This window comes from Salvelinus alpinus, chromosome 2 (assembly GCF_045679555.1).
Source record: "Salvelinus alpinus chromosome 2, SLU_Salpinus.1, whole genome shotgun sequence".
NCBI lineage: Eukaryota > Metazoa > Chordata > Actinopteri > Salmoniformes > Salmonidae > Salvelinus > Salvelinus alpinus.
Window position 1 is genome coordinate 64,160,036 of NC_092087.1, and position 109,383 is coordinate 64,269,418.

The 109,383-nt window shown below is 43.5% G+C and overlaps 2 protein-coding genes across 2 annotated transcripts; both read left to right on the plus strand.

The window, feature by feature from the left end:
• The first annotated feature begins 52,966 nt into the window (after positions 1-52,966).
• LOC139566515 (EGF-containing fibulin-like extracellular matrix protein 1) lies at positions 52,967-83,461 on the plus strand. The gene is made up of 10 exons (XM_071387815.1): positions 52,967-53,118; positions 55,447-55,537; positions 65,924-65,969; positions 66,382-66,657; positions 74,335-74,454; positions 74,665-74,784; positions 75,143-75,266; positions 77,927-78,119; positions 80,188-80,953; positions 82,423-83,461. The coding sequence occupies exons 2-9, from the start codon at positions 55,457-55,459 to the stop codon at positions 80,347-80,349; spliced, it is 1,122 nt and encodes a 373-aa protein (XP_071243916.1). The 5' UTR covers positions 52,967-53,118; positions 55,447-55,456; the 3' UTR covers positions 80,350-80,953; positions 82,423-83,461.
• Positions 83,462-87,519: 4,058 nt separating this feature from the next.
• On the plus strand, positions 87,520-90,074 carry LOC139566521 (general transcription factor II-I repeat domain-containing protein 2B-like). Its single transcript, XM_071387827.1, has 2 exons — positions 87,520-89,461; positions 89,588-90,074. Exons 1-2 carry the CDS (start codon positions 87,645-87,647, stop codon positions 89,592-89,594), a joined length of 1,824 nt encoding a protein of 607 aa, XP_071243928.1. The 5' UTR covers positions 87,520-87,644; the 3' UTR covers positions 89,595-90,074.
• The last annotated feature ends 19,309 nt before the right edge of the window (positions 90,075-109,383 follow it).

A 109,383-nucleotide genomic window follows, 5' to 3' on the forward strand; every position in this document is an offset into this window, starting at 1 on the left:
CGAGAGGAGGCGATATGAGGAGGCAGCACGGAAGCAAGGCTGGAGGCCCGTGAGTAATACCCAAAAATTTCTTGGGGGGGGGCCTTAAAGGGAGTATGGCGAAGTCAGGTAGGAGACCTGCGCCTACTCCCTGTACTTACCGTGGAGAGCGAGAGTACGGGCAGACACCGTGTTACGCAGTAGAGCGCATGGTGTCTCCTGTACGCATGCATAGCCCGGTTCGGTACATTCCAGCTCCACGTATAGGCCGGGCTAGATTGAGCGTTGAGCCGGATGTCATGAAGCCGGCCCAACGCATCTGGCCACCAGTGCGTCTCCTCGGGCCGGCTTACATGGCACCAGCCTTACGCATGGTGTCCCCGGTTTGCCTACATAGCCCGGTGCGGGTTATTCCACCTCCCCGCACTGGTCGGGCGACGGGGAGCATACAACCAGGTAAGGTTGGGCAGGCTCAGTGCTCAAGGGAGCCAGTACGCCTGCACGGTCCGGTATTTCCGGCGCCACCTCCCCGCTCCAGCCCAGTACCACCAGTGCCTACACCACGTACCAGGCTTCCTGTGCGTCTTCAGAGCCCTGTGCCTCCTCCACGCACTAGCTCTATGGTGCGTGTCTCCAGCCCTTTACCACCAGTGCCTACACCACGCACCAAGCCTCCTGTGTGTCCCCAGAGTCCTGTGCGTCCTGTTGCTGCTCCCCGCACTAGCCCTGAGATGCGTGTCCTCAGCCCGGTACCACCAGTTCCGGCACCACGCACTAGGCCTAATGTGCGTCCCCAGGGTCCAGCATGCCCTGTTCCTTCTCCCCGCACTAGCCCTGAGATGCGTGTCCTCAGCCCGGTACCTCCAGTTCCGGCACCACGCACCAGGCCTACAGTGCGTCTCAGCCGGCCAGAGTCTGCCGTCTGCCCAACGGCGCCTGAACTGCCCGTCTGCCCAACGGCGCCTGAACTGCCCGTCTGCCCAACGGCGCCTGAACTGCCCGTCTGCCCAACGGCGCCTGAACTGCCCGTCTGCCCAACGGCGCCTGAACTGCCCGTCTGCCCAACGGCGCCTGAACTGCCCGTCTGCCCAACGGCGCCTGAACTGCCCGTCTGCCCAACGCCGCCTGAACTGTCCGTCTGCCAAGCGCCGCATGAACTGCCCGTCTGTACTGAGTACTCAAAGCCGCCCGTCTGTACTGAGCCTGCAAAGCCGCCCGTCTGCCATGAGCCTTCAGAGCCGTCCGCCAGACAGGAGCCGCCAGAGCTTTCCGCCAGACAGGAGCCGCCAGAGCCTTCCGCCAGACAGGAGCCGCCAGAGCCTTCCGCCAGACAGGAGCCGCCAGAGCCTTCCGCCAGACAGGAGCAGCCAAAGCCTTCCGCCAGACAGGATCAGCCGGAGCCTTCCGCCAGACAGGATCAGCCGGAGCCTTCCGCCAGACAGGATCAGCCGGAGCCTTCCGCCAGACAGGAGCAGCCAGATCCGTCAGCCAGCCATGAGCAGCCAGATCCGTCAGCCAGCCATGAGCAGCCAGATCCGTCAGCCAGCCATGAGCAGCCAGATCCGTCAGCCAGCCATGAGCAGCCAGATCCGTCAGCCAGCCATGAGCAGCCAGATCCGTCAGCCAGCCATGAGCAGCCAGATCCGTCAGCCAGCCATGAGCCGTCCAGCCAGGATCCGCCAGAGCCGTCCAGCCAGGATCCGCCAGAGCCGTCCAGCCAGGATCCGCCAGAGCCGTCCAGCCAGGATCCGCCAGAGCCGTCCAGCCAGGATCCGCCAGAGCCAGCCAGCCAGGATCCGCCATTCAGTCCGGTGCTGCCCCTCAGTCCGGTGCTGCCCCTCAGTCCGGTGCTGCCCCTCAGTCCGGTGCTGCCCCTTAATCCAGTGGGGTTAATGTGGAGGGTGGTCATTTGGAGGAGGCTACGAAAGCGGGTAGTGACTATGGTGGGGTGGGGACCACGACCAGTGCCAGAGCCGCCACCGCGGACAGACGCCCACCCAGACCCTCCCCTAGACTTTATGCTGGTGCGCCCGGAGTTCGCACCTTAAGGGGGGGGTTATGTCACGTTCCTGACCTATTGTTCCTTTTTCTTTTATTTATTTAGTTGGTCAGGGCGTGAGTTGGGGTGGGTTGTCTTTGTGTGTTTTTGTATTGTCTAGGGTGTTGTATGGTTTAGGGGGTTAAGTAGAGTAGATGGGTTAGTGTTTAGTATAGATGTCTAGGAAAGTCTATGGTTGCCTGAATTGGTTCTCAATCAGAGACAGCTGGTTATTGTTGTCTCTGATTGGGAGCCATATTTAAGGCAGCCATGGGCTTTAGCTGTTTTGTGGGTAATTGTCTATGTGTAGTGTTTGTGTCAGCACTATCTGTATTATTAGCTTCACGGTCGTCAGTTTTGTTATTTTGTTAGTTCGTGATTAGTTGTTCGTTTCTTGTTTGTTTTTTCTCTCTTCTTAAAATAAAGAAGATGTATTTTGCACACGCTGCGCCTTGGTCCTCTCTCTCACAGCAAGACGATCGTGACAATATCCACCCACTCAAAAAGATAGTTCCATTTCCAATGTGTTATCATAATGCTTTCAACCATCTAAAAGCATAACCAAATTCCAAAAATGATTTTTGGTTTAGTTGTCACCCAAATGTCCATCACTTCAACCATTTAAAAGCACAGTGAAGTTAAAATGGGAATACAATGTCAGATATTTTAATTATTTATACAACAGATTAGTGTGTTATCATTGTGCTTCATCTAATAGTAGAACCAACCCACTGGGCACAGACGTCAGTTCAACGTCTAGCTTTCATTAACGTTTGGTTGTGTAACGTCAGGTGAATGATGGGTGCAGAGTCAGGCGCAGAGAGAGCAAAAGTATTCCAGGGAAAAAACGCTTTAATTCCACAGCATGAAAACAGGAACAGGTACAAACGGGTGGTGCCAAAACACAGGCGTAAAACAACCCACAGTCCACTGTTTAAAATAAAGCTGAATAGCGAAAATCCCACAATCAAAGAATCACTCACGACGTCCAACATGGATACACAAAATAAGCCCGCACAAACACTAGCGGGCGAAACTAACCTAAATAGTACACCTCCCAAAACCCCAACAAGAAACAGGTGAAAACAATTAGACAGACATAAACGAAAAGGAAAAAGGGATCGGTGGCAGCTAGTAGACCGGCGACGACGACCGCCGAGTGCCACCCGAACGGGAAGGGGAGTCACCTTCGGTAATATTCGTGACAGTACCCCCCTCCTGACGCGCGGCCCCCGCAGCGCGCCGACGCCGGCCTCGGGGACGACCCCGGGGGCGAGGCGCAGGGCGATCCGGATGGAGGCGATGGAATTCCCTTAGTAGATTTGGATCCAATATATCCCCCACCGGGACCCAGCACCTCTCCTCCGGCCCGTACCCCTCCCAGTCCACGAGGTACTGCAGGCCCCTCACCCGGCGTCTGGAATCCAGTATGGACTTTATCGTGTACGCCGGGGTCCCCTCTATATCCAGAGGGGGCGGAGGGACCTCCGGAACCTCACCTTCCTGCATGGGACCAGCTACCACCGGCCTGAGGAGAGACACATGAAACGAGGGGTTAATACGATAATACGAAGGAAGTAACAATCGATAACACACCTCGTTTATTCTCCTCAGGACTTTAAATGGCCCTACACACTGCGGACCCAGCTTCCGGCAGGGCAGGCGGAGGGGCAGGTTTCGGGTCGAGAGCCAGACCCTGTCCCCCGGTGCAAACACGGGGGCCTCACTGCGGTGACGGTCAGCGCTCTTCTTCTGCCGTCCACTCGCCTGACGCAAAGACTCCTGGACGGCTCTCCAGGTCTCCTTAGAGCGCTGCACCCACTCCTCCACCGCAGGAGCTTCGGTCTGGCTCTGATGCCATGGTGCCAGAACCGGCTGGTACCCCAACACACACTCAAATGGTGACATGTTGGTAGAGGAGTGGCTTAGTGAGTTCTGGGCGATCTCTGCCCAGGGGATGTATCTTGACCACTCCCCTGGCCGGTCCTGGCAATACGACCGCAGAAACCTACCCACCTCCTGGTTCACTCTCTCCACCTGCCCATTACTCTCCGGGTGATACCCCGAGGTCAGGCTGACCGAGACCCCCAGATGTTCCATAAACGCCTTCCATACTCTGGACGTGAACTGGGGACCCCGATCAGAAACGATATCCTCGGGCACCCCGTAGTGCCGGAAGACATGGGTAAATAGTGCCTCCGCAGTCTGCAGGGCCGTAGGGAGACCGGGCAACGGGATAAGCCGGCAGGACTTAGAGAACCGATCCACAACGACCAGGATAGTGGTGTTCCCCTGAGACAAGGGAAGATCAGTAAGAAAATCCACCGATAGATGGGACCACGGCCGTTGTGGAACGGGGAGGGGTTGTAATTTCCCTCGTGGCAAATGTCTAGGAGCCTTACTCTGGGCGCACACCGAACAGGAGGAGACATAGAATCGCACGTCTCTCACCAAGGTAGGCCACCAGTACTTCCCTCTAAGACTTCGCACCGTCCTTGAAATACCCGGGTGACCTGACGAGGGTAGACTATGAGCCCATCGAATCAATTGATCACGAACAGCGAGCGGCACATACCTACGACCCTCCGGGCACTGTGGAGGCGCAGGTTCCGCCCTTAGTGCCCGCTCGATGTCCGTGTCCACCTCCCATACTACCGGTGCTACCAGCTTAGCCGCCGGAATGATGGGAGTAGGATCGATGGACCGGTCATCAGTGTCGTATAGTCGGGACAGCGCGTCAGCCTTAGTATTGAGGGAACCTGGTCGATACGAAATCGTAAAACGAAATCGGGTAAAGTACATGGCCCACCTTGCCTGACGAGGATTCAGTCTCCTAGCTGATCGGATATACTCCAGATTCCGGTGGTCGGTCCAGATGAGAAAAGGGTGCTTGGCCCCCTCAAGCCAGTGTCTCCACACCTTCAGAGCCTTGACCATGGCCAACAACTCCCTATCCCCCACATCATAATTCCGCTCCGCTGGCCCGAGCTTCTTCGAAAAAAAAGCACAGGGGCGGGGCTTCGGTGGCGTACCCGAGCGCTGGGAGAGCACAGCCCCGACCCCAGCCTCGGATGCGTCCACCTCAACTATGAACGCCAAAGAGGGGTCAGGATGCGCCAACACTGGCGCGTCGGTGAACAGCGCCTTCAAACGACAGAAAGCTCTCTCAGCCTCTGCGGACCACTGCAAGCGCACCGGGCCCCCCTTCAGCAGTGAGGTAATAGGGGCCGCCACCTGACCAAAACCCCGGATAAACCTCCGGTAGTAATTGGCAAACCCTAAGAACCGCTGCACCTCCTTTACCGTGGTCGGAGTCGGCCAATTACGCACGGCTTTTACGCGGTCATCCTCCATTACCATCCCCGAGGTGGAAATGCGATAACCCAGGAAGGAAACGGCTCGTTTGGAAAACTCACATTTCTCTGCCTTCACGTACAGGTCATGCTCCAGCAGTCGCCCAAGAACCTTGCGCACCAGAGACACATGCTCGGCGCGTGTAGCGGAGTAGATCAAGATGTCGTCAATATACACCACTACACCCTGTCCGTGCAGGTCTCTGAGAATCTCATCAACGAAGGATTGAAAGATGGCTGGAGCATTCTTCAACCCATACGGCATGACAAGGTACTCATAATGGCCAGATGTAGTACTAAACGCGGTTTTCCACTCATCTCCCTCCCGAATACGCACCAGATTATATGCGCTCCTGAGGTCCAATTTTGTGAAGAATCGCGCCCCGTGAAATGATTCCACCGCCGTAGCGATGAGAGGTAGTGGGTAACTAAAACCCACAGTGATGGAATTTAGACCTCGATAATCAATACACGGACGTAAACCACCCTCCTTTTTCTTCACAAAAAAGAAACTCGAGGAGGCGGGTGACATGGAGGGCCGAATGTACCCCTGTCCCAGAGCCTCCGTGATGTATGTCTCCATAGCCAACGTCTCCTCCTGGGACAACGGATACACGTGACTCCTGGGAAGTGCAGCGTTTACCTGGAGGTTTATCACGCAATCCCCCTGTCGATGGGGTGGTAATTGGGTCGCCTTCTTTTTACTGAAGGCGATAGCCAAATCGGCATACTCAGCAGGAATGCGCACGGTGGAAACCTGGTCTGGACTCTCCACCGTTGTCGCACCGATGGAAACTCCTAAACACCTGCCTGAACACTCATCAGACCACCCCTGGAGAGCTCCCTGTCTCCACGAAATCGTAGGATTGTGAATAGCCAGCCAGGGAATCCCTAACACCACCGGGAAAGCAGGGGAATCAATAAGGAACAGACTAATCCGCTCCTTATGATTACCCTGCGTCATCATATCCAGAGGTATCGTGGCCTCCCTGACCAGCCCTGACCCTAATGGTCGACTATCTAAGGAGTGCACGGGGAAAGGGGGGTCTACCTTAACGAGCGGAATCCTCAACCTCTTAGCGAGTCCGCGATCAATAAAATTCCCCGCTGCGCCTGAATCGACTAGCGCCTTATGCTGGAGAGATGGGAAAAACCTTAGAAAATAGATTAACAAAAACATGTGACCAACAGGAAGCTCTGGGAGAGTGTGGTGCTGACTCACCTGAGGTGACCGAGGAGTGTTCTGCCTGCCCTCTCGAATCCCAGATGGACTCCTCCAGCACCGACCGGAAGTGTGCCCTCTCCGGCCACAATGGGTGCAGGAGGAGCCTCCTCCTCCGGTCTCCCTAGACGCAGCCCCTCCTAGCTCCATAGGAATGGGAGCGGGGGGGGCAGGAGGTGGAACTGACAGGACCCTCTCAGAACGTCCGCGAGCAGCCAGCAGATGGTCTAGCCGGATTGACATGTCGATCAGCTCATCCAAACTGAGCGTAGTGTCCCGACAAGCCAGCTCTCTGCGGACGTCCTCCCTTAGGCTACACCTGTAGTGGTCTATCAGGGCCCTGTCGTTCCACCCTGCTCCAGCAGCCAACGTACGGAAATCCAGTGCAAAATCCTGCGCGCTCCTCGTCCCCTGCCGGAGATGGAACAACCTCTCACCCGCCGCTCTGCCATCCGGGGGATGATCAAACACAGCCCGGAAACGGCGGGTGAACTCCAGGTAGTGACCCCTCGCTGAGTCGGGTCCATTCCATACGGCGTTGGCCCACTCCAGGGCCCTACCCGACAGGCAGGAAACGAGGACACTCACACTCTCCTCGTCCGAGGGAGCAGGCCGAATGGTGGCCAGGTAGAGATCAAGTTGGAGCAGAAATCCCTGGCAACCGGCCGCTGCTCCATCGTACTCCCTCGGAGGCGTGATGCGCAGGACGCTGGCACCGGCTCCCGCTGGAGGAGATGGTAATGTTGCTGGTGGGAGGGTAGGTGGGGTAGTAGGGAGACCACTCCTCTCCCAACGATCCATCCTCTCCATCATCTGATCCATTGCCGAACCAATGCGATGTAGGATGGACGTATGATGCAGGACTCTCTCCTCCATCGTGGGGAGAGGGGTGGTCGCTGCTCCTGCTGACTCCATCAGAAGGTGCGGGCTTCTGTAACGTCAGGTGAATGATGGGTGCAGAGTCAGGCGCAGAGAGAGCAAAAGTATTCCAGGGAAAAAACGCTTTAATTCCACAGCATGAAAACAGGAACAGGTACAAACGGGTGGTGCCAAAACACAGGCGTAAAACAACCCACAGTCCACTGTTTAAAATAAAGCTGAATAGCGAAAATCCCACAATCAAAGAATCACTCACGACGTCCAACATGGATACACAAAATAAGCCCGCACAAACACTAGCGGGCGAAACTAACCTAAATAGTACACCTCCCAAAACCCCAACAAGAAACAGGTGAAAACAATTAGACAGACATAAACGAAAAGGAAAAAGGGATCGGTGGCAGCTAGTAGACCGGCGACGACGACCGCCGAGTGCCACCCGAACGGGAAGGGGAGTCACCTTCGGTAATATTCGTGACAGGTTGAGTTTTCAACTAACGTGAATTCAAAGTGAAATCAACAAAAAATGTCACCCTGTTATTGAATGTAGGTTAAAAGTTTGTTTAAAAAAATACAAAATCCCCTTACGTTGATGACTTTTAGCAAATCTAATCAGTTTTCCACGTTGATTCAGCATCATCACATCGTTTTTGGGGGTTGAAATGCCCAGTGGGAAATTACCTGGATTGCAGATGAGATTACATTAAAAGTACACGGTGCAAGTGATTAATGCCGGTCGAGATTCTGTACAGACTATTACAGCATTTGTGAAGATCATCACAGACCTGCGATGACCTATGCAAGCTATATTGAACATGCACACTTTATATGATTACATGAGACATTTATAGTTACAGTAACCTCAAAATGTGGCCATGGATGTGTTGCTCATTTCAAGGTTGAATGTTACATTAAGATAGCCTTAACTTTAGGCTACTTTGCTTTATTACAAAAGTAATATTGAATTGAGTTTGGTTGACAATTGGGTTTGGGTGACAACATTTAAAGGATATGTATCTACTGCTTTAACTTCTATTTTTGGTGAAGTTGGAGATGTGAATCCAACATATAATTTGTTAACAAGTTAATAGGCTGTTTATTGTATTTCAAAAGTGATATTGAATTGTGTTTGGTTGTCAACGCAACCAAATATCAACATTTGAAGGATATCTTTATTTTGCTTGGATAAGTTCTATCTGTGCCACTGACTTAGTCTGACTTTAATTCCAGTTTGTTTACAAATGAATAATTCACGTCTCCATGTAACGGTTGTCGTCGGTGGAAGGAGAGGACCAAAGCGCAGCGTGGTTAGTGTTCATCTTATTTAATAAATCCAAAAACTGAACACTTCAAATACAAAACAACAAAGTGAAAACCGAAACAGTTCTGTCTGGTGCAGACACACAAAGACTGAAAACAACCACCCACGACACCCAACAGAAAACAGGCTACCTAAATATGGTTCCCAATCAGGGACAACGATTGACAGCTGCCTCTGATTGAGAACCATATCAGGCCAAACACAGAAATAGAAAATCATAGAAGAACTAACATAGACAACCCACCCAACTCACGCCCTGACCATACTAAAACAAAAGACAAAACAAAGGAACTAAGGTCAGAACGTGACACTCCATCTCAACCAAAATTCAAAGTTAAAGAATAGGACTAAATCAAATCAAACTTTAAATCCACTTTAAAGGTCCAATGTGTCACGCCCTGACCATAGAGAGCTTTTTATTCTCTATGTTGGTTAGGTCGAGGTGTGACTAGGGTGGGTTATCTAGGTTATTATATATCTATGTTGGCCTGGTATGGTTCCCAATCGGAGGCAGCTGTTTATCGTTGTCTCTGATTGTGGATCATATTTAGGCAGCCATTTCCCCATTGTGCTTTGTGGGATCTTGTCTATGTCTAGTTGCCTGCGAGCACTACATTTGCGTCACATTTCGTGCTTTATTGTTTTCTGTGTGTTTCACTTCCAAATAAAGAGGATGGAACCATACCACGCTGCATTTTGATGCTATTCATATTACAACGATCAGGACAGAAGATCCCACAATCACGGACCAAGTAGCGTGCACAGGAGGAGAGGGTATCCTGGGCCTGGGAGGATATCCAGGTAAAGACATCCTGGACTTGGGAGGAGATAATGGCAGGAGACGAAAGCCTTCCATGGAAGCAGACGCAAGCGGTGAAGGAAGGACAGCGACAACGCCGGGGTTCGCGGCCATGACGCAAGCCCAAGAAGCTGCCTCCCCAAAAAAAATTTGGGGAGCACACGGGGTGGTCGGCGAAGTTGAGGTGTGAGTCAGAGACCGTCGAGGAGTTATTGGACAAATTGGAGGAGAGTGAACGGAGGGGAGAGTGAGAGACCTTCGAGGAGTTGTTGGACAAATTGGAGGAGAGTGAAGCGAGAGAGCTATTGGTTTGGCGTAGTATGCATGGCATTCGCCCTGAGTAGCGTGTTAGCCGTCCGATGCCACCTGTGCCAGCTCCCAATACTCGTCCTGAGGAGCGTATCATTTGTCCGGTACCATGTGAGACGGTTCTACGCACCAGGTCTCCAGTGCGCCTCCACAGCCCAGTACGTCCTGTGCTAGCTCCCCGCACTCACCGTGCGGAGTGTGTCATCGTTCCGGCACCATCTGTGCCAGTTCTACGCACCAGTTCTCCAGTATGCCTCCACAGCCCAGTACGTCCTGTGCTAGCTCCCCGCACTCACCGTGCGGAGTGTGTCATCGTTCCGGCACCATCTGTGCCAGTTCTATGCACCAGGTCTCCAGTACGCCTCCACAGCCCAGTACGTCCTGTGCTAACTCCCCGCACTCACCGTGCGGAGTGTGTCATCGTTCCGGCACCATCTGTGCCAGCTCTACGCACCAGGTCTCCAGTGTGCCTCCACAGCCCAGTACGTCCTGTGCCTGCTCCTCGCACTCTCCCTGAAGTGCGTGTCACCAGTCAGGTACGTCCTGTGCCTGCTTCTCGCACTCTCCCTCAAGTGCGATACTCCAGTCAGGTACGTCCTGTGCCTGCTCCTCACACTCTCCCTGAAGTGCGTGTCACCAGTCAGGTACGTCCTGTGCCTGCTCCTCGCACCCTCCCTCAAGTGCGCCTTCCCAGTCAGGTACGTCCTGTGCCTGCTCCTCGCACTCTCCCACAAGTGCGCCTTCCCAGTCAGGTACGTCCTGTGCCTGCTCCTCACACTCTCCCTGAAGTGCGTGTCACCAGTCAGGTACGTCCTGTGCCTGCCCCTTGCACTCTCCCTCAAGTGCGCCTTCCCAGTCAGGTACGTCCTGTGCCTGCTCCTCGCACTCTCCCACAAGTGCGCCTTCCCAGTCAGGTACGTCCTGTGTCTGCTCCCCGCACTCCCCAGTCCGGTGCCACCTATGCCGGCCCCACGCATCAGGCTTCCAGTGCGCCTCCCCAGTCCAGAGCTTCAGGCGACGGGTCCCCAGTCCAGAGCTTCAGGCAACGAGTCCCAGTCCAGAGCTTCCGGCGACAAGTCCCAGTCCAGAGCTTCCGGCGATGGTCCACAGTCCGGAACCTCCTGAGACGGTCCACAGTCCGGAACCTCCTGAGACGGTCCACAGTCCGGAACCTCCTGAGACTGTCCACGGTCCGGAACCTCCTGCGAAGGTCCATGGTCCAGAACCTCCAGCTCCATGGCAGGAGCCTTCCTCTGCACCGATGTCCAGTCAAGGCACGGCGTCCAGCCCCGTGCCAAGGCAGGAGCCTCCAGCGAGGGTTCCCGGTCCGGAGCCTCCAGCGAGGGTTCCCAGTCCGGAGCCTCCAGCGAGGGTTCCCGGTCCGGAGCCTCCAGCGATGGTTCCCGGTCCGGAGCCTCCAGCGAGGGTTCCCGGTCCGGAGCCTCCTGCGAGGGTTCCCGGTCCGGAGCCTCCAATGATGTTCCACGGTCCGGAGCCTCCAATGATGATCCACGGTCCGGTTCCTCCGGCGACGATCCACGGTCCGGTTCCTCCGGCGACGATCCACGGTCCGGTTCCTCCGGTGACGATCCACGGTCCGGGGCCTCCGGCGACGAGCCACGGTCCAGTTCCTCCGGCGACGATCCACGGTCCGGAGCTTCCGGTGACAATCCCCGCACCAGAGCCACCACTGAAGCTGACGTATCCGCAAGCGGAGTGAGTACTTCGCCCCGCACCGGAGCCGCCCCCGACAGTAGATGACCACCCTGACACTCCCCTATTGAGCCAGGTTTTACGGCCGGAGTCCGCACCTCTGGGGGGGGGGGGGGGGGGGTACTGTCACGCCCTGACCATAGAGAGCTTTTTATTCTCTATGTTGGTTAGGTCGGGGTGTGACTAGGGTGGGTTATCTAGGTTATTATGTATCTATGTTGGCCTGGTATGGTTCCCAATCAGAGGCAGCTGTTTATCGTTGTCTCTGATTGTGGATCATATTTAGGCAGCCATTTCCCCATTGTGCTTTGTGGGATCTTGTCTATGTCTAGTTGCCTGCGAGCACTACATTTGCTTCACGTATCGTTTTGCGCTTTATTGTTTTCTGTGTGTTTCACTTCCAAATAAAGAGGATGGAACCATACCAAGCTGCATTTTGGTCCGATTCATCTTACAACGATCGTGACACAATGTAGCTGTTTTGATCTCAATACCAAATAATGTCAGGGGTAAAACTTAAGTACCTTACTGTGATTGTTTTCAATTAAAATGGTCTAAAAGAAACAAAAATAGCTTTTTAGCAAAGAGCAATTTCTCAAACAAAAATGTAGCTAGTACAGTCTGGGAGTGGTCTGATTGAGGAGTAGAACTGAAAACTAGCTAATATTGGCAAAGAGGTTTGGAACTCTCTTTCTTATTGGTCTATTAACTAATTTAGCGGCTGGTGATGTCACCAGGCAGTCCAACACTCCATCCCACCAAAACAGGCTGAAATTTCAGACAGTCTTTTCAAACAGCACTTACACGAAAAGGGCATTATCATAATATTCACAATTTCACAGTATTATTCCAAACTCATAGTGCTGAAATACAGTGGGGAGAACAAGTATTTGATACACTGCCGATTTTGCAGGTTTTCCTACTTACAAAGCATGTAGAGGTCTGTCATTTTTATCATAGGTACACTTCAACTGTGAAAGACAAAAAAAACAAAAATCCAGAAAATCACATTGTATGATTTTTAAATAATTAATTTGCATTTTATTGCATGACATAAGTATTTGATCACCTACCAACCAGTAAGAATTCCGTCTCTCACAGACCTGTTAGTTTTACTTTAAGAAGCCCTCCTGTTCTCCACTCATTACCTGTATTAACTGCACCTGTTTGAACTCATTACCTGTATAAAAGACACCTGTCCACACACTCAATCAAACAGACTCCAACCTCTCCACAATGGCCAAGACCAGAAAGCTGTGTAAGGACATCAGGGATAAAATTGTAGACCTGCACAAGGCTGGGATGGGCTACAGGACAATAGGCAAGCAGCTTGGTGAGAAGGCAACAACTGTTGGCGCAATTATTAGAAAATGGAAGAAGTTCAAGATGACGGTCAATCACCCTCGGTCTGGGGCTCCATGCAAGATCTCACCTCGTGGGGCATCAATGATCATGAGGAAGGTGAGGGATCAGCCCAGAACTACACGGCAGGACCTGGTCAATGACCTGAAGAGAGCTGGGACCACAGTCTCAAAGAAAACCATTAGTAACACATTACGCAGTCATGGATTAAAATACTGCAGCGCACGCAAGGTCCCCCTGCTCAAGCCAGCGCATGTCCAGGCCCGTCTGAAGTTTGCCAATGACCATCTGGATGATCCAGAGGAGGAATGGGTGAAGGTCATGTGGTCTGATGAGACAAAAATAGAGCTTTTTGGTCTAAACTCCACTCGCCGTGTTTGGAGGAAGAAGAAGGATGAGTACAGCCCCAAGAACACCATCCCAATCGTGAAGCATGGAGGTGGAAACATCATTCTTTGGGGATGCTTTTCTGCAAAGGGGACAGGACGACTGCACCGTATTGAGGGGAGGATGGATGGGGCCATGTATCGCGAGATCTTGGCCAACAACCTCCTTCCCTCAGTAAGAGCATTGAAGATGGGTCGTGGCTGGGTCTTCCAGCATGACAACGACCCGCAACACACAGCCAGGGCAACTAAGGAGTGGCTCCGTAAGAAGCATCTCAAGGTCCCGGAGTGGCCTAGCCAGTCTCCAGACCTGAACCCAATAGAAAATCTTTGGAGGGAGCTGAAAGTCCGTATTGCCCAGCGACAGCCCCGAAACCTGAAGGATCTGGAGAAGGTCTGTATGGAGGAGTGGGCCAAAATCCCTGCTGCAGTGTGTGCAAACCTGGTCAAGAACTACAGGAAACGTATGATCTCTGTAATTGCAAACAAAGGTTTCTGTACTAAATATTAAGTTCTGCTTTTCTGATGTATCAAATACTTATGTCATGCAATAAAATGCTAATTAATTACTTAAAAATCATACAATGTGATTTTCTGGATTTTTGTTTTAGATTCCGTCTCTCATAGTTGAAGTGTACCTATGATAAAAATTACAGACCTCTACATGCTTTGTAAGTAGGAAAACCTGCAATATCGGCAGTGTATCAAATACTTGTTCTCCCCACTGTATATACAAAGCACAGAAAATCACGGTTTTGACTGCACTGGGCCTTTAAATAAAGTTTGATGATTGATAAAGCAAATTTAATTTGCTCTGTTAAACCTACCCTTTGGAATGACTTCAATAGCAACCTTGAATCTATTCAGTGTTTAAGTGGAGCTCTCTCATCGAGCATTCTCACGATAGCACATCGGCAATAGTCAGTAACAAATATCACAGATGAGCAGGGCTTGTTTAAAACCTTGGATGGGAGACCAAAGGGTAGCTGTAGATTAGATTAGCCTTTAGTTTTTTTCTGCTAGTGGATATAAAGATGAAAATCTGATGTTGTTTTAAAGGTACAAATTCTACATAGGTTTGTTTATGTTGACATTTGGTTACCATGATGACATAATCCTGTGGTTGAAAATGTCACCCTCAAAACAACAGTTTACAATAATTACTTTTTCCAATCGAATGTGTTTTCTACGTAGATTCCGAGTCACAATATTTTGACAAATGACATTGAAACAACATTGATTCAACCAGTTTGTGCCCTGCAGGTGGGCCCTGTTTGAATACTTTAAAGGGGGGCTGAACTGACCGATTTTGCCTGGGCTTCTCTGCTACTCATTATGAAAAACAAGATATTAATTATTGGGGGTGCGGTTTGACGTGGGTGTGTTATGTCAGTTAAGATTTATTTCTGGGGACACGTCTACAACCATTCCTTGAGGAAATCACTGATTTTATACAATAATATTAGTGAAAGATTTTTTTAGGGAGACCATGTTTTTTACCTATCGACTCACGTACAGGTCAGTTTCAAATGACTACATTCTGCAACAATTCCAAATATTGTTTGTCTTCTTTGGTTAAGTTCAATTACAGTATCTCTTTAGGTTAGGACTGCTGTCTATTCTGGTATCTTTTATAATGATGCCAGTGGAGTGCTTTTTAAGGTGCCCCATGGTTACTGTACTCATCTACAGTACTTTGAAGAAAAATGAATGTTTTCTCTCTTGCGTCCCATCCATTCTGTAATTTTGTAATCATGTATTTTTTTTCTAGTGTCCCTCTCACACTATGGACTCTTCAGAGAGAAGAGGAGAAATGTTAAAAAGGGGGGGGGGGGGGGGAATCAATACCCATCCTGCAGCATGTATCCAATAAAGCAGGAGAAAGATTCATGTAAGGATAGATCAGTTGGGCCTGGGTGCAAGGAGGGAGAGAGAAAGAGAGAGGGAGAAAATAGAGGGAGTGGAGACCTTGCATGAAGTGACATTTCAAATGATACAAATGATCTCTTCCTCTTTTCTAACTGGCTTTCACAGTCACATGCACACGTGCGTGCACACGCACACCGAAATTCCTCCATACATACATAGTACTGTACTGACTAGATACACTATGTCTATTCAGAGTGTGGCCAAGGAACAGATATTAATGAGAGCGCACCAATAAGAGAGAAAGGGACAGGGCTGATATTAGCAGGCTTACTGCCCAGACAGTAGTCACTAGTCACTACCTCCCAGCCCTCCTGCCATTTCACCCTCTCAGGAGTTGGAGGGAGATGAGAGGAGGAGGCTGCTCTCAGTCGCTGGTGCACTATAACACACAGACAGGCAAGGGGTTTCAGCCAATGGAGGATATCGGAGGAGGAGGGGGGAGCTTACAGTACTGGCCACCACTCCCTCTCAGCTAAAGCTGCCAGTCGAGAAGAAGCATCAAGGACCGCGGCTGGAAGACTTCTTGTTTTCTCCCTTCTTTTCTCTGTATATCTTGTCCTCTCTCGTCCTCCCTTCCTCTCGCTCCCTCTCCCCTCCCCCCCCCCCTCTCTCTCTCTATCCCTCCCGATCTCTTTCTCGTTGTCTGAGTCAGTGTTGCCATGGAGTACTGGAGCAATACACCTGTCCGGGCTGTTGCCACACCACTCCACTGCAATGCATGCAAGAGGTACCCCCTTTCTTTCTCTATCTATTTTTTCCCTCCTCCATCTCTCCCTCTTTCCATCTCTATTCTCCCCACTTTCTTTCATCTCGTAAATGTTTGCTAATTTCATGGAAACTTTTTAATGACATACTGTATGAATGGCTGGCATGTGGTTTTGCTTACCTCATGCCAAAAGGTTAACTGATGTAGTTGTGATTCTCTTTTAAATTGATAATCCCCCAACAATATAGTTCATCAGTGTGTCAATTTGATTTGTGTATTTTTTTTAGGTTTGCATGGGTTCTTTTTCAAATCAATATGAATACTTCTAATTGCAGCTAGTTACAATTGTAAAATGACACGTATTTGAATCTTGATAGTCTTACAGTCATGCCTTGATATTACAATTATTTGACCTGTGAAGATAATTCCAGTTTTCTATTGGATGTAATATATACTGTAATACTAGGTCAAATGAAAATGTACTGAATCTTGCTGATGTAATACTATACGTAAATCAAAGTAACGAACAACTTACAAAATATTAACCCGTTGATATAACATAAAGTGGTCCGTCTCAAATGTGACACTGTAAAATGTTTAGGACATTTCTAGATAGCATTTTATTTGACAGCAGACTTTGTCATACAATACGTTATTTACTGATAAATGTGGTATCTACCTCATTCCTGCTAAATTGGCACAAGTATGCCAGATGGTACTGTAGCGACCTTAGCACAACAATTTACAACGTGGTCAAGATGTTCAGGCTACCCCCTGAATTCGCTACTTCACATAAATCAATGGGTTGGTTTAATATGCTTTGAAATTATTGGATGATTATATGCACAATGCACGAGAGAGGTGTTATGGATGTAGTCCTTCAAAAAGATGGAACAAGTCAATTATTATCTTTTCCAACCAGCATAAACATACATTTACCAAATTAGCATTGATGAAAAAAGTATTAATTGTGGCAGTGGGGTAAACATTTTTTGGGCTAAACTAGAGCTATCACAAAAGTCAGGCGTCACACCCCAATTTTAAAGCTATAGTGTTCCTATTTCGGCGATAGAGAGTACAAAGGTTCAGATAGAATGGGATACTTGAAATTCTTTTCACCAACCTACCATTCCAGTTTGAACTGAGGTAAGAGAAATGGATGCTGTTCCAGTTATAGAGTGCTAAAGGATGGAAATGCCTATTGTCTGCCATTCATCAATGGCAGACAATGTATTATAACATATATGCAGATGCTTTTATCAAAAACGACTTACAGTAGTGCATACGTTTAAGTATGGGAGGCCTTGGTGGAAATCAAACCAACAGTCCTGTTTTTGAAAGTGCCATGCTCTACCAACTGAGCCACACAGGACCACATAGTAAATGCAGTATCTTGGGCACAAGAAACCTTGCCTGCTTGAGCAGAGCAGACAAGTTGACTATTGAGGGGATACAAGCTCATTGAGATTGAGGGGACCAGAGTAAAACTTAAAATTCGAAATGCCGACTGAAAAAATGTAATTGATAGTTTCAATTGGAAGTGATAGTGAATCTATTATGGTTAATGCCTGGTGCCTCAAATAGGGATATAGGCAGGCCTCTTTCTCTTTCTAATTACCATGACTGGCACCACAGAAGCCATTTCGGAGGAAATACAGCAACAGAATGGACCAGCTTTTCAAGATCTGGCCCAGGGTTTGTAGTTCGGCTGTGTTGTTTAAGGGGCCATTTGCTCCACTAGGAGCTATGGCAGTTACAGGCTGATTTACAGTGAGTTACAGTGAGTTACAGTGAGTTACAGGCTGATTTACAGTGAGTTACAGTGCGTTACAGACTGATTTAAAGTGAGTTACAGTGCAGTGAAGCATACAGAGGCACAAACAGTACCGGAGGATAGGATTGCAGTCAATCTCTTGGCACACAATGTTTTATTTTAACCTGACGGGAATGTGTTGATCAGTATGGCTTAAGCCTTTGTTTTGTGGGAAGAGACAGTGCCTGCAATGACCTAGAGTGGAAAGGAAAAACCCAGGCCCTACTCAGCAGGCTGAAGGTGATGGTCGAATTCAGTGCTTAAAGTGAAATGAAAAAGGTGCTAGTACTCATTTTAGGTTAATGTTTTAGAGCAATATTCTATAAGAGATCTTGACAGTCTCGATCTCAACATACATTAAAAAAACTACACGGCACACTTCTTCACCAACCAATTAAAGGGAGAGCAAACAGCTCAAACATCGTGCCCTAACACCTGGGTGTCGTCCGCCTATTTCCAGTTCCTTGTATTGACCAGTTAATAGCTGTGGAGTGTGTGTGTGTGTGTTTGTGTGTGCTCGCGTGTGTGTGTGTGTGTGTGTGTGTTTGGTCAACAGAAGGCCACTGATACCAGGCCTGTGGTCATCTTTCAATTCTACTGCCTTTCAAGCCAAAGGTCACCAGGGGTCACGGAGAGGCAGAGGCTAATTAGTTTAACCCCCAAGAGGGCAAGGTCACCCAAAATAGGATTGGAGCGGGGGTCCCTCAATCAATCATTCTATCCAGCCCTCCATTTCTCCATCAATCCTTATCACACAACCCAACCCGCGTGTGCTGCTGCCACCGATTCCTAATTGGTGATGCGATTGTGTTTCTGTAGCGTTATGATAACATTTCTTACTCAATGAAATGATACTTTCATACTGAATGTTTGTGAAAGTGCGATGCGGTTCTCATTGTGCTTTCTGTCATATGACCACTTTTGCCATAGGATGACCTCAGGTATCTTGTATCCTTAAAAGTGAAAGCGGCTACATCAATTGTTTTAACTTAAATGAATGATATGTACCCATGGATTCTTGAAGAATATAACATATAAATGCCTCATGAGCTAAGTTCAACTGTCGTAACCCATCAGGACCCAAAATATAAGCTTCATTTACTCCAATGTTTGTAAACAAAGTAAATGTAAACAAACACTATATAGCCTCAAAACATGGTTAAACTATAATTTTTATATCATGGATGGTCATCCATAGCTCTGTCTATGAATCTATGAATTTGAGTGGTTATATTTCTCTAGCCCCATCCCTCAGCTTTTTACCGGGGCGGGGAGTACACTTTATTGTTTCTACTGCCGATTGCCGGCTTTAATTCAAATGGTCCTGAGACTAAATGGAAGCTTATTAATACAAATATTGAACATCCACACAATCGTTTACCTCATAGGTTAAAAACTGTTTGTTTCTTTATTCTGAGCACCAATAATAGGCCATGGAGGCGTGGTGTTAGTCAACATAATCATAAGAATGGCGGCTTGTCTTCCTTCCTTACTGCAGTTTGCTGTGATGTGGCCTGTTTTTCATACTAGAAAGTAAACAAGATCAGCAATAGTCGGTGGCCTCTCAGATAATACTAGACACCTATAATAATGCACTCCTGGTAGGTAGACTAGGTGGCACATCGGATGATGTAAGTGCAAACTTGCTTGTGCAGCACAGTTAACCAGTACCAATACAGAGAGTTGTTTTTACTTGTATCTGATACCTGGATGTACCGGTTTAGTACATCCCTTCACATTAGTACCAAGCCATTGCATAAAGCAGGAGGGCCATGTGACAGCAATTTTCATTGGGAGATGGATATCTAAAGTTTCTCATTTTCAATGGAAGATTTCTTTTCACATCATTGATTGACAATATTGCCCCAAAAATTGCCTATGTATCGTATTTGCCAATATGCATGTGATAGATGGCGAATAGAAAGGGTTGTAAGTTGTATCTCAGCAGAGTTGTGCTACGTAGGGCCTCGTGAATAATGTCAGGTGTTTGAGGAGGGGACAGAACTTGGGGACAGAACTCAGTATCTGATAGGCACGAGACAAACCGTTTGAGTTGAAAGGCCGAGGTGTGGGAAGGTCGCCGGCTGTATGGCCATCGCTGATAAGGGTTTGTACTTAGAAAGCAAGACACTCTGTCGCCCTTTGATCAAACCAACGTTAATCAGTGACGAAGGAAATAAATGGTGTTTGACAAAAATCATATCCATGTATGATTTTCTTTTTTTCATTATAGTAGGTGAGTACTTACATTTGTCCTGTTTCACACATGTACAAGTGTGTATTATACGCATGTGAATTAGAAATGTTTTTTTTTGCATATCCCACTCTCCCCCTGAGAGTGTGGTCACGGCCAGGGATAAGCCATTATTGACAGCGACCCTGGAGCAATTAGGATTAAGTGCCTTGCTCAAGGACACATCGACAGATTTTTAAACCAGACACCTTTCGGTTATTGGCCCAAAGCGCTTAACCTTAACCAGTTATTTTGCAGGCGTACATCTTATCTGGTATTTTTGGTATTTTATTAGGATCCCCATTAGCTGTTGTAAAAGCAGCAGCTACTCTTCCTGGGGTCCACACAAAACATGAAACATAATACAGAATGACATAATACAGAACATCAATAGACAAGAATAGCTCAAGTACAGAACTACATAGATTAAATGGGTTTATATGCCATTATATGCATAACAATTGAGATAGATAGATTTACATCTATAAATGAGTACTGGTCTACAGGAATGAGGCAAAAATGACATCACAGTCCACCATCCATGGTCTATATGAAGCGGATGGCGAAGTATATTGCCCTGCCTTACTGAGACCTTGAGGTACTGTAGCCCTGGTTCCAGAAATGCCTTTGCTTTCTTTGAATCAGTGGTATTGATGGTGCTTCTTGAGTATGTTTTGTTACGGTGCATAGGGCTGTGAGTTAACGACCTGGATGGGGCGGTATTTCCACTCCATCACATATACAGAAGCAAATTAGTTATTTTGATTGACAACATATCCTTACAGTGATAATGCTGTGTGTGGACCAGCCTTTTGATACTATTTTTGAACACTACTTCGATTGTTACAATGCAGCACCGTAGTGCCATTCAGTCAGTTGTATGGGACAAACTATACATTTTATATATACTCTACATGGCCAAAAGTAGGTGGACACCCCTTCAAGTTAGTGGAATCGGCTATTTCAGCAACACCCGTTGCTGACAGAGGTATAAAATCGAGCACACAGCCATGCAATCGCCATAGACAAACATTGGCAATAGATTGGCCCGTTCTGAAGAGCTCAGTGACTTTCAATGTGGCATCGTCATAGGATGCCAACTTCCAACAAGTCAGTTCGTCAAATTTCTGCTCTGCTAGAGCTGCCCAGTCAACAGTAAGGGCTGTTATTGTGAAGTGGAAACATCTAGGAGCAACATCAGCTCGGCCGTGAAGTGGTAAGCCACACAAGCTCACAGAACGGGGCCGCTGAGTGCTGAAGCGCTTAAAAATCGTCTGACCTCGGTTGCAACTCTCTCACTAAGTTCCAAACTGCATCTGGAAGCAACGTCCGCACAAGAACTGTTCGTTAGGAGCTTCATGAAATGGGTTTTTATGTCCGAGCAGCCGCACACAAGCCTAAGTTCACTATGCGCAATGCCAAGCATTGGCTGGAGTGGTGTAAAGCTCGGCGCCATTGGACTCTGAAGCAGTGGAAATGCGTTCTCTGGAGTGATGAATCACGCTTCACCATCTGGCAGTCTGACTTACTAATCTGGATTTGGCGAATGCCAGGAGAATGCTACCTGCCCAGATGCGTAGTGTCAACTGTAAAGTTTGGTGGAGGAGGAATAATGGTTCAGGCTCCTTAGTTCCAATGAAGGGAAATATTAATGCTACAGCATACAATGACATTCTAGATGATTCTGTGCTTCCAACTTTGTGGCAACAGTTCCAGGAAGGCCTTTTCCTGTTCCAGCAAGACAATGCCCCTGTGCACAAAGCGAGGTCCATACATAAATGGTTTGTTGAGATTGGTGTGGAAGAACTTGACTGGCCTGCACAGAGCTCTGACCTCAACCCCATCAAACACCTTTGGAACGTCGACTGCAAGCCAGACCTAATCGCCCAACATCAGTGCCCGACCTCACTAATGCTCATGTGGCTGAATGAAAGCAAGTCTCCGCAGCAATGTTCCAACATCTAGTGGAAAGCCTTCCCAGATGAGTGGAGGATGTTATAACAGCAAAGGGGGGGACCGACTCCATATTAATGCCCAAGATTTTGGAATGAGATGTTCGACGAGCAGGTGTCCACATACTTTTGGTCATGTAGTGTATCTCCGTGGAGGCTCCTCAGAGGAGGAAAGAGAGGACCATTCTCCTCAGTGAATTTCATAATAATAAAAATAGGTGAAACATTTAAAAAGTTGTACTTTTTTAGATAAAACTATACTAAATATATTTACGTCACGACATAATTGATTAAAACACACTGTTTTGCAATGAAGGTCTCCAGTAGCTTTAACAGCACTCTGTAGGGTAGCACCATGATGTAGCCGGAGGACAGCTAGCTTCCGTCCTCCTCTGGGTACATTAACTTCATGGTTTTCAGCCCGTTCCATAGACTTACAGAATAATTATGACAACTTCCGGAGGACATCCCTCAACCTATCAGAGCTCTTGCAGCATGAACTGACATGTTGTCCACCCAATAATCAAAGGATCAGAGAATGAATCTAGTACTGAAAGCATAAGCTGTAGCTAGCTAGCACTGCAGTGCATCAAATGTGGTCAGTAGCTGACTCAAAGAGAGAGAAAGCCAATAGTTGAACAGTTTTGAACAAATGTATTTCTTAAAAAATGGAGGCGCAAGAGAGAGAGCAAATTATATTTTGTCTTTTTTTTAAACTTTCACTTTCACTCACTTAGCTGGCAAATCCAGTTAGCTAGTTTAGCCTACTCAAACACCCGGCTAAAACATAGGGAGGCTGGTGTAACTGCTAAACTGCTTACTGACTGTACTGCATGATAGTAGCAGGTTTACTAACGCGTTAGTTCTATTAGCTATGTTGACTATGACGTTACTTTAGCTCATATGGTAATAACAATGTAGGCTGTGTGTAGCGGTTATGATATGAAGGTTCGGCTTGGAAAGGTTTTTTCACCTGGTCACAGACAGCTGATGTGTTGTGCATTGAAGTTCAAAAGCAGAGGAAAGAGGTGAGAGTAAGAGAAAGCGTAGATGCGGGAAGGAATACAACAACTTGTTTGTATGTTGCTGTGAAAGTGAACTGTTTGCATGTGATCATTCATTCTGCCTATTCTGTTGAAAAACATTTCTTAAACAGAAGCAAACGGAGCAAAAGGGGGATAAACATACCTGAATTTGTCTAATAGAAGCTCTCGTTTGCAACTATTGGACTAATGATTACACCCAAGATCAGCTAGATTCAGGCAAGAGTGTGCAAGGTGGTATTGAATGTGTCACTGTCTGTCGCCTCAAATCGTTATCTTGACCTGTGTGCACCTACGTTGTAAACTTTCATTCATAGGCTGGGTTGTAGCAACCTCATGATGGGTATAAGGAAAATGCAAGTATCATGTAGTAGCCTAAACCTATCGATGTTACATTTAACTGGGTGAATGGAATATGAATGACAGTCATCCAATATGGTGTAATAGAAATAAGGCCATGCTTATAAAAAAAAAAGAATCGTCCTCCCTCATCTTAATTGGCACCAACCGCCTTCAGAAAGTTTTCAGGCCCGTTCACTTCTTCCACATTTTGTTACATTACAGCCTTATTCTAAAAGGGATTAAATAAAAATAAATCCTCAGCAATCTACACACAATACCCCATAATGACAAAGCGAAAACAGATTTTTTGAAATGTTTGCAAATGTATTAAGAAATAAAAAACAGAAATACCTTATTTACATAAGTATTCAAACCCTTTGGTATGAGACTCTAAATTGAGCTCAGGTGCATCCTGTTTCCGTTCATCATCCTTGAGATCATCCTACAGCTTGGAGTCCACCTGTGGTAAATTCAATTGATTGGACATGAAGGCACACCTCTTTATATAAGGTCCCACAGTTGACAGTGCATGTCAGAGCAAAAACCAAGCCATGAGGTCGAAAGAATTGTACATAGAGCTCCGAGACAGGACTGTGTCGAGGCACAGATCTGGGGAAGGGTACAAAAAAATGTCTGCAGCATTGAAGGTCCCCAAGAACACAGTGGCCTCCATCAAATGGAAGAAGTTTGGCACCCCCAAGACTCTTCCTCCACCAATCAGGCCTTTATGGCAGAGTGGCCAGACGGAAGCCACTCCTCAGTAAAAGGCACATGACAGTAGGGCTGGGCGATATGGCTAAAATATAATATCACGGTATTTTATGTTTTTGATTAATAAAAGTTCTAAAATTTGCTTTATGAGTAGTGCGTGACCCTAGGATGGCAACACATATATTCTAAATTATTTCAATGGGTCTATCTCCATTCGGATTGTTTTATACCAGTGGTCACCAACTAGTCGATCCCGATCCAAGGCATTTCTAGTCGATCGCCAAACATTTCTGTAAAAAAAAACAACGACACATACATATACAACGACATGTGTTCCGATTTTTTTTATTAGTCTCGGGCTGTTGGTGGTAGGTGCAGCCAATTCAGCTGTCCTGCGCGCCGGGTAGGCAAACTGTTGCCATTTCATGTGTCTGAAGGTACAAACTCTGCCTTCCTGGTGGGCCTGGAAAGGAAATCAAGTGCACTATGCTACCGCTGGCCAATCAGATTGCTCAGATGACCGAGTCTGCAGTAACGTAGCAGGCATAAAAGAAAGCTACGCCAAATTTGATACTGTGAGATTTCAAAACGTTTAAAACCTTGACTAGAGAGAGACTGTCAACGAATACAGCAAAGAGCTGCTGTTTTTATGAGTTCCTGTTTTCTTACTCAGCAATGTCAACACTTTGTATTCAACACTTTTATAACCCATAAAATGCGCGTTCTTCCTATTTCCACTGAGCGCTACAACAAGCAGTGCAGCAGCAATGAATGAGTAGGAAAATGTATCTATAGGTTTGCGTTGTTGCTATTATTAGCGGCTTGAGTCTTTTAATATCAAGGAATATTTCACTTTCTCTGTTCATAGGAGTAACAACATGAATTTGTGCAGGAGGCAGAAATAATGCGGTGCGACTCGAGTTTTGCCATCAGCTGGAAGACGGTGTCCCTTTTTGGTCAGTGTCAGTGGAGGAAAGGGCGAGCGGCCGGATGTTGAGAGACGGACACTCAGTCTGCTGCTGTAACCCTCCGCTGAGACTCACAATCAGATGAAGGCACCATCAGCCCAGTAAAAAAGAAAATAAAATAATGTAAATGTATGCTCACTCAGCTGTGCCTCACAAGTAATACAACAAATGGATCGATTATCGGTGTGATCATATAGCCTACCTCAAATTTTGAAATATAATTTAAAAAAAAAATCCGATTAACAATGCATTGGCAGGTAAATTCAAGCAAAGCCAGTATGCGGTGATAATGTATTGGGCCTATAGCTTACTGCATAAACCTCATTGCTATAGCACTGTTTTTAATTGGTTATTGTTGCATAGGCTTACATTTTTTAAGTCATGTTAATAAAAAATCAGCGGTAGATCTCGGCATGCATTTTGACTCAGAAAGTGATCTTGACTCAGAAAAGGTTGGTGACCACTGTTTTATATTGTTCAATTCAACTTCAACCTAAAATAATTTCCTGCATTTCCATCAATTTCTGCATTTCCTACCCTCATTTGAGATCCTTTCCCCTCTGCCACGATATGGGCAAAAATAGTAGGCCTTATTTTTAACCAAATGTTGCAATTGCGATTTAGATCAAAACAGTTAGGTGAACTTTTGGAATAATGGAAATATAATGTTTATTATAATTCTATAGTTAGAATATAAATAATAGTGGGTACTTTGAATACAGTGTTATTTGACATGACAACAGATGAAAATTCCATGGACGAGATGTGACAGGGTAGGAACCAAAGTGATGTTCAGTGTTTCCTAGGGGACCCTATAATCTTTGGCTACATTAAATCTTTATTCATATAGCCAACATATTCATGCTTCGCCTATTCTTCTTTGATTTAGAAGATACTGTGGCACAAACAACATGCTGATTTAAGCCTCCACCAGTACTGGTATCAGTCTGTATTAGCTAGCTACGTTTGCTCTGACTCAGTACTTTTATTAGCTAACTAGCAATTAGCATTAGTGGCTAACACGATTTAGCTTAACTTGCTAAGAAAATACAAACTAGCTGTTTGCAGAATTAAGAAACACAAACTAATATTGTAATTATAGAACACTTGTGGATTTACGGTAAAGCATGATTTATGGTGAAGCATGGTGGTGGCAGCATCATGAAGTGGGGATGTTTTTCAGAGGCAGGGACTGGGAGACTAATCAGGTTTGAGGGAAAGATGAACAGAGCAAAGTACAGAGAGATCCTTGATGAAAACCTGCTCCAGAGCACTCAGGATCTCAGACTGTGCCGAAGGTTCACCTTCCAACAGGACAATGACCCTAAGCACACAGCCAAGACGATGCAGGAGTGGTTTCGGGACATGTCTCTGAATGTCCTTGAGTGGCCCAGCCAGAGCCTGGATTTGAACCCGATCGAACATCTCTGGAAAGACCTGAAAATAGCTGTGCAACGCTCCCCATCCAACCTGACAGAGCTTGAGAGGAATGGGAGAAACTCCCCAAATACAGGTGTACCAAGTTTGTAGCGTCATGCCCAAGAAGACTCAATGCTGTAATCGCTGCCAAAGGTGCTTCAACAAAGTACTGAGTAAAGGGTCTGAATACTTATGTAAATGTGATATTTCAGTTTAAATTTTTTATATATATAAATATATATATTGTCTCTAGACACAAAATGCATGTTTTCAGTAGCCAGCATGATCTAAATATCACATTGAGAGATTTTTGGGGGAGGAAATGTAATATATCGCAGCACTGTGGCATAATAATGGGGGCAATTCTGACTTGGAATAGTGTTGAACAGAGATCACAGGTACAGAAGTTGCACTGATCAAGCACAGATCACACATGGGCCCTTCCCGAAATATTACATAAATGTTTGGTATGAGCTGTGTGCACCTGAACTGGCCATAGGCCTTTAGACTTTTCCCCCCTTAACACAAAGACACGATATTCCTCCAAACCCACTCAAAAGGCAAAAAAGCAAACAGCTCTTACTATTAATCTTTCTCCTCTGTAGAGCAATGTGCGTATGCATATCAGCGTGTATGCACTACTGTACGTCACTTTGGACAAAAGAGTCTGCTTAATGGCCCATAAAGACGTGTTATTACATTGGTACGAGACAACCAGTAAACTTCAGTTTTTAAATAAGAGAAAATGGCTCAGATCAGGCACCGAGTGTGTGTGTGTTGGATCAATACAGCGGGGCCATTGGAAGAGGAGTGCTTGGCTTGACGGGAGGGTTCAGCCTTGGAGTGGATGGAACGGGGAGGGAACTCGTGGCCTCATGGTCTAGTAAGAGCAGCGTGGGGTAAAAGCACTCCCAGACTGAGCATAGTAGGTGTGAGGGAAACAGGGCCAGAGCAAGCCCGCTCCTGTGAAGGTATCACAGACCTGTGTTTTCGTAGCAAGGGCTAAGGTAAGACAATCGTTTTTTTCCCGGCAAACATTATATTGAATTCCAATTTGAGGGCTATTCTGTATATTTGGTATGAATGAAGACTTGGTTGGATTTCATGATCATAGAGATTACACTCAAATTGTAATGGGAGCAATGTTAAATTGGTATCCGCAGTGTACTCTATCTACAGTATTAAGCATTATTCATTTATAACTATTTGATGCTTATACATACGTCTCTGTCTTGCTCAATATGGCATTTGGTGTTTGTTCTTGCGATCCAGTATTGAAAGAAATAATGAATTGGGACCTCAAGCTGATTTATCCTTTACCCTACAATTTTTACTATAATCTTTCTAATTTGTGTGTATAGTTGAAAAGGCTGAAAGAAATTACATATTTCTGTTCACATTCCATTTGGACAATTGCCAATGAACTCCCTGTAAAGGGCTTCACGTGAATTGATGACTTCCATTCGAATATAGGGAATAAACATTTAAAACAATTGTGCAATAAGTATTTTGAATGTATTTGACACGTATGTATTTGACCCACGTCCGATGTTAACAGAAATCCCGTCAAATATTAGGGTCTGTGCGGACACAAAATGATCATGAATGCAAACTGAAGACACATTTTGTCTTGCATAGTAGCCTATTTGTAGCCTTAATAGTAGCCTGCTTTGTTTTGAAAGTCAATTGTAGCTTTTACGTGTAAGTGCGCAAACTCACTGGGAAGACCATATGTGTTCCTAAGAAATATGACTGGTCTTTAACAGTATGTGTTCCAAATGCGCCATGAGAAGTAATACAACGACAGAACAGTGCATACTGTTGAACACAATAGCTCTCAAAAGATTAGAGCACCGCCTTACTCTTGGGGGACCTCATTGTCACGTCTCAGGGCCTTTCGAGTGCACGGTAGCAGAATCAAATCATATTGTCTTTATTTTCAGTTCTTGTGACAAGACAATGCAGAACCATAGGGGGGCCAAGTTCGGTATCCATTGCTAATCCAGCCGCTCCAATTTAGCTTTGTCTTCCCACCGTCTTCCCTTGTTAACGACAAGAAAGGACTCAGAACCTCAGGCCTGGAACAAATCACGAATGTCATCTCTGCTCATGCAGATTGCAATTGTTTGTGGGCAACCCGCATCCCCGAGGTCTTGGGACCTGAAGAGCGTAAGGAGGGCACGGGGTGTGCTCCAGGGGTGTGTATCCGTCCCCTTCCAACACCTCTCCGGTCCAGTTCAGTTCCTTACCCCACCGACGGCCCCAACCGAACGATACAATAGGCTCTCCAGGAGGCAAGTCCATCGCCGAATCTCCTCATAATTCACATGGAAGGGTCAATTGTACAGTAGCCCTTTGAGATGACCACCAACCGACACAACTTATTCTTACGGGGGGAAAAGTGGGGGTGACTGAAAAAATTTATGGAAAAATACAGAGGCACAAAACAGTGCATGGGTAGAGTTCCTTTTCTTCTTGTAACAATCGCACTACCCCGTTCGATTATGGAAAGTGCCAGTAAGGTTGGCCTTCAAAGTCTTCATAGTCCACTGAATGCAAATGTAATGGATTATTTGAGGTGTTTATTAATGATGACAATACGTTGTCTAAGGGTTTCTTGCTGCTGCATTATGCATTATGCAGATGTTTGTTAAAGATACACTATGAAAGTTTATTTATTATGGAAGTTTAGTTAATTACGACACGTTTTGGCTTGAATGTGGCTGTATGGTTCATACACATAAAATATTTCTGACCGCAATTTACCTGTCTTATATCAGTTCCTTGCACTCAGATAGGCGGGGTGGAAGTATTTGATGTGTGTCCTTAAAAACGTGATCCAAAGTGCTAATTTTAGGCAGAGCTGATAGGAATATTTCAGATAAACCAAAATCTGGTTTTAGCGTTAGGCTACGTGTCCATGCCCATCATGAAATGAGAGATGAGAACATGGGTACCAGTGAACCTTGTATTTAAAAGTTATTTTCCTGTGACAATTGCTTGTTTTCCGTTTCATATGTTTAAAACCCAAGCCTTCCCTTACCCTAGGCCTACTATAACGAAAGGCTGGTTCAACAGCAATGTATGTATTTTTTATCCCGGCGATTCTATGATATCATTACATTTTACATTTATTTATTTTTGTTTATTGTTTAATTTTATTACAACCAAACTTATTAGAATGATTCAACTTCCTGGTTTTATGGTGACAACACTGTGGCAAGTATTCAATGGAGATGTGTGAATATGATCTGATCTGTAAGATGGTTCTGAATATGTTCATAAAACATATTTGGGAGCAGTATAACAGTAAGTGGACATTCTCCCTTTCTCTTTATATTGGATCCGGCTACTGTGAAAAGTTTGGATGTGAGTAAAACCCTCCTTAGTCTGCGTTGTTTTAATAGTATGCCCACGGGGAGAAATGATGGTGCCTGTAAGTGTGACATAGCCTATTTTAAAACAAGTTGTTGTTTTCGTTTTGTTCAGAATTTGATTAGAATTATTTGTTCTCTTTTTAGGCATTATCAATAATGAATTTAATCTTGCTTATTGACAATGTTTGGCATGCCCATGCTCAGCCATAATGCAATTTACAGTAGGCCTAGCCCCTATATCAGTGGAAATGCTATTGAAGCCATGCAATTACTTAGAACAATGTGGACTACAAATTAAAGTTAATGTATTTAGCAAAGATAGGTCTACATTTTGTCATTTTATTTCTGTAAGCCATTTAACAAACTATAACGGACGAACATTGGTATTGGAGTTGATTCCAAGGCAATACATAAAATACCGTAAATACACAACTTGTAGCAACCACATATTTCGCCATGGAGCACCTTCTGATTGGCCAGTGAGGGGCCAAGCCTCGACACACCCACAACTTGTTTATTCATCAAAACCCATCCCGGCAACACCAGCAAGTGTGCAGATAATTGTAATAGTGAAAATAGCACAAATATTTCTGACACACCCCTGAACCTAGATTTACCATTGTGTTACGTTTGCTAAAACAGAGCCCCTAGAGCAAAAGTTTTGTATAGCCTCTTTAATGTCATAATAAAGTTTATTGTTATCAGTAAATGTCAATGGTGTCACGGATTTACCCTGGTACTGCTGCTCATTTCGTGCACCAATTCCGGAGGTCTACGTCACCGGCCTCTAGACGTCACTGAACTGTATCATTACACACACCTGATTCCAGTTCCCCTGATTAGTAATTATATATATGTGCCCTCTGTTCACCATTGTCTTGTTGGTCATTGTTCCCCTGTCTGTTGGTCTTGTGAGTACCTGTGCTTTGTTGTTTCGGCTTTCATGCTGCGTGTATTGTGTACTCATTATTACAGGTCTCGTCCCGTGTATTGTGGTGCACTTGTTATTACGGGTCTCGTCCCGTGTATTGTTATTACTGGTCTCGTTCCGTGTTTTAATTAGAGGTTTAACCTCCCTCTTTTGTTTGGGTTTACATCCCTGTGTTTTTGCATACTTGTTTGTTTTGGGCTTCGTCCCCGTGCCTTTCATGGCATGTTGTATTTTCGAGTGGAGTATTAAAATCCCCCTATTATGTATTCCTGCGCCTGTCTCCAATCATTTATACAACGTGACAGAATAATCGACAACCTAAAGGGAGACAGCGGGAATGGCCCGTTTGACGCCGCCGCAACTTCGGCAGCAGCAACTGGCCCGCCCAACGCCACTGCAACCGGTCCGTCCGACGCTTCCGCAACTTCGGCAGCTGCAACTGGCCCGTCCGATGCTGCTGCAACTGGCCCGTCCAAAGCCGCCGCAACTTCGGCAGCTGCAACTGGCCCGTTCGACGCTGCTGCAACTTCGGCAACTGTAACTGGCCCGTCCGACGCTGACGCAACTTCGGCTGCTGCAACTGGCCCTGACCGACCCGCACCGCGTGAGGGGGGGGTACTGTCACAGATTCCCCCAGTACTGCTGCTCATTCCATGCACCAGTTCCAGAGGTCTACGTCACCGGCCTCTAGGCATCACTGAACTGTCTCATTATGCACACCTGATTCCAATTCCCCTGATTAGTAATTGTATACAGTTCAGGTCGGAAGTTTACATACACTTAGGTTGGAGTCATTAAAACTCGCTTTTCAACCACTCCACAAATTTCTTGTTAACAAACTATAGTTTTGGTAAGTCGGTTAGAACATCTACTTTGTGCATGACACAAGTAATTTTTCCAACAATTGTTTACAGACATATTATTTCACTTATAATTCTCTGTATCACAATTCCAGTGGTTCAGAAGTTTACATACACTCGGTTGACTGTGCCTTTAAATAGCTTGGAAAATTCCAGAAAATTATGTCATGGCTTTAGAAGCTTCTGATAGGCTAATTGACATAATTTGAGTCAATTAGAGGTGTATCTGTGGATGTATTTCAAGGCCTACCTTCAAACTCAGTGCCTCTTTGCTTGACATCATGGGAAAATAAAAATAAATCAGCCAATTGTAGACCTTCACAAGTCTAGTTCATCCTTGGGAGCAATTTCCAAACGGCGGAAGGTACCACGTTCATCTGTACAAACAATAGTACGCAAGTATAAACACCATGGGACCATGCAGCCGTCATACCGCTCAGGAAGGAGACGCGTTCTGTCTCCTAGAGATGAACGTACTTTGGTGCGAAAAGTGCAAATCAATCTCAGAACAACCGCAAAGGACCTTGTGAAGATGCTGGAGGAAACAGGTACAAAAGTATTTATATCCACAGTAAAACAAGTCCTATATTGACATAACCTGAAAGGCCGCTCAGCAAGGAAGAAGCCACCACTCCAAAACCGCCATAAAAAAAAGTCAGACTAGGGTTTGCAACTGCACATGGGGACAAAGATTGTACTTTTTGGAGAAATGTCCTCTGGTCTGATGAAACAAAATAGAACTCTTTGGCTGTAATGACCATGGTTATGTTTGGAGGAAAAAGGGGGAGGCTTGCAAGCTGAAGAACACCATCCCAACCATGAAGCACGGGGGTGGCAGCATCATGTTTTGGGGGTGCTTTGCTGCAGGAGGGACTGGTGCACTTCACAAAATCGATGGCATCATGAGGGAGGAAAATTATGTGGATATATTGAAGCAACATCTCAAGACATCAGTCAGGAAGTTAAAGCTTGGTCGCAGATGGGTCTTTCAAATGGACAATGACCCCAAGCATACTTCCAAAGTTGTGGCAAAATGGCTTAAGGACAACAAAGTCAAGTTATTGGAGTGGCCATCACAAAGCCCTGACCTCAATCCCATAGAAAAAGTGTGGGCAGAACTGAAAAAGTGTGTACGAGCAAGGAGGCCTACAAACCTGACTCAGTAACACCAGCTCTGTCAGGAGGAATAGGCCAAAATTCAACCTACTTTTGTGGAAAGCTTGTGGAAGGCTACCCGAAACGTTTGACCCAAGTTAACCAATTTAAAGGCAATGCTACCAAATTCTAATTGAGTGTATGTAAACTTCTGACCCACTGGGAATGTGATGAAAGAAATAAAAGCTGAAATAAATCATTCTCTCTACTATTATTCTGACATTTCACATTCTTAAAATGAGGTGGTGATCCTAACTGACCTAAAACAGGGAATTTTTACTTGGATTAAATGTCAGGAATTGTGAAACTGAGTTTAAATGTATTTGGCTAAGGTGTATGTAAACTTCAACTGTATATATTATTGGTTATTGTTCCCCTGTCCGTTGGTCTTGTGAGTACCCGTGCTTTGTTTCGGCTTTCGTGCTGCGTGTATTGAGTACTCGTTATTACGGGTCTCGTCCCATATATTGTGGTGCACTTGTTATTACAGGTCTCGTCCCGTGTATTGTTATAACGGGTCTCGTCCCTTGTATTGTCATTACGGTTCTCGTCCAGTGTATTGTTATTACGGGTCTCGTCCAGTGTATTGTTATTACGGGTCTCGTCCCATGTATTATTATTACGGGTCTCTTCCAGTGTATTGTTATTACGGGTCCTGTGTCTTGTTATAACGGGTCTCGTCCTGTGTATTTATTAGAGGTTTAACCTCGCTCTGTTGTTTGGGTTACATCCCTGTATTTTTGTATATGTCTTTGTTTTAGGCTTCGTCCCCGTGCCTTTCATGGCATGTTGTATTTTTGGGTGGAGTATTAAAACGACCTATTATGTATCGCTGCGCCTGTCTCCAATCAGTTATACAACGTGACAAATGGTAACATTACCCACTACTGTATACTGTGATAACTACCACATCTGGGGAAACTTCACTTTGATAAACAAAATGTTCCTCAAACAGTAGCTCAACGTTTGCATGTACATCCGCCTCATACCCTGTACACACCAAAACACGTGCCCTTCAAGTAAGGCATCTATCTCGCTTGAAAGCTTATTTTCCCCCTTTTTTTACAAAATGTAATATGTATGCATATCCATTCAATACATTTATATCTTGTCTCCAATGACCAAAAAACATAGGGATCAAAACATTTGCCATCGATTTTGAAGCCTGTCATAGTCAATGTTTTGAAAAGTCAATCCTGTTCAAGCGAGGCCATTAAACAGTGCATATGCTTTTTGTTGTAATGTTTACTGTTTGAACTAAAGCGTGTGCGGGGGGAGGGGGGTACTGTTATGGCAAACTCTATGGTTCTGACAGATGGTGGCGAGCGTGTGAGTCCTACTGTGCTCTGCGGGGCTTGTAGCTTACGAGGGTAGGACTGTCAAAAAGACTCAGTCGATTGAGTGAATAACAATGCTTTTATTACTTGAGAAGGCCCAATTCTCTGTCATCACTCCCAAAATGAATAGCCTTGTATTGTGTGTAAGTTATATTTTAAAGAATAGACCATGTTTGATTACACTTTATACAGTATGCAGATAGCATGTTGTGAATAGACAGTAATTATTCGATAAACTTTTTAGACAATTTGGCCTGATTCCTATTTTTAGTCATGTCTGCATATACAGATATTGTACTCATTAAAGTATGTGTGCCTATAGAAAGTTCAACAAGTATCCCTTCCCCTTAACTTCCTGGAATTATGTACTTATACTGTATCTTTTTAGTTGTATCTGACATCCACAAACTTAGTGGACAAAGTGTTGAATTAACAATGAACCAGAAAGGAGAAAAGTGTAATGCTATTGAATTGACGTTAAACTGGAATCATTTTAGTTAATTTCAGTAGAGGCACATTTTAGGTGTTGGAAATGAATCAATTCACCAGTTAAAACCAAACTGAAATATCTTTCAGTATCTCCAAACAAATGTACTGCTCTAGGTTATTTTGTTCTAAATCACCAAACATCTGATCCAGGACAAATAGTCTGATCTGGTTTAGGAACACTGCCATGTGCTACTGTTGAATGTATTCTCTGAAAGTGTGTCTCTCTCTCTTCCCAACTCCTCTATTCCCTCTCTTTCCTTTGCCCTATCCCTCTCAATTTGTTGCAGTGGTCCGGAGGTGTCAAAAGGCCAGGGACCGTGACTTTTAAGGTGACCCGGAGCTCTCTGACAATGAGGGACCCCCATTTGCTATGGTAACGAGTGGTGGTGGATGAACCTTCTGGATGGATTGGGGTGAGGGCTGGAGGTGAGGGCTGTTTTTTTGGGGGGGGGTTAGTGGTCTCCTGGAGGGGTCTTTCTAAGTACAGGGGGCACGCGCCAGCTGGCACCGGTGGGGAGACGCCTTTTTGCACACCAGCTGGAAGCAGGATTTAACGCCCCCCCCCCCTCCATCCGACCCCTCCTTCATGGTTTGAGGGGTGAGCGGATTAGGTTCACTGCTGTTTGTTTACGGCACACTTCTATTGTTATGGCCGTTTACATATGTATATGTTTGATACCCGCCCGAGGGACAGACCTGCCCATAGTAGTCCTCCTCCAACTCAGCTGCCAGCCCATCATTGGCTTTTAAGTCCTGCTTGGCTTCAAAAGAGAGAGTATCACCGCTGCCAATAGAATCTCCATGCTCGGTGTTACTGTGTATTGTGGTTTGGGTAACCCTTTAATAAGATTCTGGGTTGTGTTCATTGGGGCACACTGCTTTTAGACGTTTCACGACAGTAAATTAAAATTAGTGTTTTTATTGGACATGTACAGATAATACCTTTACGTTTCACTACACTTTGGAGTGTGTTCCTACTGAACACGACCCAGGTATTCTTAAATGCGTCATGTGATCCGATCAGTGGCCACATCTGGTGAGATGGCCAGGTTCGTGTTCATTAGGCACCAAGCGGAAAGAACTAAAACAGGGAGGGACTACCTGGACTAAACACATTTTGTTTCAAAATTGTGTGTTCTAATGAACATGACCCATGTGTGGGCACTTTTGGGACAGATTGGGATTCATTGGATCGAAGGGAACGATCTCCTGAGAAAGACAAGGGCATTGTAGCTGATTGTGTGTATAACACGGGGCTCCATGGATAGACTGGGTAATCTCTGCAGGCAACTGTGATGTCTTATGGTTTCTCACATTGACCTGGAGAGGTTCTGCAGTCCGTCTGCTCATACATCCTCTCGTTCGGAGTGAAAAACACAAAATAATGCAGATCATTCTATAACATGGATCCCAATGCAGCCATCTATATGTCTTATCATAACTAAGAGTTATATACACTATACCTCTGCAATAATTTTTGTGAAAAATAGACATGTCAATCATGGGGTGGATGAAGACCACTTACACATCATGTGTACCTCACGCAAATATCATTGTGACTCGAGCCGGGGCAGTATCAGGAGCCCCTTTTGGAGACTATGGGAGATTCTCTATTGGTTTGCTCAACTCCTCCATCCTCTCCTCGCCTCCTTTTGAAAAAAGTAAAAAGTAACTGAGGAGAGGAGGGGAGGAGAGGAAATGTAGAAACAAATGCACTTGTATGAAATGAGACCATCCTTCTTCATTCGCACGTCATCATGCAAATTATGTTTACAGGGGTGGAATCCCAAATGAAATGTGTAAAGTAGTAAAAAGTACATGTAGCTAGTTGTCCTAGACATTTTATAGATAAAGGGATAAGTTGCATATCGTTTTTAAATATGTGCCTCCTTTTCTCCTCCCAAGTAAACAGTTGATTCAAAGGGGGTGTGGCAGATCCCATAACTCTTCCGCGAAGGACTCCGGTAGGATACTCTTGTGCTTCTTCGGCGGGAGGAGGCTATCGAGGAGGTGAGGACACTCTGTTTGTCTACTAACTAACTGATACTCTCCTCAACCACTTATCGGTTTCCCGGTCAGAGGAGAGAGGACGGAGGAGTCCAGGAGAGGACGGTCTTTTGCACCAAATGAGAATCTCCCTGTGAGTATAAACAGTCAAATGTCTCTTACACCTCCACGTAATGGATCAAATTCCAACTTGATCAGACGTCCGATGAGTTGCTGTGATCTGGCCTAATCTCAGCTGGCAACTGTGAGCAGTTCAGTGTTTCCTCTCACAGTGGCTACTGGGGTTCTGCTAAACGCAGCTGTTTGCCTCTCCTGCACCACAGTACAGTCCGGTACAGTAGGTCCCTGGCTGGAACAAGCTTTTGGAGAGGCGCCCAGTCTCCAAGGCGTCAATAGAGATGACCTGCCGCCGCAGTGTCCTTCCTTCAAAATTGTCACTGGTGTTAGCACTTAACATGGGATAGTCCCCTACTGATGGTTTACAGATGTTGAACAAACTATCAACAAAGTGTTTAACTATCCACTAACCATAACTCCAATTTTTTGTTTATTTTTTATTACAGAGTTCAGATTTGCAATTGCAGCATTGATACATATATATTTTTTTAAACAAAGAACAGCTCAATCCCTCGCCTCCACCTACCCCAGTCCAACCCTCCCTTTCCATCCCAGATTAATATATATATATGGCCTCATAACTCCAATTCTATACCTAACCATAACGCAAAATCTAACCCTAACACTGGCAGGTCATGGCATATCAACAAAGCTGCAGTTAGTTAGTTTGAGCCTCTATAGAGCTACTGTGGGGGCTATCCAATAAAGTGATGTGTCTCTTTTTCTCTATAACTCGTCCATTTCCTCTCCTAATCTTGTTTTAACCATTTACTAACTCCCTCATTTGCCCACTTGCAGTTGGTTCTTTTTGAGCCAGAATGGATCCCCGGTTTCCATGACTGAACGCAGAGCTTTCTGATGTTGATGATACTGCATCAGGAACTGATTGGATGATGTCGATGGGCCATCAGTTCTTGATGCATTGCCTTCAGCATTGAAAGAAACACCACACAGTGTGTTGCTCTTTAAAAATATGATTTTCTAGTTTTTTCCATGTATGTTGTACTGTAATTCATGTAAAAAGCCTTTATAAATGCTTAGTAATGCTTATAAATGTTTACAAATAAATGATAATTATTATAAAGTGTTACCCATGTTTTGTTAAGGCAAAGATTAGGACATCAGGTACTTTGAGATAATTAAGGAATAGAATAAAGCTGTCATTGTACCTTTTGGTTAGAATTTGTTTTAAAGAGAATGCTTGTTATGAATGGTTTGACATATACAAAAAAATGCAATCACATATGTCCATCATTGATTTGGGGTAAATGTGTGGTGTGCAATGCAGAATGATGATGCTATTAAAGGATGTTGTAGAACTTTAGTATGGAGTAGTGTACCTCAAGTAAATTTTCTCATGGCTATTCAGACCACAGGAGGCTGCCGAGGGGAGGACAGCTCATAATAATGGCCGGAACAGAGCAAATAGAAAATAGAATGGCATTGGAAATGGAAATCATGTGTTTAATGTATTTGATACCATTCCACTAATTCTTCTCCAGCCATTACCACAAGCCTGTCCTCCCCAATTAAGGTGCCACCAACCTCCTGTGATTCAAATGCTTTAGTTCAGATGAAAATTGCTGCAAACATGACAATCGACTTCAAGACAGAATTAAGAACTGTAATACCATAACCAATGACAAGGGCGCCACCTGCCAGTCACAATATGAAAGTATCTATATTTTCATATTGTGCATTTTAAAAAAAACAAAGACAGTTGTCCAACTGAAATGTGTCTTCTGCATTTAACCCAACCCTTCTGAATCCGGACACACTCAATCAATACCATCTATGGAGTAAGTGCATTACATTTTCACATGCAAATACTGTCTGATTTCTGTATATCGAAACATTCCATGAGAGCAACTACTTTTTAAAACATGATGTGAAGCTATCCATACATTCTTTACAATAATAGGTCCTTAATTTTGGATTATGGTGTGTGTGGGTGGCATGTGCACACATGTAGCCTAACTAAGGTAAAACAGTTGATCTCCTATAGTCACAAGGCCTCTAAGTAAAGCTCACAATGAATTGATACCAGATACTAGCTTTATCACTGAATAGGTGTTACTATCCTCACAAACGATGCTGAATCAAACCATAACCCAGGATGTAGGGGCTGAGTGAATGTGGTCTGGCATTTGTGGAGGAGGGTCATTGTGTCAGAGATGTTGTAGAAGGACAGAGTTCCTGCACTGTGGTTCAGGTACACTCCTACTCTAGAGGAGCAAGGAACATTGATATGAGCAAGGAAGGAGCAAGGAACCATTCTCCATTATTGTGGAAGAAACAAGTGTAGGGCGGAGGGGAGCAGTATACCCTCCAGGACTGATCATTGATCCCAAAACAATGCTGATAAACAACTTTCCTGATCTCTTCATTTGACACTGCTATATCAGCGGATTGCCCACTCCACTCTACCTCTTAGTAGACACAGGCTCCAGACAGACACTCTCTACACAACACATGAGGGTGGTTGATAAATCTGACTCGATGGTATGAATAGGAAAATTCGTGGTCACTTTTCTATACCACGCAGACAGACACAAATTAATTTACTGTATTGGGATCCAATGTCAGCTGGCAAGAGTAATTTTTGCACTTTGCACAATTATTTTGTCCTATGAAAATGTTGCCCTAAGTATCCTAAGTTGAAAGCCTGTGAGAAGTTCTGTGAGAGGGTTGTGTACATGCAGGAACGTTCATGTACGCTTTTAACATAATACTGCAGGAAGGATAAACCGATACATTTACATTTTACATTTAAGTCATTTAGCAGACGCTCTTATCCAGAGCGACTTACAAATTGGTGCATTCACCTTATGATATCCAGTGGAACAACCACTTTACAATAGTGCATCTAACTCTTTTAAGGGGGGGGGGGGTTAGAAGGATTACTTTATCCTATCCTAGGTATTCCTTAAAGAGGTGGGGTTTCAGGTGTCTCCGGAAGGTGGTGATTGACTCCGCTGACCTGGCGTCGTGAGGGAGTTTGTTCCACCATTGGGGTGCCAGAGCAGCGAACAGTTTTGACTGGGCTGAGCGGGAACTGTACTTCCTCAGAGGTAGGGAGGCGAGCAGGCCAGAGGTGGATGAACGCAGTGCCCTTGTTTGGGTGTAGGGCCTGATCAGAGCCTGAAGGTACGGAGGTGCCGTTCCCCTCACAGCTCCGTAGGCAAGCACCATGGTCTTGTAGCGGATGCGAGCTTCAACTGGAAGCCAGTGGAGAGAGCGGAGGAGCGGGGTGACGTGAGAGAACTTGGGAAAGTTGAACACCAGACGGGCTGCGGCGTTCTGGATGAGTTGTAGGGGTTTAATGGCACAGGCAGGGAGCCCAGCCAACAGCGAGTTGCAGTAATCCAGACGGGAGATGACAAGTGCCTGGATTAGGACCTGCGCCGCTTCCTGCGTGAGGCAGGGTCGTACTCTGCGAATGTTGTAGAGCATGAACCTACAGGAACGGGTCACCGCCTTGATGTTAGTTGAGAACGACAGGGTGTTGTCCAGGATCACGCCAAGGTTCTTAGCACTCTGGGAGGAGGACACAATGGAGTTGTCAACCGTGATGGCGAGATCATGGAACGGGCAGTCCTTCCCCGGGAGGAAGAGCAGCTCCGTCTTGCCGAGGTTCAGCTTGAGGTGGTGATCCGTCATCCACACTGATATGTCTGCCAGACATGCAGAGATGCGATTCACCACCTGGTTATCAGAGGGGGGAAAGGAGAAGATTAATTGTGTGTCGTCTGCATAGCAATGATAGGAGAGACCATGTGAGGATATGACAGAGCCAAGTGACTTGGTGTATAGCGAGAATAGGAGAGGGCCTAGAACAGAGCCCTGGGGGACACCAGTGGTGAGAGCACGTGGTGCGGAGACAGATTCTCGCCACGCCACCTGGTAGGAGCGACCTGTCAGGTAGGACGCAATCCAAGCGTGGGCCGCGCCGGAGATGCCCAGCTCGGAGAGGGTGGAGAGGAGGATCTGATGGTTCACAGTATCAAAGGCAGCCGATAGGTCTAGAAGGATGAGAGCAGAGGAGAGAGAGTTAGCTTTAGCAGTGCGGAGCGCCTCCGTGACACAGAGAAGAGCAGTCTCAGTTGAATGACTAGTCTTGAAACCTGACTGATTTGGATCAAGAAGGTCATTCTGAGAGAGATAGCAGGAGAGCTGGCCAAGGACGGCACGTTCAAGAGTTTTGGAGAGAAAAGAAAGAAGGGATACTGGTCTGTAGTTGTTGACATCGGAGGGATCGAGTGTAGGTTTTTTCAGAAGGGGTGCAACTCTCGCTCTCTTGAAGACGGAAGGGACGTAGCCAGCGGTCAAGGATGAGTTGATGAGCGAGGTGAGGTAAGGGAGAAGGTCTCCGGAAATGGTCTGGAGAAGAGAGGAGGGGATAGGGTCAAGCGGGCAGGTTGTTGGGCGGCCGGCCGTCACAAGACTCGAGATTTCATCTGGAGAGAGAGGGGAGAAAGAGGTCAAAGCACAGGGTAGGGCAGTGTGAGCAGAACCAGCGGTGTCGTTTGACTTAGCAAACGAGGATCGGATGTCGTCGACCTTCTTTTCAAAATGGTTGACGAAGTCATCAGCAGAGAGGGAGGAGGGGGGAGGAGGGGGAGGAGGATTCAGGAGGGAGGAGAAGGTGGCAAAGAGCTTCCTAGGGTTAGAGGCAGATGCTTGGAATTTAGAGTGGTAGAAATTGGCTTTAGCAGCAGAGACAGAAGAGGAGAATGTAGAGAGGAGGGAGTGAAAGGATGCCAGGTCCGCAGGGAGGCGAGTTTTCCTCCATTTCCGCTCGGCTGCCCGGAGCCCTGTTCTGTGAGCTCGCAATGAGTCGTCGAGCCACGGAGCAGGAGGGGAGGACCGAGCCGGCCTGGAGGATAGGGGACATAGAGAGTCAAAGGATGCAGAAAGGGAGGAGAGGAGGGTTGAGGAGGCAGAATCAGGAGATAGGTTGGAGAAGGTTTGAGCAGAGGGAAGAGATGATAGGATGGAAGAGGAGAGAGTAGCGGGGGAGAGAGAGCGAAGGTTGGGACGGCGCGATACCATCCGAGTAGGGGCAGTGTGGGAAGTGTTGGATGAGAGCGAGAGGGAAAAGGATACAAGGTAGTGGTCGGAGACTTGGAGGGGAGTTGCAATGAGATTAGTGGAAGAACAGCATCTAGTAAAGATGAGGTCAAGCGTATTGCCTGCCTTGTGAGTAGGGGGGGAAGGTGAGAGGGTGAGGTCAAAAGAGGAGAGGAGTGGAAAGAAGGAGGCAGAGAGGAATGAGTCAAAGGTAGACGTGGGGAGGTTAAAGTCACCCAGAACTGTGAGAGGTGAGCCATCCTCAGGAAAGGAACTTATCAGGGCGTCAAGCTCATTGATGAACTCTCCAAGGGAACCTGGAGGGCGATAAATGATAAGGATGTTAAGCTTGAAAGGGCTGGTAACTGTGACAGCATGGAATTCAAAGGAGGCGATAGACAGATGGGTCAGGGGAGAAAGAGAGAATGTCCACTTGGGAGAGATGAGGATCCCAGTGCCACCACCCCGCTGACCAGAAGCTCTCGGGGTGTGCGAGAACACGTGGGCAAAGATACACCTTGCTAATCGGTTTCATATACAGTGCATTCTGAAAGTATTCATTCCCCTTCACTTTTTCCACATTTTGTTACGCTACAGACTTATTGAAAAATGTATTAAATAAAAATAAATCCTCATCAATCTACACACAAAACCTCATAAATGATCAAGCGAAAACAGTGTTTTTAGAAATGTTTGCAAATGTATAAAAAATGTCAAACAGAAATACCTAATTTACATAAGTATTCAGACCCTTTACTATGAGACTCGAAATTGAGCTCAGGTGCAGCCTGTTTCCAGTGATCATCCTTGAGATGTTTCTACAACTTGATTGGAGTCCCCCTGTCGTAAATTCAATTGATTGGACATGATTTGGAAAGGCACACCTGTTTATATAAGGTACCACAGTTGATCGTGCATGTCAGAACAAAAACCAAGCCATGACGTCGAAGGAATCGTCCGTAGAGCTCCGAGACAGGATTGTGTCGAGGCACAGATCTGGAGAAGGGTATCAAAAAATGTCTGCAGCATTGAAGGTCCCCAAGAACACAGTGGCCTCCACTGTGGGTAGTGCGTACGGCCCAGTACATCACCGGGGCCAAGCTTCCTGCCATCCAGGACCTCTATACCAGGTGGTGTCAGAGGAAGGCCCTAAAAATCGTCAAAGACTCCAGCCACCCTAGTCATATCATATCAAATCAAATGTATTTATATAGCCCTTCTTACATATATTCTTACTTATATTATGTCTGTGTCACGATCGTTATAATGAGTGGACCAAGATGCAGCGTGGTATGGTTCCATCCTCTTTATTTTGAAGAGAAACTCAAAGAAAACAAAAAATGCAAAACGAAACGTGACGCTGCTATAGTGCTCACAGGCAACTATACATAGTCAAGATCCCACAAAGCACAAAAGGGAAATGGCTGCCTAAATATGATCCCCAATCAGAGACAACGATAAACAGCTGCCTCTGATTGGGAACCATACAAGGCCAACAGAGAAATATAAATCACCTAGATGACCCACCCTAGTCACACCCCGACCTAACCAACATAGAGAATAAAAAGCTCTCTATGGTCAGGGCGTGATAGTCTGATCTCGCAAACAAGGTAAAGTATGTATAGATAGGTGTAATCTAGAGCCAAGCATGTTAATTTTTTATCTGAGGATATACTGCTATTCACATGTTGAATTATGCAGCAGAACGTGACAACAGCAGTAATTAATGGGGCAGTCTAGACAGCACAGGTGAGTACAGGTAGGCCTGGACAGAGCAAGTTTTTGGTGGTTGCAGCCCAGTTCAACCCCTTTATGTTAATGTTTTCATATATGCAAATACTCCCAGTGTATTTATACAAAGCCGGCATATATAATTGCTTTTATTTTAACACAAAATATAAAAAAGGTACCTGATACCATTAGAAAATGTATATATGAGTGCATTCTAAGAAAACATTGGTAACATTTTACAATAAATTACCTGAATTCCCACCAACATCCCTGACATTATTTGTTTGTGCAAGAAAACATTTTATGTCTTTATCTGATGGATTTTAAAAATGCTAAAAGTTTTGATTATTTTCATCCATTGTCCAACTGTTGCATTTATTAGAATTATTTTGAAAACCATTTAACAATTTTGATGACAAGTCGCTCTGGATAAGAGCGTCTGCTAAATGACTTAAATGTTAAATGTTAATGACCGTTGCACCTGGGATAGATATTTGTTTTTCAGTGGGACAATTACACACATTTTATATGCAAAAGACACACCAGAAGGGCTTTCCAAGAGTGTTCCTGAGTGGTCCAGTATCAATCCTGACTTAAATTTGGGTTTGAATATTGCTGTTAATGATTCCCAGTGGTGGAAAAAGTACCTAATTGTCATACTTGAGTAAAAGTAAAGATACCTTAATAGAAAATGACTCAAGTAAAAGTGAAAGTCACCCAGTAAAATACTACTTGAGTAAAAGTCTAAAAGTATTTGGTTTTAAATATACTTAAGTATCAAAAGTAAATATAATTGATAAAATATAATTAAATATCAGAAGTAAAAGTATACATAATTTAAAAGTCAGGGAAAATGTATGGAGTATAAAGTACATCATTTTCTTTAGGAATGTAGTGAAGTAAAAGTAAAAGATCTCTAAAATATAAATGGTAAAGTAAAGTGCAGATACCCCCAAAAATGACTTAAGTAGTACTTTCAAGTATTTTTACTTAAGTACTTTACACCACTTATGATTCCCAACCAAATTGGTGCACGTACTCGTGTTTGTGCACGTACTCGTGCGTCTGCGTATGTTGATTTTGTCCCCCCACACCAGGTTGAAATATCAAAACAAACTCTGAAACAATTATAATAATTTGGGGACAGGTCGAAAAGCATTAAACATTTCTGGCAATTTAGCCAGCTAGCTTTCTGTTGCTAGCTAATTTGTCCTGGGATATAAACATTGTGTCGTTATTTTATCTGAAATGCACAAGGTCCTCTACTCCGACAATTAATCCACAGCTAAAACAGTCAACCGAGTTTGTTTCTAGTAATCTCTCCTCCTTCAGGCTTCTTCTTCTTTGGACTTTATATGGCGGTTGGCAATCAACTTTAAGGTGCATTATCACAACTGACTGGACTGGAGTGTAAACCTCAGTTCATCTTTCAATCATCCACGTGGGTGGGTATATGCTCCTAAAAACCGATGAGGAGATGGCACGTGGGCATATGCTCCTAAAAACCAATGAGATGGGAGAGGGAGGACTTTCAGCGCGTCGAGCGTCACAAATAGAACCAAGTTCTATTTTAGCGCCTGGCTACGCAGACGCTCATTGACGAGGACGAGCAATGCGGGTGCAATGATTGAGTAACATGTATGTGTACATTTATTTAGCAATGCTCGCACACGCGACGCGAGCGGTGTGTTCAGCATGTAAGAGTTGTGCAAAGTTGGTAGAATCATATTCAAAAAGATTCACAGCTGTAATGGCTGCCAAAGATGCTTGGCAGCCACATACCTTGAAGACTGCAAGGTATGTGTACTTTTTCACTGGGTGTGTAGACTTTCACTCAACACTGTAGGGTGGCAGGTAGCCTAGTGGTTAAGAGACTTGGGCCAGTAACTGGTTCGAATCCCCGAGCCAACTAGGTGAAAAATCAGTTGATATGCTTTGTTTTGGATAAGAGTGTCTGCTAAATGTAAAAATGTTTGTCCTGTAGCTGATCTTTCAGTTTCTTAAAAATGTGGGGGAATGTATGGATAGACATGCCTCAGATCCAGTAAAGACACAGAGACTGGACACTCTACAGAGGCAAATGGGTAGAATATATTGTGAAAGACAAATTTTACTTTAGATCAAGCTCATTTCACAGAAAAATAAGTCTAGTCAAAGATAGCCATTACAGAGTATTTTGGGGGACAACTAATTTATAGATGTCACCTGGAGGAAATGGATTTGATCTTCTGAGTTTGAGAGCTGCTCCAGGTCAGCATCTCTCCTCCTCAGGTCAGCAAACTCCTGCTCCAGTTGCTCTTTCAACTTAACTCACTTCAGACTTTTCCTGGGCTCTGATCAGCTCCTTCACATCAGAGCACCTTCTCTCAATGGAGTGCATGAGCTCAATAAATATCCTCTCACTGTCTTCCATTGCTGCCAGTGCAGAGTGCTGTACGGACACACACACAGAGAGGTGGGGGGGTCCATTTCAACCAACCCATTCACTCAGCTCTTACCTGGATCCCAGACAGAATGTAAATGTAAATATGTAAATAATTTGCATAGATGACGCCAACACTTATCTTCAGAGAGTCCACAGCCTGTCTCATGTCCTGCATCTCCTTCTGTCTCTCCTGGATTGTCTGCGGGATTTCGGATGTTTTTCCCCCAACTGTTTGCTTATAAATAAATCCTATAAATGTGAAATGCCTATAGCCATTTATATTTGGAAACTATTCATATTCTGGTGTTTGTCATGTTTGAAATATGTTATGCCCTATATGAACTCAATGTGAGGATTGGCAACAACAACTCTTCCACGCTAACTCTTAACTCACGGGCCCCTCAGGGGTGTGTCCTCAGTCCACTGCTGTACTTTCTGTTCACCCACGACTGCGTGGTGGTGTCATGACAACAACCTCTCCCTCACCGTCAGCAAAACAAAAGAGTTGATTGTTGACTTCAGGAAAAAAGAGGAGGGAACATGGCCCGGTCAACATCAATGGAACTGCAGTAGAAAGAGTCACAAGTTTTAAGTTCCTCGACATCCACATCACCAAGGACTTGTCATGGACCAACAACATCACCACTCTTGTCAAGAGAGTGCAACAGTGTCTCTACATCCTTAGGCAACTGAAGAAATTTGGCGTGCCGCCCCGGGTCCTCTCCAAATACTACCGCTGCACCATTGAGAGCGTCCTGACAGGTTGTATCACGGCCTGGTACGGGAATTGCTGCTTCCACGACTGCAATGCCCCCCAGCCACGAGGTGTCCTCTCCTTTACCGTCGGGCAGACGGTATCAGAGCATGAGGTCTGATACCAACAGGTTCAGAGACAGTTTCTATCTACAAGCTGCTGAACACTTGAACTGGACTGACTACCTGCTTTTGATTCTCCGCACCTAAGCACACTCACTCATACACACACATACATTCATGATACACACACATCACAACTGCTGCTACCAGACTCTTATTATATTTTAGCCATAGCATGGTATTATTTCACTGTAATAGCTACTATAAACTGGACAGTGCAGTTAGATTAACAAGAATTTAAGCTTTCTGCCAATATCAGATATGTCTATGTCCTGGGAAATTTTCTTGTCACTTACAACCTCATGCTAATCGCATTAGCCTACGTTAGCTCAACCGTCCCGTGGGAGGGACACCGATCCCAAAGAAGAATTTTTACTTAAGTACTTTACACCACTGGTTTTTGAGACAGGGTGTCACCCAAAGCTGTAATCATTAGGTATTTTGTAGCAACAAAAAAATATATATATATATGTAGTTTTTATACATTATAATCAATTTGCATGACAATTAATTGTTATGCAAAATTCCATAATTGTCACATCCTGTTACAGTATCTCTAACCCTGGGGTTATGTTAAGCCCCCCAACGTTCTGTATTGTTCAGTTGAAGTTATAATTAAAAGAGTACAGTTAGCTATGACACCTGTGGTCATGTCTATCATTCAAACCTAACACCTATAAATCAAGGGGTAGTTCATTAATTTAAATCAATGTAAATCTTACCTTCTTCTCCAATGATTTTTGAGAAGGAAGTGAGAAGAGCGGACATGAGGAGTATGCAATTGAGATTTTCCCTATGTTGTCAATGTAAGGATGAAAATTGGATGTTCATCATTGACAATTGTGTAAATCACTTAAGTAAAAATACTTTGAAGTACTACTTAAGTCATATCGCAAGCGCGATATCAACCCAGAGCATATAGGACTGCTTTTTCTCTACCACATCACCGGATTCCTGACGCAAGCTCTGGACAATTACACCGTATCATCACAGCTAGCTAGCTGCAACCGAGTGGCTACTACTGGCTAACACCTCTGTCCCGAAGCAAGCACCAGTTAGCCTCGAGCTAGGCCCATCTGCCGGCTAGCTGAAGAGCTAGTGCCACTGCCACTGCCACGAAGCTAGCACCAGTTAGCAAACACTATTCTACAATTCACAACCTCTCTTTCGCCATCGCCATCTGGCTTGGATTCTCTGTCGACACAACCACGTCTGAGCAGACCCCCTCCGTCTGAGCAGACCACCCCCCGGGCTACTAACTTTACACGCCGCGTGCTAGCTTAGTGGAGGCCTCCTCTGCTCCATCTACGGCTGCCCCCTGGACACTATGATCACTTGGCTACATAGCTGATGCATGCTTGACTGTCCATTAATTCACGGTACTCCATTCTGTTTATTTGTGTCTTATCTGTCGGCTCTGTGCTTTAACTCAGGATCTGTGTGTAGTTAATCCGACCCTCTCTGCCTAGTCATCGCCATTTTTACCTGTTGTTGCTGTGTCAGACTAGCACCCTGTTATTGCTGCTGTTATCTTACCTGTTGTTTTAGCTAGCTCTCCCAATCAAGACCTGCAATCACTTTATGCCTTATTGTATGTCTCTCTCAAATATCAATATGCCTTGCATACTGTTGTTCAGGCTAGTTTTCATTGTCATTGTTTTGGTTTGCAATGGACCCTGTAGTTCCACTCTCCGTACCTCTGATACCCCCTTTGTCCCACCCCCCACACATGCGGTGACCTCACCCATTGAGACCAGCATGTCCAGAGATACAACCTCTCTTATCATCACCCAGTGCCTGGGCTTGCCTCCGCTGTACCCGCGCCCCTCCATACCCCTGTCTGCACATTATGCCCAGAATCTATTCTACCACGCCCATAAATCTGCTCCTTTTATTCTTTGTCCCCAACGCTCTAGGCGACCAGTTTTGATAGCCTTTAGCCGCACCCTCATCCTACTACTCCTCTGTTCCTCGGGTGATGTGGAGGTAAACCCAGGCCCTGCATGTCCCCAGTCACCCTCATTTGTTGACTTCTGCGATCGAAAAAGCCTTGGCCTCATGCATGTCAACATCAGAAGCCTCCTCCCTAAGTTTGCCTTACTCACCGCTTTAGCACACTCTGCCAATCCTGATGTCCTTGCCGTGTCCGAATCCTGGCTTAGGAAGGCCACCAAAAATTCTGAGATTTCCATACCCAACTATAACACTTTCCGTCAAGATAGAACTGCCAAAGGGGGAGGAGTTGCAATCTACTGCAGAGATAGCCTGCAAAGTTCTGTCATACTTTCCAGGTCTATGCCCAAACAGTTCGAACTTCTAATTTTAAAAATTAATCTCTCCAGAAATAAGTCTCTCACTGTTGCCGCCTGCTACCGACCCCTCTCAGCTCCCAGCTGTGCCCTGGACACCATCTGTGAATTGATCGCTCCCCATCTAGCTTCAGAGTTTGTTCTGTTAGGTGACCTAAACTGGGATATGCTTAACACCCCGGCAGTCCTACAATCCAAGCTTGATGCCCTCAATCTCACACAAATCATCAAGGAACCCACCAGGTACAACCCTAAATCCGTAAACATGGGCACCCTAATAGACATTATCCTGACCAACCTGCCCTCCAAATACACCTCTGCTGTCTTCAATCAAGATCTCAGCGATCACTGCCTCATTGCCTGTATCCGCCACGGGTCTGCGGTTAAACGACCACCCCTCATCACTGTCAAACGCTCCCTAAAACACTTCTGCGAGCAGGCCTTTCTAATCGACCTGGCCCGGGTACCCTGGAAGGATATTGACCTCATCCCGTCAGTTGAGGATGCCTGGTCATTCTTTAAATGTTACTTCCTCACCATATTAGACAAGCATGCTCCGTTCAAAAAATGCAGAACCAAGAACAGATATAGCCCTTGGTTCACTCCAGACCTGACTGCCCTCGACCAGCACAAAAACATCCTGTGGCGAACTGCAATAGCATCGAAGAGCCCCCGCGATATGCAACTGTTCAGGGAAGTCAGGAACCAATACACGCAGTCAGTCAGGAAAGCAAAGGCCAGCTTTTTCAAGCAGAAATTCGCATCCTGTAGCTCTAACTCCAAAAAGTTCTGGGATACTGTAAAGTCCATGGAGAACAAGAGCACCTCCTCCCAGCTGCCCACTGCACTGAGGCTAGGTAACACGGTCACCACCGATAAATCCGTGATAATCGAAGACTTCAACAAGCATTTCTCAATGGCTGGCCATGCCTTCTTCCTGGCGACTCCAACCTTGGCCAACAGCCCCGCCCCCCCCGCTGCTACTCGCCCAAGCCTCCCCAGCTTCTCCTTTACCCAAATCCAGATAGCAGATGTTCTGAAAGAGCTGGAAAACCTGGACCCATACAAATCAGCTGGGCTTGACAATCTGGACCCCCTATTTCTGAAACTGTCCGCCGCCATTGTCGCACCCCCTATTACCAGCCTGTTCAACCTCTCCTTCGTATCATCTGAGATCCCCAAGGATTGGAAAGCTGCCGCGGTCATCCCCCTCTTCAAAGGGGGAGACACCCTGGACCCAAACTGTTACAGACCTATATCCATCCTGCCCTGCCTATCTAAGGTCTTCGAAAGCCAAGTCAACAAACAGATCACTGACCATCTCGAATCCCACCGTACCTTCTCCGCTGTGCAATCCGGTTTCCGAGCCGGTCACGGGTGCACCTCAGCCACGCTCAAGGTACTAAACGACATCATAACCGCCATCGATAAAAGACATTACTGTGCAGCCGTCTTCATCGACCTGGCCAAGGCTTTCGACTCTGTCAATCACCATATTCTTATCGGCAGACTCAGTAGCCTCGGTTTTTCTAATGACTGCCTTGCCTGGTTCACCAACTACTTTGCAGACAGAGTTCAGTGTGTCAAATCGGAGGGCATGTTGTCCGGTCCTCTGGCAGTCTCTATGGGGGTACCACAGGGTTCAATTCTCGGGCCGACTCTTTTCTCTGTATACATCAATGATGTTGCTCTTGCTGCGGGCGATTCCCTGATCCACCTCTACGCAGACGACACCATTCTATATACTTCCGGCCCTTCCTTGGACACTGTGCTATCTAACCTCCAAACGAGCTTCAATGCCATACAACACTCCTTCCGTGGCCTCCAACTGCTCTTAAACGCTAGTAAAACCAAATGCATGCTTTTCAACCGTTCGCTGCCTGCACCCGCACGCCCGACTAGCATCACCACCCTGGACGGTTCCGACCTAGAATATGTGGACATCTATAAGTACCTAGGTGTCTGGCTAGACTGCAAACTCTCCTTCCAGACTCATATCAAACATCTCCAATCCAAAATCAAATCAAGAATCGGCTTTCTATTCCGCAACAAAGCCTCCTTCACTCACGCCGCCAAACTTACCCTAGTAAAACTGACTATCCTGCCGATCCTCGACTTCGGCGATGTCATCTACAAAATAGCTTCCAACACTCTACTCAGCAAACTGGATGCAGTTTATCACAGTGCCATTCGTTTTGTTACTAAAGCACCTTATACGACCCACCACTGCGACCTGTATGCCCTAGTCGGCTGGCCCTCGCTACATGTTCGTCGTCAGACCCACTGGCTCCAGGTCATCTACAAGGCTATGCTAGGTAAAGTGCCGCCTTATCTCAGTTCACTGGTCACGATGGCTACACCCACCCGCAGCACGCGCTCCAGCAGGTGTATCTCACTGATCATCCCTAAAGCTAAAACCTCATTTGGACGCCTTTCCTTCCAGTTCTCTGCTGCCTGCGACTGGAACGAATTGCAAAAATCTCTGAAGTTGGAGACTTTTATCTCCCTCAACAACTTTAAAAATCTGCTATCCGAGCAGCTAACCGATCGCTGCAGCTGTACATAGTCCATCTGTAAACTACCCACCCAATTTACCTACCTCACCCCCCATACTGCTTTTATTTATTTACTTTTCTGCTCTTTTGCACACCAGTACCAGTATCTCTTCTTGCACATGATCGTCTGATGATTTATCACTCCAGTGTTAATCTGCTAAATTGTAATTATTCGATTTATTGCCTACCTCATGCCTTTTGCACACATTGTATATAGATTCTCTTTTTTTCTACCATGTTATTGACTTGTTTATTGTTTACTCCATGTGTAACTCTGTGTTGTCTGTTCACACTGCTATGCTTTATCTTGGCCAGGTCGCAGTTGCAAATGAGAACTTGTTCTCAACTAGCCTACCTGGTTAAATAAAGGTGAAATAAAAATAAAAAAATTTTTTTTTGAGGGTTTCTGTACTTTACTATTTATATTTTTGACAACTTTTACTTCACTACATTCCCAAAGAAACAAATGTACTTTTTACTCCTTACATTTTCCATGACACCCAAAAGTACTCGTTACATTTTGAATGCTTAGCAGAACAGAAAATGGTCCAATTCACACACTTATCAACAGAACCTCCCTGGTCATTCCTACTGCCTCTGATCTGGCGGACTCACTAAACACAAATGCATCTTTTGTAACATATGTCTGACTGTTGGAGTGTGCCCCTGGCTATCTGTAAATAAACAATCAAATTGTGCCATCTGGTAAGGATGTGCCAAAGTAAGGAATTTGAAATTGTTCTTACTTTTACTCTTGATACTAAGTATATTTAAAACCAAATAATTTTTAACTTTTACTCAAGTAGTATTTTACTGGGTGACTTTCACTTTTACTTGAGTCATTTTCTATTATTTTACTCAAGTATGACAATTGGGTACTTTTTCCACCACTGATCATTGACCTGTGTCTATAAAATCCTGTCTGTCACCTGAACTAATTGAGATGTTGTCAATAATAAAATGACGATGTGACGATGCAGCTCCTGTATGCTGCCTCTGTCTGGTCTTAGACTTCATATAGTTGACGCTACATTCTCTGAACCCTCCAAACTGCGCTTACATCAACAATGACATTGTAACAAAAACATTCTGGCACTCACTTATTTTCACATCTCCGGTAGAGGGGGCGCAATGCTTTTTATTAGATACAGTAGAAATTACTATGCAATGTTAAAGAGACAAAAACATTTGACGCGGATGTAGAGAGTGTGTAACCTGTAAAGATAGCACCACCTCCCGATCATTTTGTTAGGCTGTGATGCCCTTGGTAATTTGTACAGACATTTACCGATTTCGGGGAGAAGTTGCTTCTTCAGATTCACCATCACTTCTGACGGGACCCTCCGGAGGATAATAATCAATTGAGTATTGATACACACCCAACTAAAAAGTAATTTTACAGGTAAATTGCAACCCTATCGAATACAAATGAAACAGTACCTTGCATAGCCTAACATTACATTTTGCACAACTCCAAAATAGGTTGCATGCTTTTAGAATATTAACCTACACTTGATCTGTTGACTTGAAAGCGCATTGTTCAAGAGACGTTAAATAATTTATTATAAATCCAACAGATTTTTTATATTTTTTTTATATTGCATCATAGTCATAATCGGAAATTGGTTTTGTTTATAATCGCTGCATCAGACATTCGCACAATGTCGGTATAGTACATTGCATCATAGTCATAATCGGAAATTGGTTTTGTTTATAATCGCTGCATCAGACATTCGCACAATGTCGGTATAGACAGGTTTCTATTCAAGGCCAATTTATTTATTTATTTGACAGGGACAATGCACATTAATTAACATTTCCCTAAATGTGCCAGATTTAGCCAGTTTGGTAGTTTTCATCTGTAGTCCCTAGGCAGATAGGCTAGATACTAGATAGCAACTGTGGTTTATCATGTAACTTAAACTTTACTACGTGGAGCGATTAGTGTTAAAATATGTTATGTTGATAACGCTAAATATGACACCAATAAGATATAATGATTTATAAGACTTTAAAGTAATTACATTATGAACAAGAGCTAAACGCGGAATGGGAATGCACTTTCAGAGAAAACACATGAAACTGATAGGGTGATTCAGAAGATAGCTGGAGGGGGTTTTGAACCTTTGCCAATAAAATAATGAATGCTGCAACCTGGTCTCAGAGCATTTCGTATCATTCTGTACGTACATTTGAGATACTCTTACATTTCGTATGGTATGTATTCATTTGTGGATATCCAGGGTTAGGGGAAGGATTAGCTAACATGCTAAGTATTTGCCAGTTAGTTTAAAAAGTAGTAAGTAATTAGCAAAAATGCAAAAGTTGTCTATGATGAGATTCAAATATACAGCCTTTTGGTTTGCTAGATGTTCGCATTGTTATACACCCAACCAACCACCCTCCCTCCTTCCGATTTTCCCTTAAGTAACCTTCTGTCTTATGTAACCATACCAAACAGAACATAGCAGGTAGCCTAGTGGTTAGAGTGTCGGGCCAGTAACCGAAAGGTTGCTGGATTGAATCCCGAGCTGACAAGGTAAAAATATATAGTTCTACCCCTGAGCAAGGCAGTTAACCCACTGGTGCCGAAGACGTGGATGTTGATTTTGGCAGCCCCCTGCACTTCTCTGATTCAGAGGGGTTGGATTAAATGCAGAAGGCATTCAGTTGTACAACTGACGAGGTATCCCCCTTTCCCATATCATACCAAATTGAGTGTCCCGGATTTACTTTTACTATGTTACGTCTAGTCTATGAGACAAGGCTCTGCTCCCAAAGGAGATGTTTGTACTTGCCTAACAATTCCTCTCCGGATGGAATTATTTTTCTTAACGACATACACCAACTGATGGTGCAATAAAGACACTTTACAATTGGTTTTCACTCTACACGCATGCAAACACACACACACACACACACTGGTAGCCAATTATTCTGTAGTCATGTTCACTGTTGTAATTATGGAGGAGAATGGCAGAGTTATAGTTGTATGATTTACTCGTGTCTGCATCCCAGCTGACCCACTATTTGGGACAACCTTAATAGATACCTACTTTTTCAGACACTGGATACACAATATCCATATGCCAGCATCAGCTCCTTGAGCATTAGGTATTGTGGTATTACTGTAAGTTTGCCACAGGTCATGCCCAGGAATTTGAACATGATTTTCCAAGCATTTCCTGTTTGCAATGAAGGAACATTGTGCAGAGAGGATGTTGCTCTCACCAGCTTAGGAAAATAGTTGAGAGAAAAGATAATAAAGGAAATAATAGAATGTGCTGAATTCTTCATTAAGTACGTTTTTTGCTATACAGGTCATAATGCCAATTTTCAAATAGTAATGCCAATTATAATGTATGCAGCATATAATGTTATAATGAGCATATAGTCATATTTTATATAATTTCATGATAATGTATAAAATGGACAGAGCTATGAATTTGGTTTGTGAGAATGATGTCCATGTTGACACAGATCTCAACTTAGTGCCTTCCTCAGCATGTGTTAGAAAACTGGAGTGAGTACTGGCCATGGGAATGTCACAGGAAGGTTGTGGACTACCATTTGGGAAACATAAAGAAAACTGAACCAAAGTGGATGTATTCTGCAACCATTTTGCCAATGTATTCAAACATTTTTGGAACATTTTGAGACTCAACATGTTCACAAGGACACTTACTCAAAAAACACATTTTCTCACTCAATCTTTTTCTCAATGTCGCAGGGACGTCAAAATGCTACGGATTTACTTGTGCTTGAGTGTTGTTGTCAACGTGGCCGTCTCGCAGGAAGCTGAGGAACCCATCTCATACACGGCAAGTACCCCTCTCACAACCTCCACATGCAAACACTGCAGTGCCTGCTGCCAAAAAATAGGGTGGGTTTCCCAGAGCCTAGTTCCAGTACCAGACTAAAATGCACATTCAATGCACATTCAATGGCAATTCTCCATTGGAGACTATAGGCTAAAGACGCAGCCCCTTACCGGGAAAAAAATGGCTTCTGTCAAACAGTTGTGGCAAATTTTTATATGAGCTAAGCTAAGCTCATATTTTCACATGCAAATTACTTTTGTGGCAAACTGTGGCGTCAAATTTGCGGTGACTTGTGAACTTCTGGCAAACAATTCTGGAAAGCTTGTCGCGAACATTACTGTTTCCTGCTAAATAAGAAAATACTAATTAGTTCAGATTTTTGGTTACTTTGTGTATTAACGACATTTAATGCAGCGTTGGGGAGTAGTGAACTACATGTACACTGACGAAAAATATTAACGCAACGTGCAACATTTTCAACGATTTTACTGAGTTACATTTTAAAGAAATGAATTAGGCCCTAAACTATGGATTTCACATGACTGGGACTACAGATATGATTATGTTGGGTCACAGACACCTTACAAAAAAGGTAGGGGCGTGGATCAGAAAACCAGTCAGTATTCGGTGTGACCACCATTTGCCTCAGGCAGCGCGACACATCTCCTTCGCATAGAGTTGATCAGGTTGATTGTGGCCTGTAGAATGTTGTCCCACTCCACTTCAATGGCTGTGCGAAGTTGCTGGATATTGGCAGGAACTGGAACACACGGTCATACACATCGATCCAGAGCCACTCCGACATTGATCGTCCTAATATTTATATATTTCTTAATTCCATTCTTTTACTTTTAGATCTGTGTATTTGTTGTGAATTATTAGATACTACTGCACTGTTGGAGCTAGGAACACAAGCATTTCACTACACCCACAATAACATCTGCTAAATATGTGTATGTGACCAATACATTTGATTTGATTTGATTTGAGAGCATCCCAAACTTGTTCAATGGGTGACATGTCTGGTGAGTGTGCAGGCCATGGAAGAACTGGGACATTTTCAACTTCCAAGAATTGTGTACAGATCCTTGCGACATGGAGCCGTGCAATATCATGCTGAAACATGAGGTGATGGCAGCGGATGAATGGCACGACAATGGGCCTCAGGATCTCTTCACAGTATCTCTGTGCATTCAAATTGCCATCGATAAAATGCAACTGTGTTTGTTGTCCGTAGCTTATTCCTGCCCATACCATAACCCCACTGCCACCATGGGGCATTCTGTTCAGCAAACCACTCGCCCATATGACGCCATATATGCTGTCTGCTATCTGCCTGGTACAGTTGAAACCGGGATTCTTCTGCGAAGAGCACACTTCTCCAGCGTGCCAGTGGCCATCGAGGGGTCAGCATTTGCCCACTGAAGTTGGTTACAACGCCGAACTGCAGTCAGGTCCAGACCCTGCAGAAATTCTTTGGTTGTGCAAACCGACACTTTCATCAGCTGTCTAGGTAGCTGGTCTTAGACGATCCCGCAGGTGAAGAAGCCGGATGTGGAAGTCCTGGGCTAGCGTGGTCACACGTGGTCTGCAATTGTGAGGCCGATTGGATGTACTGACAAATTCTCTAAAACAGCTTATGGTAGAGAAATTAACGTAATTCTTTTTGGCAACAGCTCTGGTGGACATTCCTGCAGTCAGCATGCCAATTGCACACTCCCTCAAAACTTGAGACATCTGTGGCATTGTGTTGTGTGGCAAAACTTCGCCTTTTTTTGTCCACAGCACAAGGTGCACCTGTGTAATGATTATGCTTAATCAGCTTCTTGATATGCCACACCTGTCAGGTGGATGAATTATCTTGCGAAGGAGAAATGCTCACAATTTGAGAGAAATATGTTTTTCTGTGCATGGAACATTTCTGGGATATTTTATTTCAGCTAATGAAACATGGGACCAACACTTTACATGTTGTGTTTATATTTTTGTTCAGTATAGTTCAACTAGAAATCTAACTACATTTTCCAGTAGCTTGGTGGTAGTTGAGCTAAATTCAAATATAAGTAGTGCTCTAAGTAGTTTTAATTACTTTTTTTCCAGGTAGTGGTGCAGCTAACTACTGGAACTACACAATACTTTTTTTGAAAACATTTTATAAATTATGGGTGAAGTAGGCAATCATTTACTTTCTTTTTCGGCATATGCCAGGTCAAAATGACCCGATAATGTAATATCTGTGTTTTATTTATATGGGTCTAAAATATTTCTAAAATAAATTATTTTGAGTGATGATTTGGACCTTTCTATAATTATTTTATTGTTTGAAATGTTTTTAGTCACTCTTCAAAAGTTTGATACACATTTCAATGATAACATGAACACTAAAAGGAACAAAGTTTGCGTGTGTGTGATGCTTACTTATGCTGTCTTAGTCCATGCATTTGTTACAAACAACAAGCATGTGACTGTGCTCTTTGCAGACGGGTGTGTTGCACTGAGAACACCAGCAGCTGACTTTTCTATCCTTTGCGCTTAGGCAGAGCTGGCAACTCTTTCTCTTCTGGCCCTGGCTGCTCTGAGTGGTGGTGGCATGGCTCTCTTTCATCACCCCACAGCTTTCCATTGCCTCAGTTCTTCTGTGGAGATGGGAGAACCTTCCAGAAGGACAACCATCTCTGCAGCACACCAACAATCAAGCCTTTATGGTAGAGTGGCCAGACGGAAGCCACTCCTCAGTAAAACGCACATGACAGCCCGCTTGGAGTTTGCCAAAAGCCACCTAAAGGACTCTCAGATCATGAGAAACAAGAGTCTCTGGTCTGATGAAACCAAGATTGAACTCTTTGGATGGAATGCCAAGCGTCATGTCTGGAGGAAAGCTGCTCATCCACTGTGACGCAGTGTTCACTCCAGTAAGACCCCTTTTTACTCAGTCTATTTGACTGGTTTTCACTCTCCTCAGAGGGGGAGTACTCCCCATCTATAGAATCATCTAGGACAGCTGGACTACCAGGTGCATCCACAACTCCAACTTTAGCCACAGGCACATAGTCTGTGCCCTCTGAATTGGATACCTCAGATTCTGAGTCAGAGGCAGCAATGGCTTCCTCATCCAGCATGTGTAAAACCATTTTGGTTGTATATCTGGCAGCATTCTTATGAGCCTCCTTATGAAACTCCTTTTACTCAATGAGTTAAAAAGGATAAATGAAAACGGTGATTAATGAACATTATAAACAAGATATATGATAAATATTTTATTAATTACTTTGATTTTATTGTTGTAGCAAAAAGAAAGTGCAATGCAGTGGATTCCATAAGAAATACATACGGGTCATATTTGACCCACATATGAAAACTTGGGGTAGTGAAGCAAAAACTATTTTACTTAAAAAATAAATGTAAAAAATGAACTAGGATGTTAGAACATTAAAGATTATTTAAGGAATTCCTGGAATATTAGATAATTTAAAAAAAATTGGGGGGTCATTTTGATCCGGCATATGCATCCTAGGGTTAATAGTCTAATGTAAACATTCTGTTAAGATATGACCCCAACGTGATCTGTTCTTGCAATTTGTAGTCTATGACATTTCAGATTTACATGATGATAATTTTTCACGAGGTAGTTTGAATGTAGTGAACTACTTTTTCAAAGTAACTTTAGGTAGCCTTTTACACTCGCACCTGTACGCGGGTTGAAAATGACAGATTTGGACACAGTGGCTGTACAGTAACATGCTATACATGACGTCAGATCTCAGGGTCTCCGCTTCACAGCTCTGTATGGGTTTTGACTGACAGCCGTTCTGAACTTGAGCGCCACTTGCTAATGATGCGTGGGCTGACTCTTAACCCGCAGACCCCACAGTTATATTGCGGGGCAGGCAGGTTTAGGGTCATGAAATATTGTGTGGATGAAGGGTGGGTGGGTGGCAGGTTGAATAAAGAGAAAACAAGGGCCTACTGTAGTCTACTGTTCAGATGGATTACATTGAAACTGAAATCTGACTGTAGGTCTATAACCTTAATATGAATTCCTGCAGAATTAAGTATTTCTTCCATTAAAATGGCTACCCCTGGCTAACCCTACCCCGGTCAACAGCACTGCACCCCCCACAGCAACTCGCCCAAGCATTCCCCATTTCTCCTTCTCCCAAATCCAGTCAGCTGATGTTCTGAAAGAGCTGCAAAATCTGGACCCCTACAAATCAGCCTGGCTAGACAATCTGGACCCTTTCTTTCTAAAAGGATCTGCCGAAATTGTTGCAACCCCTATTACTAGCCTGTTCAACCTCTCTTTCGTGTCGTCTGAGATTCCCAAAGATGGAAAAGCAGCTGCGGTCATCCCCCTCTTCAAAGGGGGGGACACTCTTGACCCAAACTGCTAAAGACCTATATCTATCCTACCCTGCCTTTCTAAGGTCTTCGAAAGCCAAGTCAACAAACAGATTACCGACCATTTCGAATCCCACCATACCTTCTCCGCTATGCAATCTGGTTTCAGAGCTGGTCATGGGTGCACCTCAGCCACGCTCAAGGTCCTAAACGATATCTTAACCGCCATCGATAAGAAACAATACTGTGCAGCCGTATTCATTGACCTGGCCAAGGCTTTCGACTCTGTCAATCACCACATCCTCATCGGCAGACTCGATAGCCTTGGTTTCTCAAATGATTGCCTCGCCTGGTTCACCAACTACTTCTCTGATAGAGTTCAGTGTGTCAAATCGGAGGGACTGTTGTCCGGGCCTCTGGAAGTCTCTATGGGGGTGCCACAGGGTTCAATTCTTGGACCGACTCTCTTCTTTGTATACATCAATGATGTCGCTCTTGCTGCTGGTGAGTCTCTGATCCACCTCTACGCAGACGACACCATTCTGTATACTTCTGGCCCTTCTTTGGACACTGTGTTAACAACCCTCCAAACGAGCTTCAATGCCATACAACTCTCCTTCCGTGGCCTCCAACTGCTCTTAAATACAAGTAAAACTAAATGCATGCTCTTCAACCGATCGCTGCCTGCACCTGCCCGCCCGTCCAGCATCACTACTCTGGACGGTTCTGACTTAGAATATGTGGACAACTACAAATACCTAGGTGTTTGGTTAGACTGTAAACTCTCCTTCCAGACTCATATCAAACATCTCCAATCCAAAGTTAAATCTAGAATTGGCTTCCTATTTCGCAACAAAGCATCCTTCACTCATGCTGCCAAACATACCCTTGTAAAACTGACCATCCTACCGATCCTCGACTTCGGCGATGTCATTTACAAAATAGCCTCCGATACCCTACTCAATAAATTGGATGCAGTCTATCACAGTGCCATCCGTTTTGTCACCAAAGCCCCATATACTACCCACCACTGTGACATGTACGCTCTCGTTGGCTGGCCCTCGCTTCATACTCGTCGCCAAACCCACTGGCTCCAGGTCATCTACAAGACCCTGCTAGGTAAAGTCCCCCTTATCTCAGCTCGCTGGTCACCATAGCAGCACCCACCTGTAGCACGCGCTCCAGCAGGTATATCTCTCTGGTCACCCCCAAAACCAATTCTTGCTTTGGCCGCCTCTCCTTCCAGTTCTCTGCTGCCAATGACTGGAACGAACTACAAAAATCTCTGAAACTGGAAACACTTATCTCCCTCACTAGCTTTAAGCACCAGCTGTCAGAGCAGCTCACAGATTACTGCACCTGTACATAGCCCATCTATAATTTAGCCCAAACAACTACCTCTCCCCCTACTGTATTTATTTATTTTGCTCCTTTGCACCCCATTATTTCTATCTCTACTTTGCACATTCTTCCACTGCAAATCTACCATTCCAGTGTTTTACTTGCTATATTGTATTTACATGGCCTTTTTTTGCCTTTACCTCCCTTATCTCACCTCATTTGCTCACATTGTATATAGACTTATTTTTCTACTGTATTATTGACTGTATGTTTGTTTTACTCCATGTGTAACTCTGTGTTGTTGTATGTGTCGAACTGCTTTGCTTTATCTTGGCCAGGTCGCAATTGTAAATGAGAACTTGTTCTCAACTTGCCTACCTGGTTAAATAAAGGTGAAATAAATAAATAAATAAAATGATACACCAAATGTAGGCAAAATTTTTACTCAGGGACAGGAGTGGAGAAATATGATTTATTTCTTTCAGCATCTTGAGAGAATGTGAATGCGCAGTTAGATACCATCTGTAGAGGTGCTATCTTAATCAGCATCATAAAAGCTGATTGTATTTCAACCACATAAAATATGCATCCAAGCCGAACTGAAATCTTATCAGAAAACATGTTGGGTCGTTTTCACAGCTTTCTATTTCCTTTCCTTACAACCGGTCTTTACATTTTAATATTTTTTTTATAGCATTTTCTCACCGGTCCCTTAACGTCTTTGCTCCATGAAAGAAGCGGAGATGACAGAGAACTTTACCAATGTCAACTAGATTGAAGCATTCATTCTATCGGTTTATGACATCATTCTGCTGAGCAAGGGTTTATTTAGTCACATATAATGACAGAAGAGAAGCTGCATGTATCTATAGACAAATTGACTAACAAATAGCCTACGGAAATGGCGGAAATTATAAGCAGAAACATATCTAAATCAGGAGGGGGAAAAAGCATGGACCCCTGTCAAAAATATTTCTGCCGACTCTGACTGTAGCCTACAGCAAAAAAAAATCTATATTAAGGGTTAGGGTCGGTTGTGGGCCTCCAGATTTTCACTTTATCACTTATAGTCAGGCGGGTGGGGATGGGTTATTAGCAATTGCGAGCGTGTGAATGAACAGCTGACCCGCTCACCCCCACCATGCGCGACAAGAAGTTGCCCCCATCCCTCCGCTTATTGGGCAGCTTTAGCTACATTTTGGTTGTCTGAGTGAGGGAAATGCTGTAAATTAAGAGGACTCTATGTATTTTGAAAGATGAGACATTGAGAATATAATAAATCAACCAGGTAACCCGTGATACAAGTATTCAAAGTCCTTCACATGGATGGCTGACTAGTGTCCCAGGTGACCTGGTTGAGGATGTTGGGAGATGACATGGAAACCGGGCACTAGGGGCAACAGTGAGCGCTGTTACCTTCAAGTAGGTTTCAGTTTTGCTCGGGCGGGGTTTACCAAACTTGGTCCTCTGGACTCCAAGGGGTGCATGTTTTGGTTTTTGTCCTATCATTACACAGTTGATTCAAATAATGAACTAATTATCAAGCTTTGATCATTTTAATCAGCTATGTAGTGTTAGGGCAAAAAACAAAACGTGCACCCTTTGGGTTCCCGGGGACCGAGTTTGGGAAATGCTGTGCCAGTGTGTTGTGGACAGGGATGGCAAATGGGCGTAAGCATCTGCCTCTGATTCCAAAGGTTGCAAGTTCAAATCCAACGATAGAAAGTTTTTTTAGTTTTACGCATATCCCAAACCTTAACTCTTTCCTTGGGGCGGCAGGTCGCCTAGTGGTTAGAGCGTTGGACTAGTAACCGAAAGGTTTCAAAATCTAATCCCCAAGCTGACAAGGTACAAATCTTTTGTTCTGCCCCTGAACAAGGTAGTTAACCCAATGTTCCTAGGCTGTCATTGAAAATAAGAATTTGTTCTTAACTGACTTGCCTAGTTAAATAAAGGTAAAATAAAAAAAAACATTCAGAGTTAATGCCTATCCTTAATCCTTAATTCAGAGTTAATGCCTAAACTTAACCCTAACCTTAAAAATGCAGAGTTAATGCCTAAACTTAACCTTAAACACTTTGAAATTTGACGTTTGCAACAACTTTGAAATTTGACATTTGAGAAACATGGATGAACGTCTAATTCTGAGATATAGTTAAGTAAACAATATTTTTCTTAAGGGCAGTTTAACTTATTCCAGTGTGAAGTAATTGGTAGCTTGGTAAACTATATTTTCAGAGTAGCTTCCTCAACACTAATTAAATGTCTTATCTGCATAAACCAAATCACATATAACTTTAAATGAACTTGCTTCTCACAGAGAAGCTAAACATACTTAATGTACTAAATATACTAAACTACATGTATTAAATGTCTTAATAACAGATAAAAAATAAATCCTGAAATCCTAATCTTGAAATGATTATCAGCATGCTAATGAAAAAAGAGCATTAACTGAATATTCCCCAAATAAATTGTTTATTTAATCTTTTTATGTAGCTACAATATTTACATGAGAGAAATGTGAACACTATGGGTTATGGGGATTTTAACCTTAGGATGTTTAACTTCCAAATGTTCATGAACTAAGTGATTACTGATGAGAAATTAGCTTTCAACCAATGGAAGTGGGGGAAAAAAATAATATGCAAAAAAAAAAAAAAATCAAACCCAGTTCACAACTATTGCCTTTTTGAGTGAACTTTGGAGATGGCGGCCCTGTGGAAGTCCTTCGTCCAAAGCTTAATGACTGCATGCACTGAAACAATCAGAAAACACAAAACATTAAGATACTGAAAACAATTACTGAAAACATGTTCTATTTCGGCATCTTAGATTCAGTGGCTAATGGGCGGGTTTGGCTTTGAAATCCAAAACTTTGTAACATCTGGGGTCAGCTATTTGTTAACAGTTAGGGTCTGCTGTCAGCTATACCAACAAAAAATGTAGCTAGCATAACCTGGAACTCAGGCCTATTAAATCTAAATTTAAATGTGTGGCCAACTGTTCCTAGAGAGCCACAGTATATGAGATATTTCTCCAGCCAAGCGGCAACACATTTGATTCAAACTAATCAATCTGTGTTTTTGCTTGGTAACTGTTTGCTTCTAGAAAGAACGAGAGAAGGAACAACACACGATCAAGATGAGCTAGCAGTTTAAAGGGCAATGAAATATAATTTTTTTTGCAAAGAATAACTGTATAGCAGGCTACATTTATGAGAATAATACATGTATGCATTTGCTTACCTTATCAAGCTTGAAGAAGATTACGTTACACTCATTTATCACCAAAAAGTGTTATGAGTGAATGCACCACAAACATCTTTCCAGGGTGTCGAGGCCTCCGAAATGAAGTTTTGCTCTGATGTCAAGTCGGCTCATATTTCTTGTTGCTACTTTAACTTAGCTGTTATGCTAGCTAACATGGTACTGAACAGTGACGCTAGCATATTGACATTTGTTATTACAAGACAGCAAGTCTTTACCTAAAAATATAACGTTAAGTGTTTAGGTAAATCATTAGTTAGTTAGCTAGCTATCACATTAATTGTGCAAAAATATGATAGCACTGAGCCAGCCAGTGGCGCCGACAGGTTGCAACAAAATGTGTTTCACTCTATCCCATAAAACATGACACTGCTAAACAGGCATCAATTAGCTAATACGATTTTTAAGTTTATTAGAATGTTAAATAAGTTAGACACTCACTGTACAACTTCGGTAGGTAGATCACTTCCAATAGATTCTTCTTCTCCCATTGACTGGTCATCAATGCTTACTGGTCTTGGAACTACTTCTGGTAAACTATTTGCCACTAGTGGCATTACATATTATTGTTGCCTAAGGTTTACTGCAGATTCACCACTAGTGGCAAACATTTGCAAACTTCTGGCAACATTTATTTGCAGCAAATTTGCCACAAACTTATTTTTGTAAGCGGCAGCACAAGCAAAAGCCAATATTGAAGGACAATATAAGCTTTTTAAAGTGGGATTTAATTCAAGTCAAGGATGGGGTCAATTAAATGTTTTAATTCAGGAAGTGAATTGAAATTGAATTCAAAAATTGAAAAATTGTCATTGTAAACATTTGGACAATTTGTATTTCATTAAGTAAAATGTTAATTTTGAGTTGACCCCAACCCTGATTCATGTACCAAGTGAACGTTCATGAAAATGACCTGAAGGTTTGGAATAGACATTGATGGGATGGGATAGCATTGGCATGTCTCCAGTGGAGGATGTCTCCTTCTCGACAAATGACTGTAGTCGAATTGTTGTTGTTGGAGCTGATGAATTATGGAGGTAATAACATGAGTCTGGACTCATGGAGACTGGAGACAACACATGCCTGTGCACACACAGTGGCAAGTTCCATGACTCAGACGAGAGCGAGGCGAGCAGACATTCCTCCCTGGATGGCAACAGACTAAGCACATTGTTTTGGGTGAATTAAGGAGACACAGGTGTTCTCCAGGCTGACTCCTTAATTGCTGTCTGTCTGATTTCCTAATATACAGGCTCAAAGTGGCATAACAAAGGAGGGTAAGACTACATCTTTAATGAGATGTAGACTGTAAAGCTTCAGAGATATGTGATACGTATTTTGTAGATCAATTAATCAATCGATTAATCAATCCCTCAATCAATCAACAAACCAATCAATTGAGTACCAGATACTTATCCTCTCTTATTTCTGTTCACAGTGTACAGATGGCTATACATTTGACATGGAACGACAAGAATGCAAAGGTAAGAGGTGCTTTTCAACACTTTGTCCAATGTCCTTGTACGTTTCTGACTTAATGAATAGATTGATTAGTAGAGGAATTGAATAGCACTGTGGAAGAGATACGATCAGTTCTAGCAGACACTGATACAGTATGTGTATACCAAGCATATTGATGGTGGAGGTGGTGGTTTTCCTGGTATACCCATGCTGACTTGGTGGTGTTACACTGACCAGACCTGTGTTGAAATACTATTTGGTTTTTTCCAACCTGGAGTGACAGGTGGATGGGATTTGCACTTTTGGGGCTATTCCCCTGGTTTCATTGCGCCAGGCAAGCTCAATCAAGCACAGCTTAAGTAGTTGAAAGAAAACAAACCGTGGCTTACTCTATGAACCCAGGTCTGTCTCTGACCGCTGTACTCCCTTTTTCAGACATCAACGAGTGTACCACGGTGCCCGACGCCTGCAAGGGCGGCATGAGGTGCATCAATCATTTCGGAGGCTACTTCTGCCTGCCCCAGAATGCCCAGATCATCGTTAGTAATGGTGACGACGAGCCCACCGTGGCCCCTCTGGTGGAGGAACAGCCTCCTCTGGCACCCGCCCCTGCTTTGCCTATCCAACGGGTCATCCAGAGCTCTTTCCAAAGCCAGGGCACCATGCAGTGTGCCGCAGGGTTCGTGGTGGACGAGCTCAACTACTGCCGTGGTAAGAGTAAGCCCATGCAACTTAACTGGGGCGTGTTTATTAGGATTAGGGCACACTATAGTAAAATGTTGAAAATGAGTGTTTCTAATTGGACAAGTACCCTGATTCGTTATGGAAGTGTCCAGCATAATTTTAATCCTACATACAAAGATCCCATCAGTCCCTGACTGATGTAATTTGACGTATATAGGAATGGATCTGCCAAACAGTTATAAGCGGACTGTAGTGCAGTGCAGTTATACAAACTCAGTACTAAGGCTACAGTACAAACTCAGCATCGCAGGGGCCCTAGTTTAAATGAGCAATACCAGCAGGCAGATTTCCTTCTGGAATACTACCGATGCTAGTTTATGAACCGATATTGAGGCAAAAGATAGTCATCTCAGATTGTCATTCAGTCACATTCAGGATTCATTCCAATTGGAATTCATTTAAAATGATTGCAGTCCCTTTTAAATTTTAGAGCACTTTGTATGAAAACAGTTCTAGTGAAAATGCAATTAATTGAACCGTTTGAATAGTTTATGCGCTATCTGCAGGTTATGAAGATGCATTGTATTTGATCTGTAAAGTGGGGAACCACTTAACTTCCATTTACCCCTTTGCTCTCTTTCTTTGTATGATGGATTTGCAGCCGTCATTAAAGAATGTCATAATTTGTGTGTGTGTGTGTGTGTGTGTGTGTGTGTGTGTGTGTGTGTGTGTGTGTGTGTGTGTGTGTGTGTGTGTGTGTGTGTGTGTGTGTGTGTGTGTGTGTGTGTGTGTGTGTGTGTGTGTGTGTGTGTGTGTGTGTGTGTGTGTGTGTGCATGTGTGTGTGGGTGCGTCCTCCAATCTCCTGTTGGCAAACTGTGCAAGATTTTAGTCAAGTTGCAACATGCCAAATCCTGGCGGTAGAGGGAAACAATCGCTGTTACATAAACCATTCAATCAGCATGGGGTTACAGCCAAGCTGAGCTCAGGGAAGGAAGGAGATGATCGCCAACAACACATTCCTGAAACATATTTTTTTCTCATTTAATCATAATGTTTCTTTCATCAGAGGGACTGTCCTGAAGTTGGAGTGATTCACAAACTAAAGGCAGACAGATTAGTGGTATTATGATATGCACCGTACAGTGTTATACAGTGTCAGATACAAGATAAAAATGATGCTACATCCCCTAAAAGAATGGCATTAGTGATTTGCATTGATACTTTTCCAGTTTGTCATCACAATCAAAACGTACACTGTAACCGAGGAAGATTATTGCAGTGTCTTGTTCTTACAACTGGTAAACATTTGCCACATGCTGCCTGCGATTCTGGTAACTAATGCTAATAAGACCGTGGCACTTGACCATGAAAACAAGTTCACAGGGCTGGATTCAACTCCAGCCTTAATTCTTCAATGTTTACAGATCTGGAAAGGTTTAAGCAGTGTAGTGGTATTGCTTCATCAAATTGCTTGCACCTTCCAGATTGGCGAACATTGAAGGGTTAGGGCCAAGAGGAAGGGATAGGGAGGGAATTGGGTCCAGAGGCCGTGCTATTATTATGTTGCACTGCTGAACAAAGCAGGGCTTTGTTCATTAGGTCATACAGTAGCAAAACATTTTGCAATGGAAAACAAAAACAACTGTTTCTTATTGGATAAGTTCAGATAGTTCCTCTCCATTTCAGTCTGTTTCCGAAAGTTTTTTCCCACTACATGCCTACTGAACACAGCCTAGGGATTTTTTTTCTGGGAAATGTGGGCGTAAATAAACACTTTTGAATTGATCTCAGCATATAATCTGTGGTGGCAACAAACATAGATTTGAGTCTATTTAAAATCACCTAAAACTGAGTGGTCTAAAAATAGAGTCACTTCAAAAGAGTCACCTAAAAATTAGCGGCTGCTTCCAGTAAGATTGCTTTAGGTAACAATATCCCTAACTCAATTGTGACCATGTTAGATGCATGTTAATTTTTGACAAGTTAGCTCTTCTTCAACTTTGTCTTCATTTTCATTTTACACAGCTCAAATGCCTGGAGAGGTTTGAGCCCCTTTTGTGTTAGAAGTGGACTAGGTAAACCCTTAGGAACTGTAATCACTGATTTGTAACTGAAAATATCATGTGAAGGCAAGGTTTCCACCCTATTGCTTTCATCAATCCAACCCAGTCAGATTAGTGATTTGTCATTTCTCCCCAAGGAAGGAAGGACATATTTCTAAAGTATTGGAACAGAGCCTGATTATTCTATTGTTCAATACATTGACTGTAAGGTTCAATAGCAACTGGTTATTGAAGCACTACAAAGAGGAGACAACCAGCAGACACTGACTACAGCCAGAGAGGACTTTGGTGGTGGTGCATCCTTTCATCGCACATCTCATCCACCTCAGACATGGACAGATAGATAGGTCTACCAAAACAGTAGTCACGACATCACTGCATGTGCGTACTTATGTGCTTTAGTCTTTAACATTTGATTTGGTCTGCGGCATATTCTTTCAGAAGCTTAGTTCCTTTGTTTACTCTCTTTCATAATTTCATCCCTCTTTTATCCCTATCAGAGCCCATTGAACACAAAGGAAGAGCTGTTGCCCTTCTCAAAACAGTAGTTTCTCATCCTGGATGTTGACATATTTGAAGGGGGGGGGGCTTCCCTCAGTAGTCCCCTTGCGATGAAACATTTTGAACCTGACACCTTGACCGAATATATAGGGGTGCCTGGCACAGCGTTCTTGCAAAGACACAGGGATCTTTGTAAACCAAGCTTTTTGCATGAAAAGTGCTCGTTTTGGAGGCTGGGGATGGGTGGGGGAATATATGTGCATAGACTGTAGTGCGGTAGTATTTCAACATTGTAGTTTTGGCAAATTCTGGCAAGAAGTACTGTATTTGAAGGTGTCATGTTCTTTGCACTCTTATTTCTGGCACAGTGTGTTAATTACACTATTATGCTACATAAAACTCAAGTTTGATTTCAGGATTGGTTCACCTCTGTCAGCATGTCAACTTTTCACTGGTCTGAATTCATTTCTATGAAAAAAAGGTTGTAGGGCGACAGTATCGTCACTTTTTCACCTCATACTGTACATGCTGAGTGGAGGCCAGCTTTGATCATTAGGGCTATTCACCTCCCAATCCCGCTGCCACCAGCCAAAAGCAGGGTCAGCTGGGCTTTGTTAACTGGAAGCGTGTATAAGTGGGTGCCTGTGTGCCTCTGTGTCTGTGTGTGTGTGTGTGTGTGTGTGTGTGTGTGTGTGTGTGTGTGTGTGTGTGTGTGTGTGTGTGTGTGTGTGTGTGTGTGTGTGTGTGTGTGTGTGTGTGTGTGTGTGTGTGTGTGTGTGTGTGTGTGTGTGTGTGTGTGTGTGTGTGTGTGTGTGTAGTTGAAAGGGGAACTTGTTTACACAGACTTCCAGCCTACAGGATGACAATTCTCACATTGTGTCCATCACTGTCGTCAACAAATGAGTTACATCAGCAGGGTAAGAGTAGCCTGGTCTCAGACCTGTTTGTGTAGTCAATGACCATAGGATTTGGTAATAAATACAGCACAAACATATCTGGGAGCAGGCTAGGGTGTGAGGGGATCGGTGCGTTGAGCCTTTGAGCTTTCTGTACAGACTTGGTGTTCTCTCCCACACATCTAACACCTCCAACTCCCTGTATATGAATCAACCTATTTTTAGTGCTTTGTATATAGAGACCACCCCGGAGTTGGATTGCAAGGGAACACTGTCTGTGTTACATTCAGAAAAATGCTTTTGTTGAGCCAGGAAACTGAATATCAGGGGTCCGGACTGCAGAGTGTGTTTTGGAGCAACTTCTCCCATGAAATTTGGCCCATGTTATTTTTTAGATAACAAAAATAAATGGTTAAACATGTAGGGGGTGACTGGGAAATAATTTTGACATGCAAACAATGTGCATTTTACATTGAATTCAAGGAGTGAAATAATGTTGTACAAATCCAGAGTGATACTCCCCCACCCTCCCATTTCCACCCCTGGGTGTGCCCCCTGAATCATAATGAATAATAGTACCAAGCAAACAGAAGGTGTAACCAAATCAGTTGAATTCAGCTGAAGTCTGTTTTTGTTGCATGAAGGTTCCTGGTGGAGAGCCAGACACGATTACCAGGATGGAACACGGGAGCCTCACTGTGGTGGCAGTCCGCCTGCTCCTTCTGACAGCGGACGGCACACTGGAGTCTCATGTGGGCATCATTCCAAACCTCCTATGCGCGTCTGAACCACTTGTCCACCGCAGGTGCTTCAGTCTGGCTCGGTTCCACTACGGCTCTCCAGGGCTGGCTGATGTCCCAGGACACACTGAAAGGGGGTCAGCCCGGTGGAGGAGTGACGCAGTGAATTCTGGGCGTACTCCGCCCAGGGAAGGAACCGGCCCGTGAATTGGGGACCACGGTCGGAGACGATGTCCTCTGGAAGGCCATACTGCCGGAAGACCTGCTGGAACAGTGCCTCAGTGACCTGGAGAGCAGTAGGGAGACCAGAGAGAGGGATAAAATGACAGGATTTAGAGAATCTGTCCACAACAACCATAATAGTAGTGAAACTATCAGAAGAGGGGAGATCAGTGATGAAATCAATGAACAGATGAGACCAAGGCTGCTGAGGCACGGAAAGGGGAAGGAGTTTCTCTGCTGGAGCGTGCCGGGGAGATTTGGTTTGGGAAAATACGGAGCAGGAGTTGATGTAGCGGACGTCGTCGTGCGCCAAGGTGGGTCTCCAGTACTTAGCGGAGATGGATTGAATGGTGCGGGTGATACCTGGGTGTCCAGCGGCAAGGAATGTATATACCAAGGTCAACAGCCGATCCCTTACCTCCGTGGGAACGTAGCTGCGCTCCGGAGGGCAGGTAGCAGGCGCGAGTTCCCTCTCCAGAGCCTGGCGGATGTCCACGTCTACTTGTCAAAGCATGGGGACAACGATTCGGGAGGGCGGAATGATATGCGCACTCAGGACAGGAACCTCTCCCGAATCGTTGAGACGGGACAGGGCATCTGCTTTGATGTTCTTTAAACCTGGGCGGTATGATAGGGTGAAGTTGAAACTGGTGAAGAAAAGGGCCCACCTTGCTTGGCGCAGGTTCAGCCGCAGGTTCAGTCGGTGAGGATGAGAAATGGGTCCTTGGCGCCCTCCAGCCAGTGTCTCTACTCTAGTGCCAACTTCACTGCCAGGAGCTCCCGGTCGCCGATGTCATAGTTCCTCTCTGCAGGAGAAGTTTTTTTTAGTAGTATGCACATGTATACAATTTTTGTGGGTTACCTTGGCGTTGTGACAGGACAGCCCACACGCCCACTTCTGAAACGTCCACCTCCACCACAAAGGGCAGCGTATGATCTGGTGTTTCAGCAACAGGGCTGAGGTGAAACACCCCTTCAGTAGGCGGAAGGCCTCATCGGCTGCAGGACTACACACCAACTTACGGGGGTCACCCTTGATGGGAGAGGAGAGGCGATGGAGCTGATGTTCTTAATGAAGCGACTGTAGAAGTTGGGAAACCCCAAAACCATTGTAGTCCCTTTATGGTGGTTGGGACTGGCCATGACCTGACTGCCTCAACCTTCCTTTCATCCATAACTACTCCCTGTGGGCTGATCCGGTATCCAAAGAAGGAGACAGCGGCCTGATGGAACTGGTACTTCTCCGCTTTGACGTACAGGTGGTTCTCCAGGAGGCGTCCCAGCACTACCCGGACTTGGGCGATGTGATCCTCCAAGGTGCCTGAGTAGATCAGGATGTTGTCGATATACACGACCACCTGACGCCCAAACATGTCCTGGAACACCTCGTTCACAAATGCCTGGAACACCAACGGAGCATTTATTAATCCAGTACTCATAGTGCCCAGAAATCATGCTGAAGGTCCAGTTTAGTATAAAACCGGGCCTCGCAGAGCTGTTCGATGGCAGCCAACACCAACGGGAGAGAGTAGCGGTACTTGGTGGTGATGGAATTGAGACCTCTGTAGTCGCTGCACGGACATAGACCTCCCTCCTTCTTGGCCACGAAGAAGAAGCCTGCCGACGCAGGGGAAGTGGATGGGCGGATGAAACTCTGTTGGAGAGCCTCCTGGATGTACTCCTCCATAGCCTTGGTTTCAGCCACCGACATGAGGTAGACAAGGCTGCGTGGAGGCGCAGAGTCTGCCAGCAGGTCGATGGCACAGTCCCAGGGGTGATGAGCAGGGAGACAGGTGGCACAGGTCTTGGAGCAAACCTCCCGGAGATCTTGGTAAACTTCTGGGATGTTGGCCTGGAGGGCAACCACAGGACTCTCGACTGACATGGAACCACAGGGTAAGGGAAAGCAGGTCTTTCGGCATCCGTGTGCCTAGGCAGTGATCTCCATCCTCGACCAGGAGATGGTGGAGACGTGACTTTGGAGCCACGGGAGGACGAGGATGACTTTGTGTAGGGGTACCTCGATGATGAGGAAGGGAAGGCTTTCGTGGTGCAGGGGTCCTACGGTGATAGTGAGTGTTGCTGTGATGTGTCTGATTGTGCACGGACATAGACCTCCCTCCTTCTTGGCCACGAAGAAGAAGCCTGCCGACGCAGGGGAAGTGGATGGGCGGATGAAACTCTGTTGGAGAGCCTCCTGGATGTTGGGGTTGACTATCCAGTGTTGACTATCCTGTGCTTGAACTGGAAAAGGAGAGGAGTTCAAGTAACAGACACATCTCAACATCAACTGTTCAGAGGAGACTGTGTGAATCAGGCCTTCCTGGTCGAATTGCTGCAAAGAAACCACTACTAAAGGACACTAATAATAAGAAGAGACTTGCTTGGGCCAAGAAACATGAGTAATGGACATTAGACTGGTGGAAATCTGTCTTTTGGTCTAATGAGTCCAAATTTGAGATGTTTGGTCCCAACCGCCATGTCTTTGTGAGACGCAGAGTAGGTGAACGGTTGATCTCCGCATGTGTGGTTCCCACTGTGAAGCATGAAGGAGGGGGTGTGATGGTGTGGGGGTGCTTTGCTGGTGACCCTGTCAGTGATTTAGTTAAAATTCAAGGCACACTTAACCAACATAGCTACCACAGCATTCTGCAGCGATACGCCATCCCATCTGGTTTGCACTTAGTGGGACTATCATTTGTTATTCGAGGGGACAATGACCCAACACATCTCCAGGTTGTGTAAGGGCTATTTGACCAAGAAGGAGAGTGATGGAGTGCTGCATCAGATGGCCTGGCCTCCACAATCACCCGACCTCAACCCAATTGAGATGGTTTGGGATTGGACTGCAGAGTGAAGGAAAAGCAGCCAAGAAGTGCTCAGCATATGTGGGAACTCCTTCAAGAATGTTGGAAAAGCATTCCAGGTGAAACTGTTTGAGAGAATGCCAAGAGTGTGCAAAGTTGTCATCAAGGCAAAGGGTGGCTACTTTGAAGACTCTCAAATATAAAAAATATTTTGATTTGTTTAATATTTTTGGGGTTACTACATGATTCCATATGTGTTATTTCATAGTTTTGATGTCTCAACTATTATTCTACAATGTAGAAAATAGTAAGAATAAAGAAAAACCCTTGAATGAGTAGGTACGTCGAAACCTTTGACTGGTACTGTAAATGCCAAGTTGTTGTCTCAGAATATCATAATGGATGACTTTCTCCACTTCCGCTCTGCCTTTCGGCAATTTCTCTTTAATTTATTAGTCTCTCCTTGTCTTGCAGATGTGAACGAGTGTGAGGGGAGCAACCCCTGTCAACACCAGTGCTACAACATCATGGGCTCCTTCATCTGCCAGTGTGAGCAGGGTTATGAGCTAACCTCCAACCAAGCCTCCTGCCAAGGTACTGCAACTCAATATTAGGAAGGTGTTCCTAATGTTTGTTATACTCAATGTATAATTATCAGTACCTTAATTTATCAGTACCTTAATGATAATGTATACTGATACAATTTCACAATCCCCCACCGCTCACACCTAATATTTTCTTTCCTGAGAAGTTTCTGTCAGACTCCCTTTAAGGGTTGACTGCGTAATATTTATCTATTCGTAGATATTGATGAATGCGCCTTCTCGAGTTACATGTGCCAGTGGCAGTGTGTGAATCAGCCCGGAGGGTATGTCTGTACCTGTCCCGAGGGATACCAGCTCCAAGGCAACCGAATGTGCCAAGGTAAATAGGCCTGTTTCAACTAGTATAATATCTAGCCCTCTCTTACACCAGCAGGAAGTCGTACATCATAATAATGAATCATAATACCTTTAACCTGAATCCCCAATGATAACTCATTGGCTTTAGGCCTAGATTTTTACTTGTATCTTGGTATAAAGTCAGTATTGACACTTGATTAACTAACAGTCCATGAGATAGACATGATAGTTTGAAATGTAGTTTTAAGCTACGCATTGCTTGTTTACAAAGACTACAAGACCATTGTACTAAGCTCATAAGCTTTTTTAAGTTATTTTCTTATTGAAATGACCATTGACTACATTTTCTCTCAGTAACTACATTTTCTCTCCATTAACAGACATAGATGAGTGTGAAACAGGAAACAACTGCCGCGAGGACGAGATGTGTTGGAACTACTTTGGTGGTTTCCGCTGCTACCCCAGGAACCCTTGCCACGAGCCCTATGTGAAGACAGGAGAGGGGTGAGTATGGTCCGGTGAAATGCATGATGATAATCACATGATGAGTAAACTTGACTGGGACCTGAAGTCTTAGTGGGCTAACACAGTCTTGTGGGGTGCAGGAGACCCAGGTTCAAATCAATGTCAGCAAGACAAAAGAGCTGATCGTGGACTACAGGAAACGGAGTCTGGAACCAACAGGACCCTGAACAGCTTCTACCCCAAGCTATACGACTGCTAAATTGTTAACCAAATAGTTACTTTTTTTGACCCATCACATACAGTGCCTTCAGAACATATTCACACCCCTTGACTTTTTCCACATTTTGTTATGTTAGAACCTGAGTTTAAAATTGATTAAATTGAGATGTTTGGATCAATGACTTACACACAATACCCCATAATGTCAAAGTGGAATTATGTTTTTCCACATTTTTGCAAATTAATTACAAATAAAAAGCTGAAATGTCTTGAGTCAATAAGTATTCAATGCCATTGTTATGGCAAGCCTATATACTGCATGTTCAGGAGTAAAAATGTGCGAGTCACATAATACATTGCATGGACTCACTCTGTATGCAATAATAGTGTTTAACATGATTTTTGAATGACTACATCGTCTCTATATCCCACACATACAATTAATTATCTGTAATGTCCCTCAGTCGAGCAGTGCATTTCAAACACAGATTCAACCACAAAGACCAGGGAGGTTTTCCAATTGGTAGATGGGTAAAATAAAAAGAAATTTGAGCATGGTGAAGTTATTAATTACACTTTGAATGGTGTATCAATACACCCAGTCACTACAAAGATACAGGCGTCCTTCCTAACTCAGTTGCCGTAGAGGAAGGAAACCGCTCAGGGATTTTACCATGAGGCCAATAGTGACTTTAAAACAGCTGCAGAGTTTAATTGCTGTGATAGTAGAAAACTGAGGATGGATCAACAACATTGTAGTTACTCCATAATAATAACCTAGTTCACAGAGTGAAAAGAAGGAAACCTGTACAGAATAAAAAATATTACAAAACATGCATACAAAGTGTTATGTTTGGGGCAAATCCAATACCCAATACAACACATTACTGAGTACCACTCTCCATATTTTCAAGCATAGTGGTGTCTGCATCACGTTATGGGTATGTTTGTAATCGTTAAGGACTGGGGAGTTTCAGGATAAAAAATAAATGGATTGGCGCTAAGCACAGGCAAAATCTTAGAGGAAAACCTTGTTCAGTCTGCTTTCCACCAGACACTGGGAGATGAATTCACCTTCCAGCAAAACAATAACCGAAACACAAGGCCAAATCTTCACTAAAGTTGCTTACCAAGAAGACAGTGAATGTTCCTGAGTGGCCGACTTACAGTTTTGACTTAAACAGTTTCTACTTTAAAATCTATGGCAAGACCTGAAAATGCTTGTCTAGGAAACGATCAACAACCAATTTGACAGAGCTTTAAAAATATATTTTTTAAGAATAATGGGCAAATGGTGCAGAATCCAAGTGTGGAAAGCTCTTCGAGACTTACCCAGTAAGACTCAGAGCTGTAATCGATGCCAAAGGGGCTTTTACCAAGTATTGACTCAGGGGTGTAAATACTTGTGTAAATGAGATATTTCTGTGTTTCATTTTCAATAAATTTGCAAACATTTCTAAAAACATGTTTTCACTTTGTCATTATGGGGTATTGGGTGTAGGTGGGTAAGAGGGAAATAATCAATTGAGTCCATTTTGAATTCAGGCTGTAAAACAACACATTTTGAATAAGTCAATGGGTATGAATACTTTCTGAAGGCACTGTACTCTGCTGCTAATGTTTATTATCTATCCTGTTGCCTTGTCACATTATTCCTAGTTATATGTACATATCTACCTAAGTTACCTCGTACCCCTGCACATCGACTCGGTACTGGTACCCCATGTATATAGCCAAGTTATCCTTAGTCATTGTGTGTTTATTATTACGTGTTATTACTTATATTATTTCGACATTTTCTTTCTCTCTGCATTGTTGGGAATGAATTATTTCACTGTTAGTCTACACCTGTTGTTTACGAAGCATGTGATGAATAACATTTGATTTGATTTTGAGGATACCTTTGCCCGTGCACTAAACAACCTTACGCATGTTTTACTTTACACAACAACAAAAAACTCCCCCGCTGTTCCCTCACTCAACCTTCCCGTTAATTCTAAAACATTCCCCAAAATTAGGAGGACATGATCGGCATGATGTATAAACTAATTTGTCTGTCGTAACTGTAAGGTTAAGATTACATCATTTCAAATATAAGCAGGAGGCAGCCAGGCAGTGTAAGTAGTGTTATTTTTTCCGCTTTTCAGTCAGTATGTAGGCTACAACATAAGTTACACACATTGGTGGGGAGTTACAGACAGCATGGACCACATGGAAAAAGTGTCAGCTAAAATGACCTCATAGCTAAAACCACATATATTAAAGTGCTAAAATGACCATTTACACAAAACCACATGGACCACATCAATAAAAGTGCTAGCTAAAAAACCCACATACTATAAACAAAACCACAAGGACCAGATTGATAAAGTGTCTGCTAAAATGACCACATAGCTAAAACCACATATATGCCACATGTATAAAAGTATCTGCTAACATGACCACATCCAATGGTTCTCTCTGTCTCTGCATGTCTGTAGGCGTTGCAGCTGCCAGTCGCTCACAATTTGCCGAGGCCTGCCGCCGTCCATCGTCTACAAGTACATGAGCATCTCGTCGGAGCGCTCCGTCCCAGCCGACATCTTCCAGATCCAGGCAACGAGCGTCTACCCTAACATGCACAACACCTTCAGGGTCAAGTCTGGCAACGAGGGTGGGGAGTTCTTCCTCAGGGTGAGCCCAAAGATGTTTCAGTCACTCAACAGGCATTAAAGTTACCATCATGTCAGATGGTGTCAGCATTTGTCACTTGCTTTTCTACCTAAGTGGTAGCGTAATTGAATGATCTCTCATCTACTGTGTCATTTAAACACTTATTTGAGGTAGGTGTTGGTTTCAGATGTTTTGGCTGCCCTTTGCTATTTAGGGAATATCTTGTGAGATTGCATTTTGAGTGGACAGTCCCTTTAATTAAATAATCTTTTGACTTCCCCTGATTGCTATCCCTTACCCTTAAATGGATAGCTCACACACATTTCCCACTTACATCATTATTATTGGATACGTAAAAAGTAGTTTATAGGTAGGTTTGAAGTTAATATTCTAATATTCGCTCCAAAAATTATGCAAATTTTACCGGCAGTGGTGTGTTTCCATCAAACTGACTTCTTGCCACTAAAAAGCTGTGCATGATGACGTAGTGCACATAAAAAGGTACTTTGTCATGTACCTTTTTAATTGACAGAATAAAAAACAGTTCTATGTGTTTCCATCCCACTTTTAACTTTGTCGATAGTGTTGGCACAAAAAGTCTGTGATTAACAGCCAGCTCGTAGATACTGCACATAGTGCAGAGGATACATGATGAGATTATGGATAAGCGCAAGATCATTTTTATTTGTCAATTGGCAGCCAAGCACCGATCATCATGTCACCAGCATACAAATGAAGACCCTCGATATATATTGGAAAGGAGCATCAAGGAAAACAGAAAGGAAAACGCTGCCCACTGCTGCTCATGCTCCCAGGTGATATTTATTTACAACAATGTTTCGACCCTTAGGTCTTCATCAGGCATCCATATCCCAGGTAGGGGTGGAAGGTCCTATATATATATATATAGGGGCAGTACTCAGTGACATCACTTCCTGAAACAGGAGGTAAAAAATGTAGTTTCACAATATTAACATTCAATGTATCAAAATATGATCATGCACAGGGAATGTGATCAATATTTACAGTAATATGCATACACATAAAATATTCAATTAGGATTTTAAAAAAAACACAATTTAGACATATTGAAACTATAAAAGTCAAACTCCTCTCAATGTCCCCTCCCCTGTGTGACATATTGACCATTTCTATTCCAATGTATCTCAGAGAACCAAATAGGATGTCCAGCTTGTTCAAAATGAGCAGCAACCAGATTTTTTGTCTCATCTGTCCGTATATTTCTGTGGTGCTCACTGATCCGTGTCTTGGAGGCTTCTAAGGGTTTTCCCTATATAAAACAGACCACAAGGGGACATTTCAACATGTAAATAACATTGATGCAGCTTTACGTACAAATGCAACTCATTTACCCACCCCCGCACAGGACAAAGATTTAAGATCAAGGGCCTGATTACCTGCATGTCCACCAATGTTATTTCCATGTTGAAATGTCCTTGCGGTCTGTCTTACATGGGGGAAACCCTGTAGCCTAATAAACTGTGGCGTTTTCCTTTCTGTTTTCCTTGAGTTTGACTACAACTCCAGCACCTGCGGAAAGCACCTGGATGTGCGTATGTTCTTCAGCTTTAGTAAAGGAGCATCAAGCTCATCAATCTGAACTTTCACCACCCTGTAAAATGTATCAATACTTATTTAATCTGCAGCCTAATAAACTGGGCATGGTTTTCCAAGTTGTAGTAGAAGGACCATACAACATAGCGTCTTGTGACTGCAAGTTTACTGCGACAAATGTGCAAAAGAGGGGTTTCACTGCCATTTGTCGCATTATCTATTTCACCACAGAAATGATTCACCCCGGTCTAGCGTATTTTGTTCTATCAATATTTTAGGAATGTTTATCGACAGTTGCTGTTTCCATCAGACGTGTTGTGCATTTTTTATCCAACAGGTACTTTACTCGCATAAAAATGGTTGGATGGAAACATGGTTTGTGGACCTGGAGGGTCAGCGACCCCAGATTTGTACATTAGCATTAACATCAATGAGTGTAAAATAATGGTAGTGGTAGGACCCTTGTTAGCATCCTCAGAACATGCTAACCTAAATAATCCCTTTAACCTACCAGCGCTCCAGTAACGTCAGTGCCATGCTGGTGATGACCAAGCCGCTGACCGGACCGCGGGAGCACGTGGTCGACCTGGAGATGGTCACCCACAACAATGTCCTCAACTACCGCTCCAGCTCTCTGCTCCGGCTCACCATCATCGTGGGACCCTATGCCTTCTAAGTTCCAGTTACAAATTGCTCTTAATCACAGATCTTAAATCAGTTTACCCGTCCCCATATCTCATATTATCCATTAGAGGATAAAAAGCAAAACTGGCCTTAGACCAACACACACAGAGCACATACTGGAGGAGCAGGAGGGTGGAATCGCCAGGCCACAATATAGTCACTTCATGCATCACTGGCTAATGATAACATTGTAAGAGCATAACGTGACTTAAATTGAACACAACTCTTTCTTACTCATCCTTTGCTAAATGTACGTATTGCACTGTAGTAGGAGAATGAGTTCTCATCACATTGAAATCGTTGTGAAATCTCTCAACATTAGTCTAGTCAAGATGTCAAGATCCTGCAGAGAAATTACCAGTGTTTGAAATCACACTTGCCCTTTTTATCTTTTACCATAGTTGCCAAGTGAGGTTCACAATCACATCATATCCCCTTTAACATCACTGATTTTGTTTGTTTGGAGAGCTTTTCATTTACGTAGTTGAAAAGAAACGTACAGTAATGCAATGTGATGTCAATATAAATACCAATTGTCTTTGAAAAGAGACATACAGTGGGGCAAAAAAGTATTTAGTCAGCCACCAATTGTGCAAGTTCTCCCACTTAAAAAGATCAGAGAGGCCTGTAATTTTAATCATAGGTACACTTCAACTATGACAGACAAAATTAGAAAAAAAAATCCAGAAAATCACATTGTAGGATTTTTTATGAATTTATTTGCAAATTATGGTGGAAAATAAGTATTTGGTCAATAACAAAAGTTTATCTCAATACTTTGTTATATACCCTTTGTTGGCAATGACAGAGGTCAAACGTTTTCTGTAAGTCTTCACAAGGTTTTCACACACTGTTGCTGGTATTTTGGCCCATTCCTCCATGCAGATCTCCTCTAGAGCAGTGATGTTTGTGTTGCACGGACTTTCAACTCCCTCCAAAGATTTTCTATGGGGTTGAGATCTGGAGACTGGCTAGGCCACTCCAGGACCTTGAAATGCTTCTTACGAAGCCACTCCTTCGTTGCCCGGGCGGTGTGTTTGGGATCATTGTCATGCTGAAAGACCTAGCCACGTTTCATCTTCAATGCCCTTGCTGATGGAAGGAGGTTTTCACTCAAAATCTCACGATACATGGCCCCATTCATTCTTTCCTTTACACGGATCAGTCGTCCTGGTCCCTTTGCAGAAAAACAGCCCCAAAGCATGATGTTTCCACCCCCATGCTTCACAGTAGGTATGGTGTTCTTTGGATGCAACTCAGCATTCTTTGTCCTCCAAACACGACGAGTTGAGTTTTTACCAAAAAGTTATATTTTGGTTTCATCTGACCATATGACATTCTCCCAATCTTCTTCTGGATCATCCAAATGCTCTCTAACAAACTTCAGACGGTCCTGGACATGTACTGGCTTAAGCAGGGGGACACGTCTTGCACTGCAGGATTTGAGTCCCTGGCGGCGTAGTGTTTTACTGATGGTAGGCTTTGTTACTTTGGTCCCAGCTCTCTGCAGGTCATTCACTAGATCCCCAAGTGTGGTTCTGGGATTTTTACTCACCGTTCTTGTGATCATTTTGACCCCACGGGGTGAGATCTTGCGTGGAGCCCCAGATCGAGGGAGATTATCAGTGTCTTCCATTTCCTAATAATTGCTCCCACAGTTGATTTCTTCAAACCAAGCTGCTTACCTATTGCAGATTCAGTCTTCCCAGCCTGGTGCAGGTCTACAATTTTGTTTCTGGTGTCCTTTGACAGCTCTTTGGTCTTGGCCATAGTGAAGTTTGGAGTGTGACTGTTTGAGGTTTTGGACAGGTGTCTTTTATACTGATAACAAGTTCAAACAGGTACCATTAATACAGGTAACGAGTGGAGGACAGAGGCGCCTCTTAAAGAAGAAGTTACAGGTCTGTGAGAGCCAGAAATCTTGCTTGTTTGTAGGTGACCAAATACTTATTTTCCACCATAATTTGCAAATAAATTCATTAAAAATCCTACAATGTGATTTTCTGGATTTTTTTTTCTCATTTTGTCTGTCATAGTTGAAGTGTACCTATGATGAAAATTACAGGCCTCTCTCATCTTTTTAAGTGGGAGAACTTGCACAATTGGTGGCTGACTAAATACTTTTTGCCCCACTGTATCTGTTTCAGTTTTCTTGAAGAGAGATAATCTTTATTGGACGGACTATGAGCTTCTGACCAAATTACGTGAGATTTTAGTTCGGGGTTAACCGAGATTAGAAGAGAGACAAAGGCACCTAAAACAGTCAAGCTTATTGGTGAAGTGTGATTTAATGGGTTACAAGTATAGTGATTTGGTGAGGACTGTGATGGAACAGTTTGCAGTGTGTAGTAATCCAATGGCATCCTTAACGAATGGAAATGTATGATCACGTCAACCCTCATCGGAGAGTTGCTCGGCAACCTCTGTCCAATGGGAATAAAGCAATAATGCTTTTGGACGCAAAAGTGATATTTTCAGGAAATCATTGGCAGTGTTGTTTGGTCATATAGGCAGGGGAATTGTTGCTTAACATGTCTGTATGTGTGCCAGATTGCCTCTTGATCCTGCACAGAATTTCCAGTCAACGATCTGCAACAAACAGTTAGTCAGGTCATTTCGACACAGAGTGCCTTTCATAAGGAGTCATTGAATCACAATTTGAGATAACTCTGTTTTTTTAGTAGAGGATTTGACTCCATGAGACTTTTTGAAATAAATGTCATGCTTGACAATCAACAAGGAAGCTCAATTGAATCAAAAGGTTCCCACTTCGAATGACATGCAGTTTCAACTGTGTATGTACTATATATTGGTAGGTACAGTGTAAATACAGTATTGCATATCTCTGTGGTTTTAACAGTCATTTTGAGCAAATGTCTGTTTATAAAAACTGTTAAAGAGGTAACAGTTGTAACAGTTGAAGACCTACCATAAATAACACTGTGGTTGCAATGTACCTGCCTATATAATATACCTATATAATTACCATGTAGATACATAGTTCTGGCAACAATATTATGTGGAAACAAATGTGGTTACATTCCAATATGAAAATTATTTATTGGGGTGATAATAAAATGTAATTAAAGACTGAAAATTGCCAATATAAATGTATGTCTTATTTTATACGAAGGAAGTCCACGTGTAGCTCTAATATATAGTATAAAACATTCATGCGACTTAACATTGTTATATATATTTCCACCAAGCACAAGTTTGTCACAGCTTTTGAGCATATTTTCTTCTTTAAAAAAAAATCTAAGATACATTTTACTTTGTCTTCGTCATGTACTGTTATTTATTCAAAATAAAGATCTAGTAAGCATACTTGAAGGAATAGATAGTTTTACTATTGTCATATTACAAATGGACAACAACAATAGTCCATATCTGTGCGTCATACAATTGCCTTCATTTTCCATTACATTTCTATCTGCACTGTCCACAGTTTGTCCACTGAACTGCTCTCATGTTTTCTCTTGGACTAGAGTATAGTTAACACATTTCATTATTTTAGTCCCCATGCCACATTTTAGATATGACATACTAACTAGACACTTTACATTAAGCAGAATCAATAATAAAGTGTGTGGGCAGGATGGTTCTTCAATTATGGTGGTATTTGGGCATGACATTTTGGGATTAAAATATTTATACACTACCGTTCCAAAATTTGGGGTCACTTAGAAATGTCCTTGTTTTTTAAAGAAAAACACTTTTTTGTCCACTAAAATAACATCAAATTGGTCAGAAATACAGTGTAGACATTGTTAATGTTGTAAATGACTATTGTAGCTGGAAATTGCAGATTTTTTAAGGAATATCTACATATGCGTACAGAGGCCCATTATCAGCAATCATCACTCCTGTGTTCCAATGGCACGTTGTGTTAGCTAATCTAAGTTTATCATTTTAAAAGGCTAATTGATTATTAGAAAACCCTTTTGCAGTTATGCTAGCACAGCTGAAAACTGTTGTCCTGATTAAAGAAGCAATAAAACTGTCCGTCTTTAGACTAGTTGAGTATCTGGAGCATCAGCATTTGTGGGTTCGATTACAGGCTCAAAATGGCTCAGCTCACTGGTCACCATAGCAATACCCACCCATAGCACGCGCTCCAGTAGATATATTTCAGTGGTCATCCCCAAAGCCAACACCTGCTTTGACTGCCTTTCCTTCCAGTTCTTCGCTACCAATGACTGGAACGAATTGCAAAAATCACTGAAGTTGGAGACTTATATCTCCCTCACTGACTTTAAGCATCAGCTGTTAGAGCAGCTTACCGATCGCTGCAGCTGTACACAGCCCATCTGTAAATAGCCCATCCAACCAACTACCTACCTCATCCCCATATTTGTTTTTGTTTTTCTGCTCTTTTGCACACCAGTATTTTTACTTGCACATCCTCATCTGTACATATATCACTCCAGTGTAAATTGCTAAATTGTAATTAATTCGCCACTATTGGCCTATTTTTTGCCTTACCTCCTTACTTAATTTGCACACACTGTATACATATTTTTCTATTGTGTTATTGACAGTACGTTTGTTTATCCCATGTGTAACTCTGTGTTGTTGTTTTTGTCTTACTGCTTTGCTTTATCTTGGCCAGGTCGCAGTTGTAAATGAGAACTTGTTCTCAACTGGCCTACCTGGTTAAATTAAAGTGAAATTAAAAATTAAAAAATAATAAATGTAGATATTCCATTAAAAATCAGCCGTTTCCAGCTACAATAGTCATTTACAACATTAACAATGTCTACACTGTATTTCTGATCAATTCTATGTTATTTTAATGGACATAAAATGTCCAAAAATGTCCAAAAACAAGGACATTTCTAAGTGACCCCAAACTTTTGAACGGTAGTGTATATATTTTAATTGAAATGTTTTTCGAGACATCTTCCCAATCTAAATCAAATAATATGGTAGCTTAATGACTTTAAATGTTGTTTTTTTACCATTATAATAACATTGTGCCACCAGTAGGAGTAAGTAACACGAATTAAATGGAGGCCTCAAATGCTCAAATCTAAGGCTAAACCCTTTACAAAAATAATTTACTAAAGTGATATGATGAATCATTTTGCTCACAATGTTATTTCCCTTAATTTACATTGAGTAACATTAAGTTACACTTTGGATTTAGACACACCACATTATTCATGGACTCCTCAAACATATGACACACTAAAAGGGTGTGATTAGCTAATAACTGTATTTAATATAGACCCCTCCCCCGATAACAGTTTGCCACTGGAGAGAATATGTAAGGTCCTTGAATATCTTCGTAATGAGTTATTTTCAAGGCGGAAACAGCAATGACATAAACCTAAGGGACACACATTATACTAGTAAAATATATATATATGTTTTCAATAGCCTTCTTTGATTTTATTGATATATACAATATATTAAATAATTTTGCATTCAAAATAATAGATATACAGTACCAGTCAAAAGTTTGGACACACCTACTCATTCAGGTTTTTAAAATATTTTTTATTATTTTCTACACTGTAGAATAATAGTGAAGTCATCAAAACTATTAAATGACACATACAGAATCATGTAGTAAGCAAAAAAGTGTTAAACAAATCAAAATATATTTTAATTTTGAGATTCTTCAAAGTAGCCACCCTTTGCCTTGATGACAGCTTTGAGTAGATATGTCCAAACTTTAAATCCACAAAACATGTCACTAAGACTATACACATCGCTACTGGGATAAGCCAATTTACTTACCCAAAGTACTTTAAACAATGCATAAACATACATGTTCAAATCAAACTGTATTTGTCACATGCGCCGAACACAACAAGTGTAGACCTTACTTACAAAAGTGAAGTTCAAGAAGAATTAAGAAAATAATAACCAAATAAACTACAGTAAAAAATAAAACAATAAGAAGTAACACAATAATGAGGCTATATACAGGGGGTACCGGTACCGAGTCAGTGTGCGGGGGTACAGGTCAGTTTGTAATTTGTACATGTCGGTAGGGGTGAAGTGACAATTTTGAACGCTGCATGTAACACATCCGGTATCAGGATAAATAAAAAGCAAGGTCTGCTAACTTTCTTTAATTATGTTGAATTAACGCAAACAATGAATGGCAAATGCAATTTTCGTATATACGGGTTCACTGTATCACCACGCAGGGTAAAGCAGGGAACTGACTGAAATAGTACAGACATCTTCTTTTATACTGTGTCAGTGGTAGTTCCAACTTTAGAGTCGGCCTGTCACAGTAGAGGCTTAGCGTGGTTTAAACTTGCTAGCCTATCGGTGGTGCCCAGACACAGCACTCAGGATTCAAATGTCCGGAATGGTGTTTGTGAAGATTGAGCTGATTTGTTGGTTTCTACACATTCCTCAGTTCCTGTTTTCTTGTTATTCAGCATTTTTCCTACACATTCCTCAGTTCCTGTCTTCTTGTTATTCAGCATTTTTCCATCTTGTCTCAACCTTGTGGTTTGCACAGTCGACACCCTAGATTAACAACAGCTTTTCTGCAGTCTCGCTATGTTTTGTGATTAACATGTCCTTTTTCTATAAGGCATATATTTATGTTAAAAGAGAACAAAACCATCCTTCACACTATGCAAAGATAATAAACAGCAAGTAGCAGCAGTGTACAAAACAAATGGGGGGGGGGTCAATGTAAATTGTCCGGTGGCCATTTGACTAATTGTTCTTATGGCTTGGGGGGTAGAAGCTCTTGTTGTGTATTGATATTCTAGTTTTGTCCCTTTAGAGCACCTGTAAACCCCCCCCCCCACAGGTCTTCCTGTGAAACGCATTAAACAATGCCCACGTTAATTTCTACTCCCGTCTCATGTTCTGTCCTTATATTAGTTGTATAAGTAATACAGTGTGCTATACAACAACACTGGCGACGAGGAAGAAACGTTATCACGTTTGTGCTCATCATCTTTGGCAGAAAGTCTGAGTTAAAGTCGTTATTTTTTTTTCGCCGTAGAAAGACGCAAACAACACGTGGAGCTAGCCAGTCAAGTGATGCTAGCTAGCTTTTGATGTCACGGCAACGAGAGCCTAGAGCACATGTGTCAAACTCAAGGCCCGCGGGCCAGATGTGGCCCGCCAGGTCATTTTATGTGGCCCGCGAGAGCTTAAAAGTTTTGAGTGTCTAAAAATAAATACCAAAAAATAAATTAAGAGCGTGCTTTGACCAAAAACTACATTCCCACAATGCCTTTCGACTACGCTAGCCACGGCAGTGTCCATGCCAACGAGTGGAATTGAGATATAAATAATGATCCCAAAATGTCCAGAAAGAGAAAAGTTGATGCAGACGGAAGACTGTTTCAAGAAAGATGGGAAGGCGAATACTTGTTTGCGCTTCAAGGAGAAAGACCGGTATGTCTTTTGTGTTACGAGGCGGTGTCGGTTGTCAAAGAGTACAATCTGCGTCGACATTTTGACACCAAACACGGAGCTAAGTACGCTAAAGCTAGCCTTCAAGAAAAGCAACAAATTGCCCAAGAATTAAAAGGCAAACTGCGGTCGCAGCAGAGTTTGTTCATGAAATCCACAGCCAAAAACGAGGCCGCGGTGAAAGCTAGCTTCATTGTGGCTGAAGAAATCGCCCACGCTTCCAAGTCTTTTTCAGAGGGAGCGTTTTTGAAGCAGTGCATGCTGAAGGTCTGTGAGCAGGTGTGTCCCGAACAGTTACAGACTTTTAAAAATGTCAGTTTATCAAGAAACACCATCGTCGACCGAGTGAAGGAACTAGCAGAAAATCTTACAACACAGCTGGCCGAGGAGACACGCAGCTACACAGCTTTTTCATTAGCTGTTGATGAAAGCACAGATAACACGGACACAGCGCAGTTATCAATTTTTATTAGAGGCGTAAAGTCGGACCTCTCTATCACTGAGGATCTGTTGGATGTGGCTGCAATGCATGGGACCACGACGGGACAGAACATTTTTGATGCGGTAGAGAAGTCCGTAAGTAAAAATGCATTGCAGTGGGAAAACTTGGTAGGATTAACTACAGACGGTGCACCGGCAATGTGTGGAGGAAAAGTGGGCTTGGTTGGACTAATGAAGGGGAAAATGCAAAAAATGAACTGTCACACGCCTTTGATAACGTATCATTGCATTAACCATCAAGAAGCTTTGTGTGGGAAGGTGCTGGGGATGGAGGACATTGTGACCACAGTCATGAAAACAGTGAACTTCATTCGGGCGCGTGGCCTGAATCACCGTCAGTTCCAGCAGTTTTTGCTGGAGATGGGCTCGGAACACGGGGATGTGCTGTACCATACAGAAGTGCGGTGGCTGAGTAGGAGCAAAGTCCTCAAGCGATTTTTCGAGCTCAGGAAAGACATTGCTCTTTTTATGCAGAGTAAAGGAAAACTCATGTCTGAACGATCAGATCCAAAGTGGATGTGTGACTTTGCTGTGTTGTGTGACATAACCGACCATCTCGCCCAGCTGAATCAGAAGCTGCAGGGACGCAAACAAGTCATCACGCAGATGTCCGACACGATCACGGCTTTCCAGCGTAAATTGGACTTATGGATGTGGCAAGTGAAACAGGACAATCTTGTTCACTTTCCTGTTTGTCAGAGCATGTCAGCCTCATTTCCCGAGACTTTTTCATGTGCTCAGTTGGCTACCAAACTGAGCTGGTTAAAGACTGAGTTTGATCGGCGCTTCTCTGACTTCAGAGCACAACAGTCTGGCTTTGACATCTTTGCCAATCCTTTCACCACCGATGTCTGCACTGCACCCCAACACCTTCAGATGGAGCTAATTGAGCTTCAAAGCGACAGTGGCCTGAGAGCAAAGTTTCAGGATGCTACAATCCAGGACTTTTACCGTCTGCTGCCTCCTGGTTTGATGCCACAGCTTCGACTTCATGCTGCCCGTGTTCTGTCCATGTTTGGGAGCACCTATCTGTGCGAACAGTTTTTTTCCATAATGAATCTGAACAAAAACAAGCACAGATCACGCCTCACGGATGACAACCTCCATGCTGTTCTACGCATTGCCTCAGCACAGGACCTAAAACCAGACATTGACACACTGGTAACGGGAAAACGGTGTCAGACATCTGGTCAGAAAACACACAGGCAAGCATTTTTTTTTAAACTTAATTAAAATATAATAAAATGTAATTCAACCAAGAAGAAGAACAGTTAAACTGTGTGCAATTTAATGATTGTGCTTGCATTTTGTTTTGTGTTTATCATTTTCAGAACATGATCAATCGATAGTAGAGAGAGAATCCACTTGGTGTGTTCAAGGACAGGCAGCATCTCCTCATCAAAGACTAACCGAAAAACTTGACCAATATAGTTGTGAACTGAGTCAACCTTTATTTTGGTATTTTTAGTTGATTACATATTATTTATGTGTAGCTGCTGTAGTAATTATTTAATGTTTGCAGGTTTATGTGTGTATGCAGACAAATTGTTGTCATCAAACCATCAGTTGGGTGCACGGCTGTGTGCAGCCTTTTTTTGTAAAATGCTACATGTGTCATACATGTTCTTTGCAGCTAAGTTTTATGTTATTTTTCTTTATTCACTTGGACAGTTTGATCCTTCATTAATGGAGTTATGTGGGTTTTCATAAGCTGACAAAATTTAAAAGGATTTATGTTAGAGCTACAAGCAAACATATATTTTCTATGCAACTGTAATTGTCACTTGAATAAGTTATAATAAATAATGAGTTATTTAACATTAAGGAGGAGTTACATTTATTTTACATTACATTCGATTACATTTATAAGTTACATCTGGCCCTTTGAGGACAGCCATTATGCTGATGTGGCCCTCGGTGAAAATGAGTTTGACACCCCTGGCCTAGAGGGATAGGAAGAGTTTCGCTGTGGGAGAAAGTGAAGTCAGCGTGAGTTAAAAGAAAGAAAGAAAAGGGTCTGGGAGTAAGGGACCGTCTGAAAAGTGTGAGAAAGAAAAATAAACCGAAAATGCATTGATTGGAAATATAGGAACATTTGATGAATCTGTGGAACAATGGAGTTCTTACACAGAACGTTTTGAGTACTTTGTGTTGGCAAATGCAATTAAAGCAGAAGTCATTGTGCCAACATTTTTGACTGTTATGGGGGGAAAAACATTCAATCTACTGCGCAGCCTAGTAACGCCTGAAAAAACAGGTGATAAATCATATGATGAAATTGTGGCTCTTAAAAGGACATTATTCTCCCAAACCACTGATAATCGCAGAGAGATTCTGGTTTCATATGAGAAATCAAGATGAGGGGGACTCAATCTCACAGTTTGTGGCTGTATTGAAACAGTTATCTGAACACTGTGAATTTGGGAGATCAATGAGTGACACTATACGTGATAGGTTAGTGTGTGGCATGCGCAGCGAGGCAATTCAGAAACGCCTTTTGACTGAGAGTAACTTAACATTGCAGAGAGCAATAGAAGTGAGTACGTCAATGGAAATGGCAAATAAAGACGCACAACAGCTAAGTGCATCGACCAAAGTGCATAAGGTGTCTACGTGGTTAAAAAACAAGGCAGGAGGTGGCAAGCCATGCTATCGCTGTGGGAAACCAGGTCACCAAGCAGAGGAGTGTTGGTGCAAAGACTTAGACTGCAGAAGTTGTGGAAAAAAGGGTCACATCGAACATGCATGTTGGTCTGCTTGAAACATGTAGGTATTACATACTCAGTCAGGGAGAGGTTGAAAATGTCAGTGAAGACACTTGCCAGTTGGTCAGTGCATGGTTTGAGTACACACCCTGGTAATCCATCTGGCCCCGCGGCTTTGTGAATGTTGACCTGTTTAAAGGTCTTGCTCACATCGGCTACCGAGAGTGTTATCACACAGTTATCCAGAACGGCTGGTGCAGCTCATGCATGCTTCAGTGTTGTGTGCCTCAAAGCGAGCATAAAAGGCATTTAGGTCATCTGGTAGGCTCGCATCACTGGGCAGCTCCCGTCTGGGTTTCCCTTTGTAGTCTGTAATAGTTTTCAACCGTCTGGATTAGTGTCCTGATCCTTGAAAGCGGCAGCTCTAGCCTTTAGCTCGATGCGAATGTTGTCTGTAATCCATGGCTTCTGGTTGGGATATGTATGTACGGTCACTGTGGGGACGATGTCGTCGATGCACTTATTGATGAAGCTGATGACTCAGGTGGTATACTCCTCAATGCCATTGGATGAATCCCGGAACATATTCCAATCTGTGCTTGCAAAACAGTCCTGTAGCATAGCATCTGCGTCATCTGACCACTTCCGTCTTGAGCGAGTCACTGATACTTCCTGCTTTAGTTTTTGCTTGTAAGCAGGAATCAGGAGGATAGAATTATGGTCAGATTTGTCAAATGGAGGGCGAGGGAGAGCTTTGTATGCATCTCTGTGTGTGGAGTAAAGGTGGTCTAGAGTTTTTTTCCCTCTGGTTGCACGTGACATGCTGGTAAAGATTTGGTAAAACTGATTTAAGTTTGCCTGCATTAAAGTCCCCGTCCACTAGAAGCACCGCTTCTGGATGAGCATTTTCTTGTTTGCTTATGGCCTTATAGAGTTGGTTGAGTGCGGTCTTAGTGCCAGCATCGGTCTGTGGTGGTAAATAGACGGCTACGAATAATATAGATGAGAACTCTCTTGGGAGATAGTGTGGTCTACAGCTTATCATAAGGTACTCTACCTCAGGCGAGAAATGCATCAAGACTTCTTTAATTTTAGACATCGCGCACTAGCTGTTATTGACAAAAAGACACACATCCCCATCCCTGGTCTTACCAGACGTAGCATCTTTGTTCTGCCGGTGCATGGAGAATCCCGCCAGCTCTATATTATCTGTGTCGTCGTTCAGCCACGACTCGGTGAAACATAAGATATTATAGTTCTTAAAGTCCCGTTGGTAGGATAATCTTAATAGTAGGTCATCAATTTTATTTTCCAATATTTTCCAATTTTATTGCATGTTAGCAAGTAGAACGGAAGGCAGTGTTAGTTTACTCGCTCGCCTACGGATTCTCAGAAGGCAGTCTGATCTGCATCTTCCTTTCCTCTGTCTTTTCTTCACGGAAATAACGAGGATTTGGGCCTGTTCCCAGGAGAGCAGTATATCCTTCTCGTCGGACTCGTTAAAGGAAAAAGCTTCTTCCAGTTTGTGGTGAGTAATCACTGTTCTGATGTCCATAAGTTATTTTCGGTCATAAGAGACGGTATCAGCAACATTATGTACAAAATAAGTCAAAACATAAGTTACAAACAACGCAAAATATATAACAAAATAGCACAATTGGTCAGGAGCATGTAAAACGTCAGCCATCCCTTTCGCCGCCATCTTAAAAATGTTTGCAGTGTAAACGAGTTGTATTGTGTTTTAGCATTGGTCAACAGTTCAATATCAACAAAAACATGTATGTGTAACTATTTGTATTTTTAAAGTGTTTTTAATGGTTGCAAAGGGACGCAAATGCCACCGCAATTCAAGAATGACCCGGCCAATAGCTACACTGAACAAAAATATAAACCCAACAATTTCAAAGACTTTTCTGAGTTACAGTTCATATAAGGAAATCAGTCAATTGAAATAAATCAGTTAGGACCTAATCACATTACTGGGAATACAGATATGCATCTGTTAGTCACAGATACCTTAAAAAAGGTAGGGGTGTCGATCAGGAAACCAGTGTGTCCACCATTTGCCTCATGCAGCACGACACATCTCCTTCGCATACAGTTGATCAGGCTGTTGATTGTGGCACGTGGAATGTTGTCCCACTCCTCTTAAATGGCTGTACAAAGTTGCTGGATATATTGGTGGGAATTGTAACACGTTGTCGTACACGTCGATCCAGAGCATCCCAAACATGCTCAATGGGTGACATGTCTGGTGAGTGTGCAGGCCATGGAAGAACTGGGACATTTTCAGCTTCCAGGAATCGTGTATACAGTGGGGAGAACAAGTATTTGATACACTGCCGATTTTGCAGGTTTTCCTACTTACAAAGCATTGTAGAGGTCTGTAATTTTTATCATAGGTACACTTCAACTGTGAATCTAAAACAAAAATCCAGAAAATCACATTGTATGATTTTTAAGTAATTCATTTGCATTTTATTGCATGACATAAGTATTTGATACATCAGAAAAGCAGAACTTAATATTTGGTACAGAAACCTTTGTTTGCAATTACAGAGATCATACGTTTCCTGTAGATCTTGACCAGGTTTGCACACACTGCAGCAGGGATTTTGGCCCACTCCTCCATACAGACCTTCTCCAGATCCTTCAGGTTTCGGGGCTGTCGCTGGGCAATACGGACTTTCAGCTCCCTCCAAAGATGTTCTATTGGATTCAGGTCTGGAGACTGGCTAGGCCACTCCAGGAACTCGAGATGCTTCTTACGGAGCCACTCCTTAGTTGCCCTGGCTGTGTGTTTCGGGTCGTTGTCATGCTGGAAGACCCAGCTACGACCCATCTTCAATGCTCTTACTGAGGGAAGGAGGTTGTTGGCCAAGATCTCTCGATACATGGCCCCATCCATCCTCCCCTCAATACGGTGCAGTCGTCCTGTCCCCTTTGCAGAAAAGCATCCCCAAAGAATGATGTTTCCACCTCCATGCTTCACGGTTGGGATGGTGTTCTTGGGGTTGTACTCATCATTCTTGTTCCTCCAAACACGGCGAGTCGAGTTTAGACCAAAAAGCTCTATTTTTGTCTCATCAGACCACATGACCTTCTCCCATTCCTCCTCTGGATCATCCAGACGGTCATTGGCAAACTTCAGACGGGCCTGGACATGTGCTGGCTTGAGCAGGGGGACCTTGCGTGTGCTGCAGGATTTTAATCCATGGCGTAGTGTGTTACTAATGGTTTTCTTTGAGACTGTGGTCCCAGCTCTCTTCAGGTCATCGACCAGGTCCTGCCGTGTAGTTCTGGGCTGATCCCTCACCTTCCTCATGATCATTGATGCCCCACGAGGTGAGATCTTGCATGGAGGCCCAGACCGAGGGTGATTGACCGTCATCTTGAACTTCTTCCATTTTCTAATAATTGCGCCAACAGTTGTTGCCTTCTCACCAAGCTGCTTGCCTATTGTCCTGTAGCCCATCCCAGCCTTGTGCAGGTCTACAATTTTATCCCTGATGTCCTTACACAGCTCTCTGGTCTTGGCCATTGTGGAGAGGTTGGAGTCTGTTTGATTTCAAACAGGTGCAGTTCAAACAGGTTCAAACAGGTGCAGTTAATACAGGTAATGAGTGGAGAACAGGAGTGCTTCTTAAAGAAAAACTAACAGGTCTGTGAGAGCCGGAATTCTTACTGGTTGGTAGGTGATCAAATACTTATGTCATGCAATAAAATGCAAATGAATTACTTAAAAATCATACATTGTGATTTTCTGGATTTTTGTTTTAGATTCCGTCTCTCACAGTTGAAGTGTACCTATAATAAAAATTACAGACCTCTACATGCTTTGTAAGTAGGAAAACCTGCAAAATCGGCAGTGTGTCAAATACTTGTTCTCCCCACTGTAGATCCTTGCAACATGGGGACGTACATTATCATGCTGAAACATGAGTTGATGGAGGCGGTTGAATGGCACGACAATAGGCCTCAGGATCTTGCCATTGCTAAAATCCAATTATGTTCGTTGTCCATAGCTTATGCCTGCCCATACCATACCCCACGCCAAATATGGGGCACTCTGTTCACAACGTTGACATCAGCAAACTGCTCGCCCATATGACGCCATACATCTGTTTAATCAGCTTCTTGAAACGCCACAACTGTCAGGTCGATGGATTATCTTGGCAAAGGTAAAATGCTCACTAACAGGGATGTAAAGAAATTTGTACCCAAAATTTGAGAGAAATATGGAACATTTCTGGAATATTTTATTTCAGATCATGAAACATGGGACCAACACTTTACATGTTGTGTTTATATTTTTGTTCAGTATAAATACTAAGTTTTTCCCATACCCCGAAACATCTGAACCCTTTTCTCAATGATCCACTCATTGTATGCCTAAACCAGGAAGACACACAGTATGTGTGCATTCTATCTTTTTATAGTTTTGTAGTAAATCAAGGGTCATTTTCAACCAACTAATGGATATACGTAGTTCAAAGAAACCCCAATTCTTTAAAAAAATTGTTTTTTAATGTAGTACTGCACTTTAGTGTGTGTGGTTAGTTAGTTACAGTACCTATGGAAAGTCTACACCCACTTGAACTTTATCATTTTGTTGAGTTACAAAGTTGGATTGAAATAGATTCAATTGTATTTCTTTGTCATTGATCTACCCAAAATACTCCATAATGTCAAAGTGAAAATGTATAAAAAATATATAAGTAAAATGTAGTTGTTGCATAAGTATTCACACCCTTGTTTAGGCAAGCCTAAATTAGTTCAGAAGTAAAGTTTGGCTTAACAAATCACATAAGTTATATGGACTCACTCTGTGTGAAATAATAGGGGTTGACATTATTTTTGAATGACTACCCCTTCCTTTGACCCTCATACATACAACATCTGTAAGGTCCCTCAGTCAAGTATTGAATTTAAAGCACAGATTCAACTACAAAGACTATGGAGCTTTCGAAAATCTCATAAAGAAGGGCAGTGATTGGTAGATGGGTAACAATAACAAATCAGACATTGAATATATCTTTAAAGCATGGTCAAGTTAATAATTATTCTGTTAATAATTATTCCGATGCAGTTGTCCTTCTGAACTAAGCAGCAGTACAGGAAGGAAACTGCTTAAGGATGTCACCATGATGCCATTGATGATTTTAGAACAGCTACAGAGTTCAATGCCTGTGATATGTCACGCTCGTTGTAACGAGGAGACCAAGGCGCAGCGTGATATGCATACATTCTTCTTTTAATGAAGAAAGAACACAAAACAAACTAACAAAACGAACGATATAAAACGAGTGCTGACAGGCAACTACACATAGACAAGAACCCACGAAACCAAAAGGGAAAATGGCAACCTAAATAGGATCCCCAATCAGAGACATCAATAAACAGCTGCCTCTGATTGGGAACCAATTCAGGTCACCATAGACCTACAATACCTAGACTTACAAAAAAAACTAAATCTACAAAAACCCTAGACAAGACAAAACACGCATACCCACCCTCGTCACACCCTGACCTGACCAAAATAATACAGAAAACATAGATAACTAAGGTCAAGGCGTGACAGTATCCCCCCCAAAGGTGCGGACTCCCGAACGCAAACCTGAACTTATAGGGGAGGGTCCGGGTGGGCATCTACCCTCGGTGGCGGCTCTAGTTCTGGACGCCGTCCCCCATCTTTACACTGGTCCCTCCGCCTTTGTAGAGCTGAACCGTGGCTCATCGCCGGAGGCTCTGGACTGTGGATCATCGCCGGAGACCCCGGGCTGGGGACCCTCGCTGGAGACTGGGGGTCCCCAGTTGGGGCTGCCTCTTGCGCTTCCGTGCTAGCCATGTCCCCTCATATCTTCACCGTTCCGTTCCTACGCCGTGACTTTAAAATAATGACCTAAATGACAGAGTCAAAAGAAGAATAAATATATTCCAAAACATGCATCTTGTATGCAACAAGGCACTAAAGTAATACTGCAACAACAAAAAAGCACGTCAAAGTAATACACTTTTTGGCCTAAATGCAAAGCCTTATGTTTGGGGCAAATAAACACAACATGTCACTGAGTAACTGTCTCCTCATTTTCAAGCATGTTGGTGGCTGCATCATGGTATGGGTATGCTTGACATCGGCAAAGACTGGGGAGTTTTTCAGGATGAAAAGAAACGGGATGGAGCTAAGAACAGTGTTGTGAAATCTGTGAATGTATTGTAATGGTATTAAAATTGTAGAACTGCCAAAATTTTGCTGGACCTCAGGAAGAGCAGCTGTTGCCTTGGTTGGGAGAGGAATTCACCTTTCAGCAGGACAATAACCTACAACACAAAGCCAGATCTATACTAGAGTTGCTTACAAAGAGGACAGTGAATGTTCCCCAGTGGCCAAGTTACAGTTTGGACTTAAATCTGCTTGTAAATCTATGGCAAGACTTGAAAATTGCTGTATAGTCATGATCCCCAACACCTTGACAGAGTGTGAAGAATTTTGAAAAGAAGAATGGGCAAATATTGCACGATACAGTTGGGCAAATATCTTATGAGACTTACATTACAGAATATTTTGTGTAGATTGTTGACAAAAAATGACAATTTAATCAGTTTTAATCCTACTTTGTAACGCAACAACATTTTAAAAGAAGTTCAAGGCGGTGCAGACTTTCTGTAGGCACTGTCCGTCCAATGATGTGTATAAACCCTTGATTTTTCCAATGCTATGTAATGACCAATAAGAGGCTTTGAAGCCACCGGCCGCCATATTGGCACTCCCCAGAATGTGCAGTCCTCCATAGGAATTAATGGAATTCTACAGTATTTCAATAAAATGTGTCAAGGACAAAATTACATGTATTTAAATATTTATTTGTTGTAGTGGGGACAATAATATTAGTACTCTCCTAAAAATATATTTTAAGGAATATGTTTATTGAGTGAATATGTTTATAAAAAAATTTAATGTTCAGTTCAATATAATTTAAAGTATGCGTCAAGGAGTCTGTAATAGAATATACTTGTCGAAAACTAATGTAGACAATTAATGCATGTCTCATCAGTGTGAGAAATTTGTCAGTGTGAGAAATTTGTTCACTTGAAAGGAGGCCTAAACTTCCTTATGCACATTGCAATAACACAAATCCAATTGCTATAACACAACTAACAAGTTTTCTATTTAACCAATTCATAATTTAGGCATTGTCAACAACCTGTGAGAGGCAGCTATAACTCTGAGGTAGATGCGGACGTCTCACTCGTTCGACATCCAGGTGCACTATACAGTCCGTCTTGGAGCCCGTCTTTCAACTTCCGTGTCCAGTTCAACATACACTCGAGGGCTCCCCCTGGTGGGGCCGTCCTGGTGAGCTATACGGTCCATCCTGCAGGGTCATGGCTAGAAGGGATGTGGAAGTGTAATCAGATCTGGACGGATTTGCATTGCCAAAATCCCAAAGTATCCCTTTAAATTGAACAAGCCGCAGTATGGCTGTGATGGTGACCCCTGTCGTGCATCGACCCCTGACAAGCTGGCTGCCCTGCTGATGGAGAGGGGAGCCAAACTGGAGGAGGTCAACGATGAGGGATACATTCCACTCATAGAGGCTGCACGAGGAGATGGTGGCACTGCTTTTGGCACAAGGTATGGCCTTCTCTCTCTCCCTCCCTCTCTTTCTCTCTGGGAATTAAGCCAGTGCTTCTGTTTTCGAGATTTTACCTACCATGTCCAAGCTCAGTGTTGAGGCAAAATATAAAAAAACTAATTCGGAAACAAAATTGATTATATTCAGATACAGTTTTAAGCTCCTGATCTTATTGAGTTGACAAGCTGGCTTTTCCAAAACAACTTGAAATAATTTTCCTGGGGTCAATAGCCAACAGTGGGAATATATTAGTACTCCTTTAAAAGTGTGTTCCCTGCAAAACAATCTTGAATCCTCCCTCTGTTGTCTATGTTTTCTGCAACTGCCAACATCAACTGCTGGGGCCGACATCAAGCTGGGCTGCTCAACGTCTTGAGCTGAATACCTGCTGGATGCAGGTGAGCAGAACCTCTCCTAACTGGACTGCCTCTCTGTTAGGCTCTCTCAAACCAAACTACCAATCTCTATTTGAGATTCTCTCATCCTCAATTCATCCATTATCGAAATTGACTTGGCTATCACCAAAACCTCCAAAGTTTTGCTTTGTTAACATGATCACACACACAACACTCTGTGTGTAATTTGACACCTGTGCTCTTGTCCTCAGGAGCCAATGTCCATGCCACAACCGCGACAGGATATACGGCGCTGACGTAAGCCTGTGAGAACGGATGTGGCTGAGGTGCTGCTGCAGATGGGGGCTGACCTGGTGAGACCTCACCCTCTGGCCTCATCTCTATGGAAGCACAGTTCATGTCAATACACATCCTTTTTGCAAGAGTTGTTCACACGTTTTCATAAGTATGGGTGTGCCTCCCGAATCTCACCATATTCCCTTCATAGTGCACTACTTTTTACCAGGGCACTCAGGGCTCAGGTCAAAAGTAGTGCACTTTATAGGGCATGTGTCAAAGACAAGGCCTGCGGGCTGAATCTGCCTGTGACACAATTCTATCCTGCCCGCGGCATGATTTGGGTTGTCAATTCATTTTGGCCCGCTTCCATACTGCCCCGCGATGCGCTGCACTACAAGCCACAGCAAGCACTGCCAATGTGATGCACGCCAAACAGCAATGCATTGCCACACACCTCCCAGACCCACACACACCCACACTAGAGCCAGCCAGTGCGATGTATCATATCATCACTAATGGCACTGACCAAATCTTCTACCGGGCCAAAAGTTTAAAGGGTTATAGGCTTAACGTCCATGCCAAGTTTAGCTTCTGAAGAGTCATTGCTGTAGCCTACAGAAAATGTAATCTTGCTTGTCAACAAATTGTAAGATAAAGGATTCACACATGGGTATAAATTACTAGTTAATGACAATAGGACACACAAGCGAGTATAAATGAGTCAACAGTTGAGTCATCTACTTTATAAAATTACAGCCTGATGCGCTTGCATCTGTGAATTCAACGTCAATTACTCCGCTTTGTATGTCCTGTTAACCGCACGCAGCGGAGGGAAAGTGTACATAGATACATGCCACAGTCCTAGCTAGGCTACTAAAATGTTGCAGTCTGCCTTCGGTTTTTAAACTTGACAATGAATAACCAAAAAACGGTATGTATTCATTTGTGAATGTTCATCACCCATTTCGTATGATATGTTACAAATTCAAAAATGGGATTATATGTTACGAATTTGAAAAACATACAATATATTACGAATTTGCAAAACGTATGACATGTTACGAATTCTAGCTAAGAGGCTAACGTTAGCTGGCTCGCTAACGTTAGCGAGCTGGTTAGGGGAAGGGTTAGCTAAAAGGGTTATGGGAAGTGTTAGCTAACATGCTAAGTAGTTGCAAAGTAGCTAAAAAGTAGTAAGTAGTTGAAAAGTAGCTAATTAGCTAAAACACTATAGATGTCCATGATGATATTTGAACTCGCAACCTTTGGGTTGCTAGACGTTAGCATTGTACTCCCACACATCCACCCCAACCGACCACCCTACTTTGTTTTTGCCTGAAATAGGACGTGCCCAAATTAAATGGCCTCGTACTCTGTTCTAGATCATACAATATGCATATTATTATTACTATTGGATAGAAAACACTCTGAAGTTTCTAAAACTGTTTGAATTATATCTGTGAGTAAAACAGAACTCATTTGGCAGCAAACTTCCAAACAGGAAGGGAAAATTCTGAAAGTGGGGCTCTGTGTCAGGGCTTGCCTATTCAATTGCCTTATATTTATGGATCTGTATGCACTTCATACGCCTTCCACTAGATGTCAATAGGCAGTAGAATGTTGAATGGGGTGTCTAGCTTGATGTGAGACCGAATGAGAGCTTTTGGAGTGACAGGTCCGCCCTATTGGCAGTATTCAACTGCGCACCAGGGAACCCCACATTGTCTTCTGAAATGCGTTAGGTATACACGACGAAATGCTCCGTCTCTGACTTTATTGGATACATATGAGAAAAACATAATAAAGATGGATTTTCAACCGAGTTTGACCAGTTTATTCAACGTTTATTGTGAATTTTGGAATTTTTCGTTCCATGTGCCAAGAGTTCTTGGACATGTGCGCTCCACCATGCTAGCCAAAGTTGCTAATTCGACAGAAGAAATGGACATTCTAAAACAAAACAACGATTTATTGTGGAACTAGGACTCCTTGCACTACATGCTGATGGAAGATCATCAAAGGTAAGAGAATATTTATGATGTTATTTTGTATTTTTGTGGTATATGTTGGCTCCAACAAGGCGGAGAATTACTGGGCGCTGTCTCACAATATTGCATGCTGTACTTTGTACTAAAGTTATTTTTAAAAATCTAACACAGCGGTTGCATTAAGAACCAGTGTATCTTTCATTTGCTGTACAACATGTATTTTTTAGTACGTTTTTTGGTTAGATTACGTGACTGTCCAAAATTTCTCCGGACAATTTGGTGCATTATGGCGACGTATTCACAATGTAAAACCAGGATTTGTAGCTATAAATATGCACATTTCCGAACAAAACATAAATGTATTGTATAACATGATGTTATAAGACTGTCATCTGATGAAGTTGTTCAAAGGTTAGTGATTAATTTTATCTCTATTTGTGGGTTTTGTGAAAGCTACCTTTGCGGTGGAAAAATGGCGTTGTGTTTTTGGATATTGTGGTGAGCTAACATAAATATATGTTGTGTTTTCGCTGTAAAACACTTAAAAAATCGGAAATATTGGCTGGATTCACAAGATGTTTATCTTTCATTTGCTGTACAACATGTATTTTTCATAAATGTTTTATGATGAGTATTTATGTATTTCACGTTGCTCTCTGTAATTATTCTGGCTGTTTTGGTGCTATTTGTGACGGTGGCTGCAATGTAAAACTACGATTTATACCTATAAATATGCACATTTTCGAACAAAACATAAATGTATTGTATAACATGATGTTATAAGACTGTCATCTGATGAAGTTGTTCAAAGGTTAGTGATTAATTTGATCTCTATTTGTGGGTTTTGTGAAAGCTACCTTTGCGGTGGAAACGTGGCGTTGTGTGTTTGACTATTGTGGTGAGCTAACATAAATATATATTGTGTTTTCGCTGTAAAACATTTTAAAAATCGGAAATGATGGCTGGATTCACAAGATGTTTATCTTTCATTTGCTGTATTGGACTTGTGATTTCATGAAATTATATTATATGATATCCCTGTGGCGCTAGGCTAGGCTATGCTAGTCAGCTTTTTTGATGAGGATGTGGGGTCCGTAGAGGTTTTAAGTAAATCAAATGTATTTATATAGCCCTTCTTACATCAGCTGATATATCAAAGTGCTGTACAGAAACCCAGCCTAAAACCCCAAACAGCAAGCAATGCAGGTGTAGAAGCATGGTAACGTTAACCATCTGTCTTACGTAACCATACAGTACAAAACGTACCATATCATACTAAATTAAGTATTCCGGATTTACATACAGAATAATACAAAATGCTCTGAGACCAGGTTGGTGATCCATCCATGCAATCCATAAAAACAATAAACATGTTTTATGTTTAAATGTTTCACCAACCTAGCTATATTTTGGTTATTTGGAGTTTTGATTAGAGTCACAGCATATTATGCACATCTAGCAGCAAAGGCTGGAGACGTTATTTATCTCTTCTTTTGTTTTAATATGCTAATTTGCTATATACAGTATCCTACAGTATGTACATAAGTAGACATTACAAAGGACTATCTTTTTTTCTAACTAAACAATGGCCAGTTTGGGTGGCAGTTGTATGCATGTTTTGTAAAAAACTTAATAGGCTATATCTGGCCTGCAAATTTGTTGTGTTTTTACAATATGGCCTGTATGCTGATTCAGTTTGACACCCTTGTTATAGGGAATAGGGTGCCATTTAGGGCGTAGGCTAGGTGTTGTTTAGATGCATGACTGCTTGAATACGCTCATGTGTTTCCATGTGTCCGTTTTACTCACTCCTGCTTTTCTGTTTGTCTTGCAGAAACATGAATCGGAGGGGGACAGAACCCCTCTAATGAAAATGGCGAAGTCATTTGAAGAATCCAAATTGTAAGCATTGTGTTTCCTACTTTTGTGTCAAATAGTTATGAAGAAATTGTGGTCAGTTAACAAATACTATGTCTAGTTTGATTTTTGCCCGGTGCTAGCCAAGGCCAATGTAAATATGCATGTACACTGCTCAAAAAAATAAAGGGAACACTAAAATAACACATCCTAGATCTGAATGAATGAAATATTCTTATTAAATACTTTTTTTATTTACATAGTTGAATGTGCTGACAACAAAATCACACAAAAATTATCAATGGAAATCAAATTTATCAACCCATGGAGGTCTGGATTTGGAGTCACACTCAAAATTAAAGTGGAAAACCACACTACAGGCTGATCCAACTTTGATGTAATGTCCTTAAAACAAGTCAAAATGAGGCTCAGTAGTGTGTGTGGCCTCCACGTGCCTGTATGACCTCCCTACAACGCCTGGGCATGCTCCTGATGAGGTGGCGGATGGTCTCCTGAGGGATCTCCTCCCAGACCTGGACTAAAGCATCCGCCAACTCCTGGACAGTCTGTGGTGCAACGTGGCGTTGGTGGATGGAGCGAGACATGATGTCCCAGATGTGCTCAATTGGATTCAGGTCTGGGGAACGGGCGGGCCAGTCCATAGCATCAATGCCTTCCTCTTGCAGGAACTGCTGACACACTCCAGCCACATGAGGTCTAGCATTGTCTTGCATTAGGAGGAACCCAGGGCCAACCGCACCAGCATATGGTCTCACAAGGGGTCTGAGGATCTCATCTCAGTACCTAATGGCAGTCAGGCTACCTCTGGCGAGCACATGGAGGGCTGTGCGGCCCCCCAAAGAAATGCCACCCCACACCATAACTGACCCACCGCCAAACCGGTCATGCTGGAGGATGTTGCAGGCAGCAGAACGTTCTCCACGGCGTCTCCAGACTCTGTCACGTCTGTCACATGTGCTCAGTGTGAACCTGCTTTCATCTGTGAAGAGCACAGGGCGCCAGTGGCGAATTTGCCAATCTTGGTGTTCTCTGGCAAATGCCAAACGTCCTGCACGGTGTTGGGCTGTAAGCACAACCCCCACCTGTGGACGTCGGGCCCTCATACCACCCTCATGGAGTCTGTTTCTGACCGTTTGAGCAGACACATGCACATTTGTGGCCTGCTGGAGGTCATTTTGCAGGGCTCTGGCAGTGCTCCTCCTGCTCCTCCTTGCACAAAGGCGGAGGTAGCGGTCCTGCTGCTGGGTTGTTGCCCTCCTACGGCCTCCTCCACGTCTCCTGATGTACTGGCCTGTCTCCTGGTAGCGCCTCCATGCTCTGGACACTACGCTGACAGACACAGCAAACCTTCTTGCCACAGCTCGCATTGATGTGCCATCCTGGATGAGCTGCACTACCTGAGCCACTTGTGTGGGTTGTAGACTCCGTCTCATGCTACCACTAGAGTGAAAGCACCGCCAGCATTCAAAAGTGACCAAAACATCAGCCAGGAAGCATAGGAACTGAGAAGTGGTCTGTGGTCACCACCTGCAGAATCACTCCTTTATTGGGGGTGTCTTGCTAATTGCCTATAATTTCCACCTGTTGTCTATTCCATTTGCACAACAGCATGTGAAATGTATTGTCAATCAGTGTCGCTTCCTAAGTGGACAGTTTGATTTCACAGAAGTGTGATTGACTTGGAGTTACATTGTGTTGTTTAAGTGTTCCCTTTATTTTTTTGAGCAGTGTATTTTTGCTAATAAAGTCTTACAATTGGTAACATTTTTAGCTGAATGCACATGCATTTAGATGTTACTGCGTGTTGTTTTTTTCAGTCACACTTTGGCATGAAAGGAGATCAATGAAGTTAACATCGACAGCATCTCTAAGCCTGAGTTCCTGTCGAGTAAACCTAAGGAGGGCTCACCTAGGGAACTCTGCACTCACAATTCTATTTAGTTCAGGAACTGAATGGCCATTCTTATGGGGAAATCAAATGTCTTATTCAACTGAATTGAGATTAAATTGATCTGTAACTCTTGACTTGCTCTGGCTACTCCCAGTATTGAATGGGGCAGTGCATTTCCTCAAAATCAAGGTGGTCCTTGACAGTTGGAAGACGGACATGAACGAGATCTTAGAATCGTCCAGCAGCGACGAGGAGGACATGGAAGGAAAGGAGAGTGAAGAGGAGAAGGAGGTGCTAAGGGTGGTCACACCATTGTGGTGTCCTACCTCCTCAACTACCCCAACAACACCCTGTCGGTCCCAGCGCAAGATCTATCTCAGCTCACACACCCCTCATATGACACCTCTCAGGTAGGGACCGCTCGTTTACTAACAGACAAATAACTACTGTACTTCTACAAACATGTTTGTTTATTTGTCTGCATGCAGTTGTATTGACACCAAGTTGATATTGATGCCAAATATACTTTTGTAATATCTCCTTACATCTTACGAGTTCCAAGCTCTGGCCATGGTGGAGCCAGACAGAGTACCTTCTATCATTTCAACACCTGCACCCGTCATCACAAAAGGTCAGCCCAACAGTAAATATAGGTCTAACTTTGTTAATTCCCTGACCAAGAAGACAACTAGACACCAGTTGACTACACAAGGCATCAAAGCGTTATAATGATTACTGTAATAATAGATGGTACAACCTTGTAACTAACTAGTTGTGTTGTCCTGTGTGGCTGTCTCAGGTGGCTCCAAGCAGTGCCCCCTACAGGATAACCCTGTCATTGCAGACAGTCCAGACAGACATGCTGCCCCCCTTCCACCCGTACCAGCCCTTGGAGTCCATTGTGAAAGAGACAGAGTGCAAGCTTATCTCCAGCCATAGAGAAGACCCAGCTGCAGAATAAGATGATCCTCAAGGAGCAGTAAACTAAAGAGTAAATGAAGGCCGAAGGCCTGAAGGATGACCCGGGCAGCCCCTTCTCACTTTGGCCTCCCAGCAGTCCAGACTTTAGTACAGCAGACTACCCCGACAGCTCCAGCCCTGACCTGCTGATGCTGATGGTGAGTCAGCAGTAGATGTTGGGGCAGCAGTTGACAGGCCTGGGACCGGCCTTCTCACCCAGGCCCCCGACGGACTACTAGTGGCCTTCCCCCTACAGATCGTCACAGACACGCCGGTTGACATCATGGCAGGTACAGTGCCTTCCGAAAGTATTCACACCCTTTTCAGCACATTTTGTTGTGTTACAAAGTGGGATACAAATTGATTTAATTGTCATTTTTTTGTCAACGATCTACACAAAATACTGCAATGTCAAAGTGGATGAAAAATTTGTAAAGAAATACAAAAATAAATTTGGAAAATAAAACACTTGATTAGATAAGTTTTCAACCCCCTGAGTTAATACACCTTTTGCAGCGTTTACAGCAGTGAGTCTTTCTGGGTAAGTCTCTAAGAGCTTTGCATACCTGAATTGTACAATATTTGCAAATGTTTTGTTTTTTAATTCTTCAAGCTGGTTGTTGATCATTGCTAGATAGCCATTTTCAAGTCTTGCCATAGATTTTCAAGCCGATTTCTAGTCAAAACCACTCAGGAACATTCAATGTCGTCTTGGTAAGCAACTCCAGTGTATATTTGGCCTTGTTTTTTAGGCAATTGTCCTGCTGAAAGGTGTCTGTTGGAAAGCAAACTGAACCAAGTTTTCCTCTAAGATTTTACCTATGCTTAGCTCTATTCTGTTTATTCTTATCCGATGACAAGAATACCCAAAAAATTATACAGCCACCACCATGCTTGAAAATATGAAGAATGGTACTTAGTAACATGTTGTGTTGGATTTTCCCCAATCATAACGCTTTGTATTCAGGACAAAAAGTGAATTTCTTTGCCACATTTTTTGCAGTATTACTTTAGTGCCTTGTTGCAAACAGGATGCATGTTTGGGAATATTTATATTATGTACAGGCTTCCTTCTTTTCACTCTGTCATTTATGTTAGTATTGTGGAGTAACTACAATGTTGTTGATCCATCCTCAGTTTTCTCCTATCACACAGCCATTAAACTTTGCAACTGTTTTATAATCACCATTGGCCTCATGGTTAAATCCCTGAGCGGTGTCCTTTCTCTCTGTCAACAGAGTTACTGTCACATCCTGACCATAGAAAGCCTTTATTTTCTATGGTAGAGTAGGTCAGGGCGTGACTAGGGGTTAGTCTAGTTTATATTTTCTATGTGGGGTTCTAGTTTGTTTTTTCTATGTTGGTGTTTTAGTATGATTCCCAATTAGAGGCAGCTGGCTATCGTTGTCTCTAATTGGGGATCATACTTAAGTAGCATTTTTTCCACCTGTGGGTTATGGGATATTGTTTTGAGTAGTGCACCTCTGTAGTCACGGTTTGTTGTTCGTTTTATTGTTTGTTGTTTGTTTTGCTAAGTTTCACTATTAAATATTATGTGGAACTCAACATACGCTGCGCCTTGGTCCGACCATTATTACGAACATCGTGACAGTTACTGAAGGATGCCTGTATCTTTGTAGTGACTCTGTGTATTGACAAACCATCCAAAGTGTAATTAATAACTGCACCATGCTCAAAGGGATATTCAATGTCTGATTCTTTTTTTACACATCTACAAATAGGTGCCCTTCTTTGCAAACCGTTGGAAAACTTCCATGGTCTTTCTGGTTGAATTCACTGCTCAACTGAGGGACTTTACAGATACAGTGGATTCGGAAAGTATTCAGACACCTTGACTTTTTCCACATTTTGTTACCTTACGGCTTTATTCTAAAAAGGATTAAATCGTTTTTCACCTTATCAATCTACACACAATACCCCATAATGACAGAGCAAAAACAGGTTTTTAGAAATGTTTGCAAATGTATAAAAAAAACCTGAAATTTCACATTACATAAGTATTCAGACCCTTTACTCAGTACTTTGTTGAAGCACCTTTGGCAGCGATTACAGCCTCGAGTCTACTTGTTATGAAGATACAAGCTTGGCACACCTGTATTTGTGGATTTTCTCCCATTCTTCTCTGCAGATGTTCTCAAACTCTGTCAGGTTGGATGGGGAGCGTTTCTGCACAGCTATTTTCAGGTCTCTCCAAAGATGTTCAATCGGGTTCAAGTCCAGGCTCTGGCTGGGCCACTCAAGGACATTCAGTGACTTGTCCCGAAGCCACTCCTGCGTTGTCTTGGCAGTGTGCTTAGGGTCATTGTCCTGTTGGAAGGTGAACCTTCGCTCCAGTCTGAGGTCCTGAGCACTCTGGAGCAGGTTTTCATCAAGAGTGTGCAAAGCTGTCATCAAGGCAAAGGGTGGCTACTTTGAGAATCTCAAATATAAAATATATTTAGATTTGTTTAATATCTTTTTTTGGTTACTACATGATTCCATATGTGTTATTTAATAGTTTTGATTATTCTACAATGTAGAAAATAGTAAAAACAAAGAAAATCCCTGGAATGAGTAGGTATGTCCAAACTTTTGACTGGTACTGTATTTTTGTACAATTTCAAAACAGATGCTGGATGTAACTCTGAACCGGATGCTGGATGCTGGATATAACTCTCAGCTGGTTGCTGAATATAACTCTGTGATAGATACTGGATGTAACTCTGAGCCGGATGCTGGATATAACTATGAGCTGGATGCTATACTGGATGCAAAATCCAGCATCCAGTATCCAGCTCAGTGTTACAGACCCTACTGCAACCTGTCAGACCAGGGGTCTGTTCAGTAGGGTGCATTGTTACAGAACGTCAGCAGTTTAGATAGAAACATATTGCGTGAACAGGTACGCTATATATTCAAAAGTATGTGGACACCCCTTCAAATTAGTGGATTTGGCTATTTCAGCCACACCTGTTGCTGACAGGTGTAAAAAATCGAGCACACAGCCATTCAATCTCCATAGACAAACACTGGCAGTAGAATGGCCCGTACTGAATAGCTCAGTGACTTTCAACGTGGCCCCATCATAGGATGCCACCTTTCAAACAAGTAAGTTCATAAAATTTCTGCCCTGCTAGAGCTGATCCGGTCAACTGTAAGTGCTGTTATTGTGAAGTGGAAACGTCTAGGAGCAACAACGGCTCAGTCCCGAAGTGGTTCCAAACTGCCTCTGGAAGCAATGTCAGCACAAGAACTTCGTCAGGAGTGTCATGAAATGGGTTTTCATGGCCGAGCAACTGCACACTAGCTTCACCATGCACAATGCCAAGCGTTATCTGGAGTGGACTCTGGAGCAGTGGAAACACTTACTCTGGAGTGATGAATCACGCTTCACCATCTGGCAGTCCAACGGACAAATCTGGGTTTGGCGAAT

Coding starts and splice junctions, on each gene's coding strand:
- LOC139566515 (XM_071387815.1), top strand. CDS start 55,457: ATGCTACGGATTTACTTGTGCTTGAGTGTTGTTGTCAACGTGGCCGTC. Junction 74,455..74,664: donor CAACCAAGCCTCCTGCCAAG/GTACTGCAACTC, acceptor ATCTATTCGTAG/ATATTGATGAATGCGCCTTC. Junction 74,785..75,142: donor AGGCAACCGAATGTGCCAAG/GTAAATAGGCCT, acceptor CTCCATTAACAG/ACATAGATGAGTGTGAAACA.
- LOC139566521 (XM_071387827.1), top strand. CDS start 87,645: ATGTCCAGAAAGAGAAAAGTTGATGCAGACGGAAGACTGTTTCAAGAA.